Genomic DNA, 144,179 nt, shown 5'->3' with positions numbered 1-144,179 from the left:
TTTTGACGGAAGGTCGTTGAACTATCGACCTAGAAGACAGAAATATTGATTTACAATAAGAAAACTAGCTTTTTTTCAGCGACTTCGTCACTGTAAAATGAGTTACCGGGATAAAAAGTATCGTTTCATAATCCAACTTATAAACTTACGTTTAATAAGTTTCATCAATCAGGGTTCAGGAGTTTTGACGTGAGTAACAAATATCGAAACTTTAGGTGTACGTGAATTATACCTAGCTACTATACCCATAGCATAGCCATATACAATGTTAGACCCATGTAATAGGGGTCGAGCCTAATGCTATATACCGAGCACGGTATTGAGCTCCGCACCACTGTTGAAAAAAAATCAAATCTTTTTCCTATCCTTTTTTAAAAGACAACTCCCGCACTAAGAATGCTCTTGTGTCGCGGGGACTTTTACAAACATACAAACAACGGACACAAAGTACAACCAGACCCGAAACAATCTTTTGTGGATCGCACAAATAATTGTTCCGCGTGGGAATCGAACCCACGACCTCCCGACGCAGTGGTATCGGCGTGGTGACCTAAACCACTGCGCCACAGAGGCAGTCTATTTGTTAACGAATTTTAGAGAAAAACACATTTGTAGTTTATGGCTTGAAAAAATGACATCGTATACTTTTATCCCCATACAACACAGGCGTAGAGCAAATCCAATAGAAATTAGAAAAGACCAACAGCACTTTACCCGACTCAGGAATCCGTCAAATACTTAATTCCCACTTTTCAAAAACCAGTTTATCTGACATTGAAATGATCGTAACCTTTGCCTACTTACTACTTGGCATCCGTGAACCTGCGTGCTCAGTCTCACAGGTTTCACTTGAACAATGACTGATTAAGAGTCAACGCACACTACTGCATGAAAGTTTTGCTTAAACTAGGGTTACCGACTTCGTTTACAAGATATAAAGCTTCTAAAACTGAGAGGAAAATAAACAGTTTATTTAGAAAAAAAATAAATAATAATTCGCCAGCGTGGTTGACTCAGGGCTTAACTCCTCCCCCGTTTGGGAGAAGACCCTTGCCCAGCAGTGGAACAGGTAAGGGTTGAAAAAAAGTTATATAACCGACTTTAAAATGACGGGTGGTTCTCAAGTCTTTTGTATTAATTTTTTATGTTAACTACCTCATTACTTTTTATATGGTAGACAGATTTTGATGGTTCTTTTTGTCTAAATAGCAGATTTTTTGGTACAAATTGTGTATAATTTGTTTTCTAAACAATAAAATTCATAATATTATTATATTTTTTATTTCCTTAGCCTTTTTGGCTGTCCTATTGCAAGGAAAGGTTCCATTCCTCCCAAATTCCCATTCATTATCTATTGTTTTTTTTTGCAATACAGTTGAGAACCCTAACAGAATCGGAAGGTTTTGGTGCGAAGGTGTGGTTATTTGTGGTTTAACGTGGTTGAATAATTCATTGGCGTTCGTTAAGTGGTTTATTGTGAGGTTCCATGTTTTATTCATTGAGTATATTGTGGTCAGTGATACAGATTGTTTGAACAGTTTTTAAGGCTGTAGTTTTAGAGTTAAAAGGGTGCCTATTTTACGAAATCTGTAGGGAGTATGTTGAATATTAAGAGAACACTAAAATTACTATTTTTAAAATATCGATAGTATTTTTTTTATCACGAACTTAGCAGGTTTGTGCGATTCCACTTGGATGTAATTTAGTGTAGGGGTTAGTTTTCATTATAATCTATGTAATGTTGTCAATGTATCTATACTCAGAGATACATAGCATTAATAATAAAGGTATACGTATAATATATCAATGATCAAATGCATAAAGTAATTTTAAATATTTGAAACTAAGAATTTCTTGACAGAAACAGTTACGTAGATCTTTTTCATCCGATCCAGAAATCAAACTTAGGTTTATCGTAGCACTGTGCAATATAGCTGCGTCATCGAGGCAGTCAAATACATATATCGTTAATATGATGTACGAAAGCCAAAAATGTAAAAAGTATTTTTTAACAAACATAGATGTTCAAACCACAAAGTTTGAAGTAAACAGAGCCGTGTGAACAATGCTAGTTTTTCAAAACGATCTATTGTCAAACACAATAGCGCTGTGGTCAAACTTGTGTCAACGTAGTTACCCAATGCCCTCAAACATCGGTCGGGTTAACGACAGGCGCTGTGATAAAAATGACAAGAAATATAATAATTTGACAAGCTGTATATGTTTATGTGTCTGTATATAGCCGCTGCCTCTATGGCGCGGTGGTTAGTGTTTGTGATTGCCTCGCAGAGGTGTCGGGTTCGAATCCTGAATCACTAAAAAGTCTTTTCTGAGTTCTGTTAGGATTTTTTTTTAATCGCTCGAAGGAAGAATTTGGGGTTGTATAGACCTCCGTGCTTGGAGAGCACGTAACGCCGTCGGTCCTGCGCCTGACCTCTCACTGGTCGTGTCGGTTATCCGTGTCACCGGACTATGAGAGTGAAGGAATAGAGAGTGTACCTGTATTGTGCACACACTTGGACACTATAAAAATAAAGCCCTGCAGTTTACTGGTTTCAATGAAATAGGCCGCCATAGCTAAATATAGGCCAGGACGACATCACATGGGAGAAGTGATTTTATATATATATGTAAAGATATTTAAGTTTTTACTTCGACCGTTTTCCTACGGATAGCAAAACAAGCTAATCCTAGCAGTGACGTGATTATTTAAATTAGACATCCGTGAAAGTGTAAAGAAAACGAGAGCGATATTAATGTGTACTTTACATATTTATTGTTTTACAATAAAATACAAATTATTATAGTCCATTCTAGTGTAATAAGAGAGAGTGGTTCTGTCTGTTTGTCATGCATTTATGCCTAATAAATTTAGCAAAGTTTTAATTATTTTCTTGGGTAACATCATCAACCTTTTACCAACTATGTTGGAGTCGACATCCAGGCTCACCAGATGTAGCTGAATACCAGTGTTTTACATATAGCGTCTGCCTATCGGACCTCCATAACCCAGTTACCTGGCTTGTAACACGATACTTCTCGGTAAGACTGGTTGTCAGATTTTCAATTTTCTGCTTTGAAAGTGACAGCACGAACCCACAATCCTTAATATTCATAACAAACTGTCTTATACAGAGCAGGGCATAAATAAGCAATTTTTTCGTAAAAAAATAAGACATGTAAGTGGAGTCACAGACTACGCTTGTGTTAATATAGTTTTCACTAGTGAATGTGTTAGGTGTCAAAACAGGTGTCCAATTTTATTGTTGTCCAATTTCTGTCAATATTATTGACCATTTATATTCATTGGGTTGAAAAATATCTTAATATGTAATTTGATGAGATAATTCCAAAACTATGTTATGATTTCTATAAGATTGACATAAAATAGTGATGACTAAATATCTTTCTTTACTAATATGAGAATACGAAAGTCTGTATGTATGTTACGCTTTGAGGGTTGATTTGCTAAAATGATTTTGATGAAATTATGCATGAAGATAGCTGAAAATCCTGAAACAACGTAGAAAATTGTGTTTTATATTTTTACATAGGTTTTGTATGTGAATAAAGTAAGTTAATATTATCATAAAATATCTCAACAACTCTCTACTAAGTGGTGGGACTATACCACAGTTAAAATTAACTAAATTATTACTCTCTTATTCATAAACACACTATAAACCTATTTTAGTAAAAAAAGCTACTTTAATATGTTTTCTCTTTTTCATTTCGCTAAGAAGTGAAGGAAACAAAACACTTTATAAGCCTTTCATAACTTCATATATTTTTATGAATTAGAGGGTTAATCTATCACTACTTTTCACAGTACTAAGCTTAGTTTAATTTGACCATAGACTATAACGACATACATATATTAGCTTTCTTAGTAATATATTAGAATTTCCATTTTAACCTGTGTTAACCCCACAGTATCTAATATCAGTGGTACAGTGTGTACGAGACTTTAAATACAGGTATAATGTGTACAGACCCTAAGGATGCATTCAACCTTACCTGTCGACTATTACAATGTTTGGTAGCGTCAGCAGCAAAATGAAATAAAAATATTTCTTGAAACTTTTCCTCAGACTTCAGGCAATTGTTGTATACTCATAGTCCCGATACAGACTGCGCCTAGTGGAGTTGTCATAGCTATAAGTAAAATTATGTAAAACTGAACTGGTAACATAAGGCTTTTATTTTTTATTTCAATATTTTGGATGAGATATTATTATAGATTTATATATTCTGTTGGCTATGTATTCAGCTGAAAGATTTCCTGTTGTAAAAAGTTTCCGATGTGTATCAATTTTATCAAAAATGATTTAGTTCGTGTGTGAAAGACTTATACATATTTTTATAACTTTTATACGGGAATCGAACTAAAGATTTCTGAGCACACAACGTTTGAAAATCAAGCCCAGTATTTTTTGTGTACTACAATACTTTTTGATTAATATTAATAAAACTTATCATGCAAAAGTTTCACAAATAAAATATCTTCCAACTAAGTGAAATAAATTGTTGATTTTCAATAAAAAAATGCACTTTTTAATTAAGAACAAAAACAAATCTTATGAATATATAAATCCTCAATTAATATTTCGTACTCAGTTTGTCTGCTAACGCTCCCTGTGAACAACACAAATAAACTTTCTATTGTGTCGGGCCGTGTCGAATACTTTATCGATAATAGCTAGTGATGGGACTGAGTCGATAGTATCGATGTTTGAAAATTGAATTATCGTTTTTTTGTAAATATGTTTTGATCAAACCGACAGTCTCTTTTTGTATTAAAATTATTTAACTTTGTGTCTACGTAACAATACCAATTGTTTTATTTTCCGTCATTCGTTTATATTAATTAGTAAAGTATTATACGTTATAAAGTTTTCAAAAGAACTGTACCTATATAAAGAGAAAATATGATTTGTTTATTAACTTTATTCAACTAGGTCAGTACCAACTCAAAAATGTTTATCCAATATTAAATTAGGATTGATTCTTAACACTTTTAGGATGTCATTGGGTCTCTACTTCATTCTAAAGTGACTATACGCAACGTGAAAGCAAAATATTAAACCTATCTAATTTGGGTTTTAAACTGCAAGATAATTTACACTCAACAATATCGTAACACAAAATACTTTAATTAAATTCCCAATATCGATAACATGACCCCATCACTAGTTACCTAGACGTGACCTAAGCGAAAGTCTCAAGGAGCTAGTGATGCGCTTTACGTATAAACTACAACGATACAGACGATGTAGTTGAACCTTTTGAATTGACATACTTTAAAAAATGAAAGTCACTGACTAACGGACCCTGCGAATATAGTATTAGAATACATAAATAATATTGGATCTTGGCATTGATACATACATACAAACATACAAAAATATATAATATTACACCATTTTGGTGGACCAAAGAACGCCATTTGTCTTTTTTGGGGTAGGAAGCGACCAGAAAACGCCATTTGGTACGAACCTTCCAAACTTCCCTTGCTTCATTCACATCCATACATCGTGTCATACTGGACTGCCGGTTACGAGAACTACGCACCTGCAATTTTATTTATGCCTTTCTGGGGCATTTTTTATTTATTTATTAATATTTACTAGTGAATAGCGCTAGAGAGTAAATGAATATGACTTTTAGTTTTCTCTTCCCGGAATTATAACTAAGCCTAGTGCTCACCGATTGACTTTGCATTTGTTAATAATATTTTTATATACTCTCGAGCATCCAATGTTTTAGAATATGATTGTTTCCGTGGCACAGTGATTTAAGTCACCACGCCGCTTCCATTGCATCATTGGTCGTGGGTTGGATTCCACGGAAAAATTATTCGTGCGATCCACAAATAATTGTTTCGGGTCTGGTTGTACTTTGTGTCTGTATTTAAATGTTTGTTAAAGTCCCCGCGACACAAAGTTAAGTTTAAACTCTCTCTCTCTCTTCCTGGCTATTCGTCCCATATGGTTGTGGGGTTAGCCTTCCTTACACTCTTCCTCCACTTCGCCCTATCCTTGACGTCGTCTTCCTCAACCTCACATGCCTTCATATCACGCCGCAACACTCTGTCCACGTGGTCTTGGGTCTTCCTCTTGGTCTCTTTCTGGGGAAGGACAGCTCCAGTACCGTTAAGTTTAAACAAGTGATAATTATTTCTCACGTAATTAAAATTTGCTTAATTACTTAATGCATTGGTATGTAATCCACTACTGTCCCACTACTGGGCATTCCTTGCAAAAAACTATTTCGAAGAACTCCCACACAAGATTTCCTCACGATATTTTCCTTTACCGTTAAATCTTTCCAAAGCGTAAAATATTTCAAATAGTTATTTCAATCGCACTTCCTTAATTTCTTAGATTTTAATTAATATACACTCATCAGACTCATTAAGAGAGAGTGAGACGGATATATACGAGTTACTCAAGAGTAAAAGAGATAACAATGGTTTCAAAGTAGCGTCTGCAAAAGACACGCTAGATCAACTCACGCGCAGCACAAAATGATTGCTAATCGAAATAATTGAATGCAAACGGTAAAATAATTATCTCTCTAATGAATGTATTACATTTTTAGCGTTCCGTAATTAAAGGGTAGAAATGTGACCCTAATTCTGAGACTTCCCTGTCTGTCTGTTTGTCTGCCTGTCTGTCTGTCACCAGGCTGTATCTCATGAACCGTGATTGAAATTTTCACAGAAGATGTATTTCTGCTGCTGATGTACAGATAATAAAAAATAGAATAAAATAAATTTAACGGGCAGTCCGTACAAAAATGTATTATTTTTTGCCGTTTTTATGAATATTGGTACGGAACCAACGGGCGGGAGTCCAACTCACACTTGGCCGGTCTTATTCTTCATTGAAAATGAAATAAAATTGTCGGTTTATTGTGCATTTTCCTGTAAAATTTGCATATACTGTTGTTCAAAAATACCGTTCTTGAAGAAATGAGAAGTAGTCTACTTGGTCGAGGATCCAAAAGCAGCAAAAACTTTAAAAGTTTCTGTGTATTAGAAATAATTATCTCTTGTTCTAACGTTGAAGGAAGACATCATAGTGAAACCTTGCATGCCTGAGAGTTGTTTAAAACAGTCCTGGAAGGTATGCAAAATCTTCAACTCGCACTTGGACAACGTAGTTTACTAAGGGACTATTCCCTCCTTCGTTTCGGAAGAGGATCCCTGCCCAGCATTGACACGGCAATAAGACGAATAAAATTGTTCTTTGCCGGGAGATCAAAAATTATCACTTGTTCTAATGGTAAAGGAAAACGTCGTGCTGAAACTACACACCTAAGAGTTCTTGGATACAGTACTTGAAGTGATGTACTTCTGCTCAAGGCTTAGACCCTACTTCTATTGAAGTAGACCCTTGCCCAGCAGTGGGAAAGTAATGAGTTAAATTAAAAGAATAGTACATTTTCAAGTTAACATCAGATATAATATGCGAATGCAGGAAAGCCAAAGTTGTGTCAGCCTTAGTCATATCATAAAAGAAAGTTGTACCTGGAAGTCACAGGTAGGCAAAAACTGATGCTTATATAATAACGATGACTAAAGATAAGTAACGACGGTAAAATATTGGTATCCGAGCAGACATGACAAAGTAAAACAACATCGGTAAGGTTTGGATTTGGATGGGTTATCCTCCTATAGCTTTTCAAACCACAATACACATGTTATGACAAATGGATTAAGCAGAGGTGTAAGTCTCGATTTCATAGATACACTGTTGAAATAGTTTTATTTTCCAAAATTTAATTTCTTGAAATACTTAAGTCTCATCCCTCTCGCATTATGGGAAGAGACTTTTAACCAGCTTTGGGAAAATATTGGGTTAACGTCCAAAATGTTTCGTCCGACTTCAGAATCAAACCCAAAAGTTTCATTATCTGACATACACTAGCATAGAGTGATATTGTATAGAGAAGCATATATTTTCTTCTATGATTCATACAACCCAAAGGTTTTAAATATTCAAAATTGATGACCAAAAAAAGCAGTTAGTTATTTGTTTCATTAATATGTAATGCGACCTCCTTACAAACTAGTTTTAACTAATACAGTCTAGGACATTGTATTTTTACAGCATGTTTTTTAAGTTCTATAATTAGGTCAGTAGCAAAAATTAAAAATGTTCTTATCAATAAAATGAGAGGAGCTCGTGGCTTAGTTAACAACGGCCAACAACACACATCGATACATGGATGGGGATCTTATACATGTCGAGTTCCACCGTGTTTCGGAAGGCAAGTTAAATTGTGGGTCCCGGCTAATTTTAAAAAGATCTTTGACAGTCGTTAACAGTAGTCAGAAGCTTGAAAGTCTGACAACCAGTCTCACCGAAGGGTATCTTGATACAACCCAGGTAACTGGATTGTGGAGGTCAGATAGGCAGTCGCTTTATGTAAAACACTAGTATTCAGCTGCATCCGGTGAGACTGGCAACCGACTCCGAAATAGTTGGAAGAAAGGCTAGGGTGATAATATTATTATAATGAGAGTACTGCCACCAAAAATTAAGAAAAAATGCGAAATCCCCTCCCACAGATGACCGAGGTGAACGAGGCTTAATCCCTTTCCCTGAGGCAGACCGAAGCCCAGCAGTGGGACTGTAAAATACGTAAATAATTTTCAGTCCATGCAAAAGAGAATTGGAGCCATCTATGTAAGTATATCAGTTGCCTTTCTGGGTCTGACCTCAAAAAAATATTGCCTCTACTAGAAATCAAACCCACTACCACGTATTAGTAGTACAGGTGTCTTAACACAGCTTCCTCTATTACCTTCAACATAATTTAAACTAAAACCAATAAATCACTTTCATTGACGAAAAAAATACCAAAAAAAAAATTCGTCATCTCGAAATAATCAGGTACCTGTACCACAGATTATAAAACACGATAATAAATAAATACCACGGATGATTTCTAATGTTCTCAGTTTCACCGGTTGTACTATAAAAAGAAATGTATCTTTCTCTCTTTCTAACATATGTCTGTCTCTCACAATTTCTCATTTCACCGTTCACTCGTTTAGCAAGTCTGTACTAAGTGTGACCGAGTTGCTTTACACAATTTGAACGAGCAATTTTCAATCATATTTCGTAGGCTCAAAGTCGGTTTTTCAATAGAAAAAGTAAGCTAATTAGGACTTTCTCATAGTAAGAAGCTGTCAGTAATATGTATGTTTCTTATTTTACAGTGTAAAGTTGGTCACTTGGCTAGTGGGTTCACAGCCGTGACTACGCGTAGACGTCTTCAAAGTTACAATAAATAATTCATAATAATATCGTAAGAAATGACGGCAAAAATACGCGGTTTCATTTAAAAAAATCAAGAAAAAAAATGTGAATTGTGTTAAAAAAAAACTTTTTTTTTATTTTTTTTCCCGCGCGTATTTCAAAACGTCAGGATGACAGTTCGAAAGTGGTTCAAATTTGGAAAATCAATGCAAAGTAGTGATGTGAAAATGATGTTTTTAATTTTAGTGTTGCTAGCCGTTTTGGACAATTTGCCCTTAGGCTGTAAGGGCGAAGACTTTGATAGGGGTAAGTGTTGCCAGTAAAAAACCCAAAAAATTATTTTCACCTATATTTTAGCCGGTTTTTTGTTAATTTATGTAAATAAAAATTAGTGAATAATTAAAACATTCTTAACACAGTTTGACATTAATTTTGATACAGTTTTGATAGTGACCTACAAAATGAGGAGAAATTTCGGACGAACGAATAAATTTTATGGAATTCAGATCTCAATTTGTATTCATTAACATGAAATGGAAATACCGCAACACTAGCTATGCCCCATGACTTCTTTTAAGATGGCTCATGATTTTTTCCGACATTTTTTCTTAATTTCCCGGGTTTATCAGTACTGTAAGATATTATACTATTTGAGTGAAATATAATTTATAAATCTTTTTTTTTCAACTAACTTACTGAAAGGAATAAACTAAAACTCAAAGGAATAATGTTGTATTCCTTTGAGTTTTATTAGGATTATGTTATCTAAAGTACTGGTAATTAATATATGATTACATCAAAATGCTCACAGTCTGGTACTAGAAAATTTGCAACTGTAACAGGAACAGGTGTCGAACTCACGATCTCTCAGTTCCACTGTAACTATTGAACTATTGCATTATTTACACAGAAATTAGAACATACGATTGTAACTCAAATATTGGACAATTTTAAAGAAAATAATCTCTTTCAAAAATAATTATTTTACCCTATGGTTACTTTGGTATAAAATAAATTCATATAAAAATATTTCTTTTTCACCATTTAGTCTACCACAGTAACCATTTTGGTGTGAATTAGTATAAAAGTAAATCGGCCTAGTTGTAAACTTTCGCTAATTGACATTTCACGGAGCTGTCACCCACGTGGACCCGACCTTACAAAGATTAACCGACATTCGCAAAATATAGTAATAGTTTTAGTAGGTTTTTTTTGTATCAGCTCAAGCCAAAATGATTAAATGATAGAAAAATCGATCCAAAAAAGGCAGTACAAAGAAAGATATTTCTCCCTTGAATTTTTTCAATGAATTTAATTAAAGTTATATAACTTGAATTACCTGTCGACCTTAACTCTCCTATGATAAAATATATTGAGGTAGGTCTATCAATCAAGACACCAACAGTGAAGATAGCGCAGCAATAAAAATAATCGATTACTTCTTGCGGGTTTGATTCCATTTCTAAAAATTTGAGTATTTTAATATTTTATTTTCTTTTCCGTATTTATTATTATTATCACAATCCCACCTATAAAATAAAAAGGCGTAGACAGAGATGTATAAAAACTCACGTTTTGCATTTAAAATGTTAATCCTATGTAATAGGGCGTATATAAAAGCTAAAAATGCGTATTTTTTTAAAATTTACACGAGAAAAAAGCTATTTAAGATTCCATTTTTACAATATTTGCAAGAAGTACGTTGTATAGTTCTCATAAACGTAACAACCACACTATCTAACAAGTGTATAGAACCTCAAATAGCTTGACCACAATACTCTAGTCTGTGGTCAACCGCGTATCATAAATGTTTTGTTATTACTAGGTTTGTTACATGGTTTTACTTGCATTTTAGTAAACACATAATATAATATTGGAAAGGTATGTATCTTTTTATATTTTATTTATTTTACTGCAAGAATTAATTAACATACATAATTATATAATATCACACCTGTTTCCCATAGGGGTAGGCATAGACCAAAATACTTGGTACGATCCTTACAAACTTCCCTAGCCTCGTTCACATCCATACATTTAGCATACAAGTACATTATATTATAATATTAGGAAGGTACATCTATTGAAATTATATTTATTTTACTTAAAGAATTCATTAACTTGGTTCAAAAAAGGTTTCATGGTTTCATAGCGATGTTTTCCTACACCGTTAGAACAATTGATTATTATTTCTAATACACACGTAACTTTGAAAATTTTTAAAAGTCATTAATTATAAATTACTTAAACTCAAATAAATCTTAAAATAATTTTCTTTTCAAGAAAAAATAACAGGGAAAACTTAATTGAAAGAAAATTTTACGTTATTACAACAAATTATTATCAACTCAGCGCGTTGATGTCTAATACACTGTGGGAAGATGTGACCAATTTTCTACTATACAACCAGCTGTAGCTATGTAATAGAGATAATTTCATACCTTTCTTTCCACTTTCTTTCTTTCAAGTTGTTAGTGGTCAAGAGAGTTTGTTCAAATGAATCAGTGGTTGGAAAATTGAGAAATTTCGTTCATTTTATGAGGTTTTGAATGACGAAACTAATGGTATTTGAATAATTATTGTGTCTGTCTGTAGCTTAGTGGTTAAAATGATCATCATGTTATCAATGAAATGTCATCCATGCATGCATGCATTTGATTCCTTCATGTAATTAAAGGAAGCAAAAGACAAACCACATGAATTACACAAATATTTTTACTGCACGGAAATCGAATCTACGACTTCCAGATCTAGTAGAGCGGTAATCAACTTGACTACTTACTGCGCCAAATAATCATATTGTATGTTTCCTGGGTATCTTTTTAATAAACTAAGTGGTACTTTAAGTTAATTGGTTGTATGTGTGTAAAGTCCTTTTTTATCAAAAATTATTATTTGTGTCGTAGATCTCATTACAAATTAAAATAAAAAAAAATAACTACCCAAGCACCAAACCCACTACCTAACAACAAAACAGTTAAACATCCTAATGACACGAGATAAAATAATAATTAATGTCTATGGCCAACGCTTTCATCACTAGACCGGTATAGTCTATGGTTAATTGATAAACGCACTCAAGTAGGTTACCTATGGAATGTTAGTATTTTAGACATTCTAGGATGCAATTTGTAATGCCTTTATGGTTTGAACAGTGGTCTAAGTATGTCTATCAACCTAGCCTTTCTTTCAAACTATGTTGGAGTCGGCTTCCAGTCTCACCGGATGCAGTTGAATATCAGTATTTTACATGGAGCGACTGCCTATCTGACCTCCACAACCCTTACCTTACCCTTGCCTGAGTTATAACACAAAAATCACAGACACTTATTAATCAGAGCATAAACGATAATATAATAAGACTATGCCTAACATTTTAAAAGCAAAAGTGATCAAGTGAGCTTTCGATGAAAATTACCAAAGGTAGACTATATCACGGGAAAACTAAAGCTGCATAAAAAAAGTATAAAGACTCTCATTTGTTTTTCACGTTTTTACAACAAATAATAATAGTAATAGTAATAGCCCGCAGGGCACCTTGAGGCGAGGTGACGGGGAGTAGCAACCCCGCGGTACCTGAGTGCCAGGGGGAAGTCACCCTTCCTCATCTCCGGCTTGCCTTTGTTGGCTGGTCGGAGTGAAAACTGACGAGGAAGCGGTCCCCCGCCTCTGGCTTGCCTTCATTGGCCGTCCAGAGTGGAGTCGCAAGAGCAGAGCTCCCACTCTGTTCGGAGGACGGATGCTGAGCGTAAGATGGCTACGTGTGTTAAAAAAAAAATATTATGATGTGATTTTGGGCTGTTAAAGACTGGGAGCACACATACGTTATTTTATTTTCGAGTAAAACCGTGTGCAAATATTTGTTTTATTAGTAAAGTAATTAAAATAGCATCGAATACAATAATTCGTCATACTAAAGAAGGTAATTTCACTTAAAGTGTTAAATAGCCATCAATAATTTAATTAACGTGTATTAATTGAATATGTTCGTGTATTATTTTATAATTGACTACCAGTTTCTGAAACTTATAATTAATTTATAGTTTGGTTCGTTAAACTTACTGTTGTTAGCAGTAAAATATTATTATATTTAAAATAGATATAAACATAATGAATAAACTGAGGAGCTTGTTCTGAAACCACGCGTATCAATCTCTGAGGTTAAGCTACGCTTACCGAGGTTATTCTGTGGATGGGTGACCATTTAATACCTTGAATCCCGGCTGTCACTTTCAAACTCATTCCCGGCAGTCGTGAACAGTAGTTAGAAGCTTGAAAGTTGATCGTGAGGTCTCGGGTTCGATTCCTGGGTCGGGTCAAAAAGGCTTCTGAGATTTTCTGTTAAGAATTTCTCCGAGATTGCCTGGAGTTAGGAAGTCGAGGTCATAGACCTCTGTGCCTCAGAGAGCACGTAAAGCAGTCGGTCTTGCGGCTGATCTCTCACTGGTAATTTCGGTTATCCGTCTCTTACGCGGCAGTCGTATACACTAGTCAAAACTCAGAAGGAATAACATCCTGATACAAAAATTACTTCACGTACGAAATAGGCACATCACTATTCGGGTCGCGAACAAGAACCGGGTCACAACCGAAACTGGTATCATACAGACCGGTCGCAACACTAATGGGCTCTACTTTTTATATGTCCCCAAAAACCTCTTGATTAATGCAAGGTAATTCAGATGGTATACCTTATTTTCAGAAATCTACTTTCTTGTTTTAAAAAAAGTGGACTGATTTTGATGATTGCCTTTTTTGGTCTGGGCGGTAGTGAATGTGTAGAAGCGAAGTAACAACAGCCGGGCGATCTCTCAGGTTAAGCGCCGCTTGCCAAGGTTGGTCTGTGGATGAGTGACCAAATTATAGGTATATAACGAGTTCCTCCATATTTACACATTAAATGTGTGTCCCGGCTGAAATTTTCGATAATCTTTGACCGACGTCAAGCGCTTTAAAGTCCAGTCTTATCGAGGGGGTATCATGTATCCAGGTTACTGGTTTGTGGAGATCAGATAGGCAGTCACTCCATGTAAAATACTGATATACAGCTGCATCCAGTGAGACTGGTAGCCGAATCCAACATAGTTGGAAGAACGGCTAGGCTGATAGACATACTTAGACAGGTAGTGTATACGACTGGTGAATACGAGTTCTCAGATTGATCCCAACGTTGAGCAAAGTTTTATTGAGTTTTTTAACTTGTATAAAAATACTAGGCTCTGCTCGCGTCTCGTCCGCATACAATACTCTCCGGGCCTAAAAGGTGTACTATCTGTTAATTCAGATCCTATCTACCTGTTAAAGTTAGTTTAGATTTTATTGAATAATTAAGTAACAAACATATGTTGTACATACTTACATTAATTTTCCGAAACGTTTCCACTATTATATTTAGTAGGATTATGAAATTATAATCTCCTTGGAAGACCCTTTTCCCAGTAGTGAGACATGCAAGAAACAAACAAACAATCAAACAAAGAATAAAAAATAAGAATATGAATAATAGTGGCCTGGAGTTTTGTAACGTGCCCCGTATATTATGGCAACAGGCTCCGAGTGAGTTTAATTCACCTCTGTCTTCACCTTCTGGTATAGCAAGCGTGATATTATTATTATGTTCGTCGCGCGACGTCTAGCCGTCGACTAGTCGGAAGTGCGTAAAAACTCTTAAATAAAAAAGCCTCATTATTGACATAGCACAGAATCACTTTCTAACGAGGTCTTAAACCAAAAAGTTTTGCAAACACGTTTCGAGGTTATGCGTGTAACAGTATATTGAAACGCTGACATTATCTGCCCGTATTTTGAGACAAGATTTACGATCGGCGACATTGTTTTAGTACCCTTTTTTAAATACCAATGGAGCGGATTTTTGGTGTACGTACATACATACATACATTTTAATCACGCCTTTTTCCTATAGGCATTATTTTCCTTCATTCACATCCATACATCTTGTCATACAAGAGCGATGGTTACGAATCTAAGAATACTAAGAATCTGACGTTTTTTCAAGACATCGCCGATTCAATTTTCGCAAATTTTCGTTCGTCCGTTTCGATGGTTTTTACAAAAAATAAGCTCGGCTACGAAGAGTTTATTTTTTAATTCATTTATATTCAATATTGTCCCACTGCTGGGCAAGTATCTCTTCCCGGAATAAGAGAGGGATTGGGTCTAAAGTTCTCGAACGAACGAAAGAACTGTTTTAAAGATCTCTCAGACAGGCAAGCTGCATTCGAAATCTCTTGTTATATCACAAAGAAAATAATATCAAATTTTACCTTTGCAAAAAGGATATTCCTTTGAGATACGTTTTATAGCCAGCTAAACCTACATACATGAAGTTAAACCTACTTTTTTTTTATTAATTTCAACAAGAAAATTGCTGCTTTCCAAGACTGATTTGTGGTTCATATTTTAATGTTCAAACATCACCGATCAGTAGTATGTCCTCACCAAAGGTTGCTTATTCTCGAATCGTTTACCGTCAAATAAATACGTCTATGAACTACTCAGTTAAATAACATTCAAGACATTTTCGTTATCAGTGTTTATCTGTTTGTACAATTGTTTCTCGTAAACGGCTGGCCGAGTTTTAATGGGACTTTCACTGTTGCATTTCTCTGACGCATTGGTGGAGGAATTTTATCAGTGGACTACTGTCACTGGTAGTGTCTTTTGTATCCTGTTGCTGTACTACTAGTTTTGACCCGCGGATCTGTCTGCAGTGCATTTTTTGTTTTGCTTATGACTTGTCCCAAGATTAAATTTCTTAATCTGCTAAATCGATAGTATAATTAAAGATGCAAAATTTTATTGATATCTGTTTTGTTGTACTTACTCTTACATACGCCTGTTATATTCGAAACTTTAGGCAAAAATGTATGAAATACACCCACGTTTCGCCATTAACAATGTTAGTCCCATGTAATAGAGAGCTGTCTTGTTGCCATAATATACCGAGGACATTACTAAATTTCGGACCACTATTCATATTTAAATACAAACTAGAAAAGTCCACTAACACTTCTCTCGACTCGAGAATCGAACCCGAAACCCTATGACCAGCTGTCGTTTACACTTCTACCTAGACGACAGTTACTACCATAATTGCATAATTATATTTTTTGCCAACCAAAATCGAACCTACGAGCTTCGAAAACCAAGCAAGAACCATCTTGTTAAAACACCTGCATTTCGTATAGAGTTCGTATTGTAGGACAAGTTTCCCTTTCGTTTGACCCGCGGCTGTGCTTACTTTCTACCTATTTATTGTGACTGTACCGCTTTGAATGGGCTCGATTTGATCGTACTATGAAATGGTAAGGTTCGTGATTGATCATTTATCAATGATAATTATGATGAAAAATTATTATCATGATTATTTGGGAAAATGTATGAGGTCCGCAGTAGCGCAGTGGTTAAGTCGCCACACTATTGCCAGTGCATGGGATGTCGTGGATTTGATTCCCATACGGAACAATTATTTGTGCATTTCATACATAGTTGTTTCGGGTCTGGTTGTACTTTGTATCCGTTCCTTGTATGTTTGTAAAAGTCCCTACGATACGACTTTTTTTTGGTGTAAGCGTCAATTACATGCCCCCCACAATACGACTGTCCAAATTTTTTGTGCTAGCGTCAAAACCCTTATTTTAGTACGTGTAATTAAATGACAGGCTGTTAGTCAAAGCCCGCCTTCACCTCATTCCAAACAGTATTTAAAAAGTAAAAGTACAAACGTCAAATATTTAAATGTGGAAGTTAAAAATAACTGTTGATTCATAATTTAGAACACTTTTGTTGTCATTCTCATTTGTCATTTTCTGTCAGTTGGTTATTTTTTTAAAGTATTTTTTTCTAAATGTATTTGTTTTTGCCTAGCAACAGACATAGAGTAAATGCCATTATAGAGTATGAAAAAATATCCATACTAATATTATAAATGCAAATGTATGTTAGTCTGTCTGTTTTTTGCAGCCTTACCATTAAATAGACTTTGATGTTCAGTTTGGCAAAAAATCCCTTTAACATGAAATGTTAGCTATTAACTTTTTTATTTACAAAATCCACCCCTTAGAGGTCTTAATTACTGTACACTATTTTACCCTTATATGGCTAAACCGCTAAATCGAATTTGATAAAGTTTTGGCACAGTAATTGTTGAAGACCCAAGGTATAACGTTTGTACTTAATTTTTCAAAATTTCACCCTTACGTGGATGAAATAAGGGTCGAAATTTGTGAGCGAACGGAACCGCGTCTGTCAGCTATTGGTCGACAAAACGGTACTAATATAACAAGTATATAATAAAAATCACACGTTTTTTTCTGCATGTATGTGTTTTAAAAACCTCACCTTTCTTTAAACTAAATCTACTGTTACTCCAAATACAAGATTTAAAGCAAATTTGAGTAGAATATAAGTTATCAGTAATTTAACCCATTACTGTCTCACTGCTGGGCGAGGGTCTCCTCTCGTAATGAGCGAGGGATAAGGTCTTGAGTCCACCACGCTGGTCAAGTGCAGATTGGAGACTTTGCATACTTTCAAGAACTGTTCTAATGAACTCTCAGGCGTGCAAGGTTGCATCACGATGTTTTCTTTCACCGTTAGAACAAGTTATAATTATTTATAATACACACATAACTTCGAAAAGTCATTGGTGTGTTTGGGTACGAACCCTCGACCACTTGCGTGGGAGGGCACTACTCGGCTATGGCTTCTCTTAAAAAAAGTAATTTAAAATTCAAGTTCAATGTAAATCAAATAACGCACTATTTGAAGCGCTTCAAGCACTCAACTAAGTGCTTCAAAGAGCACGTAATAATAATTCAATTTGTAGTTTTCTCTATACTTTCACTGTTTGATAGTAAACACAGTTTTTTTGCTCTGTTAAATAAATGTGTCAAGTGTGTGACGTGCGTTTACGAAATCGTATCTCCGGTATCGTCAATGTGATCTTTTTTTTACTTTTTTTTAGTACAATCGTAAGCATTAATTTGATTACTCACTGCTGTTTGTGAAGTGTTTGGAAAAGTGCGATAGTTATGTTGATGACTGTACGATTTGAGTTTTTATATAACTTTAAAACTTTTGCAATGCAATTTTACAATAATAGAATATTATCAAAATGTGAGAAACGAACCGTTTATTGTTAAAAAAAAAGCAGTAATATAATTAATTTAAATAGTAGCCCGGGGTTTATATGTTATCAATATGTGACATTAATTGTCAAATTACATGACATCAACAACTTGTTAATGGCGAAAAATTTATTTTGTTTTTTTATATTATTCTTTTACATCTCCAGCTAAGCTTCTAAGTTAAAAATAGGGCAGAAGTGGGATTCGAACCCGTAACTTCTTGATGTCGATTAATCCTAAGGCTATAAGCTATCTTTATCGAAAATTAATTCAAACACAAATAAGAAGAAATTCTAAATTAAAATATCCAAAAAAAAAATATTTTAGTTTTTATTTCATTTTCCGATGTCATGGCAGGCTCAACCCGCGAAAGCTACCTGTCATGACATTTATAACTAACAATACATGTCAAACATGTCAATATCCGTCCAGACAATGACGTAAGCATATTTTTAACTATTGTCATATTAATTAAAAGAAAGCTCGTCAAAAGATTTGATTAATTGAATTTTTAGAATGAAACTTTCGTTTTTGATTGACATATTTAATTAGTGTATTGTGTGATTGATTACGGGATAAAAGTATAATTTACTAATTCATTTATTCGAGGTTTGATATCCGTGTTAGCTAATATTATTGATTTTTTATTTGGATTTTTTTAAGACTGATTGGTAAACTATTAATGTTATTACTTTCCCTTCATATTACTTACGAAATTTTCATCCCCTATTTTATCCTCTTGGGGTAGATTTGATCAAAATCTATAGCGAATGCCTACGTCATAACATCTACCTGTATGCTAAATTCAGCCTGATCTGTCAAGTGGGTTGGGCTGTGCGTTGATAGATCACTATGTCAGTCAGTCACCTTTGAGTTGTATATTTTTAGAAGATGTATCGTGTGATTAGAAATTATATACACTTCTCACAAACACCATTATATGTACATAAGAAATTCTGATTAACATAGAATGACAGTTCACAACGATAGTCTCGATTACATTATTACTTTTGTGTTTCATTTAAAATGTTTATATGAAGAATTTCTCGTGAAGCAAGCCTGAAAGTTCTTTCGAACAGTTCTTGAATGTATGCAAAGCACCGCACTTGGCCAGCGTGGTGGACAAAACCTAACCCTATCCTCATTATGGGAGGTGATCCTTGCCCAGCAGTGAGCGTTTTTTGGAGGAAATTCACAATTCGTCTGTAATTTTTAAACCTTATTCTTCCTTAAAAAGGAGAAAATTCAGTTTTCGTTTCTTTGTTTCATCTTTCGCTCTCTTAACTGTAGTATAGTACCCTATTGTAAGGTCAGTTATAGTTCTATTCACACAGTTATCTCCCGTTCAATAACGTTCTGAAAGTTCTTTGGAACAGTTCTAGAACGTATGCAAAGTGCCCAACCCGCACTTGGCCAGCGTGGTAGGCTCAAAACCTAACCATCTCTATTATTGGAGGAGACCATTGCCCAGCATTCATTGGTTAAGTCTATTTTACTTATTTAAACCGACTTAAAAAAGGGAGAAAATTTTACTACTTCATTTTCTTAAAGAAAGGAGAAAATTCAGTATTCGTTTCTTAAGTTCTTTCGCTATCCTAACTGTGTTATTCTTGCAAGGTCAGTTATAGTTCTATTCACATAGTTATCTCCCGTTCAATAACGATATCTGTATGATACTATGATACAACATACAATTACTAACCAATCGTGAGATCGCATCTGGTATGCGTTTCGTTCGCGGTCTGCTTCACAAGTAGGACTTCCGCATCGTGTTGCAGGGTGGTTGTGCCTGTTGTCATCCCTTGGTTACGTCGGATGATTGGCTTGGATTAAGTTGTTGAGAATTTTCGCTATTATATGTAGGCTTTGTCTGCGAACAAAAACAAGTATTATGTGCTTGTATGTGAAAATTTTCTCTATAAAAACTTTTGCAAACAAAATCAAATACTATTTACTTTGTTTAATTAAAGTTTTCAGTTTGACTTAAAATGCGGCAGTATAATGCTTTGAATCTTACTCAAGTACGGATTAAAAGTAATTCTGTGTTATTGATTGATATAAATGAAAAACTAAATTTGAAAACACTCAGTGTATTCTAACTTCCAATCGTAATACTATTTCAGTATAGCCAAATACGGTACATGAAATGACTATAAAGAGAACCCGGTTCGTACATACAAACAAACATAATGTAACGCATTTTTCCCATAAGGGTAGGCAGAGATCAAAGAACGCCACTTAATACGATCCTTACAAACTTCCTTTGCCTCATTCGCATTCACACATCTTGTCATACAGGACCGCCGGTTACAAGTTACTCTGCACCGAACTTTTTTTCTAAACATCACCGATTTGATCTATAGGACCAGGTACCATATACTTTCCTATATGTTCAGGAATACCTTAAGAATATTCCTGGAAAGCTCCGGTTTCAGCCTGGACGTTGACGGTCTCCGTGGCGCAGTGGTTAAGGTGATCGCTGCGCCGCTCTCAATGCGTGTGGTTGTACTTTATGCCCGTTATTATTTACAAATTTACAAAACTCGACGCGACATTGCCAATATCTTTAAAGCAGTAAAGAACATTCTTGAATCGTGATTTTATTTCAAGTATTTTGTCTTAATTAAACTTAATTGTACCGTTAATGAAGACAGATACACCTTAACGAACCGAAATAATTAACACGCATTCTTGTACAACCGAAAAGGAATACTTGGGAATACTGAACATATTTTATTTTAGGCTGCTTTTAAATCAATGCAGGTTTTTTTGCTTAAATGCTCAGTTATGTAATACTGTAACTGAATTACATAAATGTTGTTTTATATAAAGCAGACCCTCCACAGCTCCACTCGCTTAAAAAATAGTTCCATTTAGGGGATTTTGACTAAAATTAATACAAAATTTAGGGTTTAATATAAAAAATTGATGTTGTTTTTGCTTCGATTTTAACCTATCTCTCATGAAGATTGTATCAATGGCTTAGCTTAAAAAAAATATGACTCAGACAGCTTTGGTAAAGTACAGAATGCATAAATATGAAACTATAGATTGCATCCATTTAAATAATAGAAAATGTTAATAAATAGTTCATTTAGAAAATTTAATAAAAAGCTCATTTCAAGTCGAACCCTGGTCCTCAGAACCGATAGCTCTTAATATTTTTTTATTTAGTTTTTTTGACTGGACAATGGACATAAACAGGTATTTTCACCTTATATTATAAGACCAATGAGCGTGTGTGGATACTAACATAATAATGCAAAGAATTTGTTTATAACAAACTATATTATATCAAACGACTAGCTGACCCGCGCAACTTCGCTTGCGTCACCAGGTCACCTAAGAGAATGAGTCAAAATTTTCCCCGTTTTAGTAACATTTTTCGTTGCTACTCCGCTCCTAATGAACGTAGCGTAATTTTATATAGCCTATAACCTTCCTCGATAAATAGGCTATCTAACACTGAAAGAATTTTTCAAATCGGACCAGTAGTTCCTGAGATTAGCGCGTTCAAACAAACAAACAAACAAACAAACAAACTCTTCAGCTTTATAATATTATTATAATTATAATTATAATATTATAATATTAGTATAGATTAGTATATTAGTATTAGTATTAGTATATTAGTATAGATATTATCCACCTTTTTGCTAAAATGGGTGTTTTATGTATATAGACTAGCTGACACGCGCAACTTCGCATGCGTCACATAAGAGAGAATGACTCGAAATTTTCCCCTATTTTAATTTTTTTTACTGGTACTCTGCTCCTATTGGTCGTAGCGTGATGTTATATAGCCTTCCTCAATAAATAGGCTAAACAACAATAAAATAATTTTCAATTCGCACCAGTAGTTTCTGAGATTGGCGCATTCGACCAAACAAACAAACTCTATAATTTTAAAATATATGTAATTTTTATAAAAACCCTTAACTACATTAATTTAAAAGGTTGCAGTACTATCTAGTTCCTCCAATATATCTTAACTTAAACTTAATATAGGTAAGGCGCCCGTAGCCAGTTGCGCTCACCGAAACGATCTGTGGGTTAAGCAAACCTTGGCGCGGTCATACCATAGATGGGTGACCGCATAGTGGTATTTGAACAGGGCGTCTTCGTGCTTCGGAGGGCACGTAAAATGTCGATCCCGGTTGTTGTCTATTAAGATAACAGTCGTTTAGCCACGTCAAAGGCCTTCGGGTGGCTTGAACAACTTTGACACCAGGTTGACCACTAACCATACGATAAGAAGAAGAAGACTTAATATAGGCGAGAAATCTCCCACCTTGCTCAAACTAGTATCTAAAGATCAAACAATGGCCACCTGCTAGTTCCCAGGGTCCGTTCACTTTCATTGACACGGATAGTAACTATAAGTATGCCAGCACCTCAAGCCTCGAGTATGAGAATTTATCAAGAATATGTTGCATTTTTGTATGATTTTATGTTACATACATACGTATACAAATTTTGATGCTATTGAAATGTGTTTTGTATGCGTGAATGTATGTGTGTAAGAAATTGTGAAGATTTTTTGTTTGTTTGAATGTACTTAGGTACTTTTCTCATAAATTTAATTTTAATTGACATGTATTTTTAAAATCTAGCCAATTCTTTCTGGAATTTAATGTGATTAGAATTTTTAGATAATCTAGAGTATGCTTCCGATTGAATGGAACTAAACGGTTCTAGACACACGAACACAAGTTTCGGGTTTGATTCTCGAGTCTGGCAAAATGTTAACTTTTGTGCTATTGTCCAATTCTTGTTAATTTATTTTGGCAGACGCCTATTAGATGAAAAGCGATAAAAAATGTATGCTATTTTATTTGCAGAAATTAAAAGAAAGTGGAAAATCATACCCATATTTAAAGTCTTCCATTCTTCCAGATGGTCACCCATCTCTAAACCAACCTCGCTTACACTCCTTAACGTTCGATATTTAACTAGTTAGTACGACTGGCGTATTGTATGATTCCATTACTTAAACAAACATTCATCAACGGGACATCTTAGAACAAATGTTTGTTAGGTTAATGAACCTTAAACAGTAAGGCCTATAGCCTGATTTGACCACCGGCTAAAGCATTTTTAGGGCCTTTATGTTTAGAAAAACCTAATTAAAAACTGCCCCTAAGTGTGGTCTGTAGTGTTACTAATTATGGACCACGAGGTCTCTGGTTCGATTCCTGGGTCGAGCAAAATGTTATTGGTTTCTTCCTATTTATATTAGAATATATCTGTATTATAGCCCGGAGTTTGATAGTGTATCCAGTATATGGCAATATGCTCGCCCCCTATTACATGGGACTAACATTGTAAATGGCTAAACGTGTGAGTATTTTACGCGCCTCTGCCTGCACAGAAGGGTATAACAGGGGTGATTTTATGTATGTACTAATTACTTTATTAAGATTTCGTAACACATAATTTGATTCGGTATTAATCGGCCTAGCCGGGCGGCAAAACCGAATATGTGTAGATGAACCCGATCGCCACAAGCCGAACAAGTGAGTCGAGTCGGGTTTGTTGCTCGATAAATATTGCCGAACCGAATACGTTTGTAGCAAACCTTACGCACTAAATACGAAGAAAAAATTGTATTTTTTCAATCTAATTAAAGTAATTCAAGTTCAGATTATAATCTTTTCACTATTGTTTCTGGTAAAAAGGTTTGTTACACTTTCCATGGACATGGCTACGGTATTTTTAAACCAAAGACAATTTAACGGAGACAACTTTCTTTGTTTTTTTTTGGTGAAACAATAAAGACGGTTAGTCTTGGAATTTGATAAAATGTCTTTTTTCTGTTATGAGCGAATTCTATTGGCTTTTAGAAGATATTGTGTTTTTAAAAACGAATTACTACTACGCGTAATTTAATCGGGAAATATTTTTTATTTTAACTAATTAATTTATTTAGAAATGCGTAGGATTACATATAAATCCAATTCGTTGTACATTCAAGGGCTAATGAATAAAGAAGGTATGAATCTGGATTAAAAGTCTGACAACCAGTCTCACGGGGTATCGTGTTATAACCCAAGTAACTGGGTTGTGGAGGTCAGATGGGCAGTCCCTCCATGTAAAATTCTGATGCCCAGCTACATGCGGTGAGGCTGGAAGCCGGCTATAACATAGGGAATACGATCACAGTACCCGCAGTTTTAAATACCATTGTGTCTTTATAACTAAATATTATTTTATTTTTATTTGGTTACAGATTTTCATGCAGTTTTCATCAATATTCAATGTATTGATGAAAACTGCACGAAAATCTAAAGTTAAATTTAAAGACTATGTTTGCAGGACTACGTTTTTTACTATGTGCAGTATATCTAGACAGTCCTATCTTTACTAGTATGGTCTTTATATGGTCTAAAGTGATATCTTGACAGACCTATCTTTACTGCTACGGTCGTTATATCTTGTAAACTGTCGATACTAACTCGATAGCCGTTCAGTTTGTCCATTGAACGAACAACAATATAAGTGATGTCAGTGAAAGTCGACTCTTATTTTCTACCGGCTCTGACCAAATTACTTAATGTGATTGTATTGTGACGCTTTTACTGGTTATGTAATATGTGGAGTGTCGCAATTGTTACTGTTGAGTACAAGGTTCGATTTCTATTTGTAAGTTGTTTTGAAAAAGAAGATAGCTGAACCATATTCTGAAGCATAATATGTTCGCTTCTCGCAACACATCAATGAAATTTTATAGTTATGTTTGTACTAGAGGCCGCCCGCGACTTCGTCTGCGTGAAACCCTTTCCGTGTAAATCCCGATTCCTCGGGAACTCCGGGATAAAAAGTAGCCTATGTGTTATTATGAGTCTTCTATATATCAAATTTCATCGTAATCGGTTCAGTAGTATTTGCGCAAAAGAGAAACAAACATACATACATTCTCACAAACTTTCGCATTTATAATATTAGTAGGATGTTTGTATTAACAATAATTATCACTAGTTCTAACGGTGAAGAAAAACATCGAGATGAAGCCTTCTGTCCCTAACAGTTTTTTAGTTGTGTTGAGGGTATGTGAAGTCCCCAACCCGCACTTAGCCAGCGTGGTGGACTCAATGCCTTACCCTTCCTTCGTTAGGGAGGAGACCCTTGTCCAGCAAAATAAGGATTTGGGTCTTGGTTTTAGTTTTGTTTGATAAACTGTTTAAATATAATTTGGAAAAGTGATAATAATGATAAGTGTAAATTATTGTTTCTGGAGCCTGGGATCTTATATACTTGCAATAATAACTCATCTTCTTATCGCAGCTACTTTTACAAACGTACAATAACGGACACAAGGTCCAAATCAGACCCGACACATATATTTTGCATTTTAAAATAAATATTCCGAGTGGACATCAAACCTCATAGCCTCAAAACCTTTAGAAAACTATTCGTAAACGGAACTAGCAAATTCAAAAAGAAGACTTGGTAACTAGTACGTATTTCGCAAAACTTAACCAATTCGTATTCAAGGTTAACAGAAAGTGGAGTATACATTTAAAATAAACACTGTACGCATATCCAGTACCTAATTATCTAATACATATGATGGTTTCATTGTTAAATCAGTCCGAATCTTACTTTCTCCTAACGATTTATAGCACGTGCTCTTTGCGAAATAAATAGCATGCTTTTGTAGTGGATCCTCACATCATTACTGTGTTACCCATCCTACTTTGCGCTGATATTTTAAATCCAAATGTTTCTCTAGGCGTAAATATTCATTTAAACTAATAACTTTGGCAAGCGAGGTGGATTTAAGGCCTGACCCCTATTTCAAATGTGAGCACTCCTTTATTTAGCAGTGCAAAATAAAAATTATTTTGTTAGTATGTAGAATTACAATAAACCACTTACTACATTGCAATGAAAACAACAAAAAAAACTATCTCTTACTGTCTATACATATGTTACATACATAACATCAATCTCTTTCACATAGAGGTTCATATCCATACTTCTTGTCATACAAACGTTATCTCCTTTGAATTACGGGAAAAGACCATTGTATCGGGTCAGTAATTATTCAAGAAAATATCATCAAGAAAGTGGCGGAACCTTTTCAAAAGTAAGTATCAAATTATACAATCTGTAGACCTTACAAGGTAATCAAATGACCATGTAAAACATGGTCCTAATTAACCAACTGCGGCTTAAGGAATTAAGGCTTTTGCTTTATTCATGAAACATGGCAGCCTTCCAAACTGAGCTTTCTTCAGCTGTTTAAGAGAAAGCTGAATGACTGATTGGGCTATATACGGCTATATACCTACATATTATATAAACGAAAAAACACTGTCCTTAAGAATGGTTTATATTTTCTTTACAGATTTTTTGAATTAATAACTCCCGTGTGTGGTATGTAGTGGTGGAGTGCTGATCAAGAGGTCATGACTTCGATTCCCGTACTGAGCGAAGTGTTGTTGGACTATTCTCAGTGGCGGTTTTGAGATAGTGACGCGTAAAAGATATTCTTCGCTTCTTTTTTATGTTATACACTTCTACATCTTCAAGCATAAGAAGTAATTGTTTGAAAGTCCACACAACAAAAAAAAATTGCTTTTTGTTTTCATACATACATAAAATCACGCCTTAGAGACCAAAAAACGCCACTTGCTACGACCCTTACAAATTTTTCTTGTTTTTATTCACATCCATAAACTTCATAACCAAAAAATAAACATAAGATTTTCAAAAAATCGCCTTCTAAGCATCAACTTCAAATTTTACCCAAAAAATTGTATTCAGGAAAAAAACTAGTTAAACTATAATCTCCAAAAAACAATTGGAAAGTGTTATTAGAATAACAAATCACAGCACGTTCAACATTCGATGCCCGTGCGACACACTTTGATAAATTTAACTATCCTTCCGGCTACGTGTTACTATTTTATTTTAGAGCCCACGGTACGGGGGCGACACGTGAATATTTTTGACCTAAATTGTGACCTAGACCAAGGTCGGGTTTTAAAGGTCACGGATAATAGAGGATGTTGTAAATAGATTTAAAGATTCAGCAAGGTTTTTTTGGTTTGTCGTAAGTACATTTAGAGAATCGGTAACTTATTTTTGGGTAGAGGAAAGAGATGCAAAGGAATACAATGTGTAGTGTCGCCTTAATAATAGAGTGTAACAGTTAAAATAAAGTAAGATTTAAAACTAATTACGATATTGATTGTTTGTAAAGCAATAACTTAATAGGTACATAATATTATTATGCTGATTTAGTAAGTAATTAAAATCAGATTATTTGTTTCAACATAAATAGTCCGATATTGAGACATTTTAAAAATTTCTGAAATAAGCAAAAAATATTTAGTTCATAAAACTGAAAGTGTAGTCCCTTATCATATTATTATATCTAATCTTCACCTATCACACATAGCTACAAATCATATATAGCACATAAACAAACAGTAAGTGCAATATATGATAATATTTGGTCGTCTCTGTGTCGTCTCGTGTGGTATAAAAAGGCTTTTACTACATACGTGTACTATTAATAAAAGTATTCCTCGGGTCACATTCCTGACATTATAGTAATATATTAGAATCATTAGTTGTTATAAACGAAGGGTTATTTTGACAGAATAATAATAGGAGTCTTTATATGAAGATAATTTTAGAAAAAAACTTGTTTTAAGATATTTTCTTAATCTTTGTAACTTATGTTGTTTCAGCTGCACTTGCAATAGCGCAATTATTTACAGTCGGTATTGTCGAGTATCGAGAGTTTGTCGTTTAAAATGTACTGCCAAAATAGTTCTTACGGAGCCCGGTAGAGGTGCTAAACAGATTTTGGTGTAAATTTCTCGAGAGCTAGCCGGTTGTCGGTAGTCGATAGTAGTAGAAAATCGAGTTTAATTAAATAGGCATCGAGTTTAAAAAAATCTCATCAAAATCAGTCATTATAAAAGTATGAGATAATAAACAAATTTAAAGAAAAAAGACTTACAAATAGAGCACCTTCTTCTTTTTTTAAAGTCGGCTAAAATACACCAAGCTATAACACACTACACTGCAAGCCTAATCACAAATACAACAAAAACTCGTATCCAAGATAATTAGTTGTTCATAAACCGGCATTGAACCCGCTACTCATCGTTCACACACTCACGTGTTGGTTTTGTATAACAACTGGGTCAGTAGCGTGCTAGTTCCGGTTTGAGGTTTCGATTTTATTTGAACTTTGCCCAGCAGTGGGACAGAGTACCAATTAAATTACTTATTTAATAGTTGATTGAAGGATTTAGATGTAATTTTGGCAAGGCATAACACATTATTTTAATTTTGATATACAGTATGAGAAGGATACCTGTCACGTCTCTTTTGCCCGCGACTTATTTCTTACTTAAAAAATAAACTTTTCCACAAACGAATTTTGAGTATTAAACACCAGATACCTGGGTCAAATATGGTCAGGAGAACAATATATAACAACTTAATGGCTTTTCTTAAGATTTTCACTAATATACGAAGCTTTTATAGCTAAATCCCTTATCGCTCCGATAGTAATAGATTTATAATTGATATCATACGATGGATGGATGTGAATGAATCAAGGAAAGTTTGTAGGCATCGGAAAAAGGCGTAATTTAATGTATGTATTAAGTACTTATACTAAACCTACTTTCTAAACATAAAGCTTATTTGGACTTCAATAAATCAGCCCAATTTATTTTAGGGGTTAATCTAAAATCTTATATCAAAATTGACCTAGGTCAAACCATGTAGTTTACCCTTATTATTTTAACAGCCGGTACCGACCTCTTACTTGGCTTCGGAAGCATGGTCTCTGTGCTTCCGAAGCCACGTAAAAGATTCAATCCCAATCCCAAAACCCTGTTCAAATAACACAAAATCGTCACCATCTACATAATGACTGCACTAAGTTTTGCTGAACCCACAGATAGTTTACCGACCAGTGAGTGCAACTGGCTATATATCCATACATATATACTTGCTTATATATGAATATAAAACACGCAACACAAGCAAAGCCGCACCATACGGCTTATAATATTTCAATCACTTAAATTACTAGCGACAAGCAAGCACGAGCACACATAATAAGTGAACGAAAAGCTCACATTTCCGCAAGTCACGGCGATATCGATTGAACACGAGCCAGGGGAAAAGCTAGAAAGTGTCACATGCGTGCCAGGGGACACAAATTGCCAGGGGAAATCTGAAACAACTCTCTCTATTCACTAAATACTACGTATGAATATGTTAGTTGCTTGCGAAAATTAGAATATTGTTTTACGATATCTTTAGAGTTCAGTCATCGCGTTCAAGCCGCAAGAAGGCATATGACAGGCTTAACGACTGTTATCTTAATAGTCAACCACTAGAAGAAACTTTTCACGTACCTCCGTAAATGCGGAAACGTAAAGCTCAAATATAATAAGCGGTTACCCGTCTATGGAATGACCGTGCTTGGGTTACTTAACCTTATTGTTTAGGTCAACCGATGGCGGATAATAGGGGGCAAACCTATTGCCAATTCCTGAGCACATTACCAAACCCCTAGCTAAACAAATATTCTAACACAAATTTGAATAAAAAAAATATTTTGTTCGACCCGTGAATCGAATCCGAGAACTCGTGATCAGCAGCTACTGACGCTACTCACTTACAAAGGCAACAAACTAATCAATCCTTTTCTCTTTCCAGAATCAAGAAAACTATTCGGCGGCTACCGAATAACTCCCACCTACTGTAAGGCATCACGTGCAGCGAAATACAACAAAGGAAACACAATATGCATGTTCAACCATGAATGCGTGCAACGTGGGGGGGAGGTGGTGGGAGCATGCATGGACGGCTTCCTCTTCGGGGCTTGCTGTCAGCTCAAATGCGACAGCCAATCACACATGCCGAAAGGCCCTGGCGTAGTCATGACTAGTTATTTAGACTACCCAGACGCAACTGAATCTGATGATTACGACGTCGAAGAACTCAGCGCTTTACACAACAGTTATAAACCAGTAGTGACTCCTGGTTATAAGCCTAGTGATAAATCTCCAACGACTTACAGGCCTGATGAAACGCTAAGCACTGAAGAACATGGGGAAATGATTTCTGAAGGACTAACGCAGATTACTAATACATTACTAAGTTCGCCACCGAAAGATACTAATGGAATTATTTATATGAAGCCTAAACCTGACTATTATACTCATAGTACGATCGACCATAATGGTCCCGAGACTATCTTAGTTCATACAAATGGATCGGTAGTGGATAACGTAGTTAGGCCTTCGGATTTCAATATACAACTGTCTTCAATGCAAACGAAACCTACGCCTGCACCAACGACCACAGTATCTACATCACCAAAAACGGTATCAACTCATCGCCCCGTAAGACCAGTTTTCAGACCAAAACCGATCACGACAACTGAACGCTATATTGCTGTTTCAACAGTGACAAAAGAAACGCAAAGAGTTCCAGAATTATCTTCAATAAACTCCATTATACAGATGCTGAATGACAGTACTCCAAGTATGAAAGAAGATGTAACTCCTTCAATAGATATTATGGAGACCAAATCCACTCAAATGCCTGTATACACTTACCCGAGTTACTTATCCACTGGTCATTACGTCACTTTGAAACCAGCGTCTTTAACCACGTATATAACTAAGAAACCTTACGTGCCAAGTAAAAAGCCATCTTATGACTACATACATACGACTCCGAACAGCTTACCGCAAGATGACAAGCCTTCTTCTTACTACTCTTCACCCAGTCCGAGTCAGTCGACCAGTCAGGCTGCTATTGATGCCTTTAATAGGTACCCTACAGATCCTACTGATTTTGGAGATCTATCTACGTTTAGTTACGTCAGTTCGACAACTACACCTAGGCCGAAACCTAGACCACAGCAGACAAAACTACCTCCTCAAAGCTATGTCACAGGTTCGACTCCGGTACGAAGACCGGACGTCCCTGTAGCTACTTACAGCACAGCGGATACATTCGGTAGCGTCACTCCTACAGTAATCGTACTAAACGATATACATACAACCAAAACGCCTATTGAAAACGACGAGCCACAATTTGTTGAAATATCTCAGGAACCTTTCAAGAAACCGGTCAGTCAGATAACAGTCAACAATCATATTTCTTCAACGAACCACATTTATGTGCAAAAACCTCAGCAAAAACCGAATAAACCTTTGCCTTCGTCACCAACGGTAGTTATTACTCCCAAACCTGGTTTGACTACTCCATATCCTATCAAAGCTTCATCTAGACCGATATCAATAGCGACTAGTCCTAGTTTCGACTACACAGACCCTACGACTAATAAACCAGAAATGCAGACTTCTCCAGACGATCTGATCAATTTCCCACCGGTCAGGAACCCCATGTTGAACGCTACAGGCTCTAACTCCGCTATGTTTAATACTAGTATATCTTTATCTGACAATGAGCTCGATATTTTACCCGATATTGAGTTCACGACACCGACATGGGAAGCCGATGACAAACTTAACGACAAAATGAATGTTTTCGTCAACAAAATCGTTGGAAATCTCCAAGGAACGTTCCAGGAACTTCATGACATAGTTATCTTAGGAGCGAAGCCGAATAAAACTATTGCAACGACTACACAAAAGCCGAAAAGAACTATACCGACCACGAAGAGGCCTTTTCTAACGACTACTAAAAGGCCGATTCGATTGACTACGACTACTCGTAAGCCGACGGTGAGGACCACTCGGAAGCCGGTCAGGTTGACCACGCCAGTACGAAGGACGACGACCACCACTTCGACGCCCGCGCCAACCACGACGACGACCACAAAAAAGCCGGTAAGATTGAATGATAGATAATTAATATTAATTTTAAACCGTTACTGTCTCTCTGCTGGGAAAAGATGTCCTCCCGGAATGAGAGAGAGGTGATGCCTTAAAGCCACCGGTCAAGTACAGATCTTTGCGCCCATTCAACTGTTTTAAACAACCTTAAAACATGAAAGGTTTTATCACGGTGGTTTCCTTCACCGTTAGAACAAAGTGATAATTATTTCTAATACACACATAACTAAACTTTTAAAATAAACTTTAAAAAGCCTTTTTGATGCCTTTGGTTTGAATCCTCGACCACTTTCGTGGAAGCCGGCTTAAACTACTCTTCTATCACTGCTTTATGTGGAACAGTAAAATAACTTAACGGAAGTTTATCATTTATTTTAAAAAGGGAAAGTTAAACAATTTTTACTTTTGAAATAATTACTTTCCTCAAAATTATGCCTAGTTCCACTTTTTATGCAAATGTAATTTCTATAAATTATTAATAAGAGTAAATTATATAAATTATTATTACTTCCCTTTGCGGATATAAGCAATTATTCAAACTATTAAATACGTCTGTTTCGTATTAATTACGTTTTTGATAAAAATTATAATTAGCCAGAAAATAAGGAATATATTGGAAAGTTTAATAAACAAGCTATTAAAAAAGAAATCAGGGAGCCACCTGTAATAAACCCATAAAACCTTAATGAGGCTTAATAATAAATTTCAAAGATTTTTGTTCATAATTCCAATCTCTATAATAATTTTTCCCGGTATAGGTACCGGGAGAAATTATTACTTTATTATTACTTTATTATTTGAAATACTCGAAATTGCGATCGCTTAAAGAGGACTTTATCTCTATTGCATCAAACCATCTTCCAAACCAATGGTTCGATTATAATGCATTGTTTTGTATCAAATCAGAAAATATTATACACACTTTACTACAAAAAAAACCCTCTTATTAATAATCCATCACTTTTTTTATCAACAACTTGTACTCCGTCCTCACTGACTGTGATTGCAGGTGACGACCACAAAAAAGCCGAAGCCGACTAAGAAGGTGACCACCACCACGCAAGCCGCCACGTCGACCACGGAACTGAATGACGAGTTAACCACGGAGAACTATGTGGACCAGCCTGTTGACTATAATGATAAGAATTGTAAGTACTATCAAATTATTAACAAGATTATCACCACTTTGTAAGCCGGTAACAAGCTGCTGTGTGGAAGCTAAAAGCTTGCTGCTATATAATATTTAGCCGTGTGGTCCCTACATAAGTGACAAGCCGTAGGTATTGTAATAGGGTTTGAATCTCGGCTAATGTATTGTACGACGAGTGGTAATTATTGAGCCTTAATACCATAAGTTGTGGCCACATATTATGGCCATTTTCTATTAGTGTGAGCAGTTATATTGTAAAAGTATTATTCATATAATTTAAATATTTAAGTTTTTTTTTTATTATATTTAATCACATTTCTAGCAGAAGTAATTTTTCTCCCTAAGAATCTGATATGAAATGCAGTCAAAACTATTATTTATAAAGAAGATTATTATTTCCTGATATCTAGTTAATGGTAGAAACCTTATCTGGTTGAATGGAACTATTATTGAAACTTATTCAACGGTAACTAAGGTGATCGAGATCAGACAATAACGCGTGAACAATGTTCTAAAATAGACATCTTATTGCAAACACAAATAATAAAATATTGTTACTTCTTCACAATTATTTAATGAGTTGAATAATTTCATTTTATAAACCTTAGTTAGATATAAGATCTTGGACAGTTTATTAGTCTTACTATAATTTAAAATAATATTTTGTCCATTAGGACCCAAGGCTACGCAAACATAGCTATGCAGTAGTCGCTTGGAGAAACAAAAACATTCAGTATCGAAAATTTGCGTACGCATGGCTTTACATTACGCTCCAAGACACGTATTCAAAAGCAAAGAATTTAACATAACTGCATGCAAATAATTTTCACTAAAACTACTTCCTAAAACATTTTCAGTGTGCGGCGTCCGTCCTCTCTCCAAGACTGGTCGTATCGTCGGCGGCAAGAACGCCAAGTTCGGTTCCTGGCCGTGGCAGGTCCTGGTCAGAGAGTCTACATGGCTGGGGCTCTTCACCAAGAACAAGTGCGGTGGAGTGCTCATCACTAATAGATTTGTGACGACGGCTGCTCATTGCCAACCTGGGTAAGTAGCATTCTGTAGTAGATTCTGACCTGATGATACAAAAGGTAGGTTATTAAGAATAGGAAATCGAATTGGGATAGATTTGTCTATCGCCTCAGCACATTTTAAAGAGTTTTTTGACATTTTGGATTATTTTTTGTCAAAAACTCTAAGAAATTTGGCTTTAATAGTTATTTTTACGTCTATTTTTCATCATCAACGTATTTCACGCTAGATTTTTGCCGCAGTCAAACTGCGCGATCGTGTTCAAAATTTGGCTTTAATTTCCACTGTTTTTGCCGATTGCTGATCCATCTGGCGTCGATCTATCCTACACTAGTTTGGCAATACCCCTCAAAGGAAAAATATGCTTACCTACTTTATTACCTAATATTACATATGCATTACATTGTTCTAACTTTCTTCCATTTTTAATTCCAGCTTCCTAGCATCCCTAGTAGCAGTGTTCGGTGAGAACGACATATCCGGCGACAATGAGCCTCGGAAGCCAGTGTCCAGGAACGTGAGGAAGGTGATCGTGCACCGTCAGTATGATGCTGCTACCTTTGAGAATGACCTCGCGTTGTTGGAGCTTGAGTCGCCTATCAAATTTGATGCTCATATTGGTAAGTTAAGTTGTGTATGGCTTAGAAAATCAGGGTAGAATAGATTTTAGATAAAGGAATTTTCTACGTCGCCAAATTTAATGGATCGAGAAGTAGGGAAAGGACTTCTTGGTCATGCAAGTTTTCCTCTTGATTATATTGTATAAGCTGTTTAAAGATCTGCGAGTAGCTGCGAACACTGGACAGCCAGTGTAGGTCTTCTTAGCGCAGGTGTGTATTATAGATCGTCTTTGCAAAATGAAGTAAAAGAGTAAAACCTCAGTGTAGAACTGACTTACTATATCACGTATTTTAAACGCTCAAACTAAAAATCCTTGAAAAATTGGTTCCACGACCCTCAATGCAATGAGATATCAACATTTTCTAACCACATTTGATGTTATTTTCAGTGCCAATCTGCATGCCGCCGGACGAGGCCGACTTCACCGGCCGAGTGGCGACCGTCACCGGTTGGGGACGCTTGAAGTACGGTGGTGGAGTACCAGCTGTGTTGCAGGAAGTACAGGTATATAACACTTAAAAGAGAATTATGTTGTTGGCAAGAGTCTTACCATGTATTGGGTGGGTGAAAACTTGATTGTACCACGCCTTGTCAAGTTCGGGTATCACACTTTGCATTCCCTTAAGATCTGTTAATTGGACTGTTAGGTATTAAACGTAGTTTTTTCCTCACGGTTAGAAAGAACAAGTAAAATGTCACAGATCTTAAAATCGAAAAGTCATAACCGTGTTGGTTGTGGTTCATATCCTAGACTACTGAAAAAAATATGTAGATTTTCATACAAAAATATGAGTAATTGAACAAGTTTATAACTTTAGTAGTGCCTTGTTATATAACATACATATTTACATATTTCTATAAACTATATTTTCAGGTGCCAGTAATAGAGAACAGTGCATGCCAGGACATGTTCCAGACAGCTGGACACTCCAAGAAGATACTCAACTCTTTCATCTGCGCTGGATACGCGAATGGACAGAAAGATTCCTGTGAAGTAAGTATCAGACGTCCAATATTTTTTAAACTGGCCATCTGTACGTTTTTTATTCTGTTATTCGAGTATAAGACAGTACACTGCCTGTATTATTCTTATAGTCGTACAGGATGAATTTCAACTATCGATTTTTCAAAGGCTATACTGAAATCAATAGGAAGAGGTCTGTAGCGCGATTGTCTAGTCGGCGCTGACGTATATGGAGAGTTTGACATTTAAAATGTATTACAAAAATAGTTCCCAACTGTACCCACTAGAGGCACTGACATGATTTTCATACAAAATTTGTCAAGATAGCCGATTGTCGATGGCCGCCAGTAACTAAGAATCGTTTCTCAGTGATCTCCTGGCTGGCTAAAAATAGCTAGACTGCGGCCCTTTGTGGTCAAATTTATACACAGAATACATAAGTCTTTATATCATCACATTCATCATTCCTTGCAACAGCAGCCTGACACGACAAGCAAGACATCATTCATAGCTTTACGTTTTTTTCGAGATCACGAGAGAGTCCAAAGAAAAGCCTTAATTGCCATACAACTACTATAGTTCTTACAAATGGTCACTCAAGTCGATCTTGCTTCTAATTAATCTTTTAATTCTTCTCCAGGGTGACAGCGGAGGTCCACTCGTTCTCCAGCGAGACGACGGCAGATGGCAGCTAGTAGGAACCGTCTCCCACGGCATCAAGTGCGCAGCACCGTTTCTACCGGGAGTGTACATGAGGACCACGTTCTACAAGCCATGGTTGAAGAGCATAACTGGTGTTCATTGATGATTGAATGTAGTTTGAATGAGAGTTGATGATTATGTGTTCACAAATAATATCTATAGCTATATATCAGCCTAGCCCTTCTTTCAAACTATGTTGGAATCGGCTTCCAGTCCACCGGATACAGCTGAATATCAGTATTTTACATGAAGCGACTGCCTATCTTACTTCCACAACCCAGCTACCTGGGTTATAACACGATACCCTTCGGTGTGACTGGTTACTATGACACTATAAATGATATACTATGGCTTAAATCTGGAGTGCAGATGAAGGTAACGTCAGTCAGTAGGTACTACCTACTTTAGTGACAATTTAAGCAACGCTATTTGGGGTTCTACATTTTCTAAGATTGTTTTATGTTACAAAGCGTAGTTTAATACTGTAACTATGAATACAACCCACGCACAATGAATCCTGCTTTCTTAGATTCCGACTTAAAACTGGGACCGACTTTAAAATAACTATTTTTATTAAATTTAAAACTTTACTACCCATCAGTAATGAAATACTACTTACCCAGATTCTTTTTCTATTTCGGTTCCGACTTAAACTTGTAATCGAAGAATCGGTTTTGAAAATAATGACTTATTCTTCATTTTGTATGGTTATATTCTATCTACCTGCACAATGGCTTATTGCTATATTCATACACATAAACTTAAATAACGCGTATAAGTATTTTTTGTGAATACGAGTGTAAATGTGGATTGTATTAAAAAGTCTTCTGATAGTTTGACTGTATAGTATTTTAAAAGTATTTTTCTGTTTTAAAGCGAGTTAATTCGGTATTATCGTGAATGTAAATATGCATTTATAAATTATTATTTAATTTAAATATAAAAGATTGTATTAAATATGGCTATAAAAACGGCTTTTGTTTGTAAAGCCGGTAAAACATTTCCCGTTGAGACTTCAAATTAATTTATTCCATAAAAATAAGAAAAGAATAAGTCATTTGAGATTTCCCACCACTACTATTTAAAGAATAATAAACACAATTTAAATATTATTTCAGCACAATGAACTTAAAGCCGTAAGAAGCTTCTAATTATTAATTGTATTTAACGCCATCTGTTGACGGTTGAAATCAACTTTAGTAACTTAATATTTATATTTAATAGGAAATATAACAGCTCTCTATCGAAAATATTAACTACTATTACTATTTTGTTAAAATAATTATTATTCCTGATTCAATTAAAATGTTAGTTACATTTAAACATTGAAAATTGAATAATACATAAAATAGTCCCATAAAATTAACGAAATTCAAATGATTTGTAAATTTAATTAATAGGCAATTTTGTCTATGTATAAGATGGTTGAAAATTGGTTACCATATTATTACTTAAAACCTGAGGTAATTATTTAAATTTTGTAATCAGACCTCTAAAAGTATTGTTATAAAATTGTTCTTCCTATTTAGAACACCCTGTAGAGCTTTTAGAAGATTTTACATAATAATTATTCTTAATTTAATAAAAATACCCATGAAAAGTAACATCTTCGAAAAGCACTACAGGACATTATAATGTAAAAAAAATAATGCATTTATAATTATTATTATTCCTTGTAAATTCTAGAAAATAACTATATACAGGATGTTTCATCTTTGTATATTTTCTTTTAGTATTAATTTATTGTAAATTATTAAAGAAACGCATTTATTTATTGTTATTTATAGATTAAATTTAGTTAAGACTGAATTGTAGGAAATATAAATTATTTTGTGTTTTTTTTTTATTATAAAAAGCTTGTTTTAATATATTAATTATCTTTGTTTTTGCTCAAGTAGCGATTTACTATTAATGATTACCATGATATGGGCAAAGTATGCATTAACCAGAAATATTGCAAATTTATTGATGGTTAGTGGTCAACCAAGTGTCAAAGTTGTTCAAGCCGTACGGCCTTTGACATGGCTTAACGACTGTTATCTTAGAAGACAACAACCGGGACCGACTTTTAACATGACTTCTGAAGCATGGAGGTGCTTCCGCCTCAATTATATTACTCAGAGTTATCACTAAGAAAGCCTTAACATAAGCTCAAAACCAACTTTTTGGCCCGACCGATTTTTTCGTATTCGAACCCGAGAACTACTTCGCGTTATTGTATTATTATGCAACATATTACTCACTGCGCCACAGAGGTATTTATAAAACAATTTATTATACATTAAAATATAATTACATACTTATTCACGCCTTAATCCTATAGACAGAAAAAAATATTATTCATATAAAATGTATGTTTTTTTATATATTTCTGTGTTATGCGTACTCTGTCCGTAACAACCACAGTTAATGAGACGCTCAAATAAAATAGAGAAATGTTAATATTGTCAGTTATGCATTTATTAAACATTTTAAGTATTGCTTTGAGTTTTATTTTATCAAACACTAGCTGACCCGCGCAACTTCGCTTGCGTCACATAAGAGAGAATGGGTCAAAAATTTCCCCGGTTTTGTAACATTTTTTACTGTTGCTCTGCTCCTATTGGTCGTAGCGTGATGATATATAGCCTATAACCTTCCTCAAAAAATAGGCTATCTAACACTGAAATATTTTTTCAAATCGGACCAGTAGTTCCTGAGATTAGTGCGTTCAAACAAACAAACTCTTCAGCTTTATAATATTAGTATAGATACAAGGATCCATATAGGTATCCGAAGGTGAGACTATAGGTATCGACAACCCAATAGCTATCGATATAATGTTCTAAACGATAATCGACTATAGTTGCATAGAAACCAGCCAACGGCGTAGGACTTTGTTTATAGTGTCCAAGTGTGTGCACAATACAGGTACACTCTCTATTCCATTACTCTCATAGCTCGGGACGGAAAACCGACACGACTATTGAGAGGTCAGATACAGGACCGACTGTTTTAAGCACTTCGAGGCTAGAAAGCCTCAATCTCAATATCCAAACTCCCAATATTTTTTAACAATGAAAGCAAAGTATAATATGGTGACCCATCCACCGACTAACTTCGGCAACCGTAGCTTGACCTGAGACATCGATCCATTCGGCTGTTATAACTTAGCCACGAACTCCTGTTTTATTCTAAAAATATATCATCTATACTAATATAATAAAGCTGAAGAGTTTGTTTGTTTGTTTGTTTGTTTGAACGCGCTAATCTCAGGAACTACTGGTCCGATTTGAAAAATTCTTTCAGTGTTAGATAGCCCATTTATCGAGGAAGGCTTTAGGCTATATAACATCACGCTACGGTCATTAGGAGCGGAGTAGCAACGAAAAATGTTACAAAAACACGGGGAAAATTATGACCCATTCTCTTAGGTGACGCAAGCGAAGTTGCGCGGGTCAGCTAGTCATAAATAATTTATTTTAGCTTTAGGCCTGTTATAAATAACTTTAGGTACTTAATTAATTATGTAAAAGTTGACCCACTTTCTATATTATTACGTTCGGAAGTTGAGATAGTAATAACTTTGATATACTTTTTATACTAAAACTGACCTATTGGGCCCAAGAAGTGGGTAAATACTGCTGACTGTGAGGTCTCGAGTTCAATTCCCGAGTTGGACAAAGTACCATCGAGGGTATTTTTTCTACACTAGAATATTCTCTTTCTTTAGTAATTTTAGAAGTATTATTAGGATTTGATTATTACTTTGGGGTATGAAGCTATAAGCAGTAATTTAAGCGATTACTTATCACAAAGTAACTAGGGTTCGATTCCCAGTCAAATAATTTCGTGTCAAAATGCCGACAATCTGTGTAAAAAGGAATATGGTTACTTCAAGGTCGCTAGCATACCAATAAACAATAACATAACAACACGCTATCGTTTGACAAGTCCCAGGTTCGATTTCTCAACAAAAAACATAATTTCCTTATAATTAAGTGTAATACGTGGGCCACTACTTATGTTTTGAGCCTTACTATGAAAAACTGTAAATATGTGAGTGAAAAGTACTTTATCGTGTTCTTGGGTTTTCTTATTCATGATCTAGATAATTTTTTATCCGATAAAAATATATTTTTAATATTGTTTTCCCTTTGCCGAAGACCCCTCAAAAACAGGGTGTTTAAAAGTGTAACCTGTTTCTTGTACCGATGAAAAATCAATGTTATCGCTTTTTATTGTTGACGTTTTGGAACAAAATAAAGTCATTTGATGTCAAACTGTAACGACATTACGAGAAACTCATTAATTCGTTTTTTTCGTGCACATAATAGCCGGCTGTTTAGCGAGATGCGTTACGGCCGGCATTGTTTTTATTGAGCTCGACCTGTAGTATTTTGTAATTTTTACATATTTTATACCAGTCTTTAGGTATATTTTTGGTTGTAAATCAATAAGAATTAACCATTCTGCATTTTTCTAAAGGCACTTTTCACCGTAACAAAGTTTTTATAAAAACTCAAGGGACCATTTGATCCGAAGTGCTTCGAGCGCGAATATTTTTTTCTGGGTGTGGTTCATCTTAAAGCTTCCATAAAGTCGACTAGTGTTTATTTTTGGGTTCATGCGCATTATATCCTAGATCCCTGTTTTATCACAATTTGATACACGTATTTTGAAGCCAAATGATGGACTTTTCAAGCTTTTTTTTTCGCACTAATCGGCGCGAGGACCGTGTCGAATTGTTGTAAAAAAAAATTGGTTCATTTAGAAAAAATTATCTAATCGGAAATGTTGTTACTTAATATTTTATATCTAAGAGTGGAAATAATGTTTAGGATTGTGTCATACTTTTCATGTATCAGGAAACTAAAATGCATAATTAATTTTCGCACAGCATCAATTTTTCCGGAGACTACTGGTGACTTTGGACGACCTTCAGGAATTTCATTGGTGAAGGAAAAATAATCATGATAGAAATCTATTTATTGGCGTTTTAAATTTTCAAAGGATCAGACTTTATCACCAAAATAATAAATAAGTCGATATAGACACGACTGTTTCTATAAGTCACGTCGAAAGTCGTAAAAAATATTTGCACGAAAATGTTAACATCCTAATGCCATTTTCCCGCACACTTACAATTTTCGATCGACGATATTGAAAATATATTCAGCGCAAATTTCAAAACTTTCTTAGGAATGTAGTAGTCAAAAAGGTCAAACTTTACGATAAAAACACCAAATGGGGTCTAAAACAATCAGATTCGTCAAGGCTCAAAATATAAATAGTGACCTAAGTACAAAATACGGCTCTACCTACCTATTTTAATAAAAAAACTACTCACTATAATACCGGAATCGAACCCAAACTATTTCTAAGTACAAACCAGTTATTATACTTAAGTTAAATAAACAGGTTTTAGGAGAAATTCATTCACCACTACTGCAATAAAAAGAATGCATTGGAAACACGCCGTTAACCAATATTACAAGACCTCTCTGTATCAACAACCACTTCACACCCAGAGGTCTGACTTAACTGGCGGTAGGCTGAGGACAAAATTAGTTCAGTAGTTCGTAAATTTTGTTTTGACTCTTATGTCGATAGTATAAGGTTGATATTGGAATGGTTTTTAAAGAGTTAATGGTATTTAAAGGTGGTTTTCGAGACTAGTCCAACGCTACTTTCCACTTCACGGTCAAGAGCATGGGTGTTGCCAGGTTTTGTGCTTTGCTAGAATATGGGGAGATTTTACTTTGAAACGAACAAAGTCCCCTATTATTTTGTAATGATTTAATTTAATTGTATAAATTAAGTCAAAAAGTGAGGAATTCACCTATTGCATTGAACCAACATCCTGTTTTTGTAGTTATGGCCTACATAATAATATATACAAATAATCATCCCATATGTTCGAAAGGTCCCATAACTTCCTTAAGAATTCCCTTAGATATGTTCTGTATTTAGTAAAATAAAAGCCTTCTTTGTAGTAATTTTACTAATCAATACAACTATTTAGTATTTAGTAACAATTAAAATATTTATGTACTTCTCTTTAAGATTTGTTTGTCCTCAAAATTTAAGTTAAATAAATTTTAACTTAAAATGTTTCAAAGTAACTTATTTGGTAAAATAAAATTCACTGTATCATTATTCAGAAAAAAAACGCTACATCATTTTATAGCTACAAGTTATTTCACAACAAATATTCAAAAAACAACCCTCAAAAGATTTCCATATTCAAAAAAATCCTTCAAATCAATGCCATTAATTTACATACGAAATTAAATTCCAAAAAACGGGGAAATTTTTATTCGAAACAAGCTTTCCAAACACCACTATCAGTCTACGAAGACCATTGCACAAACTACCGCGGCTCCGTACACACGCATTATCTGTGGCTGTTAAAAAAAAAACAAAAATCCATCATGGCGTCCTACGCGGTTTCCCGCGCTTTGCGAAGAGTGTCACCTTTCTTTTACCAAAAAAGACTGGAATCGACCGTTGCCAGTTTGACAAAAGACGAAATTTTAATACTATTGAGGCCTCCATTTACAAATTGGAGTAATATAATACGCGACGCGGAGAAAGTGGTCGGATATCCGACATCGTTTATGAATCTGAGGTGCCTTCTGAGCGACGAGTTCGCAAATCTCGCGTTATATTTAAGGAAATTGGTGAGTAACTTTCGTTTTTGTTTTGACTTTTGTAATTTCGATTTCTAGTAAGATTATGAATGACTGAGTTACCCCCGGTTTCTGAGTACATTTAGCGGTAGTTTATCAATTCAATAGCGTTTTTTGTATGAGTTTTGACACTATTGAATAGATAAACTACCGCTAAATGTGCCTCAGAAACTGGGTGTCAGTGGTCCGGTCGGTAGTGTATCCGATTGCTGAACACGAGGTCTAGGTTCGATTCCCGAGTCGGGTAAAGTACTTCGTTAATATTTTGTCTGGTAAATGTAATTGTGCTAACTATGGTCTCAGTTTCGATTCCCAAATCGGGCAATATACTTTTGATCTGTTGTCCGGTAAATGAATTGTCATTTACCGGACAATAGGTTCAAATTACATGGGACTAACATTGTTAATGACTAAAAGTATATGTTGTCTTGTAAATGGCACTAGGTTCAAATTTCATCAGACTAAGATTGTTAATGGCTAAAAGTGTGTGTATACACACTTATACACCTCTGTTTACGCCTTCGGATATAACAGTCGTGATATTATGTGTGTATATTACTAATTAAGTTAAGTATTATAGTTATCTTACTAACTAAAACGTACAAATAAAAGTATTAAACAGTTTGTTAACTGTGTGAGTACCGTAATTTCACTCACGTTTAAGTGTAGTGATTACTCCGCTCCCGTAGGTCGTAGCGCGATGTTAATTGCCTTCCTGGTGTGACATAATAATCATTTCCAATTACTAGTAGTTATTATTTTTCTATTTTATTGTGCTACGGTACTCCGTAGTACAATAAAAGGTGGCAGTATCGGATAAGTTCGACCGACATTTTATAAAGGCAGAATTTTGAAAAGACACAAACGAAATTTCGTTTTCATCGATAGTAAGGCATTTGGGAACTTCTTGAAAAACTCATGAAGAATTGAAACGATATGATACAAATAATTGTTAAAGTTATTGTGTTATTGTTAAGGTTTATTTACTGCTCGAAGCCGCCTGCGACTTTGTCCGCAAAAGTATGAGTTATTCTAAGTCTTCAGCTACCTACATATCAAATTTCATCGTAATCGGTTCAGTAGTATTTGCGTGAAAGAGTAACAAACATCCATACATACTCACAAACTTTCGCATTTATAATATTAGTCAGATAGTCAAAATATATTACAGCCAAATATAATTGTGTTTGTAGCAGCAAAGTTCAAAATACTTCGCTTCTAAATATATGCAAACAAAATGAAAAGTAAAAGCTAAAAATATTACATATTTAAAATAACTTAACTTTCTTTTGAAAAATACATAAATTATTTCATATCAACAAGTTATTCTTGTAAACAAATATCACGGTACAAAGTCCGGTGAAAGTAGTCAATGAACGTGTAGCCGGTACTATTCCCGTTCGAGACAAAAAATGTGTGAGTCATTATAGCTGTTTTTGTATTTGTAGTGTTTGTGTATTTGTGTAGTTATTTTCTAAAATCCTATTTATATCATAAACTAGCGGACTGGCCCTGCTTCGTCCCGGTATAGTACAATTTTATCCCGTTGATTCCATTCCCATGACATTCTGATCCCATCGATCCCATACAAATCTTGTTTTGACAGTTAAAAACATATTAAAAATAATTATCCCATTTAGATTAGTTGTTTAAAAGCGACTTAATTTGTATTTATATAATTGCATGCAATGCAAAAGTTTGTTTAGGTGTTTGTTACTCCTTCTCAAACTATTGCATAAATTATGCTTAAATATTGCACATGAATAGTGTTTTACCCTGGAAAAAACCTAGTGTCTTTAAAAAGTAGGAATTAGTCTCTACGCAGACTAAAAGACACTTTAAATTGTCTTTCCACGTGCACTAAAAATTACAATATTTATAGTTGATATAAAAGTTAATCTTACGAGTATTGTTGTTTACTATTTTCATTATATCTTCACGACTTATAAACTTTATTATACCATGTGTTAATTGGTGAAAATTGTTCAAAATGAGTTTGTTTTGACAATATATTTCCTGTATTAAGTTGCTCTTTTATACTATCTTCAGTGGTATTCTGTACTGACTTAAAACCACACTTTTTCCTTATACCGGGAAGAAACTGGTATCCATACATACATACGTACACAATATCACGCTTTTTATATCCGAAGATGTTGGCAGATATGTATGAAATACACCCACGTTTCGCCATTAACAATGTCAGTCCCATGTAATAGAAGGCGAGCTTATTGCCATTTACCGGGCACGTTACAAAACTCAATTTTTTCATCCATTCTTACACCCCTTGGGGGCAGATTTCTGAAAAAAAGGCTATCCTTGATCTTGAGTGGCAGACTATATCTCTACTAAATTTCATCAAAATCAATCCAGCGATTTATGAAAGCGTAACAGACAGACAGATTGTCGCATTTATAGAAGTTTGGTTTGTTTCACATGATTATCAAGTAGTTCAGTGTTACAAGAACCTGCCGTGTTAAAGAAAGTATCACTTTCACAATGACGGAGCCGTTGTTTGTATGTTTGTTAGTGTACATAGTGAAAACTACTGAATCGATGTGGTCAGAATTGTTTTCAGTCACTTTTGATTTTTTATTTTATGGTTCGTCCCTAGTGTCAAAGTTTTTTCGCCCGAAGAGCCTTTAACGACTGTTATCGTAATTGACAAAAACGTGGAGTTAGACGTGCCCTTCAAAGCACGAAGACGCTCAGTTCAAATACCACTATGTTGTCACCCATCTTTAGAATGACCGTGCCAAAGGCTGCTGAACCCAGAGATTGTTCATCGACCAGTGAGCGCAATGGCTATGAGCGCCGCGCTGTTATATAACTGACATGATAATGTTTTTTTAAGGAAGATTTGTACAAACATAAGAATTTTCCCTGTAGCTTTAAATTAAGAAATATGTCTTTTTAAACTGGATTGAGAGTTTCATACATGTATAGGTGTTTTGGGTATTTACCCATTTCGATACGGATTTTCCTTTTAAAATAAAGACAACGGTGTGATAAAAATAGAATGAAAGGGAAAACCAATGATAAATAAGTGCAATGAGTTTATAAAACTTATTAGTATCGCATTCCCAATGTAATTATATGCATGAGTTGCAAAACCTAGTTATTTGCAAAGAATAAACCTTATAAAAACTTTTTCATGCTTTTGTAGTTTCATTAATGAAAACCAAAGCAATGACTGCCTCCGTGGCGCAGTGGTTGGCACCGCGTCAATACCATTGAGTCGGGAGATTGTAGGTTCGATTTCCACACGGAACAATTATGTGTGCCATCCACAATTCATTGTTTCGGGTCTGGTTGTGCTTTGTGTTCGTTGTTTGTATGCTTGTCAAAGTCCCCGCGACACAAGAGCAATTCTTAGTGCGGGAGTTGTCTTTAAAAACAGAATAAGGTTTATAAATTATATCACAAGACAGCATCTCCATTGTATAACTAATATATTCCAATTACTTGTTCTCAGGTCGGCAGTAACCACCTTGTTATGCAGACAGCAAAAAACGTGCTCTACGGTGACTCCAAGAACCTTCAACCTTGGGGCCTGATCATTCTTCTCCTCTCCAAATCAGTCAAGACACCAAACTACACCCCCCAAATGAAGAAGCAAGAAGAAGACACCAGAGTTCTAGCAGAATTAACCGAAATGATGAGAACTGGACACCTTATTCACAGAGGAATTGTCAACGTACCTTTCGCAAAACGTTCTAAAGACACAGAATCAGCCATTTTCGGTAATAAAATAGCAATTTTGTTAGGAGATTACCTGCTTGTAACGGCAAATGGTATGTTATCAAACTTGAGAAACTCAGATGTATCTTACATCATCTCTACGGCACTAAAAGATTTGTCTGAAGGTGAATTTTTTGGTGAACGAGATGAACAAAACATGCCGCTACCAGGCAAGCCTAAAAATAAAGGAAAAGACTACGAAATTACCTTTGATACGAACTCTATTGCTGTAGACGATGTCTTAGGGAAACCTAGGCAAGAATGGACTGCAAGAACTGTTTATAATGGCGTCAGTCTTTTAGGTAGGGGGTGTCAATCAGCTATGGTTCTTGACAGACAAAATAGGGATACGCAAAACCATGCTTACCAATTCGGTTGTCACGTAGGCCTAGCCTGGCAGGCTGCTACAGAAATTCAGCAACTAACATCTAACAGTAAAGAACAATTTTGCTTAGCAAGTGCTCCGGTGCTTTTTGCTTTAGACAGCAATCCAGAATTGTATAAAATTATAGATCAAGCGAAGAACGATGTAAAAGACGTGGATTATGAAGATTTGAAGTTTAATATTTTAAAGACTGATGCTGTTGATAAAACTAAGTTGTTGTATGAGGAACATGCGAAGAAAGCGACAGAGTACATTGAGGGAATAGGTCAGAATGAGTCGGTTGATATGATTAAGAAGTTAATTAATACTTTTTAATGAGACTATTTAAAATGGTCCCGGATAATTTGCAAAAGTAACTAGTTCTCGATTGATTTGTGTGTCAGTCATATCAAATTTTGGAATTTGGTTAGCAAAAATGCTCTGCTTTGAATTAGACCCGATTGTAAAAAGAGGGGTGTTATAACAGACGCGGGAGCAATAACCTTACGTCGCTGTAACATTAAATTATTAATTAAAGAATTATATGCTCAATAAAATACGTCGGTTTGGTGCTACTCGTAATATAGGTACTATTTAACAAAATTTATGAAGCAATAGAAGCAAGTAGAGTTCTTTTGTCTTAGTCTACCTTCATGGGATAAAGGCTTGATTCTAGCCTAGTAATATTATAAATGTTATTATAAATAGTTTGTGAGTATGTGTATTACGTTTGTTACTGTTTCTCGAAAAAACTACAGCATGGTTCGACCTAATTAAGTACACCAATTGTATAAAACCTGGATATACATAGGGATATACCCCGGGAAACCTTCTCACGCGAACATTCGCAGAGAGAAGATAGTATGCCTATAATTATTATGTAGGTATTTCAAGTGAATCATATTTTATGAGCACTTTCTAAAAGGAGATTGACCTTTTAACCCAAATACTTCGGAGTTGTCCTAACGATTATGTATTAATAACATCATAAGTGAAAATGAAGCTTGTATACTCTCACCTCATACACGGTAAACGATGAGTAGGTTAAGCAACATTACCGAGGCCTGTACATAGATGGGTGGCTGGTGGAATTTCCTTGTTATTAATCTCCAAACCGAAGAGTATGTTTGCTTTTGCTCATTAATTTTGTGAAGGTTTAGGGTTCCATTCCCAGTTTTGGCAAAGTTTGTGTAGCTAATTTTATTTCAATACTAAAGGTTAAGTGACTTACTCGTTAATGTCAAAGGGCTACTTTTGATATTTTGGTACTGTATACCTACATTTCTGCTTACATCTTTTGAGAAAATAAGCGTGATGTTATAAAATGATGTTTTATTGTGTATTTGAAGAATAGAAAAGATTTTTGTTTTTGTATTTTTTCTTCTTCAAAAACCTTGTATAAAATTATTTGAATATGTTTTCAAAACATCTTATTTTTCATGTCGTAATAAGTAGTTATAATAATAATAATATATTTATTTTGAGAGATATTTACATTAATTGATGGAATATAATTAATTATTTTTAAAACTATATTTTATTGTACTGTTATGAAAATGTATAAATAAATTCAATTTTTCGTAATATTTTGTTTATTTTTACCCAAACGATTCAGTAGTTAAAAGCTATTCGATACCGAAGTAGATTCCTCAACATTAATGCATTTCAATCTGAATAATATAACCTCCATTGGATCGTATCATATCCCTCGTTCGAATCCCGGTCGACGCAAAACTATGTTGTGACTGTAAAGTAGACCAAAACTGATACTGTAATATGTATAAAATACGTTTTTCAATTTTTATTTACCAATAATTACATGGCTCGTGGCTTAGTTAACATCAGCCGCGCGGATCGATCTCTGAGTTTTACGTTCGTCGTTCCATGTAAAATACTGGTATTCAGCTGCACCCGGTGAGACTGGAAGCCGACTCCAACATAGTTAGAACAAAGGTTAGGCTGATATAATAGTCCTGGTCAAGATAGTAAGAATGTCTGATCACATGTTTTTAAAACACAGATTTATAAATAGTTAAAAAAAATTAGAGTAGAGAAGACGTGAAACATAGAGTATTTTATACACCTTTGCCTACACATGTGATATCAGGGGTAATATTACACAATATTTCCACCACACAGGAAATTCTATATTAAAATTATCAAATCATCGGACCATAACTGATCAAAATAATAAGTGTTAACAAACCCATACTTAGTTGTCACATAACAAACCTTAGTTTAACATCGCCTTGGCCGACTGAAGTGATAATTACTATATATTATACACGTAATGTTACGTATAGCACTGAAATTATAATAGTGATGGGAGTTTATTTACATCGATATTTTAAACTCAAGTTGGCAAACTATACTCTAAACAATATGGGTTGAACAACGATGCATACGCGGACAGCCACAATCAGGATTTTAGTCGGCATGTCCAAATTTTTAAGCCGGAACGCCTAGCCGCCGGAGAGCCCGACAGATTCCCGTTTCCTTTCTGGAGCGGGACATGCAGTAATGCATTTTCCTGCCGAAGAAAAAAGGGTCGTAAACTGAGTATTGAGGTAATTTCAATCAAACAGAGACACGATGATAAGTGAAATATCGACCAAAAGACGATTCATTTTATAAAACGTGTCACAGCCCTCACATAGTATTTCACTAAGCCTTAGATCCTATCGATAATCACTCAATCGTGCAACACTATTAATTGCTCTCTTCAAACTACTGCTCACTTCAAAGCAGCATTATTTTATCGATAGTATTTTTGAAAATTGCACATCACTATTTCAAATGATGATGCAGAATATTTTCAGGGTGACTTCTTAATAGCTGTTAGGTAAATAGGAAACACAATGACATCTAGGTAATTGCCACTTTTTGTATTATTATGATAATTTAGACAATGATAATAAATCATGTTGATATATTTATAGAATATTTATGTTATAAAAATAGTGGCTGGTCCCGGTTTCGCTCGGACTTATATTTTACTAGAGCCCGCCCGCGACTTCGTCTGCGTGGAAACTCTTCCCGTGTAAACTTGTGAAACTCTTCCCGACCCTTCGAGAACTCCGGGATAAAAACTAGCCTATGTGTTATTCTGGGCCTTTAGGTACCTATACACCAACTTTCATCATAATCGGTTTAGTAGTATTTGCGTGAAAGAGTAACAAACATCCATACATTCTCACAAACTTTCGCATTTATAATTATAAAGTAGGATTTCTCTAATATTTTTTTTTCGTTATGTTTTATAAAGCAAGTTTTAGGTACACAAAACCGAACAAATTATACACAAGAACCTTCCTTAGGAATTATTCTACCTATTAGTGAACACTGCATGAAACTCCGACCAGCAGATTTTGAGTTTATCGCGAAAAGACAGATCCAGCGAGGTGAATATATTTTATATTAGTTTTTGCCCGCGTGGTTTGTGACTTAGAAAAGAATTTTCATACATCATTTCATCCCCTATTTTACCGTCTTGGGGGTATAATTAATCAAAATCTTTTCTTAGCGGATGCCTACGTCATAACATCTACCTGCATGCCAAATTTCGGCCCGATCCGTCCAGTGGTTTGGGCTGTGCGTTGATAGATCACTTACCCCCGGTTTCTGAGTACATTTAGAGGTAGTTTATCCATCCAATAGCGTTTTTTTTATATAAGATTAAACGCTATTGAACAGATAAACTACCACTAAATGTACCTCACAAACAGAGGGTAAGTCAGTCTGTCACCTTTGAGTTATGTATTGTATTAGCTGACCCGCGCAACTTCGCTTGCGTCACATAAGAAAGAATGGGTCACAATTTCCCCCGTTTGTGTAACATTTTTTATTGGTACTCTGCTCCTACTGGTCGTAACATGATGATATATAGCCTATAACCTTTCTCGATCAATAGGCTATCTAACACTGAAATAATTTTTCAAATCGGACCAGTAGTTTCTGAGATTAGCGCGTTCAAACAAACAAACTCTTCAGCTTTATAATATTAGTATAGATTAAATAGTAATGATGTGGTGATGGTATTTTACAAGCGAATCCATAGAACGGAAGATAGTAAGGTCTTCAAATTAGTTTAAAGTGTCCATGTCAGGGTTATAAATCACAATTGTATTGTTCTGCACGCACCTCTGTGCAAGTAGCGCAATGATAATCATTATTATAGTGGTTTAAGGTCAACACTGACAAATTGTGTAGTTTTTATTATTTTCTTTGTAATATTATGCCTGTTATACTCGAAGGTGTAGGTAGAAAAGTGTGAGATACATTTCGTCGCTTTATTAATTTGGTCTCATGTGATTGAGAGCGTGCTTACTGTGGGATATATATTACTCTTTTTATTTTATGTTCCGACTAGCTGACCCGCGCATAATTTTCCCCGTTTTTTTGTAACATATTTTACTGGTACTCTGCTCCTATTGGTCGTAGCGTGATGATATATCCTATAGCTATCCTCGATAAATGGGCTATCTAACACTGAAAGAATTCTTCAAATTGGACCAGTAGTTCCTGAGATTAGCGTGTTATTAGATAATAGAAGTATAGATTAATTAGTTTATAGGGTTGTGATGTAATAGTTTTTTATTAATAACTGAGCGCAAGTAATTTTGTATCACTTTGGATTTAACCTGTTATATGATGGAAGTGTATACAATATATTATGTTGTAAATAAATGAATTACCTGAATGATAATCGAACCCAGGATTTAGTTATCTGCAGTCAAATTCACTGCCGTTTGTGAAAGACCTGGATAACACTTATAACACATTATCTTTCGTGAAATCCTCATCATCTTAAAGGAATTTGGAGAAAATCTTGCATTGAAAAGTAGGTTCAGTACTTAACCGACATGAAATTGCGGTTAAAATTGACTACTAGCGACATCTATGGATCCTTCTTGTAAATACTTTATATCACAAGTCTACTAACGGCATCTATGACACCAGTTTCAAAATGTCTTGTTTCTGTTCTACTAGTGACATCTATGAGCTATGCTTATAACTACTTAGTATTTGAGATACAGAGTTGAAAATTTTGATGTATTTACATTAAACCCGCTAGATGTCACTGTAAACAAAATTGAATATTTTATGCGGTTGTGAATTTAGTAGAATATTTAGTTGCAAATGAACACATCAAACATTCTATATATTTGTTATTTAAAAAAGGAGAATTTTATTTAATTATATATCGAAATCTAAACAGCTAAATATCAATTTGAACCTCCGAATCAATAATTTTCCCAATAATTTCTTCTGATATATACCCAAATATATAACTGATTTACCGAACGACATCTCCATTTAGTGTTCTATCTTATGACAGCAAGAAGAGATTTCCTTTATCAATTATTATTTTAGTAAATAAGTAGCAGTAGGTGTGACAGTGGCATTCAATGAGGCAGATGAGTGGGGGGCACTAGAGAGTGTTTAAGGTCCCAGAGGTCCCACATTCCCACATCAAAACAAGGTTTTCGGGATGTTTTTTTAGTGGCGGTAACCCAGCTTTACCCTCGAGAAAACGCAGTATGTTAGAGATTATTCTCTCGCAAAAAAAGGTAGGACAATCTAGTAACTACAAAATAAGCCTCGTTTTCTGAGAAATGTTAACTTACTTGATCATAAATTAGTTACGGACTCGGGTCATCGGAAGTTAAAATAATGGATCAACACGTGATGCAATGATTTGTAGAAAATAATAGTCAAATTAGAGGCAATGAAATTGAAAAGCTCGTGACAAGGTTACAACAGCCCCACGAATTGATCTCGGAAGTTAAGCTACGTTTGCTGAGGTTGGTCTGCGGATAGGTGACCGTTATACATTTAGAGTTCCTCCGTGTTTCGGAAGGCAAGTTAAATTGCGGGTCCCAGCTGTCGTTTTCAAAGATCTTTCACAGTCCCTAACAGTAGTCCGAAGCTTGAAACAGTCAGTAAGACAATCGGTCTTACTGAGGGGGTATCGTGTTATAACCCAGGTAACTGGGTTGAGGAGGTCCGATAGGCAGTCGCTCTATTTTTTTTTTTTTTTTTTTTTTTTATTGGTTCATAAAACTGGACGTTACATAGTACATACTTATATTCTATGTTAATGAAATACATGTAAATGTACGACCTTCTAGATATGAACACTGCATGCAAAATTATTACAATATAAGGTTAGAGTACACTACAAACACAAAAAATGAAGATAAAAAAAATGAAATCAACTAATACAGTTAACTGCCATATTGTTTCAAAATGTATTTCTTTATAGTAACTGGTGTTTCACTGAACAAATCCAAATTATTGCATATTTTATTGTAAGAGGATAGCATACGATACAAAGGTGCGTGTTGTTGATAGTTAGTGTGGCAGAAAGGGAGGTTGAACGTCACTCTGTTGTGGAGACGGCTACTGGAACGGGGTATTTGTAAATTACATTTTGCAAGTAAGCTTGGGCTGTCGATTTTACTAGTCACTATTTTATGTAAAAATAAGATATCGGCTAAGTTACGTCTGTACTCGAGTGGAACCATTTTAAAATATTTCAGTCTAGACTCATACGATGTGAGATTGCCGCAAAGATTATTAGCATATGATAAGTGGTATAAAAATTGTTTTTGAGGTCTTTCTATGCGGTGGATATGTACAGCATAAGAAGGACTCCAGATTTGACAACAGTATTCTAAAAGAGATCGAACGTAACAGTTAAATAGAAGAATTGGAATTTCGGGTTCTTTGAACAGCTTTGTTTGACGAATTACAAAACCAGCTAGCCGTGCACCTTTATTGGTAATAGAATCAATATGCCTACGAAAGTCCAACTGTGTGTCCATTATTATTCCTAGGTCACGCACATGTGTGATTTCGGTAAGAATTATATCATTTATATAATAATTAGCAGGCGTCGGATTTCTCTTTCTGGTGAACTTGATATGAGAGCACTTAGATGGATTAATAGTCATTCTATTGACTGAGCACCACTTGCAAATACTATTAATATCGTTTTGTAAAGCTATTACATCGTTCGGACCACGGATAACTCGGTAAAGTTTGAGATCGTCGGCAAATATTTGATAGCGACATAAAATATCATTACACAAGTCATTTACAAATACTAGGAAGAATAGAGGACCAAGGTGCGAACCTTGTGGTACCCCTGTTGGTACTACATTTGTGTCAGATTTATAATTTCTAACTGAAACAAGCTGTGTTCGATTTCTAATGTAGGATTCACACCATCTTAGCAAAGAGCCACATATACCGGCACGGTAGAGTTTCTCTAAAAGCAATCTGTGGTCAACCACATCAAACGCCCTCGAGAAGTCAGTATATATAGCATGTACTTCCAGCTTATCCTCCAGCGCTTCATTTATGTCGGTTACATACTCGAGGAGATTTGATACGGTAGACCTCCCTGAAAGGAAACCATGTTGATGGATATCAAACATCGGTCTTAGATGATAATGAATATGTTGTTGTACCATGGATTCAAATAATTTGCCCAAAGAAGATAAGATGGAAATTGGTCGGTAGTTGGCAACGTTAGCTAGATCTCCTGTTTTATGTATGGGTGTGATGTGGGCCAATTTCCATTTGTTGGGAAAGACTCCGCTACAAAGAGACTTATTAAAGATGTAGTGCAATGGTTTTATGAGTTGCATTGAGCAATTTTTTAGGAAAATTGGAGGAATACAGTCAGGGCCCGGTCCTTTGTTAGTGTTGATTTGACGAAGTGCTTTTGAAATATCTGATTCCGAAAGATAAATTTTATTAAGGGATCTGATTATATGGACTGGTTCATTAGGGACATTAGTCGACGATATTTGATCTTTAGGGTATATCGATTGAAAATACTCCGAAAAGAGATTACTTATTGCTTGTCCACCTTGAACATTCTCAGCATTGAGGTACATCTCGTCAGGTATGTCGCTACTATTTGATCTTATCGATTTGATAAATGTCCAGAAAAATTTTGGACGATTTTTAATAAGGTCTTTTGCTTCCGATTTGAAATTGTTAAGACAGTTATGAATCATTTTGTCACATTGATCGCGAAGTGACTGGTACACCAACAAGTCTCTAGGGTTGCCGTATTTTTTAAATCGAGAGTGGAACTTAGCTTTCTCTTTTAATCCTTTAATCAATTGACGATTGAACCAGATCGGATATTGATTATTGCCTTTGTGGCTTATCGGAGTGTTTTTTTTAATTATTGGAGTAATAAGGTTGTAAAATATTTCAACAGTTTCGTCTATACTATACTCTTGTCTAAAATGTTCATGCCACTGTATTTTATCTAAGGCTGCATTTATTTCCGTGTAATTGGCTTTGACAAAATTGAAACCAGTAGATTTGTTAACTTTTGGATTCTTAAATGGCTTGAGTTTTAATGTAACCGCTAGAGCAGGATGATGAATATCCTCTTTTAAGAGAGGTGACGTACAGTTGGAGATTGAAAACGCATTATTTGTGTTAGTAAGTATCAAATCTAGTGTACGTGAGTTCGCGTTGCGAACTTGATTTATTTGATTAATGTTATTAAACGAAAGAAATTCTACAAACCGGCTGTCTAAATCAGTTAGGTTATTGATTGGATTCAAACAATTTAAAGCAGAATCGTATTGCCATTGCAGATTGGGTAGATTGAAATCGCCTGTCAGTAAAAGTATGGAATGACGAGGTAGTTTATGTTGGATAATATTAGAAAGGGTAGATGTAACTATATCTAAGCGATCGCGAGTAACAGGTGGTGGTAAGTAGAGAGCGCAAATACAAAGAGAGAACGTTATGTTACTTTGCTTAACTTTGATTACAACCCATAGATCCTCGTTTGGTGATTCCCAATTTAGCTTCCTAACAGGTTCATACTTTTTTTGGACAGCAATTAGGACGCCACCTCCTTCGTTTTTATCAGAACGGGTACTACTACGATCGCGCCTAAATATCGTGTACCTGTTGTCAAACAACTCATGATCAAATACCGAGTCATTCAGCCATGTCTCCGTCAAAAGAATAACGTCCGCCTCCTGCTTGAGAGCATTAGTGAAAATGGTCTGGGTTTTGGTCTTGAGACCCCGAACATTCTGATACAATAAGTTAAAGTTAGTACATTTGTATGATGAATATAAAGATGAAAGCATTGACTGAGTTACAGTTAAATTTATAAAGAGCTAAGAGAATCTATGTTTTTCACAAATATACTATTTGAGTTTATGTCCTTTTTTATATAGATCCGACCGTTCCGCACCCATACGAACTGAAATTTCTTATCCTTTGCGACTCGGCGAGCAGCTGCGTGTAAATGTTTATTAGTCGGTGACAAATGCTCCGAGACGTAGATTGGCTTCTTATCGCCTGCAAGACCCAAATGCGACGAGTTAAGCTTGTCGTTTTGATGACCCCTATTGAAGGTTTTTGCCGCTGCTATGATTTTGTCTCGTACTAGAGGGCTAGATAGTTTTACTACAATATTGCGGGGCCTGTTGGTATCTTGGTTTATCTTGGCGACGCGATGATAGTTTAACAGCTCGTGTTCTTGCAGGGGATTACCCACTATAGTTGCAAGTTGTCGTACAATGGTGCCTATATTCTCTGACTTATGCTCGGGTACACATTGAATTTCTAGGTTGCAATCTCGAGACTGCTGTTCAAATTGGTCTAGTCTATAACTTAGATCGGTTACTTTAGCTTTTAATGTATTGTTTTCGTCCTCCAAGCCTTCAATTTTCTTAGTTTTGATGCCCAGGTCGTGCTTAAGTTGCTCGTACTGAGTAGTCATGAAATTGATGCTCTCTGTAAGTTCCTGAATTATACTGCGAGTGTTAGAGCTTTCTGTCGTGAAATCGGTTCTGATATCTTTAAGGAGACGTGAAAAAGATTCTTCAAGCTTTTTGTCAATATAATGCTTCAGTTCCTCGTTTGTGTCCGTAGATATAATATCCTGTTTAGGTGTTTCAGGTGAAGTAAAGTGATCAGTTTGTTTGACGGTTGCTTTGCAATCAATGCACTTCCATGTAGCCTTATACGTTTTTGATTCCTTCAGAAAATTATCAGCTGAGATGCCCAGGCATTGGTAATGATAGGGGCTTTTACATTTACTGCAAGCTTTCAGATCGCTAGCTTTAATTGGTTTGTTACATTTGCTGCACACCGACATATTTTAATTCTACCACAAACCAAATCTTCTGCAGCTCTGGCAACACTAACTTAATGCCAAATGCAAAACTGGTACTGTCAATTGAGTTTGACACTTGTCAAATTGAAATTTGACAGTGTCAATTGATCTTGACAATTGCGAAAATGAATTATTGGGGGTATATCGTATCTGTCAATAGGTGATTCCATATATTATCAGTTCGCGGGTATAAAATTATGACTTATCTTTGTTAAATCCAGGGACTCCCAGGTGGTATTGAACGTAGATAACGATAACACCGGTTATTTGCGGAGAAAACTTCACTTCACAAACACTTTGCCGTATATATGTGTAGTATTTATATTGTTTCTTTGGAATTTAAAGTAGCGTAAGTAGTGTACTCAATGGCGGGGTTGTACTGGTATTCAGCTGCATCCGGTGAGACTGGAAGCCGCCTCCAACATATAGCTAGAAGAAAGGCTTGTCTGATGGGCCTTTAAGCCGGTTACGTCCGTGGAACCATCATTGCAAGAACTATAAAAAATCCCGACTATAATGACGTTACGTAATAAAAACATTTCGTTCGTATTTAAAAATAAAGCAATTAAGATTGTAAGTTTTGATTAGTAAAATACGTTACACAAATAATATCAAGTCGCCACTCTGTCTACCCTATAAAGAATACTTAAGTAATCGATTTTCAAAAAACAATAACATTTTTGGGTTTAGGGTATGTGGAAGGACATTTTACCTACTTTTTAACTACTTCTTTAGCGCAGTTAGCAGTGTATGCAAGTCCCGCTCAGCGGTCTTGGGTTCAAATCCCGGGTCTGGGCAAAAATGTATCCTGAGTTTTTCTGACAGGATGTTCTCAGGGGTTGACCCGGAGTTAGGAAAATGCGAACAAGGGACAAAAAGTACAACCAGACCCGAAACTGCAACTAGTTGCAGATCACAAATATTTTTTCCGTGTAAGAACCGAACCCACAACCTCTAGACACACTGGTAGTGGCGTGGCGACCTCCTTCATCACTGCGTCACTGAAGACGTCAAAAAAGATTAGAAACACTAAAGAAAAACAGACGAATTAAAATCTTTCTTTTTTTTCGTAGTCGGCTAAACAAAGTCCTGCACAGTTGGCTGGTTTCAATAAAACTGGCCACTACAACCGAATATTAGCATATTTCATAACTATAGCGATACATGAGTCACTGCCCATGCCCCTAGGGGCCAGACGTTATGTTATACGTACAAAATATTTGATAAACACATCAACACTTATCTTAAGGACATCTTGTAATAATTAATAATAATTTCATATTTTTGTATATAATTGATATATGTATATTATATTATTAGTTTAGAAGCATCCTGTATCGTTTCAATTATGTAATATACGAAAATGTTACAAGTTATTGCATAATATTATAGAATAAGGATGGTTCCTGTAAATTCTAATAATGCATTCACCCTGTCCAATAGTGGGATAAAACTGGTTAATATCTAAATAATAATAATATAATAATTGGCCGTGTACGGCCGAAGGGTACTTGGACAACTCACACACGGTTATTTGATTCCAAACTAAGCAGATCTTGTCCTATGGTAACCAAATAACTGATAAACATACTTATATACTTATAAATATAAATTAACAACCAGGCTCAGAACAAATACTCGTGCTCATCACACAAAGATTTGTCCCGGGTGGGATTCGAACCCACCACACGCAGCGCTACTGTTATTGCGGCGAGGTGACCACTTTAACCACGGCGCCAAACGTGCAGTTTAGTAAAATAAAACATGGTATGTTTAGTCTAATTTTGTTATTCATTATTTATGTCTATAGGGTATAACGTATCTATCGAAAGGAGAAAAAAAAATGAAATACGTTTAGTGGTTTCGGAGATGACACCTACATACAGATTCACACCATTATCGTTCTAATTTTTATAGCAGAAGTATTTTTTTATGTCATGTGATGCTAAATATAGGTAATAATATTAATAGCTATAGTTATGTAACTCTTTAAATAACAAAATGCGAAATAAACCTATTAATTGAGGGATGTGACGCTTTTAACCAGTTTTAGTGGAAAATAATATTTATATGTGTTTATACTTAAAGATGTTTATCAATACCTGTACTGAAATTACACATTATTAAATTTATAAGAATTTTATAATGTGTAATTTCGAATAATCGAATTTTCGGAAGAGACGAATCATTTTGTACGTTGAAATAACGAAAAAGTAATATAATAATAGTTTAAAAAAACGTACAGTAGCGCGATTCTCAACTATAGACTATCGACAACCGGCTAGCTATCGATTAATATTGTACGAAAAATTGCATCAACGCCTCTAGCTGGGGCCGTAGGAAGTACCTACTTGTGCAGTTCATTTTATATGTCTCTACCGATACTAAAATATCGTCTGTAAAGAATTGCGCTACGGATATTGGAGACATAGCAATGCTCATCTGTTACGTGTTTTGCAATTTTTACCTGAAACTCCTGAAATACATGATGATGCTATTCCAAAAAGCCTTCAGACAAGGAGAGGAGTCTTTTTCTTATAGGTGTTATGCGCCGATAGTTACATTCTGTATGACAACATGTATGGATGTGAATGAAGCAAAGGAAGTTTGTAAGAATCGTACCAAGTGGCGTTCTCTGGTCTCTGCCTACCCCTAAGAGAAGAAGGCGTGATTTTATATATATAATTACCTATGATTAATTGATATTGTAAATAATCTATTTATCATTATTTATTAATCTAATTATTTTAGTAACAAAATATAATCATACTATTGCAAATATCAAAATGTAATCAAAATTGTAATTTATTCAAATGATATTCAGAATCGAAAGATTAACAGCTTTGCATTTAAAAATCTTGAGCGTTAAGTATGTATTTTTCTTTTTCATTAAACTGTAACGAAGATTCATAAAAGAATTAAAATAAATAGTGTTCGTTATTTTTCTATTTTATAAGGAAGAATTTAAAATAATTAAAAATTACCTTTTAAGCTACGCGTCCATTGCGTCTGAATTGCAGTTTCAAATGTTTGAATTTGATTAATTAAACAGTTAATGACCACTTGAAAGGCCTGGAAAGTTCAAACCTGTCTTTCATTTTCACAAAAAAAACTAAATGACTTCCTGAACAATCTTTATAATAATAATAATTTAAAAAGACAACTCTCGCACTAAGAATTGCTCTCGTGTCGCGGGGACATTTACAAACATACAAACAACGGACACAAAGTCGATCGATGAATCGAACCCACGACCCGATGCAATGGTAGCGGCGTGGTGAACCACTGCGCCACGGAGGCAGTCAATAGTCTAACAGGAATTGAACCTTTACGCGGCAGTCGCATACACTACCGACTGTCACACAATCAATCAGCCTAGCATGTGTACGTTGTAGTCAGCTTCCAGTCTCACCGGATGCAGCTGAATATCAGTATTTTACATTTAGCGACTGCCTATCAGAACTCCACAACCCAGTTTCCTGGGTTATAACACGATACCCCTCGGTAAAACTGGTTGTCAGACTTTCAAGCTTCTGACTACTGTTAGGAACTGTCAAAGATCTTACACAGGTTATAACACAACACCCGGCACACAGGCAGTGTAATTGCATGTATTTTCTAGATTTTTTTTACGAGAATTCTATTCAGATTTCCGCACATATATTAAACCTGGCTTATTTTAATCGATTTCCGGACAAAGCCGATGCACTTTAAATGTAAACATTTTTAAGTTTTACAAAACAATTCCGTGTTGTAAAAGATACATATCAAATCTCAACACTAACTATGCCTTACAGCTTCACTCACGTTTTTAATTACTACTCTGCTCCTGTACGTCACAGCGTGATGCCAAATAATTAACAGCCTTCCTCGTGAATTCAGCTATCATACAAAAAAAGAATTATGGAAATCCGACTAGTAGTTTTGGAGATAGTTGTATTTGTAAAAAGTAGATGGGTTTAGCCCATTACTGTCCCACTGCTGGGCAAAGGTCTCCTCCCGAAACAAGGGAGGGGTTAAGCCTTAAGTCCATACACTGGCCAAGTTCAGGTTCGGAACTTTGCGTACCTTCAAGAACTGTTTTAAAGAACTTTCAGGCATGCAAGGTTTCATCACGATGTTTTCCTTCACCGTAAGAACAAGTGATAATGATTTACAATACACACTTATAAAAGTCATTGGTGTTTTAGCTTCGAACCCTCACTTGCTTTAAAGACGAATGCTTGATAACTGCTAGTATATTGTCGTTAACAAATTAAATAATTTTGCTACAACATAATGAAAGATTTTCAGGTCCGCTTAGAAAGATTTTCAGGGCTCAACGGCAAGGACTATTTCGCTTCGATCGCTCGATTGTTAGAACAGTCAACCGAGAGTCCTCTGCACTGTGTCTACGTTCAGTTTGCTTTCTTAAACACCTACTTATGTTCAAGTTGTTTTACGACATTTAAGAACAAACCAACAGTATTTAATTTCATTATATTATCATCTTAGATATTCAGATAAATATAAGCATACCCTGAGGGCGTTGTTAGTTTTATTATGACATAAATACACCGATACATATGAAAGATAAGGAACAAGTTTCAAATATTTTTATAGATATTATTAATTATTAATAATTAATTTATTAGTTATTATCGTCGCTTTATTGACATAGGTAAGTTGCGTAGTATTTTTTTCGTGTATATAGTAACTGTTTTGGTCAATTAAGATTACATAATATAATGAAGGAATATATAATTTGTAAAATATTAATAAAATTTTGGAATTTTAAAGGCATGTACTGCCTTAGTTATATATAGTTGAAAGGGTATGTGACCGCAGATCCTGGTCTCGAATTCTATTTCCGAGTCGAACAAAGTGCTATTGAGTTTTACTACTCTTCCGTTCCTGAGTGAGTGACTGATGGACAACGCACAGTCAAAACTACTGAGCGTAGAAACTTGAAATTTGGTATCAAGATTCCTTAGAAACTGTAGAGGAGCACTAAGAGAGGATTTTTAGAAATTCCTTCTTGATCAACAGAAGGAGCTTTTTAATTTTGCTTAGCCTGCATCTCACAGCTGGGCAAAAGCCTCTCTCGTAAACTTCTAGACCGGTTGCTTATTCTTTTCGCTATTCCTATAGGAACGTATCCAGATAATCCCACCAATATCGTTTGTAAGTATTGAGTTAAATTACATACATTTATAAATAAATACGTTGTGTGTTATAATTCTGCCTACCTGTTTTAAAAAATCAAGCGTGAAGTTATTAAATATAAATGTCTGCTGGGCAAGGGTCTCCTCCCGTAATGAGGGAGGGGTTAGGCCTTGAGTCCACCACGCTGGCCATGTGCTGGTAGGGGACTTTACAAGAATACAAAACAAATAAATAGTTAAACTTCCTTACAAAATGTTGTGTAATTAACAAAATAATCAAATGAAACAAATATGGCTACCGTATCTAAAGCGATTTTGATTCAGACGTCATCAATGACTTGAAAATATCTTCAGTAACTAGTTTACGAAAATAATCGTCCTATTCAGTGACCCGCGAATTTTAGCCGGGTTGAAGGTTTTCAAAAAAATATATTATGTATTTTTGTATGTTTGTAAAAGTCCCCGCGACACAAGAGCAATTCTTAGTGTGGGAGTTGGCTTTAAAAATAAAGTCTTTTTAAGAATGCGTACAAAGACAACATCACCCTTATTATAAGCTGAAGTTGTAGGCCGAGGTTTGAAATACACACTGAATTTCAACAACTTAGTAGAGAAAAGAACTAAGTTTCGCAGCTTGTCCGGGTAGAGCAAAAAATATTTTGAACGTAAGTAACTCTCAGGCTTTCAGACTTCAGACCCTTAGATTTGGGCAAAGGTGAATGAATACACGAATGTTTCGCTATTCACGATGCTAGTCCCATGTAATAGGGGGCGAGCCTATTGCCATATACCGGGCACGTTACTAAACTTCAGGCTATCATTGAGAAATATTCGAATATAAATTACAAAAGACCAATAGCATTTTAGACGACTCGCGAACCAAACCCAACTCATGATTAGCAGTCGGATACACTACCGACCGCGCCACAAAGGCTGTGCTAAGTTTGCTATTAGGTACTACCTTTTTATGGTTAGTGGTCAACCTAGTGTCAAAGTTGTTCAAGCCGCCCGAAAGCGTCTGACATGGCTTAACGACTACTATCTTAATTGACAGCTACCAAGGTCGGCCTTTTACGTGCCCTCTGAACCACGGAGACGCCCAGCTCAAATACCACCATGCGGTCACCCATCTATGGAATGACCACACCAAGCGTTGCTTAACATTAACTATCGGGAAAATCTGCGAGTGAACCTTGCATATGTAGCTTTGTGCTTACTTAGTTATCAGACTATACTTAGATCACCAAAGCAGTAATCTAATCGAGAATTAACGCATAGGTAATAGCTCTAAGCAAATCACCTTACCGAGAGTGGATGTACAACAATAGATCAACAGACAGGGCTCGAACTCACGACCTCTTGATCATTGCACATGTCAAATCAATGTACAGCTCACGATTAAATTAATCTTAGATGTGCCATACTAATTGAGTAGTACTTTTCACCTAAGGTCTTACTTCCTAATTTTTAATTTAAGGTAGTATCTCTTCAAATACTTCGACAATTTTGAGAATTTTTCAGAAAAAATCTATACAAAATTATCGTTACTTGGTTGAATAAAAAAATATGCAATAACGAAACTAAAATCAAAAATAACAATTTGTTTAGCTGTGACATGATTTGAATTAAGTTTTTTTTTTAGTCGTTCAAGCCTGAAGTTCGAGTAAACAACTACAGCTTTACATGTCTACACCTTGATTCCATGAGGGTAATCCAAAACCAAGAAAGATTACTTAATTTGAACTGCACCAACTTATTCTAATAATTATTGTCTTTTTTGTATGCATTGTATATATTGTAAATATATTGTATAATTGTAATTTTTTTTTGCAAACTATTCATAGTTTAGTATAATATTTTATATGATAAAGGTATGTAAATAGTAAATTGCAACACTTTATAGAGAAATAAATGGTATACTTATTCTTTATTCAGAGACGGACATTTAATTTAATTAAAATAAACTGCTACTCAGCGGTCACCCATCTTAACACTGACTTACAAAAGTTACTTACCCCACTAAACGTTTACTAACAAATGAGTTGTACAGCTTCTTCCGTCAACTGCATCCTGAGATCTAGTTTGATAGCGCTCTCAAGGCTAAATATCAATATTATTGATAATAATGATATGTTAAAGTTTATCCGGAAAATCTATTAAAAGTATCGCTAGTGATTTTTATTCTAGTTCTTACGTCCTCTTTTGGTTATGGTTTAAGTTCTAAGCGGAAGCGATTTTATGAGAACATCTTTGGTCGGACGTAACGCGACTCGTTTATTTTAAATATGTTTAAAAATCTTGTAGGGTTATTTTCTTATCCTTTATCATAATATGACATTAGGTTCAAAATTTGGGGCAATAAATTGCGTCAAATACGTCGGATATATTGAAGATGTAGATAAAATAATACCTCCATTTCTGAAAGCCCCACGAATAACCAATACAACTAATGAAGGATCAAGCGCAGGACCGACGGATTAAAGTCTCTCCGTGGCACGGAGGACCGCAACCTTACTTCTTAATTCAGAAACTTAACAGCAGAAATCTCAGGAATATTTTTCGCTCGACCCGGAATTTGAACATAACTATGTTTTCCAACCACTTTCAGGTTCAGAGATTCAATACATAATTAATCACTCTTAATCTTAGTATATTGTACTCAAGAAATCTCACTGTTTCATAGTCAAGAACAAACCAAGCGCATTCAAAAGTAACAAACAACTTTTAGACAACCTTTCTTTCAAAGGCCAATTAAGCTTGAATATAAATCAATCCTTTTTTAAAACAATGAAGTTTCTGCTTGTCCATATCTTAAGTATGAAATAATAATTAACATTGACCAGTCGTATTGGACATACACTGATAGAATATCCACTACGATTTGTTATAAAGTAGGTAAATATGTTATACAAGAAACATAATATTATATCTTGAGTGATTAAAATACAGTAACTAATACAAGCTACAATTTACAAACTTTATATTTTTTACTTCTAATTAACAAAATCGCTCCGCTTGTAAACTTGTACCCCACGTAAACAGCTCGCCGCTACACCACCCCCTATATAAACGTTACAGTACGCGCGCTCTGAGCAGTATTGTCGCACCCTGTGTATCAAGTCGTTGCTATTTACAAGTGTCTGATAACTGAGTGAGTATATTATATTTAATTATTTATTATTTATATAAATAGAGTATATTTATTATAAATAGAGTAAAAAATAAAATTATTTTGTTTAAAAAAATTTTTTTGGATTTCCCATTTTGGGAATGGGAATTCAATTTTCAGTATTTCCCAATCTGGGAATAGAAAACTTGTCCAGTAGTTGAACATTTTTAAATAGAATAGAAACCATTTTTTTATATATTTTTGACAAACTTAAAAAAAGGAAGAGATTCTCAATATGTTCGCATTTTTCTTAATTTGTAACTCATAGCCTTTTGTTTTGGATAGATTATTTTAATGTTTTTTTTTATTTGATAACTGGTGCTTTCCATGTGGTCCAATTTGATCGAGATCTGACAAGTAGTTTTTGATATAAACTTAAAAATGCTTTTTTTTACCAACATTAATAATCTGGTCATATTTGTTCCTTAGAGTGTTTCCATAATACACTATTGGTAGCCTCCAGCCGAGACAAAAAAAAAGTTATGTAATTTCAGATTCACTTCAAAACAACAGTGAAAAATAAGTTTAGGAATATTTTACATTAAAGCCAGTTTGGTTTTTTTTAGATATTATCTGGATTCGATTTGAAGACTTTTCATTTTGGTAATAGGTATCTTGCTACTTATTTTCAATAGATTTTTTTAACCCCTAACTGTCCCACTGCTGGGCAAGGGTCTTCTTCGGAATGAGAGAGGAGTTAGGAGGTTTTAATAGGTTCGGAAATGTTATTTTACACTTTGAAATCATCTGTACTTTGATAAAGTTATATGTGTTTTAATAATCATATTTTGTTCTAACGGTGAAAGAAAACATTGTGTTGAAACCTTGCATGCCTGAGAGTTCTATAGCATAGTTTTTGAAGGGATGGAAAGTCCTAAAGTCTTGGCCATCGGACACTAAACCCTGAAACGCGATCATGGTCTTTATTATACGATTCCTTTGATAATGTGTTTACCTGTGTTTCACCATTTACAGCTAAATTTAAATACCTATTGGAACATGTAATAACAAACAATACACTATATATTTATTAAATCATTTTGTATTTTCAAAAAAGTAATTGCAAATCTACTTATAAATATAAATACTCTAAATTATATGAAAAAACTTGCACAATAGGTACTAAATTCTCCAATAACTATAGATTATTTTAATTGAAAATTTATCTTAAAATCTTCCCGCCATAGACTTGTTAGGTACAAAAGTATTTATCTAATCTTGGTCACATATTCTAATCCAGTCGGCAAGAAAATTGTTTAACCTCACTTTACAATTGGTATATCTTTACTCCTGCACACATAGCAACAGAAAAGTCCTTTAGTTGGTCACCCATCCTATTCCAGACCGCAGGCACCTTGCTTAACCTTTCTTTCCAATTGATCTTTACTCTTAGATACTGCATATATTCTTGGCCATCCAACCCAACTAGCAGACTTAACGTGGCCTTACAAAAAAATATGTTAAATTAATAATTTATCATATCTAAAGTTATTTTCTACGCTAATTCGTTTCCTAGTCAGTCTATGAAATGTACTTAATTGATACTAATTGTTATATTATTATAATTATAAATTAATTTTGCTATACTTAATATTTTATCTTCACCTTTTAAAAGACAACTCCCGCACCAATTGCTCTTGTGTCGCGGGGACTTTTACAAACATACAAACAACGGACACAAAGTACAACCAGACCCGAAACAATGATTTGTGGATCGCACAAACTGAAATAATTGTTCCGTGTCTATCAATTTTAAAACGCGGACTTAATAATATTTTTGTACAATTTAAATAAATATGATTTTTAATTAAAAGTAATTAAAAACTGATTTGAGAGCCTCCGTGGCGCAGTGGTTTAAGTGACCATGCCGAAACCACTGCGTCGCGAGGTCGTGGGTTTGATTCCCACACGGAACAATTATTTGTGCGATCCTTAAATAATTGTTTCGTTGTACTTTGTATCCGTTGTTTGTATGTTTGTAAAAGTTCCCGCGACACAAGAGCAAATCTTAGTGCGGGAGTTGTCTTTAAAAAAAATAGAAAGTCTTGCCTAATATTTAAACTATAATTACCATTTCATCCCTAAAAATACACCACAATTTATTTATTTTCTCTAAGGTTCCACCTCAAAAGGGTTGTAATTTCTGAAAAGACTGACATATGATAAATACGGGTGACTTGATATAAATAAAAAAGGCTTTATCTTAGGGGTAGATCTTTTGCAGTAAGGTTTTTTATAAAGAGAGGTTAAAGATAAGGGATGTTGCTAAGGTCAAGTTTATAGATGGGTTAGTTAAAAAATCTAAACTTTTTTTATCGTTGTTGATTCTCGTGTCTCAAATGTTAGTATGTATGGTTAGTTGTTATTTCGGAAACTTTTGCGGAAACCTTGCACGCCTGAAAGTGCCTAAAATAGGGTTTTCTGAAGATATTAGCTTAGCTCCCATTTCGCAAAATTTTACCCCTAGTTATCAACTAGTTTCTAAATTTCATCAATATTAGTTCAGCAGTTTATTGATTTAGCCTGAAAGACAGACTTTTGAATTTTTGATATTATAAAGATGGCTCTTATAAATCAATAATCATAAATGGCTCTACCTGGGCAATGATTTAACTATTTTTATACGGAATTTCATCAAAGTTGGTTCAGGGGTTCTCCTGAACCAACTTTTATGGCGTAAAAGCCTGAATGAAAGCTTTTTGCTTTCATAATATTCATGAAGATGTCTAATAGAAAAACTGTGTTAAACAATTAGGTTTACCCTGGAATCGAACCTGAGCCTTTGAAAGGCATTTTTCTAGACAGAGACTCAACCAAGCAGTAACAATTCTAGTTCAAACATCACTTCAATTGAGAATCGAACTGTTGACTTATCGACCAATACGTCTTAATACGTCACTTTATTTTTATACCCTTCTTAATAAATAGTGTTATTTTTATTTATCTTTTATATTTGTATCAATAAGAGTATAAATAGTCACTGTTGAATTAGGTCGACTTTGAAGGATTAGGTATTTTATGAAAAGATCATTTTTACATACATCTAAATCTTTATTTTCATGATTATGTTATAAAATGCTTAATATTATTGCTAAGGCCTGTTTACCCGTTTCGGTTTCGCTTTCAATCAATTTTGATCAACTAAGAAGATTTTTAGAAAATTCACGCAGGCAAAACTGTGGGTGGGAAGCTAGTTTATTATATTAATATAAATAATGTACGGAGTAGTACAAATAGTAGCTTAAATTAATGACTTTTCGAAATTATGTGTGAATTAGAAATAATTATCACTTGTTCCAACGGTGAAGGAAAACATCGTGATGCAACTTTGCATGCCTGAGAGATCTTTAGAACAATTCTTGAAGGCAAAGTCCTCAACCCACAATTGGGAAGCTTGGTGGACTCAAGGCCTAACTCTCCTTCATTATGGGAGGAGGCCCTTGCCCAGTGTTAGGACATTAATAGGTTTAATTTATTTATTATATTATTATTGTAAGTAAACATAACATCATCAACTTAACATTTTCGACTTACAAACGCATTTTGAGGCGCTTGAAACGTTATTGAAACAAGTACTAGATATCGACTCGTACTTATGCGGCTTCGCTGTCGTCTGCCTGCCAGGATTATACTAATACGATGCGGTTACGAACAAAATTCGTTAGTTTTAACGTTCTACAATCGCTCTGTATAATAGTTCGATGGAAAGTTCTGGAAAAATGCGTAATTTTGACAAGCAAATAGGCGTGACTGAAGACAAAACGCTTTAGACTTACTCTAGTTTATATCGCAGAGTAAACTTGAGGAACGTCAAAGGCCTTTCGGGCGGCTCGATCAACTTTGACACTAGGTTGACCACTAACCATACGATAAGAAGAAGAACTTGACGGAAAACTAAGTATTTTTAAAGAATACCAACGTGATTAGAATGGGTCTACTTATGGTCTACTATTTCACTGTAGCGGATAGACAAATCCAGGAAATGTAAAAAAAAAGTCCCAACCTTTGTAGTCCCCAACCTGCACTTGACCAGCGTGATAGACTCAAGGCCTAACCCCTCCCTTATTACGGGAGGAGACCTTTGCCCAGCAGTGGGACATTAATGGGTTAAACTTTCATACGTTGTAGTGAATTTCGAGTTACACTTTGCCAGTGTGGTAGTTTTAATACAAGCAGTTCAGTCCAATATTAGGGTCATTTAAACAAATATAGGTCTATCCAGAATGAAAGAGGGATTATGTCTGGATTACGTGTAGATGTTAAACCTATAATTTATTCAGAAACTATTATGCATGCACGGTAAAAAAATTGCCTTATCCAATTATTATGCCAATAAGGTGCCTTTATTATTATGTTAGACTGCCTGACTAACGTGGCCTAAATTATGTACAAAGTTTGAACAGCTAAAAAATATTTTTTCAAACAATTTTGCCCATGGCTGATCCCTGGTTTTCAACTATCTTCATGCAAAATTTCATAAAATTCAATTCAGCGGTTTAGCCATTATTTCACTATCAGTATCAGTTTAGCGTTCATCTAAGTTCATAGTTCAAATATAACTTGGCATTTCTTCAATGCAGCTAACAAAAGATCCCATAAATAAGTTTCGCCCACTATTATATTCCGTTTAAATATAAAATAGTAAACGTGGGAGTTATACAAGGTGCTGTTTCTTTTCAAAACATCGACATTATACAGGTATTTTATCAACACATGTTATAACTGCCTACTTCAGTGGTCTAGGCGGGGATATGACTGCCGATCACGAGTGGGTTCGATTTTCGGGTCGGGCAAATATTATTTTTCTCATTAGCTGTCCGGAGATTGGTAACGTGTCTGGTATATGACAATAGGCTCGGCCCCTACATGGGACTAATATTTTGATAGCGAAATGTGGGTGTTATACCTACTGCCCTGACTACACCTTCAGGTATAACGGGCGAGATGTTATTTAAGCACCTATGTTAAACACAAAGTATCTAGCAGCGTCTGTCTGTATGTTTGCCATAAGCTCGAAAAGTACTGAACATATTGTCATGTGGTATTACCAAAGATCTAGAGTAATTTATGGGAAGGTTGATGTAGAAGCTGAAGCCCTATTTTCTATATGTTGAACAGGTTGTAATAATAATATAAATTTAATTAAAATATTAATTGTTTCAGGTATTAAATTAAAAATCCAGCACGATGGATCACTCCGAGTTCCGCGTCAAAGGTAAGGCGTACATGGTATTAAACCATTGCTACACACATAATATTCGGTTTGGCAATATTTATCTAACAACAAATCCGACTCGACTCACTTGTTCGGCTTGTGCCGATCGGGTTTATCTACTCATATTTGGCTTTGCCGCCCGGCTGGACCGATAAATGCTCAACCGAATAAGTGTGTAGCAAGCCTGAACCATCAATATGTCGATAGGACTAGTGAAATTGTTTTTCTGCTACCATCGACTATGCTATGACAACCGGCTAGTTATCAACAAATTTTGCATGACATCCTGATCAGCTCCCCTAGCGAGTAGCATGAGAACTAATTATGAATAATTTCAAATGGAAAAAGATCGATACTCGATAGTACCGATCAACATATTGCACTACAGGCTTGCCATTTTCTACCACTATCCACTATAAACAAATCTATCAAAAACTGTTCAGCGCCTTTCGTATTTCTCCAAAACTTCTTTAAGTAATGTTAAATTTCAAACACTCCCTAGTCAATAGTAGGTAGGTGCCGACTGTAGAAAATTGCGCTTAATTTAGATACTTTGAAGATACTTACTTCACTGTCCGAAGTAGCTCTCAACAAGCTTTTAGTAACTGAAGCGATATCAAGTATGCTTTTTGAAAATCTTTAAACTTTAGCAATAATAGGCTGTCTCCGTGGCGCAGTGGTTTAGTACCAATGCGTCAGGAGGTCGTGGGTTCGATTCCCACACGGAACAATTGTTTGTGCGATCCACAATATGTTGTGGGTCTGATTGAATTTTTGTGTCCGTTGTTTGTATGTTTGTAAAAGTCCCCGCGACGCAATAGCAATTTTAAAAGAGGGAGTAGGCTTTAAAAATTAAAAAAAGACCACCTTGCTCAGCTGAAAATGATACCGAAAGTGGTTACATATTTGTACTAGAGGCCGCCCGCGACTTCGTCCACCTGGAGACCCTTCCCGTATAAATCCCGCTCCCTCGAGAATTTCGGGATAATAGTAGCCCATGTGTTATTCTGGGTCTTCAGCTACCTATATACCAAATCTATTTCATCGTAATCGGTTCAGTAGTATTTGCGTGAAAGAGTAATAAACATGCATACATACATACATTCTCACAAACTTTCGCATTTATAATATTAGTAGAATATCACTGATAGTTTTACATTATTTTTAACCTGATTCCGATCAAAGGCAGCGACTTAAATATAGTCATTAAAACTGAAAATTGTTTGATAAAACTGTGTTCCACTGTGTACCTCTCAAGTGTCCCTTACTTGTAAATTGTAATTACTTAATACTTCGAACCTAAGACCTTCGACGTTGCATTATTCTTGTAACTAAAGTAAATAGACGTACAATACTATACAATTACGACATAGTTATTGACCGATTATTAAACAATAATTGTAAATTAATTATAACATGCGACGTATTTTGATACGTTACCGGAATATTAAGTAGTAGAGGAGCTCGTGGCTTAGTTAACAACAGCCGCGCGGATCGATCTCTGAGGTTAAGTCATGCTTGCCGAGGATGGGTGACCATCTATGCATATCGAGTTCCTCCGTGTTTCGGAAGGCACGTTAAATTGTGGGTCCCGGCTGTCATTTTCGAAGATCTCTGACAGTCGTTAACAGCAGTGAGAAGCTTGAAACTCTGACAACCAGTCTTACCGAAGGGTATCGTGTTATCCCAGGTAACTGTGTTGTGGAGGTCAGATAGACAGTCGCTCCATGTAAAACACTGGTATTCAGCTGCATCCGGTGAGACTGGAAGCCGACTCCAACATAGCGTGGAAGAGAGGCTAAGCTGATATATACCAGAATATTAAGTAGAATGCCTATGTCAATGCTAATATTATAAATGCAAGAATCTGTCTGTCTAAAAAACCGCTGAACTGATTTTCATGAACCTTTCATTGAGATTGATGAAGAACTTTGCTGAAATATAGATTACTTTTTATACTGAAATTGCAAGTGAAGAATCGCGAATAATTAAATTTTATTTAGTTTTGCTTACATTCTTTTAATAGACCAAGAGCCCGTCAGTGACAGTGCCCAAATCAAACATAATAATGTAACTGCCAAAGCTACAATAACTTAATAGTAACCCATCATTCCTACCCGTGATTTTAAAGCAATGGTTAAATATAAAGTTTGATGAAGGAAATATACGTGGCCGAAAAAACCTTTTTTAAAATTACAAGCGGTCCGCCCCGTCTTCATTTAGGATAAGTTTACCTTAAAATCAATTATACACTAAAACCTTTCTTGAAAATAACTCTACGTATTAGCAAAAAGTATATGAAACTTCATTCAGTAGATTTTTAGTGTGTCTTTAATAGACAGACAAGGCGAGTGGGCTTTAATTTATAATACTGTAGTGAAGGAAGGGCGGACGTTGACGCGCTCTTATGCTATAAGTAATGTTATACTAAACCATTGTATACGAATCTATTACAAAAATATTAAACAATATTGTTTTGAAATTGCATACAAAACACGTGTAACCGTTGTTTAAAGTATTTTTTCCAAATAACTCATTTCTTGTGTTAAGTTGTGTCATGGAATAAGGGCTATATTTCGGTTTATGAAGCTTGCAAACCCCCGGTTTCTGAGGTACATTTAGCGGTAGTTTATCTATTCAAAAGCGTTTTTTTGTATGAGTTTTAAAGCTATTGAATAGATAAATTACCGCTAAATGTACCTCAGAAACCGGGGGCTACACAATCTTTTTAACTGTAGTAAAGTTTTTCCCGCTGATTAGCATTCGTTTTGTAAAAATTAGGGCTTGTGTATAACCAAAAAATAGTTGGCAAGTAGAGTTTAACAAAAGATAGCTTAGCACAGAATTGAGCAGATTGAGTCCTCCTTTTTTTAAATTAGTTAACGAACAATAATGTATGTGAATGCCTCTAATATTCTCAGATAACCTGTGTTTTCATGAAAATGATGGGAATAAACGTTACTCAAGTCCTCCACGATACGAGATAGTACAAAATATTAACTTAAAATAATTTTCTCTTAGCAATATAGTCTAGAAACGCGTGCGGAATCCCATACAAAACTAGCACAGAAAACAAAATACATACAATATCATTCAACCGGGATTCAAACCTCGTACTTTACAATATAAACGTAAATATCTATTGACAAACAATAAAACAAAGCCGCTCCATCATTATTGTGTCTTATTGAATCGTTTGTACCGGATTCAGCCGGTTTGATCCGGTTTTATTCGGTTTTATCCGGCGCAAACTGGCCGACACCAGTTCGTTTCAGTTAGTGTGAATCCCTTTTATGTGTTCGTTTATTGAAATCAGTGTTATTGGTTTAGTGTTGTTTCGTTTTCGCGATAATAGATGGCGCGGCTTTTGTAAGTTTTTATTTAAATAATTGTTGGCAGTTGTTAAATGGTTTGTGAGGTTTAGTTGTTGGTTGATTGTAGTTAATGAAATTGTAGTATATGTGACTGAAGATTACGAGGTCTCGAGTAAGGTTCGATTATATAAATTCTCTTGGTTTTTTATTGTTAATAGTTGCCTGTTTGGTAACGTTCAGGGTTTGCTATGTGTATTTTTTTTATTCTGCTATTATATTCTCTGGTAATAGAAAGCCTGGTCATTATAAGTGTTCTGTATTTAGTAATAGTCTTGAATCTTATTAAAACAGACTTTCAAATTAGTGCAATTTAATCTTGATATTATAAAAAAAAATATGAATGACCAGCTTAAGATGAAATTTCACAGTAATAATACAGTAAAAAATAGGAACATTAATAATATTTCAATTAAAAAAAGGCTACGATACAAAATTGAAAACAAAGCAGTTTACTACTATTCCAGTAAAGAAATAAAAGGCTAAAAATAATAATCAAAATCTTTATTCCCTCTGCATATGTATTAAACTAATTAAACCTTGTATAAAACGCAACAGATGCCTCCAACCTCTCAAGCCCTTGTACGAGTGTTAGCCCACTTCCTTCCGATCAAAGCCTCCTTTGTATCCCTTTGATAGGTTTCCACGGGTAGAGACTTTTTAATTCTTTTCACTATTGTAGTTTGTTGTTTATTTACAATTTGCTCCAGCAGTAGAGTAGAATTGGATGGCCGTGAATTTAAAAAAAATGTGGTCGGCTATTTTCCGGAGTATAGCCTAGTAATTCATATTTAATTTTGTAGTTTCTAACTATAAAACTTAATTAAAGAATACCGGAATTTAATCAAATAAATCCTGACATACGTTTTTGGGAAATTGTTATAAAATATTTATTAGCCCGTTAGCAAAATAAAAGAAATGATACAAGCTGTTTTTTAGTCCCGTAAATAGAAATCAAATTAGGTACCTAAGAAGAAACATAGCATTCTATATGTTTTATGTTTCGTTGATTATGCCAAAATATATTTAAAAAGTGTTATCTTGCAGACAATAAATTAACGATCCGTTATTATAATCGTAGTTAGATGGAAGGGCACTATAATCACCTTCAGGTACGCGAGGTGGCTGAAAACCTATAACAGAATTTGAAAGAATTTTATTCAGAGCTGTTTATAAAACTCTTCACAATTTCTAACAGCATTTTTTGTTCCCAGCCAAGGAGATGGTAGACTACATAGCGGACTACTTGGAGAACATCCGCGACCGTCGCGTATACCCTGGAGTCCAGCCAGGGTACCTTCACAAGCTGCTGCCGAAGGAAGCCCCTCAGCAGCCTGAGCAGTGGGACAACATCTTTAGAGATGTGGATGAGCATATTATGCCTGGGGTAAGTTGATCAGCGTGACTAGTTTGTCATCTTCCAGAAGACAATGTCCAGGACAGTGAAGTGGACGAGAAAAACCAAAAAGGCTGACCCCATTACACTATGGCAGTCTTTCCCAAAGTGGGCGATAACGCCCCCTTGTGGGCGAAGGCGATCTAGAGGGGGGCGGTGAGGGGCTCAGAAAAAAATGAGGGGCGCTGAAGTGATTTACGGGGCGATATTAAACTTCAGTTACTTCTTACTTTAAAATTAATTGAAATTAAAATTCTCCTCACAAGTACACAATATCCATTTTTAGTTCACATTTTTATCCTATTTTGTTGTATGAATATAAACGTTCACAACGCTATTTATATCTTAATTAAGATATTTAGTTAGGTATCAAACACTGAAGAATATTCGTATCTTCAGGTGTCGCAAGTGAGGTCCCCACCTCCGAAGACACAAACCGAACGCACTATTATTAATGTAGGTAGGTACCTAATCTATCCCTCTGGTAAAAAAAGTCTTGTTTAGAAGATAGGTTTAATTAATCTCCAGGCGAAACTAATACATACGTTATTGAGGTTTATAAGGTGAAAAATAAATGGGGGCGCTACAAAATAACTGATTTTGAAAGTGGGCGTTAGATGAAAATAGTTTGGGAACCTCTGCACTATGGGATTCATAGCATGGAAGAAAGAGAGTTCATCATCCTCCAAAACATATTTACTGTTGGATTCAGGTGTCTTCCATAGTGTTCCACAAGTTAGCTCATATTTCACAGGCTTTATATTGCCTTCGCAGTCTAGACAGCAGTATTCAATGCTGACCACGAGGTCCCGGGTTCGATTCTCGGATTAGGCAAAAATAATATAATATGAATTAGATAAGCCCAAATGGCTTATCTAATTCATATTATATTATTTTCAATAGTAGTCCGGAGTTTCGTAACGGGCTCGGTATATACTACCTTGCATGCCTGAGAATTTTTAAAAAAGTTTTTGAAGAAATGCAAAGTCTTTATCTGTTACTTGTCAACGTGGACTCGAGGGCTAACCTCTTACTTGTTGAAGAGACCGTTGCCCAGCAGTGAGACAATAATAGGTTATTTTTATTATAACTCATTGAATGAATGACAGAAGCCAGTGGAAGATTTTGGGAGAGACCTTTGCCCAACAGTAGAACAGAACTTGTTAGTAATAATAAAAAACTCATTGTCTAAGTGAAGGTAACATTGTGATACCTGCTACCAGGTCAGGTTACTGGACTTAAAAGTATTCTTTGTCCTCAGCTGGTGCACTGGCAAAGTCCTCACATGCATGCGTACTTCCCAGCTCTGACGTCATACCCTTCCATCATGGGAGATATGCTCTCCAGCGCTCTCAATGTACTGTGCTTTACTTGGGTAAGTATCCTTATGAAAACTACTAACTTACATATTACTTTTTATATACCTAATATAATATATTTAATAAAACAAAAAAATAGTATGGTATTACTAAAATATGACGTCACAAATGAGTATTTGTGATGATGAAGATAAATAAGAGATTGAAGTATTGGTTCTGTCTGTATTAATTTCGGATATCATAATGAAGAAAAGATTTTAACATACCTTAAGCGTTTAAATGTTAACTTACGCGTATGACCACCATACAATAATTTATTATATTTTTTTGAATATCATATTCAGATTTATTGTTCAGAAAATTAAATCATTCAATCATTTGCATATAAAAATTGGCACTTATTAATAAAAAATTCTACGTCTCTTATAAAAATTTGGGGCCCTTGACGAGAGTGTTACACATTATGTTTTTATACAGGCCTCATCTCCAGCTGGTACGGAGTTAGAGACCATCGCGATGAACTGGCTCGGCAAGCTGCTGGGTCTACCTGACTGCTTCCTCAACGAGAAGAATGATAGTCCTGGCGGTGGAGTCATACAGGTACCTTTACTTTTCAGCAATTATACTTCAGATTTTTAGACTTCTACCATAATATAGGACCACTGTATCGAGAATATTTGGCAAAAAAAAACATATTTTTTCCTAACTGTTCACTAAAGTTATGTACAAATGCACAAATTCTCTTGAAAACCTTAAAATGTATGTTTCACTCCATTCTTCACATGAAAGCCAACACCGAAATAAAATAAATAAACCTAAAATTAGGGCAACCTAACGACCACGTTTCCAATATTTTTGAGTTTCAATTAAATAAAACTATCATGCATCCAACGAGTAATAAACAATCGCATATTCTACCTCCAGAAGAACAGTGTTCCTCTTAATTTCATCCTCAATAACTCTTTTTCTAAAGACAACTCCCACACTAAGAATTGCTCTTGTTAAGACTACTTACTAAGAATTACTAGAGGCGCCCATAGCCAGTTGCGCTCACCGGTCGGTAAACGATCTGTGGGTTAAGTAACCCTTGGCGCGGTCATTCCATAGATGGGTGACCGCATAGTGGTATTTGAACAGGGCATCTCCGTGCTTCGGAGGGCACGTAAAATGTCGGTCCCGGTTGTTATCTACTAAGATACCAGTCGTTAAGCCACGTCAAAGGCCTTCGGGCAGCTTGAACAACTTTGACACTAGGTTGACCACTAACCATACGATGAAGAAGAAGAAGACTAAGAATTACTTCTATTTTCTCCTAGACCACAGCTAGCGAGGCAACACTTGTAAGCCTGCTAGCGGCTCGTACCCGCGCCCTCATGGAGCTGGCCAAACTGAACCCTGAGCTACAGACTTCCGAACTGCTGGGACACCTGATCTGCTACTGTTCTGATCAAGCACACTCTTCGGTTGAGAAGGCGGGGCTAATCGGTGAGTGTCCAAAACTTCTTATTGGGGATATATTTTGATGTATTGTTATTTATTAAGAGGTATTTAGTCTGATAAGATAATGCTTTGCGTTAGATTTCTTGAAGGAGATTCTGTTAGAATTGACTGAACTTCACTCATAGTTAGATTCTATAACATTGTAGTTTTAATTTTAGGGCAGCAACTAATAATAAAAATAGTTTTTGAAATTTCTAAACAAATGTGTGCACAGGGACTACCTTACAAACTTTCCTATTTAGTAATCGGCTTGTACTAGATAAAAAAATCCGCAAGTAAAATTTCAATGCTTTTCTAAAAAAATTTACTTTCTTTGTAAGCATATTTTTTTTTGTAAAAACTGGTGTCTTACGTTTCCAAACCTCTTGGTACCTGGCAAACACTATCTAATAAATTCCTTGTCAGGTCTGGTTCGTATGAGGTACATCGAGTCTGATGAACACCAGAGCATGCGCGGAGACAAGCTCGAGGAAGCCATCGCCACTGACAAGGAGAAGGGCCTTGTGCCGTTCTGGGTAAGTGAAGCACCGATCATTATAGCACTAATAAAAAACAACAGTCATTAGTTTACGTTTAAAATACCTCTTTAGATAACTTAATTTTTTGTCTCATATTTTTCCACTTTTACTTACATTTCTGATTTATTCTTTAATTTACCCATACACTATGCCAGACTGACTGTTTTTTTTTTGTACTGTCCAAAAGCTCTTTGTGGGCTCAAGGCTCGTTCTGTAAACGGTCAGTGGGTTAAGCAACTATAGTGCGAAAATTCTAAAGATGAGTGGCTGCTTATTGGTATTTAACTTAACTTCCCTGATCTTCGGAGAGGCTCAGTCAGTCCTAGGTGTTGTCAAAAAGATAACAGTCGTTAAGCTATATCAAAAGTCTTCGGGTGACTTGTACAAATTTGACACAAGGTTGACCACTAACAATACGATGATTGAATTTACAGATCTACGTATTTTGTATACCTTAGGCAATTTAGAATATAGCATAAGTACTAACAAAAACTGGCTTCACCGTTTACAACACATCTACCGACGTAACAAGATATACATAAAAACGTACGCACTTAAAATAAGTAATTTCCCAAAGAGGTTTTAGCTGATGAGAATCAGTTTTAAACATACAATTAATTATTTTTACACGATTGATTGGAAAAGTTAAGCGAGGTTTGATGAGTAGAGTAAATGGATGGGTAGCCATGAGACGTGATAAATCGTTTGGTAGAAAGTGCCCTGTGGTCAAGTGTCAAAATTATACAAGTTAACAAGAAAGACTTCAACAATATTTGGCATAACCTCCAAAAAACATGGATCATGAATCATACATTTCAAAAATAATAAATTACATTTTACTATTTTTACGGCCTCCATGGCGCGGTCTGGTTGTACTTTGTGTTTGTTGTTTGTATGTTTGTAAAAGTCCCCGCAACGCAAGAGCAATTCTTAGTGTGGGAGTTGTCTTTAAAAATACCTATATAAGTATATTTTTACTATATATTTTCATAAAAGTATTAATATCTATTAGTAAAGTAAAGTTTCATAAAGACTTTCCTCTCGACAACAAGTAATGAAACATGGTCATTACAATCTTTAACAAACTATTGTTACTAAGAAACATTCATTTATTCTTATCACCTGATGTAGCATTGAAATAGGTCAAGTTTACCTAGAGTAGGTTTTTATCAACCACATTGTAAAACTATTGGCGATTAAAAAGAGTGGCCTTGAGTTTCTCGCTAGCTCTTCTTATAAGGCTCAGACCCTTTTCCGAGCTAGTGGTAGATTCAGTAATTGTAGCGACTATCATAAGTGTCAATATTTGACCTAAATTATTAAATGATTTGATTTTTGATCACTTGTTCTAACGGCGAAGGAAAACATCGAAACCTTGCATTTCTAAATTCTCTATCACTTTTCTTACGGGCATGCAAAGTTCCCAAACCCGCATTTTGCCAGCGCGGTCGACTCAAGGTCTCCCAAAACCGTCTAGAGGAGGAGAGTTTTGCCAAAAATTAGGAAAGCATTAAAGTTATGGAGTGGGGGCTAAAGACGCCACGGTGTTGTGCATTTTGTACTCTAACGTGACTCAACTTTTTTCACAATCTACTAGATGGACTAATAAAACGAAATTAGTCATCTTCCCTATTAAAATGTTGTCTAAAGAAATCTCAGGCATGAAAGATTTCCGTTTTCATAGTACTGGTACAATATTACTCTATTTATAGTACCACCAAGAAAATCCCTTAATCCTTTTCAACAACAAACCGACAATATTTCACATCTGTTTAACATTTCTCCAGGGAAATACTTGTGGAAATACTTTTAAATTAATACTATCATTATTTGAAGATTATTGTTCATTTTTAATACAAGTCGCTGCGGGACCAATTTGTAGGAAGGACTTTAAAATGATTGGTCTAAGTAATAAGAGATCTTGGAGAGTATTTCAGGGTTTTATAAAAGATTAGTTCTATAAATAAAATGGGATGTAGTGTATGTTTATTTGTTGTAGAATTAGGAAGATATTTTGTGAGTTTGTGAGGGAATTATCTCTGGGTTTAGTTTTAATTTCAAATACTTTTGACTTTTAAATATAGTTTTTAATATAGGTTTTTGGGTTCTAAATAAGTACCGGCGATTTTTTCTGGCGGTAACAGTTCCCAATACAAACCACTCCACCCAGGGTGCTCAACTCAGCCCGTGACCACGGTCGATGTAAAAAATCTAAAATCAAATCATTTATTCATATAGGTCAAATGCTGACACTTATGATAGTCAACATAGAGTGAATTTACCGCCAGTTTGGAAGTTAGGGCCAATGAGAAGAGCTGGCAAGAAACGCCTGGCCACTTTTTTTAATCGTCAAATAGTATTAACAATATTTCTATTAGGTATAAATCGTTGATGATGTAAGGAGCTGCTACCAACACTACCGAACACACATAGGTCGTAATATAAATAAATGAAATCAATATAAAGGTGCTAATAAGCAAGATTACAAGTGTATTGGAAGCATGATGGGAGCATCTAACTACATAATGATAGTAATGCGATCGAAACGTCGGGTAAACAATTAAGGTTGGCGCAGTGGTTTAGGTCGCCACGCCGATACCACTGCAACGGGAGGTCGTGGGTTCGATTCCCACACGGGACAATTATTTGTGCGATCCACAAATAATTGTTTCGGGTCTGGTTGTGCTTTGTGTCCGTTGTTTGTATGTTTGTAAAAGTCCCCGCGACACAAGAGCAATTCTTAGTGCGGGAGTTTTTATTTAAAAAAAAAAAAAAAAAAAAATCTACCTTTAATTTTCAATCGCGTTTATGACTAGTTACAATCTAATATTATATTTGCTATTTTTGCTTAGTGATTACAGTGATTGAATGGAACTAAGTCTTATGACTTGCGCCACAAGAGTATTGCAAGATACAAATTAGCGGCAGTCGAAGTTGGCATAGTTTATTGTAAATCCCTCAAGTGCGTTTGTTGTTTTAGATGTAATAATTAATATTGTCTTTAAGATAATTAAAATAAGTTATTCCGTGGATGGGATACCGAGTTCTTTCGTGTTTAGGAAGGCACGTTAAATTGGGTCCCGGATGGCATTTTTAAAGATCTTTGACAGTCGTTAACAGTCTTGAAAGTCTGACAACCAGTCTTACCGAGGGGTATCGAGTTATAACCTAGATAACTGTGTTGTGGAGGTCCGATAGGCAGTCGATCTATGTAGAATACTGGTATTCTGCTTCATCTCGTGAAACTGGAAGCCGACTCCTCGACAATATAAATCAAAGTCACTTCCCTCGTCTGTCCCTATGTATGTATGCTGAGATCTTTAAAACTACGCAACGAATTTTGATGCGGTTTTTATTAATAGATAGAATGATTTAAGAGAAAAGTTTATGTGTAAGAGTTGTAACTTTTTTTTTGTAAAATAACTGTTTAAACAGGACAAAGCCGCGGCTGGCCGCTAGTTTTAGCTAAATAATTGATATTTGTCATCGGAATGCTGAGCTGATAATAATCGGTTTTATAGGATGAACCTCATTGGAGCATGATAAATGAACGCATTCTACTTACTGCTCTACTGGTATATAAAACAATGATATCTCTAAACCTAGGTTGACTGACACTGATTGTTAGTTTATTTTGAACGCACATTGCTCGGAAAATACATGTCCGATTTGGGAAATGAGAAGTAATAAAAATGTTTGCTTTTCAATCAAAATTAGACTTTAAGTAAGTTTACTGTTTAACAATAATTTAATTACTGCCACGCAGAGATTTTGGGTTTGATTCTCAGGTCGGACATAGTGATATTGGCTTTTTAAAAATTTATATAAGCTTATTGCCAATTGTTTGGTAACGTATCCAGCAATAGGCTCGCCTCTTATTACATGAGACTAACATTTATAAGGTTGAAACGAATATATTTCATATACCTTTGCCCAAACCTTCAGGTATCAAAGGCGTGATCTTATGTATGATTTATATTTAAATTTAAGTATACAGTTAATTTATTGAATAGCAAATTGAATTTAAATAAATTTAGCTCAACACCGTCATCTCAGCTTACCCTTTAGGAGTAAAGTCGCGATATTATTATCGACAAGAGATCGTTAACAACACATGTAATTATAAACGCGTCAAGTATCTATTGAGATTATACAAAGATTTGTACTCTCTAGATGTGACCCGTACATACAAAATTAAATAAATATTGTGTGCTACTACCTACCTATTATAGATGCTATAAGTAAAAAAAAATCAAACTGTCTATAGTAGGTAAATAAAATATTAGATATTTCTTGAAATTTGAGCTCGATTGAAGAATTAGGTGGTGTGGAATTGTGTAGAATTTTACAAAATTAATGTTACAGAAAATGTGTTTTAAGACCCTGATTTGTTTATGTACAAAACCCAAAAACTTAGGACGTCGCCAAAATGATAGCTGTAATTCTTACTAATAATACAAATATAAATTGAGTACCTGGAATCCCTAAATAGTAAATTTTATATTTGACTCAAACGAAAAAAATATAGGCAGCTAGGTTGATTTTTTAAATCATCATTAATGTTAACACCCTTTGTAAAAGCAAGTCTACTAATGGATGCATAAGATATAGTTATTCGAAATATATCAGATAAAATTTGGTGATTAAATTTTGAAAATAAATCTACTCCTGACTGTCACATCCAGTAACAAAACATCTTCTACAATTAATTACTAAGACATGTTGATAAATTTTCGATCAAATTTTAATAAACTTCCATATGATTGGCTCATTAAGTGTCTTGTATGAGTATTTGTAGATACTTTATTGATTAAACGAGTAATACTCGACTCAGTGATAGAAGCGTCTATTTATTATCTCTGTTCTGTGGGTTAAGCAAACCCTTGGTGAGGACATAAAATGGATAGGTTAGGTTAGCTCACTGGCCGGTAAATCATTAGTAGGTTACGCAACTATAGCGCGGACGTTCCACAGATACCGTAGATAGATAGTATAGTAGATAGGTGACCGCATAGTAGTGTTTGAACTGAGAATCCGTGCTTTGGAAGGCATGTGAAATTTGGCCCCGGTTGTTGTCAATTAAGATAACACTCGTTAAGTCATGTCAAAAGCTCTTCGGTTGGCTTGAATAACTTTGACACTAAGTTGACCATTAACCATACGATAAGAAGATTTTCTGTAACAGTGAAAGAATACGTGATGATAAATATGTGTCAATAATCTTTAAAACAGTGATAGCCGAGTGGTATAAGTTGGTACCTCTCACAAGTGGACGCAGGTTCGAAGCAGCATACCAATGACTTTTAGAAGTTATGTGTGTATTAGAAATTTATTATCACTTTTGCGAACAGTGAAGGGAAACATCGTGATGCAACCTTGCATGCCTGAGAGTTCTTTATAACAGTTCTTGAAGGTATGCTAAGTCTTAGCCGCACTTGGCCAGCATGGTGGACACAAAGCCTAACCCCTCCGTAATGAGACGGGAGGAGACCTTAGCCCAGCAGTGGGACATTAATGGATTAAATTTATATTAGGTATATAAAACAGTTATTAAAGGAATGCAAAGTCATAATCAACCCAGCATTTTTGGGAAAAGATCTTTGCCCAGCTGTGGGACAGTTACAGATTAATTTTATTCTTTACATTGTTCCTTCCAGGTTTGTGCCACCCTAGGTACAACAGGTTCGGTCGCCTTCGACAATCTCCGTGAGATAGGCAACGTGTGTGACCGCCATGGCGCGTGGCTTCACGTCGATGCGGCTTACGCTGGGAGCTGCTTCGTCTGCCCGGAGTTCCGGTATGTATTTGATGAGTAGCTTTTGAAGGTTTTGATACGTATGGCTTTTGGCAGTTTGACTTTTGACATTATAGTTTATGGGTTTTTAGTGTATTTTAGTATTTTTCTGACAATTTTCTTTAGTTATTTATGTATTTGTTATATTACAGACACTGGTTGGATGGAGTGGAAATGGCTGACTCCTTCGCTTTCAACCCATCCAAGTGGCTCATGGTGAATTTCGATTGCACTGCTATGTGGTAAGAATAATACGCAATCGTATCTAAGAAATAATACACAGTGGCTAATTAGCACTTAGCACACACAAAAATTTGCTACTAAAACTTTAGTAGCAAATTTTTCCTTGTCATAAAATGAGCGTTTTAAAATAAACCTAATATATTATATAGGTCGGGGAAAAAGTCTTTTCGCATAAAATCTCTTTGGCTTCCAGAATCACAAATGAGTACACGGTTCATTAAGTTTCTTTCAGTGAGCTCGTGAGGTACCCAAATATCGAGCTTTTTTGTGTAGAGAAAAAATATATTACAAGTTCTTACTATAATGCGAAAAGACTTTTTCCCCAACCTAATATTATAACGTAAGCCTAAAACAAATTGATTTAAGAAATGTTTAATTCCATACTTTTATAATATGTGAGTATCCAGTAAAAACTTATACGTTGAATAGATACGCACTTACGATATCAATTCTTTATAATTTTGTCTCTTTCCTGCCTAGTACTTGGAAAATAATGAGTAGGTTTATTTAGAAGTAGTAATATAGATAGAAAGAATAAAACTTTAAGTGTCTGTTTCCAGGGTGAAAGACAGCACGGCTCTTCATCGTACCTTCAACGTGAATCCTATTTACCTGAGGCATGAGAATTCAGGTGAGTTTAATATTACTTTTATTTGAATACCATATTACTAAAAATTCACTTTTTTATTAGAGGATCACTCAAAAAATTTTATGCAACGACTTACCATAGAAGTCAATAAGAATGTTAATGTTCTAATCTATTTTAATTAAATTGGGAAGATAATATTTTAATTTTGCTGAAACAAAAGCAACCGTTCTTTTTAACCTCTGGTAAAAAGAAGGGTTTTATGAGTTAAATCCATATGTATGTCTGCTTGTCTTTGGTACCTAGTACATAAACAAGTGAACCGATTTGGATGCGGCTTTTTGAAAATTATTTCTAATCTTTAAAAATCATAATAAATACAAACGTAATTGGCACTTTAAATGGGCTAATAACTTTTTTTCTTCTTACAGGCAAAGCTATCGACTATATGGTAAGTGTGAGAAAGTTCTGAATTTAATGTTCTTTTCAAATTAGTATTAATTCATTGTTTTAATGATTAATTTCCATTTACTCATCTGTGTTTGTTGAACTGTACCTAAATGTTAAATGTATTAATGAACTTAAAAACTTAAAGGTTTTCATTTACTTATACTTACTTATAAATACCAGAAAAGTATCAAAAGAATAATATTTTTGTTTTAATCGCATAAATTAATTATACTATAACTAATTAATTCACTTTTGTTGCTAATATTTTAATAACTGTACTAAAATAGGACGAGAAAGATCGTAAAGACATCAAGAAAAGACCTCTAAGAAAAATCAACACTGCATCAAATGGAATCGAACATGAGACCTTCCTCGATGACAAACTCGACATCTTAACAAACAACATCGACGAAGACATACAAAAGATAAAAGAAAAACTCAAAACCAAAAAAGATTTCAACGGCAACTTTAACAACGGCAAAGTTAATGGGGAACAACAAAATGATGTAACTAATGGAAAATCACATGATCTCAAAATGAATGGCAATATAAATCATATTAATGGTAAACAACATGATGGTAAGTTAAATGGTGATTATCAAAATGAAGTAGAGACAAACCATCAGCAGCACAATGGTACAAATGGTCAACATCACTTTGATACAAATGGTAAACATCACTTTGATGCAAATGGAAAACATCACAATGATGCAAACGGAAGGCATCAAAACGATGGCGATGTAAAGACAAACGGCCAACATCACTTTGATACAAACGGTCAACATCATTTTGATACAAATGGTGACCATCAGAATAATGTAAAGCGAAATGGTCAGCATCACAATGATGAGACTGGTGGTCATCACTTTGATACAAACGGTGACCATAAGAATAGTGTAAAGATAAACGGCCAGCATCATAATGAATCAAATGGTCAACATCATTTTGATACAAATGGTGACCATCAGAATGATTTAAAAACAAACGGTGAACATCACAATGGCACAAATGGTGGACATAACTTTGATACAAATGGTCAGAATCAAAATGTTTCAAATGGTGAACATCATGATGATGTAAAAACCAATGGAAGTCCATGCAATGGTGATGATGATCTCAATCTTCACGGCTACAGCACGATGTCACCGGGCTGTGGTGATAAAATACAGTTAGAAGACCCTCATAAGAAGGAGCTACTTGTAAGATATTGTAAAATGATGTATGGTGGTGGGTCGGGTTATTTTTTTGGGTTACAGGTTGAATTGGTGATTGGTGAAGATGCTTGTATATTGATATTTTGTTAAGGCTTGTTTATATTTATAGTTCTGGTAGAAGTTGTGAAGTTATGTTTAGCGCATTTTGAACCATTTATATCAAATTCAAATTAGTGATAGAAAATTCAGATATTATTTGCTCAGAACAGTCATATAATAAATATGTTTTTAACAACGTAACATTTAAAATGTGTATGAAACATAAACATTGTCATTATACTGTTTAAAACGCTGTCTTTGTGAAACACGTACTAAATAAAAAATAATCGCGTCACAACCTATTTTCTCGGCTAAATGGCTTGATATGAACTAGGATATAAACAAGCCTAAAACTAGGTTATAAGTGCACGAAAGCTTCAAAATTAGACTTTTGAGAGTTTCAGCACAATTTTAATAAGAATTGTTTTATTTTTCAGCATTGGCAGATTCCCCTGAGCCGTCGTTTCAGGGCGCTGAAGTTGTGGTTCGTGCTACGAAACTATGGAGTAGTTGGCATTCAGAAGCATATTCGTGAGGTCAGTAATCATAACTTATCATATCACTATAGTATTACAATTTAATAGAGAGCCTTGGCATGTAAATATAACCCGGTAGAATCACCAAGCTAAAACTAGGTGTATCCCCCGAAGTTATATGGAAATTATTTCAGTCCTATAATAAATCCCTACATATTATATCTTATATTATTACATAAAATTTCCATGCCACAATGTTAGTGACCGCATTCCTTCGAAACAGCTTGACCGATTTTCATGAAATTTTGTGAGCATATTGAGTAGGTCTGAGAATCGGCTACCATATACTTTTACATACCCCTTAGTGATAATGGTTGACCTCCCTTAACATTTTTATTTATATGGCAAAAATAAATTAGCTGGGTCAGCTAGTATGACTAAAAAATGTGTTTTATCCTACTTCAACAGGAGATGGCTTTCAAAACGACCGTTTTTTTTGTTTCAGAGTGTGCGCCTGGCACAGAAATTTGAAGCCTTAGTACTTGCTGACCCGAGGTTCGAAATCCCTCAGCCCAGGAACTTGGGTAAGTTTCAATAAAAGTCCATCATATACATACGTGTAAAACTCGAATTTTGTGAAGTTCGTACCAAGTGGCGTTGGCTCTGGCTACCACTATGGAAAAAAGACGTGATATTATGTTTGTATGTATGTATGAAATATAGCCCGCAATTTAGCCCTAATCTGAATTATATCAAAATAAATTATTAGTTTCTTAGGTATATAATAACTTTTGATTGTCTCCGTGGCGTAGTAATTATGGTCCTCACGCCGCTACCATTGCGTCGTTCATGGGTTCGATTCCTCACAGAACAATTATAGTTGCTTCATGTCTGGTACTGTACTACTTGTACTGTACTTTGTGTCTGTTATTTAAGTATGCTTCTAAAATTCTTAGTGCAGCAGTTGTTTGTTTAATAATGAAATTAAATTAAACATTTACACACCAAACTTAGTAGGTACACCTAAAACTTCAAGTTTTATGACTTAGTATGGACTCCAATCTATTTTTTCACCGCAGGTATGGTAGCATTCCGCTTGAAAGGCGACAACGCCCTCACTGAACGGCTACTAAAACGGCTGAACGCTCGCGGCTACATCCACGCAGTACCTGCCTGTTTCAAGGGCATCTACGTCATCAGGTTCACTGTCACCTCGCAGAGGACTACTAACCAGGATATTTTGGGTAAATACTGCAAAAAATATATTTCAGAGGTTTTCAGTTGTTGAGTATTTTAGATTGTAGGGTTCATTCTTATTGACTTTGATATAAAACATTTAACGCAATTCGCTGGTGATGGTGTCAAATTGTATACCAAGTACCAACAATAAACTTTAAATAAAAAAGTGGCATGAAAAAAGTGTGTAAGTCATTAAGAATTAGAGCTACCTAAAGAGATGTCAATCAATAACATTGTATAAAAAAGTATGTGTACACCATTATATATATTTAATGTTTAATTCTTTTTTAATGTTACCATTTTTTGTTTTATGTTATTTTTGACAGTTTCAGTATTTGAATTTATTTTCAGATGACTGGAATGAGATAAAGACTGTGGCTAAGGAAATATTGCTAGATGTATTCGGCTCCGAGAACGGCAACATTGTCGTGCCTAAGAAACCTAGGATTTCTTTGAGAGGTACCATTTTTATTTTTAATTTTCGAGTCAATAGTGGTAGAAAATCGCCACAAAAAATGTATCCCACTAAATCCCTTTAATTTAAAGAATTTTTCATTCAACTTCTCCACTAGAATGGACCACTAAAGGGAGCTTCTTTCAAATAAATAATCCATTACTTTATTATTGCCGGTCAAGTGTCTCCTCCCTAATACGGGGCTCTTCAGTCCACAGCGCTGACCAAATACGGTGATGTAACTAAGCAAAATCATTTTCTTCTATGTTTCTCAGAAACCCGTGAACTGAACGCGACCTTCGGCACCAGTCTGCTCCTGGCCAACAGTCCGATGAGTCCAAAGATCGTGAACGGGACCCACGTGGCCATATGCGACTATGAACAGGTGCTGACATCTTGCGCGCAGACCTTCGCGCAACTGAAGATGGAGCCGAAAGATAGCCCTGGTAAGTCTTTTGATATAAGTATGGTGGATTTTGAAAATGGTGATTAAAGGTTCTGGTTTGGGATGCTTGTAAAAATGGGCTTGGTTTTACTGGGCTCACGGTATTATGCAAAATGGAACTACTGATGCTTTATTTTGATCTTAATAGACCTATAAAAGCGCCGCCAGGCGGCAAAACTTAATATGTGTGAACCTGATCGGCACAAGCCAAATAAGTGAGTCGAGTCGGTTTTGTTGTATATGTACATACATAATGCAAGCCTAAAGTATAAAAATATATTATGTATTTAAAGTTTGCTTTCCAATAACTTTTATTTAGTTAAGTAGAATCTAAACTAAGTTAAACAATATTTTTCCTGAGATTTAAAGAAATCTTCTTGGTGTGGCTTTTAACAATATCTCTAAAAACTACTGACCGAATAAGTAAAATGCTTTTTACTAAGTTGACATAATGATAACTGAACTGAACTCTAGAATCCGGGGCATGAATCTCTCAAAAAATGCTTTTTAACAACCTGACACAATATTAACTTATAGTATATACTTATAGAATTTGGACCAGAAATGCCCAAAAAATTGCTTTCTAACAACTTAAGCTTGTAACTAACCCATAGAGATGCGCCGTCGCATCCGCGGCATCAAGATGTGCGGCAAGAAGTTCTCCCTGGACTCGTGCATGGACATGGTCCAGGGTCTGATGGTGGAACAGTCTCTGCCGCAGTGCTGCGAGGATAATGAGGATGTCTCTAATGGTGGGTGTGGCTTTTATTGTGAGCGGAATGGATGGTGCAATTTTTGATCAGATTAAATATTTTTTCAAAATGTTGTAATTTCTGGATATTTAATTTTCGTACGAGAGTGCTATAAACTTTTTCAAAATTAGTAAAACTTAGGCTATTTTATTTTCGTGCGAGAATGTTTATTCAATATTCTTGGAAAAGTGGAGACTAGATATTTCACATAAGGCATAATTCCATTACAATGTTTTTGATTAGATTGATTCGGCTTTGTGGTGAAATCGTAACATACAGATATAGTTACCTTTGTTTCTAAATTAATCTTTCTTTATGGCTACGTCGGGTTTTTAATTAGTTTCAGTCCTTCGGAAGCATAATCTAAAATAATTCCTGTCAAAATTTTTGTTTCTAATTTCGGTGATTCATTTGTAATAGTGTAACGGAAAAACACGGTTGCTTGTAAATTCATTTGTCAGAATATAAGTATAAATAATGTCTTCAAATTGCACTATCAATTCTGATCATTTACTAACTATACGTAGTTTTAATAGCAATTAAAAAAGCGGCTAACATTTATAAGGGGTTATGGTAGAGAATGGTAACTGGTTTTACTTCTCATGATTTTCTAAAATGTTATTTGGGATGGCGTTTAACAAATTTCTGTGTATTTTTTGTTTTTATTTTTGTTATCAATTTTATTTTTATCTTTATAGGACATAATAAGACAGAACTGATACATACTTCAAGTTCGAATTAAGGTAATTCAATGTATTTTGAAAAGGTGGTGGAATTACTAACAAACCATAATAATGGAAGTAACACTTTTAGACATACTAATTTTCTATCATCGTTTAAAACAACTAAAAAAAATAAACACTTGTTTCAGCTTTAACGTGCTCTTTTTGCAATTAGTATAATTATTTTACCTATTTCAAGCCAAGATTTTGAATGATAAAAAAACTACACAGGCTTCATATACATCATTGCAATATTTCTATCCTATTCATCTTCTAATCTAGATAAATAAACTAAACAACAATTCTCTTTTCTTTACAAAGTTAATTAAAAACTCCAGGATCCAGCCCCGGGGACAGGTCATCACACTCATCATCGCCAGTGACATCTATCGGCACGATTAAACAACACCCAGACTCAGACACCAACCAACTTCAGGTACCACTACCGCCATCTAGGCAATTCAGATCGAAGTCCGTCGACGTCTCCCTCTCAGGTCTCTCACTAGATGACGCTAAAATCACAATTGATGTTAAGAATAACGAAATTATTATCACACCGACCAGTTCTAAGGATGTTGCAGAAGAAATTAATGCGTCTAAATCGAGTTATAGCGATATAGAAGAGAAATTAAATATTGGTGAGAAGATTACACAGGCGTTTGAAAATTTTCAAGATGGTTTGCAAATGTTAAGCGATTATAAGAGTACTGTTGAAAAAGAAAAGGATGATGATACAAAGCTCACTATAAGAGGGCCTGGGAGTTATATTAAAAAGTTGATTCAGCAGTTCAGTGAGGGACCTTTTGAGGGGGAGGACCCGAAGCCTGAGAGTGAGAGGGCCATGTCTACTCAATCTATTAAAGATAGGGCCGATGCTATCTGTAAAAAATGCTTGCATTATAAAGGTAAAATTTCTAAGTAATTTTAGATTGAAAATGTCTTCTTTGAATTTGTTTGTTCGATGAAAAACTTTTAGAAATGTTTTCTAAGTTTTGTAATTTATTTCGAAAGTCGGTTAAATAGAGTCGTATGCTTATATTACTTTTAACCGACAGAGGATTATTTTATTTGCATAAAAGAATTGATGCCTTTAATTGCTTGCAAATCACAATTGTTAATGTCATAATAATTATAACCACATTAAAATTACCAGGTTTCTAAAAGTATTTGTTGTAGTTGTACCTTTTAGAACACAGATATAAGTAATATTATTTATCACGATTGTAATATTGAGTACAGCGCCATCTATCGGCCGTACTGTAACAATTCTGAAATTCATGAAAAAAAGGTACTTAGTTATTGCTTTTGTCTGAGTTTATATAATTAGTAAACCTGTTGTACGAATAAGTTAAAATCATTAATAATTAAGCATTTTAAAGCTTAATGGGGACGGCTAAGTTTATCTAAGTTAATGCACAATTTCATATATTTCGTTATAATAAAATATTTTTTGTAATATATTTTGTTATTAGTTATTTTAAGTAAATATTAAGTGCAAAAAATACGAAAAAAATGTGTATTATATTCGCTTTTGTAGTAAAATGTGTATTTTGAAATAAATTTAGTTAAATTGTATAATAATAATAATTGTAGTGTTATAATTCAAGTATTATATTATACTCGGTGTTACTGTTAAAATTAATAAAAAAAATTATGGCTTTTATGTGATAGAATAGAGTAGAATGTTATATATTTGATGTAATTTAGAAAATATAATAATAATAAAATAAAAAAATCAAAAATATATTCAAAATACTGCTGTGCAATATCAATAAAAAATTAAATCGCTTATATTGCAGTAGAAAGTTACAAATTGTAAAATTATATATTTTATAATAAAAAGTGTATACCCATATCTTAATTGTAATCTTTATCACTATAGAAAAAACAAAAATGTACTTTATTTCTCTGCAACTAATGCCATCTATTGGGCAAAGTTGACAACTTTAAAACTGTATTTTTTTTATAATACCTACCATTCTTTCTCTATCAAAATTAAAAAAAAGAATCTTAAAAAATGATATGTGAAATAAGTTATTGTATTCGAATATTTATGTTATTTTTCGAATTGTGAAGTTAGAAATTGTTTTACAATATATTGTAACCAAAAATATTAAAAAAAATATATCACTATTGTATATCGTGTATGATACGTATTCATAGACAAGTAGAGTAGTTAATGTATGGAAAAAATATTATATTTTAGCTTTAAAACGTTTCAGTGCAATAAATATGTTATGGAGCATTAATTGCTTGGTTTTATTTACTGGTGGATAATAATTTGTCTGCCTAATCCTGAAAATATTCACCATTTTTTTATAAATAAAATGTTAATATTGTTTTTATTATGAGCGCCATCTAGTGAAGTATTGTATGAATTACTACTTCGATGTTGAGACGTGAGATGGCGTTATAGTTTTAACCATTTTATTATTACTTCTTCATCATAGTTTAAAACATTTTTACCTAAGATGTTCTTATAAAAACACTTTTAATTAGTAAAGTACGTATTTGTTTTATTCACGCTAAAAAAACATTATACGCATCTTCTCGTTACATGTAATAGTACACACACAAAATAATAGATGGCGCTGTTCTCTATGAAATTATTCCTTTAACATTCTTTCAAATCATCACATTCTGTGCAATACAGTATTTAGTTACCTGCCAATCAGCTACTCTTTATGAAATGTCTAAAAGGCTTTTCTAGCAGAAATGCTCTCGAAATGATGTCACACGATTTGGAAGCCAACCCCAACATTAGGGTGGTCCAAAAAAATTTTTTTTTAGTTATCACTTTCGCCATGGGCTTAATTTGTTACACGTATTTGAAATAATAACGTTGCAAAATTTGAACAAGGTAGCTTTAGTGGAAGTGGGTGCTCAAAGCAGTTATATTTTAGATTTTTTTGTGAAAAGTGCAAATTTTTCTTTCACTGTTATAGGTATTTTTTGGGTATTAAACTAAGCTAATTCATTATATATATGACTGTTTAAGTGTTTAAAACTAAAAAATATATTTAAAAAAAGTGTTTTGTTACATAAAATAGGGACAAAATATGTTCAATAACTCGACAAAACCACGATATTTTTCTTTTGGGTTGTTGAGATGTGGAACCCTTATCAAGGCTCAATCAACATCTTACTCTTCGGCAAGTTTTGCTTCTTCATCACCACTTAATTATTGAACATATAAATTTGATAAATTCTGCGCGCGGTCTTATTGAAAATGTGGTGGAAATATGGAAAAAATCGGGAATTTCGACAAGACAATTAGACCATTGCATAGAGAAATTTATTAAAAATCTTCATAATTATAGTCATAATCACTGTGCTTTAGTCAGTCAAGCTCTCCTCAAATACCACTATTCAAGAGATTCAGTGATACATGGGAGACTTTTTCGAAAAAGCAGTATGATAGTCTGATTGATAATTCGGATACGGAAAATTTCGCCCTGAACACACTTGAGACTCTTACCATCGTAAAAGCTGGGGAAAAACAAGTTAGCGATTACTACAAGGAGTTAATTGAACTCACTATAATCGTTTGAACAAACCACCTTCTAAATTCATTGGCTGGCCCCAGGTCCAATACACCACGCTCGATGGATGTCTAAATTGAGTTATGCTATGATTTTTTTTCTTTTCAGGCATTATTTACACAGACAGTTATTGTACAAATAATTCCTTAAAAGAATAATCTAAGTAATTAAAAGTTAAGAACAGCTAATAGCTCGATTAATTAGTTTTGGTGCTCATAAATACACCAAGACTTGTATTGAAACGCCTTTAAAAACAGATGCACCAAGAAATGACTTGTTACTTTAAAAGAAGTTATAATTGTACGATGCCATTGATTTTGAAATAAGTAAAGCTGCAAGGAAGGTCTTAAAGCGTCACCTGTGGTATTTGCCAGACGAACTTATTATCTTTGCTCTGTTTTCCGACAAGCTTTTTTGTGGCGAGAAAATGGCCACAGTTCATCAAATGAATGCTGATCGTAGTTCTCGTCCAGAACGAGGTGGCAGTCGTTAACTGTCATTTGATACACATTATATACTTTTGCGTCGGAAAGTTCGCTAAAAACAGATTTTCTACTAGATTTAAGGACTTTTTCTTGCAATTACCATCTGAGGTTTGGAATGAAAATGCTGATTATCTTTAAAGCAAAAGTTGCATAATTGCTTGTTATTAAAGAGGCTGCGGAAGGGGGTGTGAAACTATTTGAAGACTACAATAGCTTGCTCACTAAGGACGAGGAAGAAAAACAATATATTATTACATTTAGTTGAAAAAAAACATGCAACTTGTGTCTACTGAAATTTCTAAAAAGGAGTTAACTAACTCAGTTTTAGATTGATCATAAAAGTTTTTACAATAACATAAATTCGTTTTTGCTTTGATCATTCATTTTATGTGCCTTTTAACTACTTATTACAATAAAAAGTCTTACTTTGATGTACCTGTAGTGAAATTTTTGCACATACCCTTTTTGAATATTTTACTAAAATTTTAATATTTTCATCGCCGTTGAGCATCCACTATTACATAAGATAGAAAGCTGATTTTTTAAATATATAATAAGTATGATTGGTGTAACAAAATGGGAGGGTGGCGAAACATCTATTTGAAAAAAAAAATTTTCCCCTATATCGGTGGACCACCCTACCCAACATAGTTGGAAGAAAGGCTAGGCTGAAGTATAAAGTATTTAAAATTTCGTTGACTTGGTTGTATACCATATTATGTATTCCGCATTCATTATTGTCTATAACATTGATACAAAGATATACCTACATTACAGTTTTAAAAGTCAGAGGTTACAAACATAAATATTTATAAACAAAATAAAATTAAACTGCGTAAAGTGAATTGTATTTTCCTTATTCTTTTATTTTTCTTTATCCAAGTATTTTATATGTACACTAGCGGACCCGACAGACGTTGTCCTGTCTAATAAATAAAAAAATAATTAAAAAACCATTGTCCAGCGGACAAAATTGTGAATCTAAACCATTCTCAGATCCCCTTGAACACACACAAAAAATTTCATCACAATCGTTCAAAAGTTCAGTGACATACACACTTACAGAAGAATTATATATATAAAGATATCACATTTTAAGAACACACATGTCAACAAGCCTTGATACCTGACAGGGCTTAATTTTTGTTACATTCATAACATCACGGCTATTATACCCGTAGATATTGGCAGAGGTATATGAAATACTCCCACGTTTCGCCATTTCTAATGTTAGTCCCATGTAACAAGGGGCGAGCCTATTGCCATATACCGGACACGTTACCAAACTCCGGACTACTATTGAGAGAACATTCTAATATAACTTAGAAAAGACTGATAGTAGTTTGCCTGACCCGGGAATTGAACTCGAGACCTCATGATCAACAGTCGGATACACTACCGACCACAGAGGCTGTCAATAAACTACAATTGTCAATAAATTATCATATTATTATACTTATAACACATTTTATCATAAGTAATTATCGTCGTGCCATATTCATAATATTAAAATATAATAATAATTATTAATTATTGCTCCAACGGTGAAGGAAAACATCGTGAGGAAAGCTTGCATGCCTAAAAATTTGTTTAGTATATTTATTGAGGCATGCAAAGTCCCCAACCCGCACTTGGCCTGCGTGGTGGACTCAAGGCCTAAACCCTCCCTCATTACAGGAGGAGGCCCTTGCCCAGCAGTGGGACATTAATGGGTTAAATTTGTTTATTTATTAATTATTCATTCATTTAGTACTACCACAACAATATCAAACCCTAATTACAAGTCTTAAAAATACTTATCATTCTCAGATTCTCAGTCAACTTTCTCAGAAACTGTTGTCCCCCACACAAGCCTGCTCAGGATCCACTGGGCATGGTATATCAGGTATATTGCTGCTGCTATCCACACGAAGAACAAGTAGAAATGAACTGACCCGAGCAGCACACCAAAGATCGGGTACACCCATTTACCTTTGATTAAATAGACCATGATGACACTGGAAAATAATATAGTTATTATAACACGATTTTATAATATTTAGTTGACAATAAGTAGAATTTAAAGAGCTCAGATATTAATATATATAAATAGATAGTTTGGCAGTCAGTCAGTCATTCAGACTGTCATTTAGTCAGTCAGACATTTAGATAGTCTTACAGTCAGTAATACAACCAGTCATTCAGTCAGTCTTTCAGTCATTCAATCTGTGGTCCGGTCAATCAGTCAGTCATTCACTCAGTGATATAAGTATTATCTAAAATCAAAAAACTGATCTACTGACAATCTGAAAATTTCGGTAAAAATCTGACGACCTCACACTCCCGTAAAACAGTAGTAAGTTAGTCAATCAGTCTATCACTCAGTCAGTCTCTAATTCAGTTAGTCAGTTAATCGGTAATTTAGTCAGTCTATCAATCATTATGTCAATGGCTCAATCATTTAATTACTTACGTCGACACATAAACAACTTCCAACATCCACGTAGCCAGTAACCTCCACTTATGGACCTTCGGCAAAGACCGCGGCTTGAAGACCACCTCCCATACTGACAGAACAGCTATAGAGGTATGCATGATGTGGTTGGATACAGGTGGGATGGCCAGGTCTATGTCTACTGGGTAGATAAGACTGCGGTCGAAGTGGAAGAACGACCAGAAGACCGAGGAAACTAGCTGAAAAGAATTACAAAAAAACGGTTTAATAGACTGAAAATCAGTCTAGGATTCAACTGGATTCAGCTGAATACCAGACTTTTACTTGGCGCGATTGCGTATCGGACGTCCACAACTCAAGTGCCTGGATTTATAACATGATACCTAAGACTGGTTGTCAGACTTTCAAGCTTCTGACTACTGGTAACGACTATCAAAGGTATTTGAAAATGACAGCCGGTACCCAATATTATTTTTTTCATATCTTGGTAGATAGCAATATAATGCCTTCTTTTATGTGGTCAGTTAAAATCTGGTAAATATTTCTTTTTACTTACTATAGTACTAGGCCAGACAACCACAGTGAAGAAAGCATCTCTGAATTTCACCAAAATCTTCGGCAATTTGAAGTCAGGACAATTTGAGTGTTTCAATGTCAATACATCGCAGTAGAGCGCTACTACCGCATGTATTGTTTGAAATGTCTGTAACAAATACAAAATAGAACACATCAAGTTCTTTTTCCATACATACAAAGTATTAACATACCTACATACATACATACATAAAATCACGCTTCTTTCCCATAGGAAAAAGCAGACGCCAAAGAACGCCACGAAATAGATTATAAATAAACATAACACATTAATGTCCCACTGCTGGGCAAAGGTCTCTTTCCGTAATGAGGGAGGGGGTAGGCATCGAGCCCACCATTTTGGCCAAGTGCGGGATGGTGACTTTGCATACCTTCAAGAACTGTTTAAAAGATATCTCAGGCATGCAAGGTTGCATATCGATGTTATCTTCACTTTTTGAGCAAGTGATAATTATTTTTAACACACACATAACTTCATACATCTCATGATATTTGCATATAATATTGAGTATTTCTTTATCCAACGGTTACGAATAAATTCTTGAAAACGACGGACCAACATAGAAAGAGAAACCCCTATTTTTCCCCTCAATTCTTTAAACCGCAAATTCTAAAACTTAGCGGAGCATAAACTCAATTGTTACCCATATAAACCACAACATGCGACATAATGAACATATTATTAAGTACACGACGATTCACTGCATCATATTTCATTATGAGTAACTAGAATCGGAACTCATCTTCGTCCACGTTAAAAAAAATCTTTGGTAAAAGTATCCTATATGTTAATCGATATAACCTCGATTAACATAGCTATCAGTGTACTAAGTTTCATTATAATCCGTCCATTCGTTTTTTCGTGAAAGATATCAAACATACATCCATACTTACAAACTATCGCATTTGTAATACTAGCGACCGCCCATGATTTCGTCCGCGTGAAAACCCTTCCCGTGTTAATGCCGGTCACTTGGGAACTCGGGGATAAAAAGCATACGTGTTATTCTGGATCTTAAGCTACCTACATCCCAAATTTCATCGTAATCGGTTCAATAGTATTTGCGTGAAAGAGTAATAAACATCCATACATACTTACAAACTTTCGCATTTATAAAATTAGTAGGACAAATACTAATATCGAACCGACATCACGTCTAGACGGGCTGACGACAGGGGGCGAGGTATGGGAGGGGGGTTACAGGAGGGAGGCACTCCCCCCCCGCGATGTCTGCGATACCCCTCAATTAAGCCCTCCCGCTTGTACGCAAGTCGTCAATTGATTTCAATTGCGTAATAAATTGAGTGACAGCCGAGTGCCATAAGCATTCGCGATTTTACAAATGAATAAAAAAATAGAAAAATATGTGAATATTCGTAGCTAATTAGCTATGTGTGTATGTTCTCTTATGTAAAATCTTGTTTATTATATGGCAATCCCCCATTATATATATTTTTTTAGTTTAGGTTTGTTGTTATATAGCGGTAACGGCAATGCATAATTTGTGAAAATTTCAGCTATTATAGTTTATGAGATACAGCTTGGTGACAGACGGACAAACAGCAGAGGCTTAGTAATAGGGTTCCATTTTACCCTTTGGGTACGGAAAATTTAAAATCATACACCAAAAACCTTGCTCATTTATCACCCTACTAGCTGACCCGCGCAACTTCGCTTGCGTCACATAAGAGAAATAGTAATAATAAAATAAATTAACCCATTACTGTCCCACTGCTGGGCAAGGGTCTCCTCCCGTAATGAGGGAGGGGTTAGGCCTTAAGTCCACCACGCTGGCCAAGTGCGGGTTGGGGACTTTGCATGCCCTCAATAAATGTATTAAACAAATTTTTAGGCATGCAAGGTTTCCTCACGATGTTTTCCTTCACCGTTGGAGCATGTGATAATTATTTCTAATACACACATAACTTCGAAAAGTCATTGGTGTGTTGCCTCGGATTCGAACCTGCGACCACTGGCGTGGGAGGTGACAACTTATACCACTCGGCTATCACTGCTCTATGAAATAAGTATATATATAAGAGAAATAGTAGTAAGATTATATTTTTGCCGTTTTTGTAACGTTTTTCACTGGTACTCTGCTCCTATTGGTAGTAGGGTGATGATATATATCCTATAGCCTTCATCAATAAATAGGCTATCCAACAGTAAAATAACTTTTCCATTCGCACCAGTAGTTCCTGAGATTAGCACGTTCAAACAAACAAACTCTTCAGCTTTATAATATAAGTATAGATTTGTTACAAGCATTCATAATACTGATTTTAAGCTGCATACATGACTACAGCGGAACGTTTATAGTACCTATGTTAGACATGTTATGCCATGGTAACCAATGACAACCTGCGTTTTATACCCTGAGGGTGGAGGGTGACCTTACAGGGGTAACTCACCCCTGAACGGTATGGCCATGACGTAAGTACTAGAGATTTTTGTCGGCTACTTAGCGGTAGTCACAATGGCGTGTTTTTAACCCGTTACTTTCCTACTGTTGGGCAGGGGTCTCTTCTCGTAATGAAGGGTTAGGCCTGAGTTCAACACGCTGGCCAAGTTCGGGTTGAAGATTTTGCATGCCGTCCAGAAATGTTTTAAACTAGTTTTAGGCTTCGACCGGAATCGGACCGAACCCGAGAATTGGTACTTTAAATGCAAAATGGCACAAAATTATAGCCCACGCGGACAGAGTCGCGGATAATAGCTTGTTAATAAACAAAATAAATATCACTACATATTTGTCCCGGGTGGCATTCAAATCCACCACACGCGGCGCTACGGTTAAAGCGGCAAGGTGATCACGTTAACCACTGCGCCAAACAGTTGCAACATGAAACTGTAAAATTAGTAAATGTATATTTCCGCTAGAATCACGTACTTTATAGCCACACCGGCAATAGGGGGACATCCGCAAATTGGAGGGGCGACATCCTCCCCCCTCTCCTCTCTCCCCCGTACATTGGGTATAAAAGGCAGGACGCAGCTACAATATTTCACTGGTTAAGCCGAATAGGAACTGTCCAGTCTCCTAATCGACTTAATCAGCTCTTCAAAATAATATTGAAACAAATACCCTAGTGGTATAAGCAGTTGTATAACTGCTAACCACGAGGTCCCGGGTTCGAGTACCTAGTGTTTTTTTAACGCCCGGTTACTGAGGTACGTTTAGCGGTAGTTTATCTATTCGATAGACGCTATTGAATAGATAAACTACCGTTTAATGTACTCAGGAACCGGGGGTAAGTCATATTAGAATATTCTCAACAACTTTGGTGACGTGCCCGGTATACATATAAAAAATGTGGGTTTATTTCATATAATTCTATCTATACTTATGGGTAGTAGGTACAGGCGTGAAGGTATCAAAAAACTGTTTTTGTGGTGAGTTACAATTACAATTTACGACTATTATGTCTTTTTCTAATAGTTTTATTTAAAACATACTGAAAAGTTTGTGACCTATGAAATACCTACACCCTTGTTTCGTCATTAACAATGTTTATCCCATGTAAATGACGGGCCTTGCCATATACCGGGCATGTTACTAAACTACTACTATTGAGAAATATTCTAATATAAATAAGAAACAATCAAAAGCATGTTGTCCAACCAGGGAATCGAACCCGAGACCTCATGATAAGCAGTCATATATATACACTACCGCTCAGACCATAGAGGCGGGCCAATTTTCTAAAGCGCAATACACATTGAAATCGCTGACCCGCCGACACAACTCAGCGGTGTGTTGGCGGTCTACACAAGCGCTTATTTGGCCTACTAGCCGACTCGCCGAAAAGCTCTGCTGTGTCAATCCAAAAATACTGTAAGTCGACATATTGCGCTATGTTGTTAACAGAGCCCAATCAATTCTTTTAAGTCAGTTTAGTTTCCGTAATTAACTTTTTTATAACTTTAATACTGTAATTAACTTTTTTATAACTTTAATACTTATTTAACAATATAAAGGAAATAAAAGAATTAAGTATTAACTTTCAAATTAAGTATTTTCACGGAAAAAATACGGTAAAGAAGAAACATATAATTATATTTTGTTTATTATCTCATTAACTAACTGGCTTTATAAAGTTACAGTGTTTGGATTTGGCAGGGTAGAGCTGCCGACGTAGGTCGGCGGGTAGGCGACTTTGTGTGTACTGCGCTTTATAATATTCCCAACGGTAAATGGTTGGATGGTTACGTAATATGACAATAGGCTCTTATTACATGGGACTGACAATGTAACGCTGACATATGGTAATAATAGGCTCGGCATATGTTGTTTGAAACAGCACAAAATAATGGATATGTAAGCACGTTTTATGTACTTCTGCGTGCCTCCGAGTACAGCGGACGTGATGGTTTACAAATACCCTAATTATTTTTTACTTTTTACTAATCTTACTTTCTTACTAATATTATAAATGCAAAATTGGACGGAAATTTATCAGGTACTCAATCGCGCCAAAACTGCTTAACGGATTTTCATAAAATTTGATACGAGGTTGTGCTCGTTAAGCAACCGTTGGCGCGGTCATTATACAGATGGGTGACCGCATAGTAGTATCTGAACTAAGCGTCGCCGTGCTTCGGAATGCACGTAAAAAGTCGGTCCCGGTTGTCGTCAATTAAGATAAGAGTGTTAAGGCCGTCGGGCGGCTTGAACAACTTTGACACTAGGTTGACCACTAACCATACGACAAATAGATAGATAGTATAAAGCCTGGATTAACACACCTAATCTGTATTTGGGTCTAATTTTAGACCACTACTATTTTATCTGAACCGGCACCGACCTCAGACATACATAAAACTACACCTCTCTTTCATAAGGGTAGGCAGAGACGAGAGAAAAACATTTTGTACGATCACAAACCTCCCTTGCTTCATTCACATCCATACATCTTGTCTTACACCAATCTCGAAACTTACTGTCTTCAAACTAAGCAGAGCTTGTAATATAAGCGTATTACGAAAATTAATGGATGTTTCTTAAGATTTGACATCACATCCCGACTGTATTTGGGCCTAGTCTAAGTTTAAAATATGTGTCTCAAACGAGATTCGAACTGATACTTACAAAAGTCCAGCAAGTGAAGAAATACAACTGCATCTGTTGATACTGTCTGACGTAGTCATTCTTCATCGCGTCTCCTTGGAAACAGCTGATCATGTATAATGAGTTTGTAATGTGTAGCACTATGGTGAATATGTACGCCGGGATACGAAAGTAGATGGCGGACATTTTGCTGAAATGAGATAGAGAGTATATTATATAATACTTTTGTTTAAATATAAGTAGATGTTACTGTACATTATTACTGGTCTTGAGTTCGATTTCCAGGTTTATTCATCTATACTAATTTTATAAAGCTGAAGAGTTTGTTTGTTTGTTTGTTTGTTTGTTTGTTTGTTTGAACGCGCTAATCTCGGGAACTACTGATCCGATTTGAATGCCATTTATCGAGGAAGGCTATAGGCTATATACGCTACGATCAATAGGAGCAGAGTAAGTGCTCATTCACGTTGACTCGCGGGCGCGGTGGCGGGCGCGGTCGCGAAATATCAAACATATTATGGCGATGTACCGAAGTGTTCACGTACAAACCGTTCGCGCGGTCTAAGTCGCGGGCGAGCTAGCGGCGTCGCGCGCGGCCCGCGTGGCGCGCTCGCGCCAATATCAAACAAGTGAAGATGTTCGTGTGTGTTCACGTCGAACTAGCGGTGGCGGGCGCGATCCACTCGCGATGTCAAGTAAGATCAACCAGTTTGAGCCAGTTTGAGCCAAACGCCCGCCTGGCGGCCAACGTGAACACAAATCGCCACGTCCCCGCGCTCGCGACCGCCACCGCGCCCGCGAGTTCCAACGTGAACAAGCACTTACAGTTACAAGAACGGGGAAAATTATGATTATCTTAAGTGACGCAAGCGAAGTTGCGCGGGTCAGCTAGTAGGATTATAAATAAGTTTATGAATTACTAGAGGCCGCCCACGACTACGTCCGCGTGTAAACCCTTCCCGTGTAAATCCAGATTCCTCTGGAACTCCGGGATAAAAAGTAGCCTTTGTGTTATTCTAGGTCTTCAGCTACGTATATACCAAATTTCATCGTAATCGATTCAGTAGTATTTGCGTGAAAGAGTAACAAACATCCATACATACATACATAAATTTTCAAAAACTTTCGCATTTATAATATTAGTAGGATTTATAATATTAGAAGGATATGGGAAATTTTGTGATGATCATAATAAATAATTTAAAATAATTTATTAGTTTATCCAATTTCCACTCATTGATGAGCTCGTAAGAAAAAACAATTGAATTAAATAAAATGTTTAAATATCTTTAACTACCTTGACATTGACCATTAATAAATTAGCATATAACATAGCAATTAAGAACTTTACACGTGTTCTGTTCATATACTAGTTATGACCCTGGTTCACTCGCATATAGCGATTATTTTAATTCCGATTTCTCGTATTTTTACGTTCAGTTTATGATTAACTTGTTTCTGAATTAAAATGTAACATATTCATACTTCTATATACTCCTCAATCTTCACCTGAAAGTCCTACTAAGATCTGTTTAGTAAATTTAACCCATTAATGTCCCACTGCTGCGCAAGGCTCTACTCCCGTGATGAGGGAGGGATTAGGCCTTAAGTCCACCACGCTTGCCAAGTGCGGGTTGGGGACTTTGCATACCTTCAAGAACTGTTCTAAAGAAATCTTAGATATGCAAGGTTACATCACGATGTTTTCCTTCACCGTTGGAACAAGTGATAATTATTTCTAATACACTCAATACACACTTGGAAAAGTCATTGGTGTGTTGCCTCGGGTTCGAAGCTGCAACCACTTGCGTGGGAGGTATCCTCTCATACCACTCGGCCGACACACCAAGATCTGTTTAGCCGTAAATAAATACAAGAGCACTCAGAAAGGTTTGCGAATAATAGTTCTTTGTTTGAAACAGTGTCAGGTTTTAATTTATTTAAAAAATACATTATTTACGAGTATAAATACATAAGTTCTAAATCATTTTTTTTATATTTCAAAAATAAATTACCGTGTCTCACTGAAAACTGAAACTGCTTTAAGAACATTTCTGGGCGATAAAATTTCACGATTTCAAGTGTGGCTCAAAACTAGAAGAAGCATTTTACTGACTTCAAACTGAGTTTATAGATTAAGGACTTTTGAGAAATATGCGTTAACTAGGTTTTTGTAAATTAAGCGAAGTTGGCATACTTTAGCCGCTGAAAAGTATGGTCGTTTTTTGCCGCCCCCCTATTATCACCTATATCAACAGCTCAGTTGACTTTTAAAATAAATAGTAGCCAAAGTTTGATCCCAGGCTTTTAACTCAATCTCATCATAATCGCTACAGCAATTTAGATGCTAAAGCGAAACAGACAAACTTGCGCATTTATAGGATTAATAGAATTTATAAGGAAGTTTGTAAGGATCGTACCAAGTAGCGCTCTCTAGTCTCTGTGTACCCCTATGGGAAAAAGGCGTGATATTATGTATGTATGTATGTAGAGTTTATATAGTTATTCAAGATCAAATTAACACAGTTCAAGAAAACAATCCATTGTTTTATTTTTTATAATTATTTATTTATGTCCCTTAATTTAAAGTTAATTATGAAGACAAAAAATATGATTAATGAAGGTTTAAAAATAAATGAGTTGGGTTTTTCAGAGACTTTAATCCGACGTTCAGTTAAGGTAACCTTGAAGTGTTAAAAAATATTGATATAATAAAAATTACAACACATTTTCGGTCGTTTTCAATAACCTATCTATCCATCTATCTAATCTATCCACATTTACTTTAGACAAACATTATCTCTTATTTTTCGTTCGGTAGTTTTTTCGTGAAATAGTAAATTGGGCATTAGACTTGTAAGTAAGTACCTTAGACGCGTCATGCGTGCGTTACATGTGCGTGACGCGTGCGTGATCCCACCGGTTATTACGAAAATAATTCATAAACAGTTGCGTGACATTCGCGGGAGCGTGACGTGGGCGGTTTATTACGATTAAGTTATAAAATGTACCCTTGTGAGGAATGATGAAATAAAAACAATAAATAAAGCTGATTATATTTTTCAGTTTAAGACATAACCTGTGTATTGTTTATGTTACTAGCTGACCCGCGCAACTTCGCTTGTTTCACATAAGAGAATCATAATTTTCCCCGTTTTTGTAACATTTTTCACTGGTACTCTGCTCCTATCGGTCGTAGCGTGATGATAGCCTACAGCCTTCCTCGATAAATGGGCTATCTAACACTGAAATAATTTTTCAAATCGGACCAGTAGTTCCGGAGATTAGCGCGTTCAAACAAACAATCAAACAAACAAACTCTTCAGCTTTATAATATTAGTATAGATGTTATGATATCTGAAAAATGTGCTATGTTTTGTGTGTATTTGTAAATAAATAAATGATTTACCTATGAAGGTAGAGTTTAAATGTTCTTGTATGCATCATGCCTGTTAAAGCGGACGGTATAGACAAAAAATATGTTAACGTTTCGCAGTTTAAAATGTTAGGCGTATCTTTTGAGAGATACCAAGATATACTCCGGAGTTAGGTAACGTAATCTCACGATTTCAAACTCCGGGCTACTATTGAAATAAATATTAAAGAAAACACTAATAGGACTTTGCTTGACCCGAGAATTGAACCCAAGACTTTGCATTCAACAGTCACTCACACTACCGCTTAGACCACAAAAACAGTCGTAACCTAACAAAAACTAAAAATAAATCTTAAAAAAATACCCTAAATTCTATAAAAATAACACTATACTTACAATTTATAATTATTTTTCCTTTAACACAACCACAAAAAACAGTTTTTCACCACAAATCACATAAATCAATAATTAATTATATACTAAATTATTTATTTATCAAAGAAACCACTACTTTGCACACAATACGAACACACACTGTAAATGGATAAGAAATAGTAATTTTTGTTCGATAACAACTAGTTTTACAACTAAGTTCAAACCGCGACCTCGCTTATACGTACTTCATTTACCCCCGGTTTCTGAGTACATTTATCGGTAGTTTATCTATTCAATAGCGTTTATTTATGAGTTTAAACGTTATTGAATAGATAAACTACCTCTAAATGTACCTGAGAAACCGGGGGTTAGACCGTTGCGTCAGCCTATAATTCCACAAGAAAAGATTTTCCGGGGTAAAAACCATCGAATTATTATTTTTAATTTGGAAAAGACAACTCAAATATTTAAGGGAGGGTTTGAAATACAAGAATTTTGGAACTAATCAACTCAGATCACAATTAAGAATGATGAACCCAAACACTTTTGGAGAGCCTAAAATCATTTCAATTGTCATTTCTTTTCAAAGACACCTCCCGCATTAAGAATTGCTCATGTGTCGCGGGTACTTTTACAAACATACAAACAACGGACACCAAGTACTACCAGACTCGAAACAACTATTTGTGGATAGCAATATTTGTTCCGTGTGGGAGTCGAACCAACGACCTCTCGATGCACTGGTAGTGGCGTGGTGACCACCGTTACCACTGAGCCACGGAGGCCGTCAAGTACTATTGGTAAGGTAATTAATAATTGATTTGAAAACTAATTATCTTAACGTTTCTCGTATATTAAGCCATCATAAACCATCAAAAAATTACAAAAAAGAAACTCCCTTTCCCCTCCTCTTGTTGTGTATATGTCCCGAAAAAACCGCAATATAATTTCATCAAAAGTACTTAAAACGAAAATCGAATCCGGGATCACTCGATACTCCCAATAACACTATTTATCTATTTTGATAACTACACAGATAAAGTATTTCTTTCATAATATTATGATAATATGACCTGCGAGGGTCAAGATAAATGTTTAAACAGGAAGTTACTACACAGTACTGTATTATGAAGCGGTTGAATGCATATAAATGTATAACTATACTAATTACTGACTGACTGGTGACTGCACTAAATTTACAAAGTCATTTTCATACATACATAGGTATAATATAATATCTTCATGATTCATTGAAACCAGCCAACTGTGCAGGACTTGGTTTATCCCCTCGTCTATGGAGCGACCGGCTCCCGGTCGGTGTTGCAAATGCCGCATCTGTGGAGCGATCGGGAGCCGGTCGCGAAAATTACACCCCTGCTGTAAGGGGTAGTTTCTTTTTTCTTATATTTAGGAGTTTATATTATAATTACTTCCCTTTTTAATCTTACGAAAGCTTCATAAACTACCAAAATTTTGTTACTGGAACAAGATTTCGGCCGGTACACGTCATTTAAATATCGTAATTGTCGGTCGGATCGGACGGATCGGATTGTCGGATCGAACCCAGTAAATCGGCTCCACAGACAAGGGGGTATGTATAATTTTGACATCCACAGACGAGAGGAAGTAGCCAAGTGTGAGCACAATGCACAGGTACATTCTATATTCCTTTACTCTCAGTCTAGTGGGACGGCTAAACCGACACGACCAGGGAGAGTTCAGGCGCAGGACCGACGGCTTTACGTGCTCTCCGAGGCATGGAACACATACATAAATACATATACATAAATGAGGAGCTCGTAGCTAAATACACAACAGCCGCGCGGATTGAACTCCTAAGTTAAGCTACGCTTGCCGAGGTTGATCCGTGAATAACCATATTATACATAACGAGTTCCTCCGTGTTTCGGAAGGCACATTAAATTGTGGGTCCCGGCTGTTATTTTTTATTGTCGTTTACGGGTGGCGGGCGTCCGTTTAACACAGTTTCGGGCCCAGGAGTTCATTAACCTTAAGTCTTTGTGATAAGCGTCTTAGATAACCGACGTAGTTTTAAAAGGTTATCTACCACAATATTTATGAATGATCAACGACTATAGTTAGTCCGACAACTTAGCACTGCGGTGTCAAGGGTAGAGTGTAACACTACGTACGTTTGTATTGTAAAAAAATAAATGGTATATTTTTCAAACGACAAACAAAAATAAAACTCCACAGAATACAAAAATAAAAATACAAAATAATTTATTATTAAAACTCTCAACAACAGTTAACTTGTACAACAACAAGTTACAACTTGTTCAACAAAATACATTTCAAAAATTTTCTAAAACAATTTTCTTCTAAAATCATTTAGTTTTCTTCTTTTTATCCACTTTTTGGTTCTTCTTCGCTTGTTTTTCCTTCTTTCCATGGATCATGTTAGTCAGGGGCCACTGGACGTAGTAGAAGATGAAGAAAAGGACGCCGATACCTGCTAGAGCGAGAGGGAAGTATACTGTGCCGTAGAGTTTCCTGAAGATGGGATACAGCCAGATGCCTTGCTCTTTGAAGGTGAACATCAACCTGGAATAAATAAAAAAAAAATAAGCCATTACAATCAAATCATCAAAGATGTAGCATTTATAAATAATATCATCATAGGTCATAATTTATTTCTGTCGGAATGCTGGGCTTAGGACTCCCTTTAGAACGAAAGTAGTGTAAAGCCTTGAAACCATCAGCTGGAAAAATCCGGATTTGACTTTTGTACCTTTAAGAACTGCTTAAAAAAGCCATGCTGCCCTTACAATATTTTCTTTCACAGTTAAAGTAGAGACATAAGTTCTATCATACACACAACTTTGGAATTATAATTGGTGTGTTGCCTAGGGGTTTGAACCAGTTCCGTAATGAGCGAATGCTTATTAACGACGGCAGACTCCGTGACTCAGAGATTTGGTGATCGTTCCATCGCTACCATTTTGGGTCAAGAAGAGAGGATTCCCGGACGAAACAAATATAATATTATGTTAAACGAAATGTTATTCGGGTCTAATTGTATTTTTGATCCGTTCTTTGTATTTATTCAAACACAGCAGCAATTCTTAGTCATGTCTTTTGAATTAACTATACTGTATCTTCATCTCATAGTACAAAAATGGTAAAAAACTACTTACACGCTCAAATAAACACACAAATGCAGCGTCAACTGAGCTATATTCCTCGCATGGTTCGCAGGTTCGACCCTCGGCCGGAACAGCAGCTCGAACAATATAACAGGCAGGATAAACGTGTGTATCACGTGGTTAGAGATAGGGGGAATGACCTCGTCCAGGAACTCGGGGAAGATGAGAGCTCGGTCGATGATGTAGAGACCCCAGAATACTGTGAATACCACCTGGAAGATGAGAAATAGGATGTTTAGTAAGTAGAGGTGGAAAATCGGATGTATTTTTAGGATCATCTTCAATATCTTTGGGAATTTCTGTAAGCTTGAATGATAATTAACTCTTTAATTTTATGAAAATTTCAATAACTCCTCTAGTATCGTCAAAGGTAATGGTGGTAGAAAACGTCTTAGAAATTTAGTCTGCTTTTATACATTGTTTTTTATGTAAAGTCTTCAATAAATAAATAAATAGCCTAATTTCTACGGGGCAAAGGCGCCAAGATGCCTATTCTTTGAGATATTATATCGTTTCAGTCTTGTTAATTCTGGATTTAGCTAAACAAGAAAAAAATATTTATAAAACTTAGTTCCTTTAGAAAACGCTCTCTCCCTCTGGTCAATTTCATAAAAGTTCCTCGATAGTAATAAAGCGGTGTTGAGCAAACCATAATTGTCGAGCATTGGCCAAAGATCGTGATTGATCGGGCGAGATGTTTAGGAAAGGGTTTGCAATACAAGTTGCTTGGAACTGCACCCAGATCTAAAGAACGAATGAGAACCTAAATGCTTCTTTTGGAGTTCTTAAAATGTAAATAAATTCGTACCAATGTGCAAGGCCACACTAAACCAGCGAAGACGATCTCTCTGAAGTCTCCTATCGCCTGTGGCAGCTTGTACCCCTTCTTTCTTGAGTTCTTCACCAATAACAGGTCGCAGACTAAACCGAAGACTGAATACGCTATTTGTAGCATCTGGAAAAGAAAAGAGAGACCATGATTATATATCTTGTTTTATGTCACTCGTAGCCATTTGTGCTCACGGACTCGTAAGCTATCAGTGCGATAAGCAACCGTTGGCGCGGTCTTTCTATAGATGGGTGACCGCATAGTGGTATTTGAACTGAGCATCTCCGTTGGAGGGCTCGTAAATAGTTGGCCCCGGTTGTTGTCACTTAAGATCAGTTGTTCAGCCATGTCAAAGGCCTTTCAAGCGGATTGAAAAACTTTGACACCTAGGTTGACCACTACATACGACGAACTAACAAACATGATTATTTTGATGTCATAGCAGTGAAATCTTAGATTTCAGCTGTGTCACACTTATTTGAAGCTTTGAACTCCAATGACTTATGTGTAATAGAAATAATTATGACTAGTTTTTACAGTCAAGGAAAACATTATGAGGAAATCTTGTATGCCTAAGAATTCCTTGTACAGTTACTTCTTGCAATACCTAATTTACATATTATTATAATAGCTAAATATATGAGTCGCTCGGTCTCCGTGCTTAGAAGCCTGGTTGTTGATAGTTCGTGTAACTATCGTTAAGCCAAGTCAAATACAAGCGGCTTAGACAACAGCTGAAATTAGTTTGACAGTAGTTTGACATTAGTTTGACATTAGTTTGACACTAATTTGACACTGGTTTGAAACTAGTTTGCAACTTATTTGACACTAATTTTACACTAATTTGAAACTAGATTGTTACTTATTTGACACAAGTTATGAATTAGTTTGACAGTAGTTTTATTATTTTTAATGATTACTTTGATTAAACTTACAAAAGTCCATGTAGTGAAGAACCGGTACTCCAGACTCTTGAACCTTAGAGCATGTTCACTTTTATTCTGGTTCTGCTCAGCGAACCATCGCATGTAGAATAGGTTGGATATATGCATGGTTATGACCCCTGCATATGCAAGGATACGGAGACATGCTAGCCAGGACATCGTGCTGGAAAAAGAAAGAAAATTAAATTAGAAAATATTTATTTTGTTGTTGAAAATTATTTTCCTGCTTTAGGGGTCGTCCTCAAATTTTATTGGATAGGATTATTGTTTTACATCGAGGGTCGATTACTAATGTGGAAATATTACTGATGGGGAGGAGGAGGGATTACTAGTCTATCTTAAGGACCGTTAATTACTTAGGAAAGGTTGAAAATATAAATGAGGTTAATAAAATTCGTCAAGTATTAATCATTGGGCTACCGACTAAGCGCATTAAGTCTGGTTGTACTTTGCGTCAATAGGTATATTCATATAGTATTATATGTCTTTGATTTCCCTTGTATTTCCGACTGTAAGAGACGGCATAACATGTTTTCCTCTTCCGTCCATCTTATTAACCAACTTTTAGAGCTTAACTCACTCCTTACTCCTTTCTTGTTGAAATACTCTTTCACACACACCGTCCACCATCTTTATCAGCTTGTAAACTACTAATTAATTTAAAATCAAATATGGCAGGTTTATAGATTCTATCCCGGACAAAAAAAAAACAGTCTGAAACGAACTGCAATGCGTACTTTTTCTAACATTTTGTCAATTTTAGACTTTGGAACGAAATAGACCAAAGATCAGCATTCTTTTAACCGTTTTTATAATTTAACCTTCAGTCACCTATTCAATCAGTAGTTTTTGTTACAGACCGCTGAGCAGCAAAGATAATACCTGTGTAATTATTATAATTGCTTCTTGCATTTTTATGACCGGTAACTGACACGATACTATTTGTACCTATTATGTAATAAAAACTAGTTGTTTTACGATATAAGTCTTTATAGTTAAGTGTTCGGTCAGCAAGGCTATATTTGATGCGGATAATACATAGATGGGTGGCCATTTAGTCATTTTGGGACGAGGCTTTGCTGTCAGTTGCGCTTACCAAAATGATAGTTGAAAAATAAACCATTTAGCGGCCACCCATCTATGTTTTGACCGTGGCTAAGATCATTTACGCTGTACTATGTACTACAATTTTGAGGTGGAAACGCCAGCATTTGTATTGCAAGCTGCAATAACATTATTTTCAATACATTTTAAGAATCACATAATTCAGTATGTAAGAAATCTTAACAGTGATAATTTTATTATTGACTATATTTTAAATCTGAATGTCAGTAAATAGCAGTTTAATTTTACAATTTACTCTTATGATGCTACTCTTATTACACACGATGATCTTACTCGTTATAAAGTAACAATTACTGCACGGACTCGAACTACGGCCACTGTCAGACACTTTCTACAAAATATGTGCAAATTTCACTTTAACGAGTTGAGAAAGTTATACCGGCAGATATGAATCCGTCAAAATTTAAAACGCTAGAATATCTTAATTGATTTAATTTTAAGAATATTGACTACCTCTATGGCACAGTAGATAGTGTATTCGACTGCTGATATTGGTCTCGGATTCGATTCCCGGGTCGATGTATTATAATTTTTAAATTCTTGTTTTTTTCTTTTGGTCTTTATTTTGGAATATTTGTAAATAGTGACTTGGGCTTTGGGCTTTGGGCTAACATCACACATCATCCGTGTATCTTGTTCGCCGACGACATTTGCATAACAATACCCAACACTATCCGCGATAGTTCAGACCATGAGTTAGAAATTAACCAAACATTAAGTGATATACTAAAATGGCTTACCTACAATAACCTTAATGTAAATTCATCGAAGACTAAATACATACAATTTTCAAACTACAAAACAATTACTAAAAATATAACAGTACAACTTGATAGCGTGAGCATAGAACCAACCAATCATATTAAATTCTTAGGTATTACTGTAGACAATTATTGCAATTGGAAAGCCCATATTAATAATGTATGCACAAAAATAAATAAATTTATATATGCTCTTAGACATTTACGCGTTACCGCTTCAGAAAGTGCTGCAATAACAGCATATCATGGTTATGTTGGCTCAGTTTTACGATATGGTCTGTTGTTATGGGGTAATTCTACTTCAATCAATGAAGTGTTTTTAGGTCAAAAAAAATGTATTAGAGCAATTTGTAACGCCGAACCTCTCGATTCTTGCAAACCTCTATTTAAAAAAACAAAAATTTTAACACTTTGCTCTCTTTATATACTCGAAATTGGAATGTTTGTAAGGAAACACCCTCAACTTTTTGAAAAAAAATCCGAAAGGCATCTATTTAGCCAAAGAGATCCAACAAAAATAATAGTACCAAAATGTAATACTAGTCTTTACCATAAAAATTGTATATTTATGTGTGTCAAAGTTTACAATAAAATTCCCCAGACCCTGAGAGAGCTACCATTTCAATTTTTTCAAAAAAAGTTAAAGAATTGGCTAATTGAAAAATGCTTTTACACCATCCAAGAATTTTTAGACCTTAGAAATAACTAATCTATTTATAAACTATATTATATTACTCTACCTCTTACTTATGTACCTACCTAGATTTAAGAATTAGTTTTAAGATAAAATATTGTATGCCTTAAACAGGCTGATTGATACAAGAACGTATTATGTATTATAACACCTGTACCTATACTCAGTCAATACAATAAAGATTTACTTTACTTTACTTTACTTTACTTTGGTAACGTGTCCGGTATATGGCAATAGGCTCGCTCATTATTACACGAGATTGAAATTGTTAATGACGAAACGCGAGTAAATACACCCCTGTCTACACCTTTGGGTATAACAGACGTGATATTATAAATGTATGTATGTATAACTTTATATTTAAACTTTATAATTTTATTTTTTCAAGGACATGATATTTAATTGACACAATACCAACGAAAATACGTATTTTCACGTTTTTTTCCCACAATAAACCTACGCATTAGTTCCAACTCATAAATTATTAAGAATACAATATTATGAGTATTATTTTATTTAAAATAGTATATAATTAGAATTATCTTATTACATCTTTGTACAACATTATTAGCAAATAATATTATATTTAATCTCACATACTAACCCTCTCATTCATAAAAATATATGAAGTTATGAATCGCTTATAAAGTGTTTTGTTTCTTTCACTCCTTAGCGAAATGAAAAAGAGAAAACATATTATAGTAGCTTTTTAGCTAAAATAGGTTTATAGTGTGTTTATGAATAAATGGGTAAGAGTATGTAAGTAATGTAAATAATCATAAAAGTCAGGTGCATAACACTTGTAATCGGCGGTCCTGTGGGACAAGATGTATGGATGTGAATGAAGCAAAGGAAGTTTGTAAGGATCGTACCAAGTGGCGTTCTCTGGTCTCTGCCTACCCCTATGGGAAGAACGCGTGATTTTATGTATGTACATATGTATGTAAAAAGCCATTCAAACTAACAACCAGACAAGCAAACGAGTAGCATAGTGACAATGCTTTACAAAATCTTAACATGCGTCATAAAGAAATTGACAGAAGAATACTGTCACTTAGAGGTCAATCAATTATTTGACAGCTGTCAGTTGAGTCAAACAATTGTAATTTTTAGGATTCTGTAGCATAGTCTACAGTCTGTACTGTCGAGTATCTAGAGTTTGATTATAAAATGTACTGCGAAAATAGTTCTTACGGAGACGAGAGGCGCTAAATAGATTTTTGTGTAAAATTTCTAGATAGCTTGATTGTCGGCAGTCGATAGTAGTAGAGAATCGAGCTACTGTATTCAGAAGGTAAAAATGGGACCATATAACTGACACTTCCTGTCTGTCTGTCTGTCACCAGGCTGTATCTCATGAACCGTTATAGTTAGTACTTGCGTGATTTTTCAGAGGACGTAATTCTCTTAAAAAACGCGACCCTAGATGTTTTGTTCAATGGACTATAAGTGGACTCTGTGACACTATCCTATGCATAGTGACGTCATGGATCAATAAAACACACTAGAAAACTATAGGTTTATAAAGTTCAATGTCTGGTCATATTTGATGCGTCACCATAGCAGTTAAACGTAAACATTGTACTATTCTACTAAAACTATAAATGGGTGCTATATTTTGTGTGGACGGATGCATGTATGTATGTTTGTAACGTTATTCTGACTAAATTACTGAAGCGATTTTGATAACATGTGACGTGGAGATAGTTAAAGATCTGGGGACTAAAATTGGCTAGCCTTTTCTCTTAAATTAACCATGTGAGGAACTACAATAGGGGATAAAAATTGGTATTGAATGCGGAGTTAAACTATTACATACAAAATATTATTACACTGTTGTCTATACTATAAGCCTGTGCTTTTGGTTGCATTGTTTAAGTTGAATAATATAGCGTATGTCCTAAACCGGTTTATTATCTATCACTATGCAAAATTTTATCTAAATCTGTTCCGTTGTACACGCGTAAAACTTGAATCATACAAACACATTTATAATATTATAGTATAGCGTTTTTCCATTAATTCCTTAATCTCATTGTTTAATGTAGAAAAGAAATGCGTCTAAAAAGACTTTCTATTATACACCTTAATTGGGTTTAGAAAGTGAATACTTTTAGAAGTTAACTCGTTTGTTTTTTCATAATTATACAAAAACCACTAAACTCATATTAATGAAAGTTATACAGCATAAAAGATAATTTTATAACCTACAAATAGATATAATTTTTATCAAAATTGGCTCAGTAAATACGAAGATATAGACATAAACATACAATTAGATTTGTAGGTTAGGAATAAGTTTAGCTATAATTTTATTAAAACTACTTCAATGAACCAAATCCCTATGTTTTCCTTAACTTAAGTACATAATAATACCTTTATAAAATAATACTTCCGTCTTTATTTTATCTAACATACACACATAACACAGCAAAACTTCACTTTGATATACCCAACACACAAATTGCCTTTTAAAATCACTTTTTTCTATAATTTTCGACACACATTTAACATAAAAACATATATAAATAAGTACTTTATTAAATAAACTAATTTAATAATATATATTTAAGTTATTTTTTACCTTATTTTTATTGTAAAGTTGTTTATAAAATAGTTATACGCGTCCGCACAGTACGGCGAGAATCACCGTTATAGCGATATGAAATGTGTGTCATTCGGCGTGTAGGTTCAATGAGATTGTGTGAATGGTGACTAGGGCTACCATTAATATAATTGACGACGCCGGATATCCACGGGAAAAAACCCCCACCTTTGGGCGTAATATAGTATTTAAGCTACGCTTGCCGGGATTGTTCTGTGGATTGGTAACCATTCAAATTATCGAGCTACCCGAGCAGGCACTTGAAATAAATTCTGTTTACCGGCTGTCATTTTCTGAGGTCTGTGACAGTCGTTACCAGTAGTTTGAAGCTTGAAAGTCTGACAATAAGTGTTACCGAGGGTATCGTGTTATAATCCAGGTAACTGGGTTGTGGATGTCAGATAGGCAGTCGCTCCATGTAAAATATTGCATTCGGTGAGACTGGAAATCGACTCCAACATAGATGGAAAAAGGCCATTGATGGTTTTACCAGGAAACCTCTGAGAAAGTTTATTTTGCAAAAAAATACGTATTATTTTCATGCCTTCTTAAATGCGTTATAGGTGTATGAGATTTCAAACATTTGTCGCTTAGCCATTAAAAGAAAAACCCATCTCAACATTACCATTCGGGATACATTTTTGAAAAGCCCCTGCCCCCGGACGGCTTCAAACTAGGACAAATCCCAGGAATTTTAAACGAATGGCAGCCCTATGTGTAACTGATAATTTTTATGATTCATGATCGATTAAATACTGTATTATATTGTAAATATAAATAAGTAGTAATTTCGTAAATGAAATTTATATTTAAGTCGTATTGATGAGGTCTTTAGCGCCGAATTAATTTTTTGTTCATAAATTATGAGAGTAGGTTTAAATTTTTATGAATAAAATGACTGTAAATGTATGAAAATTTATTGCAACTCTGCCCATACTCCTCAAAATGTCGATACCGGAAATTTCAATTGTCGTAAAGGACATTTTGACGAAAATGAGTTATATATATATTCGGAATCAGCGTTGCGAGCTCTATCGATTGGTATATTTAACATAATCCTATCTTTAAAAAAAAGTCCCTTACGACCTGGATTTTCAACAGCTCTAGCTCTTTTTTTTTAACTATTTGGGATGTATCGTAAGACTAATTTTCAATACAGAGCGTAAAGTCATGTTTTAATTATTTATGAGGTCGTAGAGGCCTCTGGTGTTAGAAAAGTTAATAATCATTTTCGTAATTATATTTTATTTAAAGTTTAAAACTGTTTTTAGAACAATTTTAATTTTATCGAGTCATTAATAAATTATTGACTAGTCTATAGATTACTCAAAATACTGATTGTTCTAAAAATTAAGTTATTTTACAGCATTGCAGCAATGATTGTTTACGATTTAAATAAATAAAAAGCATCACATTTTGTTTAAATTTTGTTTCTGTTATAATAGGGCCGCTGAGTATTTACCGATTTGACAGATTATTCTTTAAATTTATCGATATAACCTTGCACGAGCGATACATTTGCCGAATGATTTAGAATACCTCTTTAATATAAAACTTCAAGTCAAAATATCAGAATTAAGTATATTTCCAATAAACACTGTTTCAAAACTTAAAATAGTTTGTAAATAATATGAAAACATTTATTTTTTGTTCTTTGGTGCGCTTGTATAAAGTTACATCGTGCGGATTCGTGCGTCTAGTTTTCATAGTGATGTGTTTAATAGTATTCGGTCCGAATTCATTGAAATAGGTATGATTTTTATTTCAAGGAATATTGATGGAATATAGGAATAAGGAATATGGATATTTATTTTATTTCATCAAGGATACTCCACCTAATGAAGAACTTGTGTCTTTAACTATTATTGGTTTTGATTTTATTTAATTAAACTCTATACTAGAATATTTAAAAACAAACTGTTCCAAAATGATATTAGGGTTACCTGTTCAGTCACTTCACTAGTATTGTCAATTTGTCATGTGTCAAATCGGTAATAACTCAGCGGCCCTACTATAGAATAACATTTTTTGTCACTTTTGTACTAAATATTTTGATTAATAAATACAAACCAATCGAAAATCTTTTTATTTAATATACATTTACTACCTATTGTAGTTGTTAATTAGTTAGATCTTCAGGTTTTTTATTCCTTTTACCCCCTTGGTCTTTAATTTTATTACTTGCACTACCCATTGATGATCAAGATTACTCCTTTACGACACATCTGACTTTATCATATCCAATTTTTCGTGGCTGTAAAGTACTTCAGTTCGATTTTTGTGGGCTGTAAAGGACTCTCATTTTCGTAAATAACTAAGTTTGATTTATTTAGTTAAATTATAAGGATAGAACATGAAAAATTAATCAGAGTGTCTTTTGACATCATAATTATACTATTTTGTTTGACAAAGATATTACACAAAAACTTTTTTTTTTCGTTTTTTGCCTCTACTGAAAACTCGTGTTTTGTCCTTTACGACAATTGAAATTTCCGGTATCGATGTGGTTTACAAGCTATAAGCCGATCTTTCAGAGCCTTTCTTTTCTTTAAGAATTATCTACGCCTGTACAATATTTCATTATTAAATTATTATGTATAATATTAGGTCGGGGAAAAAGTCTTTTCGCATTATAGTATGTATGAACTTGTAATAAAATCTCTTTGGCTTCAAGAATCACAAATGAGTACACAGTTCATTAGGTTCCTTTCGGTGAGCTCGTGAGGTACCCAAATATCAAGCTTTTTTGTGTAGAAAAAAAGTTTTTGTTACAAGTTCATACATACTATAATGCGAAAAGACTTTTTCCTCGACCTAATATTATAATAATATTATTATGTACACATTTGATGTAATAATATGTACCAATATTTATAGCATCCAGCAGACCACAGTGATTCTTTGTAAATGCAACAGATTGCTATTACTAACTGGTAAGGCGTTTTGCATATAATAATATGTTATACAGAGAAGAAAGATACAGGGCAATGGAGGAAAACTACTATAAATATTATAGATTTCTTAATTCGCTGAATGGCAACATGGTTTTGTTCTTAATTGCATTCCAAGGTTTTCAAATACAGCCTACATGAGTATGAAATTTTGCCTGCAGAGTTTTTTTTTTTTTTCTCTTGTGTCGCGGGGACTTTTACAAACATAAAAGCAACGGACACAAAGCACAACCAGACCCGAAGCAATTATTTGTGGATCGCACAAATAATTGTCCCGTGTGGGAATCGAACCCACGACCTCCCGGCGCAATGGGTGCAGCGTGGTGACCTAAACCACTGCGCCACGGAGGCAGTCAAAAGTTATAGTCTTCTGTTAATGTTTGAGTAAAAAACCGTTCAAGTGTGAGTGAACTCATTCTCCCCCGGTTTCTGAGGAACATTTAGCGGTAGTTTATCTACTCAATATCGATTAAATTCATATAAAAAATGCAATTGAATAGATAAACTACCGCTGAATGTACTCAGAAACCGAAGATCGCTCCGAGATTATTTATTAAAATGGAAAAAGACATGCTAAAACCATAAAAATAGGTACGAACATATCTAGTTTTTTACTATGTGTCTGATATTATAATTAATTAGTCTGTGTTTACGAGTATTATTTAATTTATGCTCATGGTAGATACGCAAAAAAATTCTAAGGTCATGCTTCTATAGGTAAAAAGATTTATATATGACTAGCTGACCGGCAAACGTTGTTTTGCCATTTATAATAAAAAAACAAAAATATTGTCACTTAAGGGTATGTAAAATTGGTGTTGGCCGATTCTCAAACCTACTCAATATGCTCACAAAGTTTCATGAGAGTCGGTCAAGCCGTTTCGGAGGAGTACGGTAACTAACATTGTGACATGAAAATTTTATATAATACTAGCTTTTACCCGCGACTTCGTCCGCCACCTACATTTTTCCAAGGGAATGCGTCATTTTCCCGGGGTAAAAAGTAGCCTTTGTCCTTTCTCGGGTACCAAAATATCTCCATACCAAATTTCATGCAAATTGGTTCAGCAATTTAGGCGTGATTGAGTAACAGACAGACAGAGTTACTTTCGCATTTTTATTATTAGTATGGATAAAGTCTATAAGAGTCAGCAATATATTTGTTGTTCCTATACTTTATATATATTATTTAAAAAATATTGTGCCTATATCTTATATGCGTAGTTAATACTGAAAATGTAAGGTGGTAATAAATAATAATATACAACGTTAAAAACGTAAGAACCGGTTTCACCTCGAATTATCATTCTATTAATAAAAAAATTACATAATATACTATCACACTTTTTTGTAGCGGTTGGCAGACACCAAATGACGTCATTCGCCACAATCCTTGCTTACATATTAATTAAAATATACCTTTTTAGAATAATTTTAATGAGAGGAAAAACTACCAAGAGACATCTTCATAAAAGAAAAAACTACCAAGAGACGTCTTCATCAAGTCTTCATGTGAGGAAAAACCACCAAGAGACGTCTTCATGTGAGGAAAAACTGCCACGAGACGTCTTCATGTGAGGAAAAACTATCAAGAGATCTCTTCATGAGAGGAAAAACTACCAAGAGACGATGAAAAGCTACCAAGAGACGTCTTCATCACGTCTTCAAGTGTGGAAAAACCACCAAGAGACGTCTTCATGTGAGTAAAAACTGCCACGAGACGTCTTCATGTGAGGAAAAAACTATCAAGAGATCTCTTCATGAGAGGAAAAACTACCAAGAGACGATGAAAAGCTACCAAGAGACGTCTTCATGTGAAGAAAAACTACCAAGAGACATCTTCATGAGAGGAAAGACTATCAAGAGACATCTTCCTGAGAGGAAAAACTACCAAGAGACATCTTCCTGAGAGGAAAAACTACTTAAAGATCTCTTCATGAGAGGAAAAACTGCCACGAGACGTCTACCTGAGAGGAAAAACTACCAAGAGACGTCTTCATGTCAGGAAAAACTACCAAGAGATATTTTCATCACGTCGTCATGTGACCGCACGTAAAAATTCGGTCCGGTTGTTGTCGATTAAGATAACAGTCGTTAAGCCATGTCAAAGGTATTTTGGATGGCTTGAGCAACTTTGACACGAGGTTGACCACTAACCATACGATGGATAGATAGATAGCCGAATCTAACGTAGTTGGAGGAAAGTCTGGGTTGATGATTACCGCAAATGGAACAAAGGCTATGTACCTACATCGTTTTCGAGAATACTATTTTATAACAAAGTTACGTACTATGGGATCAACTATGTTATTAATAAACAATTCTACCTATATTTAGTTTCTCAATTATTTTAAATTACTTTGACGCAGATCATTTTTAGGGTTCCGTACCCAAAAGGTAAAACGGGACCCTATTACTAAGCCTGTCTGTCTCCGCTATCTGTCTGTGTGTCTCCAGGCTGTATCTCATAAACCGTGATAGCTAGAAAGCTGGAATTTTACGCTATGATAACGGAAATACATCATTTGTGAACAACAATTACTAAAAATTAAAAAATATATATTAAGGGGGTCCCCATACAATAACCGTGTTTTTTTCGTTCTTTTTTGGTAGGGAACCCTTCGTGCGTGAGTCTGACTCGCACTTGGCTGGATTTTATTAACATATAACAAAGTGTAAAATTTACACGTGTTTTATGTGCACTAACTGTGCCCCTCTGGTTTTCAAAAGTCAATCAATATACAGGTGAAATCTATACTAATATTATATCTATACTAATATTATAAAGCTGAAGAGTTTGTTTGTTTGAACGCGCTAATCTCAGGAACTAGGGGTCCGGTTTGAAAAATTATTTCAGTATTAGATAGTCTATTTATCGAGGAAGGCTATAGGCTATATATCATCACGCTAAGACCAATATGAGCAGAGTAGCAATAAAAATTGTTACAAAAACGGGGAAAATGTTTACCCATTTTATCGTATGTGACGCAAGCGAAGTTGCGCGGGTCAGCTATAGGGAATAAAATTTCAAATAAACAAACATTCATCTCAGACTTAGGTTGGAATAACGGGTTACGTCTAAAAACTGTCTCAATTTTTTCTCTTTTTCTAAGTTTTTCCTTTTTTTCAACCCATTACTGTCCCATTGCAGGGCCAGTCTCCTTCCAAACGAGGGGCAAGGGTTAGCCCTTGAGTCCACCATGCTGGCTAAGTGCGGGTTGGGGACTTAGAACAATTTAAGTGATAATTATTTCTAAAACAAACATAATTAACTAAAAGTCATTGGTGTGTTGCCTCGATAGACACCAATAGAAAATGGGTCTTTGGTCATTTCGCACCACACCCTATTCGCCCCGCGGTGCGAATCGCCCAAGTACTGTTTCTGAATGGGTCCTTTCGCACCGCAGTGGTTGGAGCGGGGCGAATGGCCTAAGGTATATTTTTGAATAGGTCGATTTGGACCGATGACAAAATGAATCAATATCCCTTAAGTAGCTCTGATTTGGACTCATAAAATTCCAATCGACAATTCATACAAGTGAGAAGAAAAGTGGTTGTTGAGAAAAAATCCTATAGTATAAGTGTAAACACAATTTAAACATGGTATAGTCGATTTTATTAGATAATGATGATTTTAAATACTACAAAAAGATAAATCAACACAATAAAAACACAAGTTTTAGTAATATGGCTACTTTGAACTAACTTTTGATAATCACAGATATACATTCCAATTTTCTTATTTAATTAACTAGTTTAATTTTCAAAATCGCAGGAACTAACTCTAACATTTTATGTTGTTATGTTGAGTAATATTTTGTGTTCGGTTGTACCATAATACATGGATTCACCAACTCAATAAAAAACTTGTGGTCCGAATCGACTCATTGTAAGAAGTTATTGGGCGATTCGCACCGCGGTATGAAACGACCCAATCAGAAATGAGACTTGGGCGATTCGCACCGCGGGGCGAATCACTTGCGGTGCGAAACGCCTAAAGACCCTAGAAAATATCTTATGTGTTGAGCCAAATTACAAGCTATCCGTATTCCAAAATCCAAAAAAATCCATTTTGCAGTTTTTTCGTAATAGATCGGGTTACGAGAAAGTATCTGTGTTTGTACACACACTTGGACACTATAAATAAATTCCTGCAAACTTGGTTAGTTTTAAAGAAACTAGAAGATATAATTTATTAATAGTCTTTTTTAAGAAAATAATAACCATCAGGAAGAAACCAAAATAATGGTTTTTATGTGAGACGTAAGTATATTACAAAAGTTATTCATTAGCAAAATCATTAAGTCTTAGTATTTTTAAAATCTTGTATTTTACGAACTAGCTGATCCGTGCGGTTTGCACGTTCAAACTTACATCCTTATTTACATACATACATACATACATACATAATGTTACGATTTTTTCAGAAAAGGGTATTCGTAATTCAATTTAGCATAAACTGAATAAAGTAGAATGCTTGCTCAAAAATCGATCCAGCGATTTAGTAGTTAAAGCGAAACAGACAAACAAGTAGACTTTCGCATTTATTATAATTTATATTAAAGCATAGTCTTAGTTCTGGTTTTGTAAGATCATTTAGTAAAAAGATTTCGTGTAGGACATACGTGTTTTGTGATAATTGTTTGCAAACATACAAACAAATTTGCAAAAGTGACTTTTTAATTATGATGGAACAACCAGGACTATTTAGAAGGTATTTATTCTTGACTACTTATTACCGGGACTTTGTTTGCGTGAAAAGGTTTTCAGGTGTAAAAATCATCATTTTAAAGATATCTTTGTGTAATTTTTCTTTAAAGTTCAAGTTCATTATGTTGAGGGAAAAAGAGTCTGACTAATATTTTTTTTTATTCATCAATCTATTTATTGCAATAAGTAAGTTTTTTTTAGAAATGTCGAAAAACCCCCGGTTCCTAAGGCACATTTAGCGGTAGTTTATTTATTCAATAGCGTTTAAACTCATATAAAAATGACAGTTTGAATAGATAAACTACCGATAAATGCGAAAAACTAAGCGTAAGTGATGAATAATTTATTTCAAATTTGATATTTTTTCGTGTAATAAGAATTAATTAAAATCAAATGATTAATTTAAACTAAGAGACATCTTCATGGGAACTAACACAGCAAACATAGATTATTTTACGTGTTAAACTCGTAATTACATAATCTTTACAAACTTAAAACAACTATGTACCATTTTTTTGTAACGAAAACTTGTTTAAAATTTGTATAGGTACAGAATAATTTTTCTAAACTCTTGAGGCTGATTCTTATCCAAGGAGGTTCAATGCATTTCCAAATACTTTCACTTTCCCCGACCTGGGAACCGAACCTGAGGTCTCGCGATCAACAGTCATATACACAACCGACCAGACCAAAGAGACAGTTTTATAAACAAGAAAATACCACTTTTTGCACGACCTGGGAACCGAATCTGAGGCCTCGTGTTTAGTAGTCATATACTCTATCAACCGCACCATAAAGACAGTTTAATATAAATTAGAAAAGACTAAAAACTTTTTGCTCGACCCGGAACCGACCCTGAGACTTCGTTATCAACAGTAGTATACTCTACTGTCTAGACCACAGGAGAAGTCTATAGTCTAAATACAGTGAGGGTCACTAACAAGGTAGCCTTTCTAAATATATAAACTTTGAATTAATTATTTCAATGTAGAGTGCTTTAATTTAATTTTATTTGCCTATAAAACTGATTTAATGGCTGGCCTTAAACCATATTAAAGCCAAACTTATTATTTCTATATCCCAAAGTTTCACATTAATGATAATTAGTGAATTACTTTTGCCCGCGACTTCGTCGGCGTAGTTTGTGACTTAGGATAACATTTTCATACAATTTTTCGTCCCCTTTTTATCCCCTTAGGGGTAGAGTTTATCAAATTCCTTTCTTAGCGGATGCCTACGTCATAACACCTACCTGCATGCCAAATTTCAGTCCGATCCGTAAAGTGCTTTGGGCTGTGTGTTGATAGATCACTATGTCAGTCAGTCACCTTTATATACATACCCTCTTCTTCATAGACGCACTATAAACCTATTTTAGTTAAACAACTACTACAATATGTTTTCTCGCTCTTTTATTTCGCTAAGGAGTGAAAGAAACAAAACACTTTATAAGCATTTCATAATTGCATATATTTTTATGAATAAGAGGGTTAGATATACAATATACCCTTAGCGTTGGATAGCCAATTTCCAACTAAATTAAATTGGGTTACTAGTCCGACCCAGCATTTAAATAATCCGCTCTCTCGGGAACAAATAAGAAGCATAGAAAATCCTAGATTCGCTCATACGGCCGGATGCAAAAAGGCCTTTAATAAACAGCTCTGAATTATCATGCTGTCTTAGTTACTATGACATAATATATTATTAGGTCGAGGAAAAAGTCTTTTCGCATTATAGTACGTATGAACTTTTAATAAAATCTTTTCTCTGCACAAAAATGCTCGATATTTAGGTACCGCACACTGAAAAAAACCTAATAAACCGTGTACTCATTTATGATTCTTGAAGCCAAAGAGATTGTATTACTAGTTCATACATACTATAATGCGAAAAGACTTCTTCCCCGGCCGATATTAACTGTCTATCATGATTTATGAGAAACAGTCTGGTGGCAGTCAGACAGCGAAGTCTCAATAATATATTCCCGTTTTAAACCATTCGTACGGAATCCTAAAAAGTAACAAACAGGATTTATAGAAATCAAGTTCCTAAGACACAAATTATCTTGACCTTTTGCTAAGTCTAATACAATAAAAATACAATGTTCGTGTATTATATAATTTCCGTGTATTCTAATGTATTTTTCCTAATTAGTTACTTAAGTAATTATGTGTATTGTTTGAAGAATTCATTATGAAAATATTTGTTTTATATATTTTTAACAATTAGACACTTAATGATGGAAACTAAATTACATATTTTGTTTCGAAAATAATGGTTTTCTTGTCATCTTTTTAGGTACTATCTTTTTTACAGAGAACCAAAAATGTATCACAAAAAATAATATTTTTACAAGATGCGGTCTGAATGGTAGTGTTTGTGAATGATAACCAGGTCTGGGATTCGATTTCCTGGTTGGGTAACGTGTTATTGTTTCAATTTATCTTGAAAGGTTCTCAATAGTAGCCTAGGTACTCAATAGAGTAACGTTTCTGGTCTGAAGTACTGGGATCGCCTATTACATGGGTCGAACATTGCAAGCTAGCAATGTGTTTTATATACTTTGTCTACATGTTCGGGTATAACAGGCGAGATTATGAAAAAAAGACCTTCTGTTTGTTTTGAGATGAAACCAATATAAGAAATTACGAGTAATTATTCGCACTTACAAGTATTGCAGTGAATTTTTCTTGAGGCGTTTTTTCGTCTTATTTTAAAATTAAATTCATAATCGAATAACTCAACTCCTCCCTGATTTGTTACTGGAGATCCTTGCTAAATTGAAGCAAAAATATGCTGGTTTTTTGTTAAAAACCCTGACTATATTATACCTTTCTTGATAACTACAGAGCCGAGACAGGCTGGTATATGTTTTCAGAAAACTTCAAAGCCCACATTAACCTCGTAATTTTTCAATATTTCAGCCACCTTCCAAACCCTATATACCTTCGTATGCTGGGCTACACGACCACGCTGATCGTCCACCTAACCAACGCTGTATACCTCATAGAGCTGTACCAAGGAGACATACTGAAAGATCCTGAAATTTATTACTTTCAGAAGTATCAACTCAGATTTCTTACTATATGGAATGTTGTAAGTATATTTTGTTCACGTTAAGCATGTGTGTCGCAAATTGCACTTAGGTGGGTGACCGTAATACGGTAAATAATAAAATAAAGTAAATTGTGGTTCAGTAAGAATCTAAAATCAGCGGTACATACTCATAGAGAAAAGGTATTGAGTTGAGGAAAATTGCACTAACAGCAACATAATTGGCATATTCTTGTGTCATATCAATGAGGATCTGTGGTTGAGTCCAACCAATGGACGCTATTAGACATATCAACAACCATGACATTTATCTTTCCTCACGATGTCTCAAATCTAAAGTGTTCAATAGTATTGTGCGCTTTGAATATCATATAGTAAGTATATGATCGAAAGAATAGTAAGTATTTAAAAAAAATCCTCAACATACATATATATCAGGAGCTATTATAAAATTCTCTTAAGGGTAATCACCCAAACCACAATTTCCAATCTGATACTACGTTTAAAGCTCTCCAAAGAGACCTTCACACCTTAACTTGTCTACTTTGATATTTATTCAGTCTTTTCAAAATTCCAGTATACCCAAGGCATCTACGCTGCCCTCGGTTTATCCTGTGACGTCCTGACACTAGCCAACGAAGGGAAAGACAGCTCCCTACTCCGGACCCTCAGGAGTATCAGGGATCCAATGTTCTCTGCCATCGTTCTTCCTTATACTAGCGTGAGTATGAGTTTAACATTATGCAACTCTCAGCTTTAAATGACTGCACGTTTGGCGCAGTGGTTAACGAGATCACCTCGTTACAATGACCGCCAGGCCTGCGTGTGAATCCCATCTAGGACAAATATTTGTCTAACAAGCATGAGTTCTGAATTTGCATGTAGATATGGAAGATCGGAACAGTTCAGTGATTTGAACTTCATCAAATTTCCTTAGCTTTTTAAAAGAACTACCGAATACTTTTACCTTGGATAACTTGACATTTCGGCGCTGGTTCCACTAGCCGTGGTCTAAAGTCGATTGTCGGTCTGTAAAATTTGTGCCAAAACGAGAAACAAACATTACATAGATAAAAAGTACCATGCGTATTCCCAATTACGCAGTTACCTCTTTTCAGTTCATCTGATTCTTGAACTCCTTTTTCTACGGATGTCTTAATGTATTTGCTTTTATTTTAATAATGTTATTATATGCCTTACTGACGGGACGTGGCTGGTCACTAATGGTTTACTAGTGCGATCTACTTAGTACCTGTGATCTACAATAAATACACTTTGACTGCTACAACTAAAAATATTTTTCTCAATTCCAGGCCGTCTTCACTATCTTCTGGACTTTACACCTATGGGATCCGAACCTCGTCCTCCCGCCTAGTATCATCAACACACTACCGAGTCTATCCAATCATGTGCTCCACACGTTTGTCCTACCCTTCATGTTATGGGAGGTAGCTTTCCGACCAAGAAAGGTTCCATCTTCACATCTTTTCAATTTAGTCGTAGTGCTGACTCATGCGGTTCTGTTTATCGGCACGTGAGTATATTTTTTAAGGCCTGTTAATTATTCAACTAGATTGCGAACGTTTGTCTTTGTCCATATAAAAGGCCAAGAAAAGGACGGTGTAACAAATACATACTTTTTGTGTTAATTAAGTTAAGTTATAACATATCTGTATGCTAATAAGAACGACTATAGAGACGTATTTACGTGAGGCAAACTTTGGCAAATACATTTATTATGTAGAAATTAGAAGGTTAAAATAGGAGATTGAATAGAAAATAGAATTTGGCTGAGTGGGCTAAATATTCAGCTCCCACATAGGTGGCTAACGGCTCTTAGTTGTTTGGAGTGCTAACCTTTTTCTCATTCCGGGAGGAAACCCTCGTCCAGCAATGGGACAGTAAAAAGTTAGTTTTATATAAATTCCAAAAGCATTAACGGCTTGGACTGGGTACAGATAATTCATATCTAATCAAAGTTCCACCGATCAAATAGTCAGCTAAAGCTTACCTTAGATTCTAGACCACATGCCTGGGAATTGAATAACCAGTCGGCAAATTATCGCTACTCCTACTAACCATAACCATTTTTATTTTGTTTTCAGATTGTTCTACACACAATACGACACGGGTCGGTTTCCCTACCCAATACTAAACGCTATCGATGGAACCCCGTACCTTTATATATTCTTAAGTACATGTGTGGTATGGCTTCTCACGTCTTATAGAGCACAATGGTATGTGACGGAGTATCTATGGGGTAGTAAGGCGAAGAAAGAATTATAATAGGATGAGTTATGTATGAATGAAGCAAAATAAGTGTGTATTGTACAATATTGGGAAAGAGGTGTATTTTTTTCAATATGCTAACGACCTTGCAAGGCTAGGTGTGCGTTAACTTTGACAGATAATACGCACCTTCCTCTAGAATCACACTACCCTTTGATGAAAAGTGCGTTCAGTAGATTTGAGTTAACCGCAAACAAATAGAAAATGCATATGTTGTGATCAATGTAATCATGTAGAATTAGCAGTTTTCTGATAATGTCTGTTGTCTGGGTGGTAGTGTATATAATCGCTGATCGCTAGGTCCAGGGTTTCATTCCCATATCAGGCTACAAAGTTACGAGTTTTTCAAAATGAATATTAGATTATTTTCAAAGTTGCCCGAGGTTTGATAGCGTGCCCGGTATGTGCCTAGGTAAGTGGCGTTACGTGATCTCTGCCTAGATACCTAGACCTACATAGGAAAAGGCGTGATTTTAACATATTATTATGTATGAAGCAAGGAAGTAAATGGAAATGCTAGGAGAAAAAAAACAAACACAGATCATATCGGTGATGTGTTGCAAAATGTCTGGATGTGAATGAGGCAAGGGAAGTTTGTAAAGATCGTAACAAATGTAATTCTTTAGTTCCTGCTGCCATGGATAAAAAGAGTGATTTTCTGTCTGTGTTTTTGTTCAGTCAGTACTGGTTTTTTTAAGCAATTAAATCAGTAACTAGACAATGAATATCATTTCCGTAAAATTAAATATTATGTGATATGGTAAAGATTTTTAATTTAAGTCATAAATATATATTTTTTTAATTATTTCGTTTGTTTTATTTTTATAATTTCGTCAAACTTGCATCTGTGCTCACAGCAATACTGAATGCGAGCAAAGTGACTGAAGAGACTCAGGTTTGATACCCAAGAATTACGAATTGCTTATTGATTTTCTTAATTTTGCATGGGACCGTGGAGTTCAAGGTCTCTAATTCGATACCCGAGTCAGCCTATTTGATTTTCTAATTTGTTATATAGAGGAAAATGTTGTTCGATAGAAGACTGGAGTACTGGAATTTTGATTGACCGGTGCAAAGGTCTTTTGTAAGGCGTTGCAGAGCCTCAATTCATGCTAGAGGAAAACAATTCGGAATTACTTTAGTTTCAGGAGAATAATTAAATAAGATCGATGGTTCGTTCATTGTTTTTTTTTTTAATTATTATAACCTATTATGTTTATTACTGTTCAAAATATGTATACATTCGTCCCAACGTCAAAAATCACAATCTAAGTTTATTGTTAATGTTTACATGCATGCTCGATAGATGGCGTTGGGATCGAAATAGATCGCGATATGGTTTCGTTACACGGTCAAGTATATAAACCACGTTTGTTTACAAATAAAATTGTCTCGCTCTGAGGTACTGTGTTTCAATCAAGTATCACGGGGCTCCCAAGGTATCTTGTACCGAAGTTGTACATGGTCCATGCGAGCCGAAGGGCGTTTTTGGCAGAACACATAAATGTTAGTACCAAAAGTGAACAAGAGGTGGCGTTAGTGGTATGGACGTAGAAAAGCTGTGAGTTATATTGAAGTTTCTGTTGGAGTGCTGTTAAGGACATTGGACTTATTGCGTGAGTAGTGAAAATACAAGTGGACAATCTGTGAGTACAATTAATTGTTAGAAGTGATAAAATTCTGAGACTTGGAGTAATGCATGGACTTAGAAAAATATAGTGGTGACCGTCTGGGACTTAGAATAGTTTCGATAAAAACGACGAGACGGGGAACCTATGCCCGAATTTTGAACCATACAACAACATATTCAAACACTTAGAAAAAATACTCTTGACGGAACTTAGAAAAATTACTCTTGACGGAACTTAGAAAAATTACTCCTGACGGAACTTTACTATCACCACACTTTGAAAATTTACTCTTATAGAAACTTTGTACAATTGCTGTTGGCGGCACTTATAAATATAGTAGAACAAATAGAATAGAAAACACAAAATGGAAAAGGAATTTAGGAAGTTAAATGATATCAAAGGACAGATGGAGAAGGGCTTAATTAATTTCAAGAAATCACCTAAGGAACGGATTACTTACAATTATATCGAAACGCGGCTGGAGATATTGGAAGCTCAATTGAAGAATTTCTCTGCTAAGTACGAGGGAATAATTGGCGAATGTGAAAATGAAGACTTGTTAAATTATTTCCAGGAAGACATCTATGAAAGGGTTTTTGAAATTTATTTGACGTACAAAGTAGAGCTTAAGAATGCATTGTCACAATCAAAATCTGATAGTTCTAGTAAAGACAATTGTGAGGCTAAGTCCGACAGTGTTGTTAGATTACCAAAGATAGTGTTGCCCACTTTTAGTGGGAAATATACAGAGTGGTCATCATTCAGAGATTTATTTATTTCTTTAGTGCACAATAACAAAAGACTCGATGATGTACAGCGTCTTCACTATCTAAAAACACAGTTGTCGGGTGAGGCAGAGCAATTAATTAGACATGTGCCTATAACTGAATCAAATTATAAAAAATGTTGGGAATTGTTAGAACATAGGTTTAACAATAAGAAATTTATGTCTACTTGTATTTTGAAAAGGTTATTTAGCCAGCGTAACATTGTTGTGGAATCTTCAAGTGCCTTAAAGGATCTTCTTGATGTAACTAGTGATTGTTTACACGAGCTTACCAATCTCGGAATTGATGTCAGCTCTTGGGATATTATTATTATTTATATAATAAGTTTGAAGTTGGACATAGAATCTAGGAAGCAGTGGGAACTGCATGTTAGTCAATCCACCGATGATCTACCGTCTTTCAAACAGTTTCGCGAGTTTTTAGAGACGCGTTTCCGAGCCCTTGAGTTTGTAGAACCGAAAGGTAAGTTAAAAACAGTTCATCCCCCTTTTACATCAAACGCCAAGGTAATGCATAACACTATTAATGTTTCATGCCCACATTGTTCAGAAAGTCACAAATTAGCTAACTGTAAGCAGTTTGCCAAAGAGGATAGTGAAAAGCGCCGCGTTATTGTCCAATCTTTGGGCGTATGTTTTAATTGTTTGGGAAGTCATCATACTTCCAAATCATGTCGTGTTCTATCAAAATGCCGTATATGCCAGCGTAAGCATCGTACGTTGTTGCATCCTAAAAGCCCCAGTGTTACTAGTGCGGTGGCCACGCCAGTAGAGCCTACCACCTCACATGAAGGTATATCAGAGACCCCAACTCAAGAGTTAAGTTCAAATATAGCAGCTCATTTTGTGAATGGACGAGTACAGGGTCAAGTCCTGTTAGCTACAGCTCTTATAAGGGTTGAGTCACAAAATGGGTCTTCTCAAATTTTGAGAGCATTGTTGGATCAAGGATCACAGGCGTCATTTATAACTGAAGCAGGTGCGCAATTACTTCGCTTGAAGAAAGTTGTATCTAGAACTACTATTACTGGAATAGGAGGTCATCATGGCGATATTGTCTCTAGACATGTAGTTAAAATGAATATACAATCGTTGCATGACCCTTCTTTTTCCTTAGAAGTGACTGCGCATGTACTTAGTTCACTGACTTCGGTTATGCCTGACACAAAGTTCCAGATTCATGATTGGCCAGAAATTCAGAACATTGGTTTAGCCGACCCAAGGTTTAATGTACCCAACAAAATTGACATTTTGTTGGGAGCAGAAACATATTGCCGAGTATTAAAGGCAGGATTAATCAAAAGTCCTTTAGGTTCTCCTATTGCCCAAGATACTCATTTAGGGTGGATTGTATCGGGGAAAGTCAGTAGAGTAGATAGTTCTTTAGTTTCCCATAATACTGTAATAGCGATGCATACTCAAGTTGAAGAGAACGAAATGTTGAAACGATTATGGGAACTTGATTCTGAACCTGCTTTGGATAGGAAACCGTTTACCCCCGAGGAACAGGCTTGCGAGAACTTTTATGCAACTACCACCAAAAGAGACATAGATGGTAGATATGTGGTTAAGCTACCTTTTCGATCAAAAGATCCGATATGTAAATACAGTCATTCTAAAAATATTGCTGTTAAAAGATTGCTAGGACTTGAAAGGAAGTTGGCTAGGGATGAGAAATTAAAACAACAGTATTCAGAAGTAATTAACGAATATTTATTGCTTGGCCATTTAGAAAAAATCAATGACGAGTCAGATAAAAATACAGATGGTGCAGTGTACTTGCCACACCACGCAGTGGTGAGACAAGATAAACTGACCACCAAGGTGAGAGTGGTGTATGACGCATCATGCAAGGGAACAAACGGAGTTTCCTTGAATGATACCTTAATGGTAGGACCCACTCTCCAAGCAGATTTGCGACACATTGTCATGAGATGGCGACAACATCCAATATGTCTCGCAGCAGATATAGAGAAAATGTATCGCCAAATCAAAGTTGCACGTCCAGACACGGATTTCCAAAGGATCGTTTGGAGAGAGGATTCTAGTAAAGAAATTGAGGACTTTCGACTTCTGACTGTGACCTTCGGCACATCATGTGCTCCTTATTTGGCGGTCAAAACATTGCACCAAGTTGCTTGCGATGAAGGTGAAATATATCCATTGGCTGCTGATAGAGTAATGACGGATTTCTATATGGATGATCTGATGACTGGCTGCCAATCTGAAACAGAAGTAATACAAATTTATAAAGAAATGAACAGTTTATTAGGGAAAGGAGGATTTAGGTTGCAGAAATGGACAAGCAATAAAATGAGTTTATTGGAAGAATTGAATGAAGCCTCGGGCAAGGATTTGGAGATAAAGATGGACAAAGTAACAAAGATTTTAGGACTTACCTGGAACAGAAATACTGATGAATTTGATTACTCTGTTAAAATGTCAGCGACCGCTGCACCTGAAACAAAAAGAACGGTAATATCAGAAATATCACGGCTTTATGATCCATTGGGATGGATAGCTCCATGTATCATAACAGCCAAAGTTTTAATACAAAAATTATGGATTGCTGGCATTAGCTGGGATGATGAGTTACCATCTGGACTTCAAGAAGAATGGAGACAATACAGAACAGACCTAGATAAATTAGTTAATTTTCATATTCCTAGATGGATAGGCAAAGCGGAAAGCAATGTGGCCATAGAGCTGCATGGATTTAGCGATGCGTCGAATGTTGCATATGCCGCTGTAGTATATTGCCGAATCATTAGTTCTGATGGTGACATACACTCACATCTTATAACAGCAAAAACAAAAGTAGCTCCTATAAAGCAACTGTCTATTCCCCGCCTAGAGCTATGTGGATCTGTTTTGGTGGCAAAATTATTGATTGAAGTGGCTGAAGTCATGCATATTCCAAAGGCAAATATCCATGCCTGGACTGATTCTTCTGTTGTTTTGGCATGGTTAAGCGATCATCCGAGTCGCTGGAAAACTTACGTGGCGAATCGAACTTCAAAAATCCTTAGTTTGTTGGATAATACGCAATGGGCTCACGTCCAGTCCAAAGACAATCCAGCTGATATCGCTTCTCGTGGAGCACCATCAGAAGTTCTACTAGAGAGTGATCTTTGGAAACGAGGACCAAGTTGGTTGAGGACTGAACCAGTTGAATATACAAGGCCTAACGCTATACGTACTAAAGAGGAGAGGAAAGTTGTCAAGGTCCATACGGTTAATTTAGAATCGGATTTTGATATTACCTGGGGATCGAGGTTCTCGTCTCTTCGTAAATTGATGAGAGTAATGGCATATTGCAAAAGGTTTTTACTGTCAATAAAACGGCGCAAAGATAATATTAAAGTTACACCTTACCTATCAGTTGCTGAACTACGAGAAGCCTTAGATCATTGCATTAGGCAAAGTCAGCAGCAATGTTTCCATAATGAATATGTAGCTCTGAAAAACAATGCACAGTTAGATAAAAGGAGTCCCTTATATAAATTTAATGTTTTTATTGATAAAAGTGAAATATTGCGTGTTGGAGGTAGGCTTCGTAATTCTTCTCTATCGGATGATACTAAGCATCCAGTTATTATATCACATGATTCATGTTTAGCGAGGTTAATCGTAGCTGACGCACATGAAATGACTTTTCACGGAGGACAGCAACTGATGCTTAATTTTATACGCACTAGGTATTGGATCACCAGAGTGAAAGGTATGGTACGAGCCCATATTCGTAGTTGTATTCCCTGTATACGATATGCAGCTACCACGAAACATCAGTTGATGGGGGAGCTGCCAGTGAGTAGAGTCACCCCTAGCAAACCATTTCTTAATTCCGGTGTTGATTACGCCGGACCCATTAATATGAGAGTGTCTAAAGGTCGCGGACAGCGATCATACAAAGGTTACATCTGTCTGTTTATTTGTATGGCTACACGCGCTGTGCATATTGAGGCCGTTTCGGACTTAACTTCAGAAGGTTTCTTGGCTGCATTTAAGCGGTTCGTCGCAAGACGTGGTCATTGTCGTAACATCTGGAGTGATAACGGCACTAATTTCGTAGGGGCTGCCAAAGAACTTCGGACACATTTTGCCCAGGAAGGCTCACTGTTTAAAGACATTGCGTCGGCTCTTGCAAGTTCTCACACTGAATGGCACTTTATTCCTCCCCACTCTCCTAACTTTGGAGGGCTCTGGGAAGCAGGGATCAAAAGTGTAAAGCACCATCTGAAGCGCGTTGTAGGCGACTCCACTCTCACATTTGAAGAGATGTGCACCGTGCTGTCTCAAATTGAGGCATGCCTAAATTCTAGACCGCTATCTCAAAGCAATAGCGATCCAGAAGATCCCACACCCTTGACTCCCGGTCATTTTTTGGTGGGTCAGCCGTTGATTGTACCACCCGATTGTAATTATGAGGACGCTACAATGAGTACCTTACGGCGCTGGCAATTAGTACAACGTATGGTGCAGAATTTCTGGCGTAGATGGCAACAAGAATACTTGACTCATTTCTTCCATAGATATAAATGGGCTTCGCGGATTCCTGATTTTAAAGTAGGGGATGTAGTTTTAGTAAAAGAAGACAACTTACCTCCAGCTAGATGGTTGTACGGTAAAGTTGTACAGCTGCACCCGGGTAAAGACAATCTGACGCGTGTTGTCACTATTCGGTGCAAAGGCACTGAGATTAAACGTCCAACTTCAAAGTTATGCTTGCTCCCTGTTACTGAGTAAATCTTATTCCGTGTTAGTTTTAGATTTATATTGCATGAATTTAAATTATACACTTGTTTTATTTGTTTTTAATCAACTTTGTTATAAATTATGCTGAACTTTACACTAGTTAAACTTTGTTTTATAGGTTTTGTTTTATGTTTTGTTTCTTATGAGTTTTTAAAGAGATAAATTTAACTCTAAGAATACACTGTGAAGGTGTGATAAATATTATGTATTATTGATGTTTGTCACAACATATCTATTTTTTGTTTATAACCATTTTGTTTTCACTTTGTAAGGAACATGCCGCAAATACACCGTCTGCTATTCTATATTGTAAATGTACCATAAACATATTAAAAAATACAGTCCATTGCTTTTGATGTTTATACAAATGCTGAGTTGTTCATGGTGGGCGGTATTAAAGGGATAATCATCCCTTTGGTGGGCGGTATGTTCAAAATATGTATACATTCGTCCCAACGTCAAAAATCACAATCTAAGTTTATTGTTAATGTTTACATGCATGCTCGATAGATGGCGTTGGGATCGAAATAGATCGCGATATGGTTTCGTTACACGGTCAAGTATATAAACCACGTTTGTTTACAAATAAAATTGTCTCGCTCTGAGGTACTGTGTTTCAATCAAGTATCACGGGGCTCCCAAGGTATCTTGTACCGAAGTTGTACAATTACATTAAATATTTGTTATGGACTGACTACATCTTTACTAAAAATAATTGCTTTCCTCTGGCACGAATACAGGCTCTGCAACGACGTACAAAAGATTTTTTCACCAGTCAAGCAAAATTCCTTGCATTTATTTCTTCTGACGCTGTGTCAATTTTCTGGCGAAGTTCTGATAGATTTTGTATTGATTTTGAATAGACTTTTTCTTTTATGCATCCCCAGTAAAAAATATCTACTAGATTTAGATCGGGGGAACGAGGATGCCATAAAATTGTACCACTGCGTCCGATCCATTTGCGAGGATACTCTTCGTTCAAATAAAAATAACATTTTTAATGGCAAGAAAAGTGGCAAGTGTTATACTATTTTGAAATCTTGATCAAATGCGCCAACTTTTGAAATAACTTGCCAAGGGTAGTGTAGTACATTTTTTTTTCAGTATGAAGCGTCAAAGTTGACTAACGATATTTTTGAAAAAGATGACTCACTAAAACTTAACTTTTTTTATTAAATTAACAATGTTTTGTGCATTAATTTGTTATACGATTAATAGCATATTTAATTAAGATCACGAAATTCAAAAAAACACAGCGAAATTGTAACATTGGTGATCACAGGACTTGAAAATGCGACCAAGGGTGTGGATTTTCAACTTTTTTGAAAAGTGTCTATTATTGCTGAACTAAGTGATATGGATTTTTTTTTTATTTTTCCTATAGCCGGTATGACTTGGCCTTTCATCCTGTCTCGGATTATCGTTGAGTTTTGGGACACCCTGTATATATTGGCTTAGCCTTTGTTCCAAACTATGTTGGAGTCGGCTTCCAGTTTCACCGGGTGCAGCTGGATACCAGTGTTTTACATGGAGCGACTGCCTATCTGACCTCCACAACCCAGTACCTGGGTTATAACACGATACCCTTCGGTAAGACTGGTTGTCAGACTTTCAAACTTCTGACTACTGTTAACGACTGTCAAAGATTTATAAAAATAATAATAATATATTATATTATATTCATATAAATTACATTATTGTATATATGTATATAGGTCAGGAAAATCACAATGAAATCAGATATCAGTCATAATAATGACTATCATGTATTAAACTACTGTACTGAATTTGATAAATTTTGATAATCAATATAATCCGCTTAAAATTTAAATAATAGGGTTAATTAGATACCATCAATATAATAAGTTCTTAAATAATAATACCTAATAAGTAATAAATATATTATTATAATAAATAGCGTATAACAATACTAACCTCTTCCCTTTGACTTCGTTCGCGAAACTAAAGTTGGGAAATTTTAATATTTTTTTGTTACGTTTTTACAATTTTTTATTTTTATTCTGTAGTAGAGGCCGCCCGCGACTTCGTCCGCGTGGAAACCCGTCCCGTGTAAATCCCGATCCCCGGGAACTCCGAGATAAAAAGTAGCCTATGTGTTGTCTTCAGCTACCTACATACCAAATTTCATCGTAATCGGTTCAGTAGTATTTGCGTGAAAGAGTAACAAACATCCATAAAGACACACATTCTTACAAACTTTCGCATTTATAATATTAGTAGTAGGATATAGTATCATTTTTATTTTTCTATTATTAATCAGTATGTCTGTTTTGTTACCTTGAAACATCTCTATTTCCATCAAACTTTGTTATTTATGAACAAATCTAGAAAAAAAAAACAAGTTTAACTGCATGGCTCAAATTTAGGCCCCAAGAACTAATTTGAGAATAAAATATCGTCTACGTGATCCAGGTCCTTCAACTATCTCCGTGCTGAATCTAATCAAATTCTGTTGAATAATTTAGCAATAAAAGCGTAACAGATAGACACACTCTATCTATACTAATATTATAAAGCTGAAGAGTTTGTTTGTTTATTTGTTTGTTTGTTTGTTTGGTTGAACGCGCTTATCTCAGGAACTACTGGTGCGAATTGAAGATTTATTTTACAGTTGGATAGCCTATTTATTGAGAAAGACTATAGGCTATATATCATCACGCTACGACCAATAGTAGCAGAGTATCAGTAAAAAATGTTACAAAAACGGGGAAATTCCGACCCATTCTCTCTTATGTGACGCAAGCGAAGTTGCGCGGGTCAGCTAGTTAGTTATATTGGAAATAAATACGTTATTATAAAGTATTGTATTATTTAGGTGTTAAATACCTAATACAGTTCAATGTTCGTATGAGTGACTTTGTACTTAACTATAGGATGCCTAATTGTAAAGTTCAAGTGTCGTATTAATAAAACTTTATATTCAAATCTTTATTTTGTGGTTTTACTAACTTTTGCCCGGGACCTCGTCCGCGTGGTTTGTGACTTAGGACAGAATTTTCACCTTTTTATTTCCTTGGGGGAAGAATTGATTAAAACCTTTCTTAGCGGATGCCTACGTCTTAACATCTACCTGCATGCCAAATTTCAGCTCGGTCAGTCTTGTGGTTTGGGCTGTGCGTTGATCACTTTGTCAGTCAGTCAATCACCTTTGAGTTACATATCCATACTAATATTATAAATGCGAAAGTAACTCTGTCTGTAACTCAATCACGCCTAAACTAATGAACCAATTTGCATGAAATTTGGCATCGAGATATATTGATATCCGAGAAAAAACATTGGCTACTTTTTCCCCGGGAAAATGACGCATTGCCATGGAAAAACACAGGTGGCGGACGAAGTTGCGGGTAAAACTTAGTATTTACATATTTCTAATACACACATAGCTTCGAAAAATTTCGGTGTCCCGATGTCCCAGTCGCAAACAGTGTCTCAGTTGTCCCGTCACGGGACAACTCAACGGGACTAATGGGATAGACCCAAAATTTCGATCCATCGACCATTGCGTGGAATGGTGCATACTTAGACCACTCGGTTACCAGTAATTTTAAATCGATTAGTCGGCCCAAGAGTATGAAAGGTTGAACACATGTATCAGTTCATACACCTCTGCCTACACTATCGGGTATAACTCACGTAATTATGACAAACAAATACGAATAACAATTTCATTTAATTTAAAAACAATATGATTATCATTAAGTTACATATTTAGCAAAAATAATTTGACTTGTAAAGTAGACTTAAAAGTGGTTTTGAATAAATGCATATTATTAAACGCACTAAACAGGTTTTCGTGTAAAATTTCTCGTAGTAGAGAATCGAGTTACGGTACGGTATGGTACGGTAGTATATGCGACTGCTACGGGGAGGCCTCGGGTTTGAATCTTTGGTCGGGTCAAAAGGTACTTTCCGATTTTTTTGCTAAGAATTTTTTATTGAGATTCTCCTGAGTTAGGAACTTGGGTTTGTAGACTTCCTCGGAGAGCACCCTGCGCCTGACCTCTCACTAGTCGTGTCGGGTATCCGTTCCACTGTGCTATGAGAGTGTGGTAATAGCGAGTGTACCTGTGTATTGTACACATACTTGAACATTATAAAACCTTGGCTGGTAAAAGTACCTTCACTTCCATAACACAATATCACTGAGATTCTCTATAAAAAAGCAAGGTCACCTTTAGGCGAGATCCGGAACAAAATTCTTATTTATTTTTAAATAATGTGACCTCTTTTTATTAAGAGGATTTTTTTATCTTTCTGGGAAATAATTGCCCAGAGTGGGACAATTTTGCTGGCGCTGAAGACTACTTAAATGTCCAGGGTGACACCAATGGCTTTTCGAAGTGATAATTATTTATTATAATTAATAATTATTTCTAATATACACGTATTAGAAATAATTATGACTCGTTCTAACGGTAAAGGAAATCATCATGATGCAACCTTGCAAGCCTGACAGTTCTTGAAGTTATAAAAGACCCCATCTCGCAATTGGTCAGCGTGATGGACTCAAGGCCTAACCTCTCCCTGATTACGGGAGGAGACCCTTGCCCAGCAGTGGGTTTGGGTTTAATTTATTTACTACTAGCTGACCCGCATAATTTTCCCCGTTTTTGTAACATTTGTCGTTGCTACTCCGCTCCTAATGGCCACAGCGTGATGTTATATAACCTATAGCCTTCCTCGATAAATGGGCTATCTAACACAGAAATAATTTTAAAAATCGGACCTGTAGTTCCTGAGATTAGCGCGTTCAAACAAACAAACAAACTCTTCAGCTTTATAATATTAGTATAGATATGATTCTTTAAGCATGATACATGTCTTCACCGGGTAGACAAGTAGGGGGTGACCGTAAACCACACATAGTCCAAAACGGGACGAATAGTTAAGTTAGCTATAAACGAAGTTATTATATTGAAACTGGACGTCATCTGCAAATCTTATAACCACTATAATATCACAACTATCGTTGCGTGTCATTACATTATTATATCCATTTATCTGCCATCAGAGTATAAATATAAATTATACTGTATAACTTATGTCGAGGTCTTCATAAATGATATAATTATAATATGGAATACAAAAGATTTCCCAGATTTTTCTTTTATTTTATACCTTTTACACAATAAAAAATATTTCCCAGTTTCTTGTTTTATTTGTGTACAGTAAGCTCCAAAAGTAGCTGATCATACTCAATCTTTTCAAACCCTATATACTGAAGTGTGCACATTATTCCATGGAAAGAACATTTGCCATTGATTGAAATGTTAATTCTAATTCATTCTACCTGATTTTGATCAGTTATTTATTAAATATAAGTAACACAGAAAATATGAAGTCGTTCAGCTACTTTTGAAGCTGACTGTACGATACAAAAGGGTTTCCGTAATTTTTTCTTTTATTTTTGATCAACTGATTTCATCGGATGACGTGCTGGCGTCGAAGAGACTAAATATAGAATATAATGTATACATATTATTTATATTATTATTATCATTGGACAACTCACACACGGACATTTGATCCAATATTTATGTTTAAACAAAATTCCCATCCAAATGACAACGGCGATTGAGCCAATACAAAAAAAATAAATTTAACCCATTAATGTCCCACTGCTGGGCAAGGGTCTCCTCTCCTAATGAGGGAGGGGTTAGGCCTTGAGTCCAGAAAAAAAAAATACCCATCCAAAATTCTACCGTGATGGTATAGTTTAACTTGACAACAAATATAGCCCTTCTCGAGCCTCAAGGTCACATAAAAAGAATGGATTTTATTTATATCATAGTAGTTATTTGACAAAACCGGTATAAATTAACAACTTGTAATAATCCTAAGGTTCATCGCACACGAGGCAAGATAAACGCTTATGTACTATTTATTTTCATTAAAATATACTTTATTGTTAAACAATAATGTAGCCTAAAAATTGTTTCTTACGTTTCTTGAGGGCCTACGAAGTCTCCTACCCGTACTTGGCCAGCGTGGTGAATTGTTTGTAGCTATGTTTCGAGACTAAATTAGACGCCGCATACTTCTACTGTGTCCCATAAATGTTAAAACCTATTACAATATTGATGAAATGGCTACTATTATGGAGGAGCTCGTCGGCTTACTTACCAACAGCCGCGCGGATCGATCTATGAGGCTAAGCTACGTTTGCCGAGGTAGTTCTGTGGATGGGTGACCATCTTATACATATCGAGTTTCTCCGTGTTTCGGAAGGCATGTTAAATCGTAAATCCCGG

At 35.2% G+C, this 144,179-nt stretch overlaps 7 protein-coding genes across 12 annotated transcripts; 5 read left to right on the top strand and 2 right to left on the bottom strand.

Moving 5' to 3' along the window:
• Window positions 1–9,245: 9,245 nt before the first annotated feature.
• Window positions 9,246–39,214, top strand: flz (transmembrane serine protease filzig). The gene is made up of 8 exons (XM_076132279.1): window positions 9,246–9,575; window positions 30,116–32,262; window positions 33,278–33,416; window positions 34,276–34,462; window positions 34,883–35,067; window positions 35,457–35,572; window positions 35,943–36,062; window positions 36,673–39,214. The coding sequence occupies exons 1-8, from the start codon at window positions 9,440–9,442 to the stop codon at window positions 36,835–36,837; spliced, it is 3,195 nt and encodes a 1,064-aa protein (XP_075988394.1). The 5' UTR covers window positions 9,246–9,439; the 3' UTR covers window positions 36,838–39,214.
• A 3,853-nt stretch (window positions 39,215–43,067) lies between these two features.
• Window positions 43,068–49,094, top strand: LOC142984629 (all trans-polyprenyl-diphosphate synthase PDSS2-like). Its single transcript, XM_076132376.1, has 2 exons — window positions 43,068–43,396; window positions 46,881–49,094. The coding sequence occupies exons 1-2, from the start codon at window positions 43,148–43,150 to the stop codon at window positions 47,844–47,846; spliced, it is 1,215 nt and encodes a 404-aa protein (XP_075988491.1). The 5' UTR covers window positions 43,068–43,147; the 3' UTR covers window positions 47,847–49,094.
• Window positions 49,095–65,916: 16,822 nt separating this feature from the next.
• On the top strand, window positions 65,917–93,967 carry Hdc (histidine decarboxylase). 6 transcript variants are annotated; one of them, XM_076132171.1, is made up of 20 exons: window positions 65,917–65,973; window positions 71,155–71,206; window positions 75,792–75,964; window positions 77,235–77,348; window positions 77,770–77,892; window positions 78,609–78,777; window positions 79,198–79,307; window positions 84,968–85,107; window positions 85,257–85,346; window positions 85,908–85,978; window positions 86,365–86,384; window positions 86,671–87,582; window positions 88,074–88,172; window positions 88,618–88,696; window positions 89,192–89,356; window positions 89,703–89,810; window positions 90,081–90,251; window positions 90,865–91,002; window positions 91,701–91,745; window positions 92,063–92,201. In XM_076132171.1, the coding sequence occupies exons 2-19, from the start codon at window positions 71,179–71,181 to the stop codon at window positions 91,742–91,744; spliced, it is 2,754 nt and encodes a 917-aa protein (XP_075988286.1). In that variant the 5' UTR covers window positions 65,917–65,973; window positions 71,155–71,178; the 3' UTR covers window position 91,745; window positions 92,063–92,201. The 6 variants fall into 6 exon arrangements, with proteins under 6 accessions (XP_075988286.1, XP_075988287.1, XP_075988285.1 ...); XM_076132172.1 differs by having other exon boundaries at window positions 92,046–92,197; XM_076132170.1 differs by lacking the exon at window positions 91,701–91,745 and having other exon boundaries at window positions 92,063–93,967.
• A 2,631-nt stretch (window positions 93,968–96,598) lies between these two features.
• Window positions 96,599–107,757, bottom strand: LOC142984553 (androgen-dependent TFPI-regulating protein-like). Its single transcript, XM_076132255.1, has 5 exons — window positions 107,621–107,757; window positions 103,870–104,038; window positions 98,742–98,888; window positions 98,204–98,424; window positions 96,599–97,748 (listed from the first exon to the last, which is right to left on the bottom strand). Exons 2-5 carry the CDS (start codon window positions 104,032–104,034, stop codon window positions 97,565–97,567), a joined length of 717 nt encoding a protein of 238 aa, XP_075988370.1. The 5' UTR covers window positions 104,035–104,038; window positions 107,621–107,757; the 3' UTR covers window positions 96,599–97,564.
• A 2,061-nt stretch (window positions 107,758–109,818) lies between these two features.
• On the bottom strand, window positions 109,819–117,835 carry LOC142984482 (androgen-dependent TFPI-regulating protein-like). The gene is made up of 5 exons (XM_076132118.1): window positions 117,704–117,835; window positions 112,531–112,702; window positions 111,575–111,721; window positions 110,758–110,978; window positions 109,819–110,164 (listed from the first exon to the last, which is right to left on the bottom strand). Exons 2-5 carry the CDS (start codon window positions 112,696–112,698, stop codon window positions 109,948–109,950), a joined length of 753 nt encoding a protein of 250 aa, XP_075988233.1. The 5' UTR covers window positions 112,699–112,702; window positions 117,704–117,835; the 3' UTR covers window positions 109,819–109,947.
• Window positions 117,836–125,284: 7,449 nt separating this feature from the next.
• LOC142984450 (androgen-dependent TFPI-regulating protein-like) lies at window positions 125,285–131,530 on the top strand. The gene is made up of 5 exons (XM_076132052.1): window positions 125,285–125,389; window positions 128,313–128,484; window positions 129,020–129,163; window positions 129,756–129,976; window positions 130,548–131,530. The coding sequence occupies exons 1-5, from the start codon at window positions 125,361–125,363 to the stop codon at window positions 130,726–130,728; spliced, it is 747 nt and encodes a 248-aa protein (XP_075988167.1). The 5' UTR covers window positions 125,285–125,360; the 3' UTR covers window positions 130,729–131,530.
• Window positions 131,531–132,350: 820 nt separating this feature from the next.
• LOC142984449 (uncharacterized) lies at window positions 132,351–138,509 on the top strand. The gene has a single exon (XM_076132051.1). The coding sequence runs from the start codon at window positions 132,727–132,729 to the stop codon at window positions 137,893–137,895; it is 5,169 nt and encodes a 1,722-aa protein (XP_075988166.1). The 5' UTR covers window positions 132,351–132,726; the 3' UTR covers window positions 137,896–138,509.
• Window positions 138,510–144,179: the final 5,670 nt, after the last annotated feature.

Source organism: Anticarsia gemmatalis, chromosome 27 (genome assembly GCF_050436995.1).
Source record: "Anticarsia gemmatalis isolate Benzon Research Colony breed Stoneville strain chromosome 27, ilAntGemm2 primary, whole genome shotgun sequence".
NCBI lineage: Eukaryota > Metazoa > Arthropoda > Insecta > Lepidoptera > Erebidae > Anticarsia > Anticarsia gemmatalis.
The sequence above is the reverse complement of the archived record's forward strand: the minus strand, read 5'-3'. Positions and strand labels throughout refer to the sequence as shown.

Coding starts and splice junctions, on each gene's coding strand:
- flz (XM_076132279.1), top strand. CDS start 9,440: ATGACAGTTCGAAAGTGGTTCAAATTTGGAAAATCAATGCAAAGTAGT. Junction 9,576..30,115: donor GGGCGAAGACTTTGATAGGG/GTAAGTGTTGCC, acceptor TTCTCTTTCCAG/AATCAAGAAAACTATTCGGC. Junction 32,263..33,277: donor CGACGACCACAAAAAAGCCG/GTAAGATTGAAT, acceptor CTGTGATTGCAG/GTGACGACCACAAAAAAGCC.
- LOC142984482 (XM_076132118.1), bottom strand. CDS start 112,698: ATGTCCTGGCTAGCATGTCTCCGTATCCTTGCATATGCAGGGGTCATA. Junction 110,979..111,574: donor TAGTGTGGCCTTGCACATTG/GTACGAATTTAT, acceptor CTCATCTTCCAG/GTGGTATTCACAGTATTCTG. Junction 110,165..110,757: donor TTGTGTGTTTATTTGAGCGT/GTAAGTAGTTTT, acceptor TATTTATTCCAG/GTTGATGTTCACCTTCAAAG.
- LOC142984450 (XM_076132052.1), top strand. CDS start 125,361: ATGATGGAACAACCAGGACTATTTAGAAG. Junction 128,485..129,019: donor TTCTTACTATATGGAATGTT/GTAAGTATATTT, acceptor TCAAAATTCCAG/TATACCCAAGGCATCTACGC. Junction 129,164..129,755: donor TCGTTCTTCCTTATACTAGC/GTGAGTATGAGT, acceptor TCTCAATTCCAG/GCCGTCTTCACTATCTTCTG.
- LOC142984629 (XM_076132376.1), top strand. CDS start 43,148: ATGGCGTCCTACGCGGTTTCCCGCGCTTTGCGAAGAGTGTCACCTTTC. Junction 43,397..46,880: donor CGTTATATTTAAGGAAATTG/GTGAGTAACTTT, acceptor ACTTGTTCTCAG/GTCGGCAGTAACCACCTTGT.
- LOC142984553 (XM_076132255.1), bottom strand. CDS start 104,034: ATGTCCGCCATCTACTTTCGTATCCCGGCGTACATATTCACCATAGTG. Junction 98,889..103,869: donor TCTTCACTTGCTGGACTTTT/GTAAGTATCAGT, acceptor TATTTGTTACAG/ACATTTCAAACAATACATGC. Junction 97,749..98,203: donor GAAGTTGTTTATGTGTCGAC/GTAAGTAATTAA, acceptor ATTATTTTCCAG/TGTCATCATGGTCTATTTAA.
- LOC142984449 (XM_076132051.1), top strand. CDS start 132,727: ATGGAAAAGGAATTTAGGAAGTTAAATGATATCAAAGGACAGATGGAG.
- Hdc (XM_076132170.1), top strand. CDS start 71,179: ATGGATCACTCCGAGTTCCGCGTCAAAG. Junction 77,349..77,769: donor ATGTACTGTGCTTTACTTGG/GTAAGTATCCTT, acceptor GTTTTTATACAG/GCCTCATCTCCAGCTGGTAC. Junction 86,385..86,670: donor GCAAAGCTATCGACTATATG/GTAAGTGTGAGA, acceptor GTACTAAAATAG/GACGAGAAAGATCGTAAAGA.